General features: G+C 52.7%; 4 protein-coding genes across 9 annotated transcripts; 2 read left to right on the top strand and 2 right to left on the bottom strand.

Moving 5' to 3' along the window:
* Positions 1 to 20,933: 20,933 nt before the first annotated feature.
* Positions 20,934 to 31,046, bottom strand: PTTG1IP (PTTG1 interacting protein). The gene is made up of 7 exons (XM_064457051.1): positions 30,900 to 31,046; positions 27,974 to 28,026; positions 26,923 to 27,031; positions 23,922 to 24,027; positions 23,749 to 23,814; positions 23,288 to 23,334; positions 20,934 to 21,749 (listed from the first exon to the last, which is right to left on the bottom strand). Exons 1-7 carry the CDS (start codon positions 30,988 to 30,990, stop codon positions 21,706 to 21,708), a joined length of 516 nt encoding a protein of 171 aa, XP_064313121.1. The 5' UTR covers positions 30,991 to 31,046; the 3' UTR covers positions 20,934 to 21,705.
* A 14,387-nt stretch (positions 31,047 to 45,433) lies between these two features.
* On the top strand, positions 45,434 to 70,922 carry LOC104050768 (diacylglycerol kinase beta-like). Of its 3 annotated transcripts, XM_064457048.1 has the most exons (26): positions 45,437 to 45,673; positions 51,235 to 51,493; positions 53,584 to 53,660; positions 55,001 to 55,166; positions 55,974 to 56,213; positions 56,935 to 57,105; positions 57,507 to 57,556; positions 58,189 to 58,263; positions 58,368 to 58,487; positions 59,513 to 59,630; positions 59,806 to 59,894; positions 60,023 to 60,121; positions 60,346 to 60,462; positions 60,600 to 60,698; positions 60,829 to 60,942; positions 61,040 to 61,113; positions 61,242 to 61,316; positions 61,405 to 61,490; positions 61,693 to 61,782; positions 62,197 to 62,357; positions 63,867 to 63,931; positions 64,928 to 65,018; positions 67,813 to 68,014; positions 69,519 to 69,639; positions 69,729 to 69,789; positions 70,366 to 70,922. In XM_064457048.1, exons 2-26 carry the CDS (start codon positions 51,427 to 51,429, stop codon positions 70,462 to 70,464), a joined length of 2,727 nt encoding a protein of 908 aa, XP_064313118.1. In that variant the 5' UTR covers positions 45,437 to 45,673; positions 51,235 to 51,426; the 3' UTR covers positions 70,465 to 70,922. The 3 variants fall into 3 exon arrangements, with proteins under 3 accessions (XP_064313120.1, XP_064313118.1, XP_064313119.1); XM_064457049.1 differs by lacking the exon at positions 60,023 to 60,121 and having other exon boundaries at positions 45,438 to 45,673; XM_064457050.1 differs by lacking the exons at positions 69,519 to 69,639; positions 69,729 to 69,789; positions 70,366 to 70,922 and having other exon boundaries at positions 45,434 to 45,673; positions 67,131 to 67,879.
* A 5,055-nt stretch (positions 70,923 to 75,977) lies between these two features.
* ETV5 (ETS variant transcription factor 5) lies at positions 75,978 to 89,695 on the top strand. The gene is made up of 13 exons (XM_064457044.1): positions 75,978 to 76,148; positions 76,582 to 76,718; positions 76,833 to 76,920; positions 77,070 to 77,117; positions 77,225 to 77,275; positions 82,384 to 82,513; positions 82,653 to 82,904; positions 84,570 to 84,829; positions 85,633 to 85,692; positions 86,171 to 86,239; positions 86,623 to 86,792; positions 87,637 to 87,738; positions 87,912 to 89,695. Exons 2-13 carry the CDS (start codon positions 76,674 to 76,676, stop codon positions 88,131 to 88,133), a joined length of 1,497 nt encoding a protein of 498 aa, XP_064313114.1. The 5' UTR covers positions 75,978 to 76,148; positions 76,582 to 76,673; the 3' UTR covers positions 88,134 to 89,695.
* BOK (BCL2 family apoptosis regulator BOK) lies at positions 78,065 to 129,713 on the bottom strand. Of its 4 annotated transcripts, none has more exons than XR_010373823.1 (6): positions 129,421 to 129,713; positions 128,143 to 128,523; positions 124,037 to 124,165; positions 116,458 to 116,621; positions 110,629 to 111,582; positions 78,065 to 78,432 (listed from the first exon to the last, which is right to left on the bottom strand). XR_010373823.1 is itself a non-coding variant. In XM_064457046.1 (5 exons), exons 2-5 carry the CDS (start codon positions 128,363 to 128,365, stop codon positions 111,457 to 111,459), a joined length of 642 nt encoding a protein of 213 aa, XP_064313116.1. In that variant the 5' UTR covers positions 128,366 to 128,523; positions 129,421 to 129,713; the 3' UTR covers positions 108,329 to 111,456. The 4 variants fall into 4 exon arrangements, 2 of the variants coding, with proteins under 2 accessions (XP_064313116.1, XP_064313117.1); XR_010373822.1 differs by lacking the exon at positions 78,065 to 78,432 and adding an exon at positions 98,609 to 98,853; XM_064457046.1 differs by lacking the exon at positions 78,065 to 78,432 and having other exon boundaries at positions 108,329 to 111,582.
* Between the last annotated feature and the right edge of the window lie 9,475 nt (positions 129,714 to 139,188).

Genomic DNA, 139,188 nt, shown 5'->3' with positions numbered 1-139,188 from the left:
TCTAATTCCAGGCTACTGGCCCCATTATCCCAGCATCGGAGCAGCCAGGTGACAATGTGCTCACCTGAACAATGGCTGAAATCTTTTCGCATATCTCGCAACTCGCTCAAGGACAGGGATCAGGTGGTCTCTATTTCATTTATGACTTCTTCCTCCTCTCCTTGTGATGGCCCTGGTTCTTCATCATCCCCTTCTAAACGAGTTGACGTCCGCTTCCAATATTTCATCTTGTGTATGGGGGCAACTGATACTGGTACAGGTTGATTCTCTGAGCCAGCTCCAGTACTTGTCTTGGGGGTTTGAGTGGCCGCAGTGCCTGTCACTTTGCCTTTCAATCTAGAGACCTTCTCTTCCCCTTGGGAGCACTGAATACTGTTGAGCAGGGCTCGGTATTCATGGGCCAGACCCCAGCATGTTGCAGTTATCTGTGTCTCTCTGGAGTTCCCAGCGTAACAACATACTTTCTCAAAATATTCTACTAGTTTTTCAGGATTCTGCACTTGTTCGGGGGTGAAACTCCAAAACACTGGGGGTGCCCACTGCCCTAGGTATTTGCCCATGCTATCCAACATGCCCTGCCACTCGTAACTATCAAACCTTGGGGCAGATTTCTGGGTAATATTCTTAAGCTGCTTAATCAAAACCAAAACAACATGCCCAAAAACTAACAATAAGTGTACCTTAACCACCCAAGGTTGTTCAAGATACAAAAAGGCTGTTGTAATAGAGGCAGAGACATCGTAGAACAAAGTTGCAAAGATACTATTCTGTATTTCCTCCATATAAAGTCTCTCAGAGGAGGAGGTGTAATTGCTAATCGCCTCAACAAGGTGATATCCAAAGTACAGTAACAGTTTCAGCAAAAACCCCAAATACCAGATAAAGCTGAAAATGAGTGTTTGCATAACAAATCTCGTAGGCAAAACATTACTAATCACAGCAGAACACAGCAGACTAAACAAACCAACACCAATCTTTAACACCAACTGCAAAAAGGACAACATGGTGCTGTGACCAGCAGCTGTTGTTATCTCCAACCCTTGAGCCCCACGTTGGGCTCCAAAAAGACTGTCGTGGTTTAGCGGCAGCTCAGCCCCACACAGCCGCTCGCTCACTCCCCCGCCGGTAGATGGGGGAGAGAATCAGAAGGGTAACGCTCGTGGGTTGGGATAAGAACAGTTTAATAATTAAAATTAAAAGAAACAACAGAAATGCAATGTAAAGGAGAACAGCAAGAGGCACAAAACCCCGGGGGGCAGGGGAGGAGGGGGGAGGGGAATTACTGCCGAAACAAACCGCACACGACGCAGCCGCCCACCGCCCACCGACCCGCCGCCGTGCCACTCCCGAGCTGCAACTGCCCCCCCTCAATATACTGGTCGTGGTGTCACATGGTATGTATTGACCATGCCATTGGCCAGTCGGGGTCAGCCGCCCCCGCCATGGCCCTGCCCCTCCCAGCCCCCTCCCCCCCACCGCGGCAGAGCGCGGGAAGCTGGAAAGGTACCCAACCCCCTACGGTGAGGAGAATTAACCCCTTCTCAGCCAAAACCAGTACACCATCTTTAAAAGTTATTTGTGCATCTAATTTACTTAATAGATCTCATCATAACAGAGGTAGTGGGCATTCAGGCATATAGAGAAACTGGTGAGTAGTAACTCACCAGTTAGTAACTCACCATTGTTTCCCCAATTTAAACTTTAATGGCTCTAAGAAAGGCCAATTTTCCTTTGCCCTGTCGCACTAACATCATCTGCGGATTTATGACTAAATTTCCCTTTACATGTATTCAATACCAAATAAGTGGCCCACATATCTACCAAAAATTCTATTTCTTCATTCCCTAGCTCCACTGTAACCAGGTGTTCAGCTAGGGCTGATTCCCCTGGCCCCCTTCATGCCAAGCTACTTCAAGCATTTTACCCAAATCTCTAGATTTAGGTCCTTCCAGTTTCTGAAGTTTCTTTCCAATATCTGGGGCTTATTGTCCCATGAATATAGAGGCCAATTGAATTGCTTCTTCTGTTTTTTCTGGGTTCAAATTAGTATACTTTCTGGCAGTCACCTTCAGCCTTTCCATAAAGGCTGAAGGGGACTCATTTAATTCTTGTCTCACTTCATAAATTTTTGACCAATTTATTGCTTTTGGCATTGCATGTCTTACTCCAAATAAAATCTACCTCTGATATCTAGTCAACATTCCCCTGGGTCCCAGTTGATTAGGGTCCCACTCGGGATTTGTAGATGGAAAATTCTGATCCACTGTCCCCTGTAAATTTCCATCAGCATGTGCTCCCTCCACCTGCCTTCTGGCTGTATTCCATACCATTTTCTTGTCAGTTTCATCAAGCGAAGTATCCAGTATCACAAGCAGAACAACACTTTTTCAAGTTCTCACCACATTTTCCTCCTTCCATAAACATTGCCATAGAATCTTGCGGGCATATCCTACACTGTTTCTGCCACTCTGGATGATTCAGCAGTGTAAAGAACAAATCAACATATGCCACTTCCTTCCATTTGCCTTCTCTTTTTACAGAACAACATTAATTGCAAGATGGTATTATACTGCAATATTCCATTTTCAGGCCATTTCTCCTCATCCTCCAGCTTATACATTGGCCACCAATGATTACAGTATTCAATTAATTGTTTTCGAGTTAAAGGGTCACCACCCCCGATGTCTTTCCAATGCTTCAACATACATCCCAAAGGTGTCCTTTGTGGGATAGGTTTCTTACTTGAAAATGCTCCCATCTCCCAGTCGACTAGTGGTTGTGACTGTGCACTATCACAAATACTAGTCAGAGGGACTCCAACCACTGTTAGAGCTCCCTCTGGGATTCCACTCTCACTGGAAATCCCCCTCTGGGATTTCTAGCCCCCTGCTAGATAACCCTTGAGGCTTCAACCCCCTGTTGAAGACTTCGCTACACTTGGGCCCCGCTCCACAGGCTTTTGCCTAGCAGAGACATACCAACCGAGATACTTCCTGGCCCCAACCCTGCGAAGCTTTTGCTGCGCCTTACGGGCAGGCCTGTGGGACTCTAACCACTATCCTATCCTATCCTATGTGGGAGGCTAACCCCATGTATTATAATACCTAAATTTCTTCTTAAAAGAATGCCTTGTTTACCTTAATCAGGGGAACTTGCTCAGAATTCTGCAGTCCGGGGATAGGAAGTTGTCCCCGAGAATCCCTCGGTGCCAGCTGGAGGTCCCACCACCTGCAGCCAGGCAGGGCTTCTTCTCTGAGAGGGACGAGCACTGCCACCCATCAAGAGCGCTGCGCGCTCGACAGGTGACACCGTCCCCATCCCTCCACCCGGGCAGGCTGCGAGTCTGTCTGTGCTGCACCAAATGTCAAGAGAGGCAATTTGGGGTTGCCTTGTGGAGCTGGACCACCTAGGAGCCATGCAAGCGGATGCTTGAACCCAGGCTTCAGCAGCTTCCACACTGGAGGAGGGAGCGGCTAAACATCCAGTGTTCAGCACAGGTCAAAGGCCTGCTCCTTTTCCTCTCTCTCCCCCTTCACCTTTCCCTTTCTCTTTCCCCTTTGCCTTCCCATTCCCTTTTGCGGGTGCGTCCCTGCAGGAACAAGCAAACCGGGCGGTGGAAGAAACCAGGCGTGGCCCCTCCTAGCACTCCCAGTGTTTTTATTTCACAGGGCCCCCGGGGGAGCCCAGCCACCCTCTCAGAAGCGCAGCCAAGGGAGGCGGCGCGCGTGGTCCCCAGAGCCTGGCTCTTCCTCCTGGATCCTCCGCAGCCACGATGGATCTTCACTGATCTCCAGCGAAGGGGAGCGGAGCCGGCTGTGCCCATCGCTGTCCCACTGCCAGGACAGTCTCCGGGCACGCTGGTGGGGAACAGAGGGTCTGCGCTCCCCAGGCTCAGCGGAGAATCTCTGGTGCCGGCGACCTCGGCGGCCCCGCTGCTGCCGCTGCTGCCCCTGCCGCCCCGGCCCCGCGTAGGGATGGAAGCGTCCGTGGCGATGGCGGGCCACCCCAGCTTGGTCATCCTCCACCTGCAGGAGGTGGATGCCCTCGATGGGCCGCCGGCAGAGCGGGCAGGTGGCAGCGACGGCGGTGGCAGCCCAGCGCTGGATGCAGGCATGGCAGAATGCATGCCAGCACGGGTCCACGCCAGCAGGGCCTTCAAGGGGACCCAAGCAGATGGGGCAGGTGTCCCCCCGCTGGGGCCTCCTGGCGGCTGCCGGCACTGCCGGCACCGCCGGGTCTTGCCTGGACGCCTCCAGGGCTGCTGCTGGCACTCGGTGTCCTGTCAGCTGCTGGCGGGACTTGCTGTTTCGCCTGCTGCTGGCAGGACTTCTGATGGGTGTCACTGGTGGGCCTCGAAGGCTCCGTTCCTCTGGGGGGACTCAGTGGCTCCTCGGCTGCTGGAGGGTCACAACGTCTGGTGTGCCCTTGGCAGGACTCAATGGCTCGGGTGCTGCCCAAAGGACTCCACGTCTCATGTGCCGCTGGCAGTACGTGACGCTGGCATTTATAGCTGCCCATCGCAAGGGACGTCGTGGAGTGACTGTGACCCTCTGGTGACATCACAGAGCTGTCGGGGGGACCAGGGGGGCGCAGGCAGGGGCACACCCGGGAGCTCCCGCAGCCTCCGAGACAGACCCTGTGATGCAAAGTGGCAGCATGCTTCGCACCTCCGTGTTTGCTCGGGCCCTTTCAGGCGGTCCCTGTTGTTGTTGGTTGTTGTGCCAGCATTGCACGCTCCCAGAGTGGGCGGTTGGGCTTGGCAGACCCCTCCAGAGGTCATCTGGTCCAAGCCCCTGCTGAAGGAGGGCCATCCTGAGCCAGGTGGACCCTGGGCACCACTGAGAAGAGCCAGGCTCCATCTTCTTTGCAGCCTGCCTTCAGCTCTTCATGTCTGTGGAGAAGATGCCCCGAGCCTTCTGTGCTCCAGGCTGAACAGTCCCGGCTCTCTCAGCCCCTCCTCACGGGAGAGATGTTGCAGTCCCTTCCCCACCTTGGCGGTGGCCCTTCACCGGACTCTGCCCGGTCTGTCCCTGTCTCTCCTGTCGTGGGGTGCCCAGCACTGGACACAGGCCTCCAGGGGTGGCCTCACCAGTGCTGAGCAGAGGGGAAAGGTCTCCTCCCTCAACCTGCTGGCAACGCGCTCCTCCTCATGCAGCCCAGGACACCGCTGGCCGCCTTTGCTGCCTCAGCTTCGATGTGGGGTCCACCAGGACCTTCTCTGCAGAGCTGCTTTCCAGCAGGGCGCCCCCAGCACCTCCCGGTGCCTGGGGCTGTTCCACCCCAGGGGCAGGACTTTGCATGTCCCTTGGGTGAACTTCAGGAGGTTCCCATCAGCCCATTTCTCCCGCCTGCCGAGGTTCCCCTGGGTGGCAGCACCATCTCCTGCTGTCTCAGCCACTCCTCCCAGCGTGGGATCATCAGCAAACTTGCCCGAGGATTGCGCTGTGCCCCATCATCCAGATCAGTAGCGAAGAGGAAGAGGATCAGACCCAGCACTGACCCCTGGGGTACATCGCAAATGATCAGCCTCCATCTAGGCCTCATGCCACTGAACAACACCCTCTACTGAAAGACCTAGAGCATCAACATTCAAAATCACCTCTGCCCAGAGCAGAGACTATTTGCAAAGCTCTGCCTCCCCAAAGCCTTCTGGTCTCGCCAAAACCATGAGAAGTTTCTCGGCTGTCATTTATTGGCCCCAGTTAGCATTTCCACCTTCAAATACAGGAACTCTGGAATATAACGTAGGATCTGTTGAATTGTTTGCCTCCTTCTCCACTTTTCCTGAAAATCCCGGTGGAGCACTACATGCTGAAGCCGCCTAGCTGAATCATTTTGTGCTCCCTGCAAATACACCGAGATGATGCCACTGCAAAGCTCCGAGAAGCCCAGGGAGCCACCAGAGCAGGCGCTTCTAAGCATGCAAAGGTTTTACATCCCTTTGGCCAAGGTGGGTCTTGGGTCCCAAAGGAAGCTCCAGGTGCAAGCCAGAGCCGTCGTGCCCTCATGCACAGTTTCCGCAGACTGGTTGGCGTCAGAAAGCTTGTGAGAAAGGAAGAAACGTCACCGCCAAGGCCTTCCCTAGAGCCGCCCACCCACCACAGAAAGCCTTTGGAGACAATCCATGGAGAAACGCAGACAGAGCCGTCTCTCCTACCTCTGCTGTAGACCTGAAGCAGTGCTAGACCTTTGCCTCCCTCCGTCCTGAGGCACTCGATGAGACATTTCACAAAGGTCAAAGGCTGCATCATGACTCCCGAGTTAGAAAAAAGAACCGCCGAGATCGATCCCCACCGTTCGCAGTTTCTCTTGCTGCCCGTTGGCTCACAGTTGTCACCCAAACGCTTGTGATATTCTGCACCGAAGCGAACTGAGGTCTGGTCTTGACCTCCAGGACTGCAGCAGGCCTTTTCAAGTCAGCTGGATGGCACCATGGGGATCGGGCCCTGCGACAGGTCTCTCCGTCCCACAGCTAGGGCTGGGTGCTCCCTCCAAATACTTAAGCCGAGTTTCATTAGGCAGGAGCTGGAGTTCTCAGGGTCTGTCCCTGCAGTGCAAATCCGTTCCTGATCCTGCTGCTTCCACGATGTTATTCAGGTTGCAGAGAAGGGTCCAGGACATTGGATCTGCAACCCAATGCCTACGTTATAACGAAGAGGCATCAAAAGGCTGCTCCATCACTGTCACTGAAATCGGGAATAAACCTTGTAACACCAATGTAGTGCTAAAAGGCAGGCATTCTTTATTCACGGCGCCGGATGCACGGGGGATCGCTCCTCCAAGCGTGCATACCTTACACACTCTTGTCATGTGATTTATAGATCAAAAATATACATATTCATCTTATCCATGCAGATTCAGTAGTATTCTCTTTGGTGATTGGAACAAACTTGCTCGCTTCACATGTAAATCATTGCACAGGCTCAGTTGTCCTTTCCCATTGTTCCCTTCTGAGTAGGTGGTATTACTTGGGTCAGTGGTCTGTGAGTCGGTGGTCACGATCTCCCCCTGCCGCAAGTATTTTTTACCTACTCGGCTTTTAATCTTGGCAGTCCTGGCCAGTTTTCTCAGTCCACTACACGAAACCACATTTTGTCATCCTTTTCTGACAGAAGCACGTTGTCTCTTGTTTCGTTCACATTAATGATTACCTAGGGACTAAAATACAGATCAAAGAATACACTGATTGGTATACTCCATGTCCCCAGACTTAACGTCCAGTTGGATAGGGCTGTACAAGGAGGATAGCAACATCCGTGGTTGGTTAATTCCATCACTCTGGTTACATAACCACTGCCAGAGCAGAGGGACATGCAGACCACTCTGCAATCACGCCCAAAGGCCAAAGGCAGAGCCATTAAAATAGAAGTTTGGTTCTTGGGTTTTGCGTTTGGATTTTTGTTTTTTTAATTATACCATCACAGAAGCATCTGAGGAACGTTCTCAAGAGGTCAGGCCACTCCGCAGCCCTGGGGACGAGTGCAGTCAGCCAGCTCCAGGGTCTGCCATGCCGTGCTTCTGAGCTGCTGCTGTTCTTGAGGCACGACGACCCAACCCAGCCCTCCCGGCGTCAGGGCATCACCTCTTTGTAGGTAACGGGGAGGTGTTGAGTCATGGGCTGCACAGTGGCTGCCATTGAGAGAGTTTGAGTTTCCTGTCGGAATTGAGCCTGAATCTTCTGGTAAACTAAAAAGGGGGTAAGAAAAGAAATAATGAAATGAAGCAAACAGCATTGACAGGCTAAATTGGTCGGGCCTGCGCTTCCTACCTTCCCTTTGCCATCCTTGTGCTTGCTGTCACTGCACCACAGATGGAAGGATGTGCTCACCACAGCTACGCGAGTAAACGAGGAGAAGTTTTTCTCTCCTAAAGAAGGCAGCCCTTTCCAAAAGACCAGCTCCAGGCCCCAAGACCATTAGCCACGGAGCAACGCGGGTGTCCTGCCGCTACTACTGACATCACCTCAGCACAGGGAGGCCAACATCCCTCCTCCAGAAGAGGGGCTCCCGGCTGGCGGCTCAGGGAGGAGCTCAGTGCTGGACGTGTCCCCAAGGCAGCCTTCAAAAGCACTCGGGCTCTCTGCAGGTCACCACACCATGCCAGAGTAAGGTGTTGCTCACGCCACATGGGGAGGGAGGTGGGAGCCTGCCGAGCCTCGGCCTGCACCTGCAGCCAGGCAGGGCTTCTTCTCTGAGAGGGACGAGCACTGCCACCCATCAAGAGCGCTCGACAGGTGACACCGTCCCCATCCCTCCACCCGGGCAGGCTGCGAGTCTGTCTGTGCTGCACCAAATGTCAAGAGAGGCAATTTGGGGTTGCCTTGTGGAGCTGGACCGCCTAGGAGCCATGCAAGCAGATGCTTGAACCCAGGCTTCAGCAGCTTCCACACTGGAGGAGGGAGCGGCTAAACATCCAGTGTTCAGCACAGGTCAAAGGCCTGCTCCTTTTCCTCTCTCTCCCCCTTCACCTTTCCCTTTCTCTTTCCCCTTTGCCTTCCCATTCCCCTTTGCGGGTGCGTCCCTGCAGGAACGAGCAAACCGGGCGGTGGAAGAAACCAGGCGTGGCCCCTCCTAGCACTCCCAGTGTTTTTATTTCACAGGGCCCCCAGGGGAGCCCAGCCACCCTCTCAGAAGCGCAGCCAAGGGAGGCGGCGCGCGTGGTCCCCAGAGCCTGGCTCTTCCTCCTGGATCCTCCGCAGCCACGATGGATCTTCGCTGATCTCCGGCGAAGGGGAGCGGAGCCGCCTGTGCCCGTCGCTGTCCCACTGCCAGGATAGTCTCCGGACACGCTGGTGGGGAACAGAGGGTCTGCGCTCCCCAGGCTCAGCGGAGAATCTCCGGTGCCGGCGGCCTCGGCGGCCCCGCTGCTGCCACTGCTGCCCCTGCCACCCCGGCCCCGCGTAGGGATGGAAGCGTCCGTGGCGATGGCGGGCCACCCCAGCTTGGTCATCCTCCACCTGCAGGAGGTGGATGCCCTCGATGGGCCGCCGGCAGAGCGGGCAGGTGGCAGCGACGGCAGTGGCAGCCCAGCGCTGGATGCAGGCATGGCAGAATGCATGCCAGCACGGGTCCACGCCAGCAGGGCCTTCAAGGGGACCCAAGCAGATGGGGCAGGTGTCCCCCCGCTGGGGCCTCCTGGCGGCTGCCGGCACTGCCGGCACCGCTGGGTCTTGCCTGGACGCCTCCAGGGCTGCTGCTGGCACTCGGTGTCCTGTCAGCTGCTGGCGGGACTTGCTGTTTCGCCTGCTGCTGGCAGGACTTCTGATGGGTGTCACTGGTGGGCCTCGAAGGCTCCGTTCCTCTGGGGGGACTCAGTGGCTCCTCGGCTGCTGGAGGGTCACAACGTCTGGTGTGCCCTTGGCAGGACTCAATGGCTCGGGTGCTGCCCAAAGGACTCCACGTCTCATGTGCCGGTGGCAGTACGTGACGCTGGCATTTATAGCTGCCCATCGCAAGGGACGTCATGGAGTGACTGTGACCCTCTGGTGACATCACAGAGCTGTCGGGGGGACCAGGGGGGCGCAGGCAGGGGCACACCCGGGAGCTCCCGCAGCCTCCGAGACAGACCCTGTGATGCAAAGTGGCAGCATGCTTCGCACCTCCGTGTTTGCTCGGGCCCTTTCAGGCGGTCCCTGTTGTTGTTGGTTGTTGTGCCAGCATTGCACGCTCCCAGAGTGGGCGGTTGGGCTTGGCAGACCCCTCCAGAGGTCATCTGGTCCAAGCCCCTGCTGAAGGAGGGCCATCCTGAGCCAGGTGGACCCTGGGCACCACTGAGAAGAGCCAGGCTCCATCTTCTTTGCAGCCTGCCTTCAGCTCTTCATGTCTGTGGAGAAGATGCCCCGAGCCTTCTGTGCTCCAGGCTGAACAGTCCTGGCTCTCTCAGCCCCTCCTCACGGGAGAGATGTTGCAGTCCCTTCCCCACCTTGGCGGTGGCCCTTCACCGGACTCTGCCCGGTCTGTCCCTGTCTCTCCTGTCGTGGGGTGCCCAGCACTGGACACAGGCCTCCAGGGGTGGCCTCACCAGTGCTGAGCAGAGGGGAAAGGTCTCCTCCCTCAACCTGCTGGCAACGCACTCCTCCTCATGCAGCCCAGGACACCGCTGGCCGCCTTTGCTGCCTCAGCTTCGATGTGGGGTCCACCAGGACCTTCTCTGCAGAGCTGCTTTCCAGCAGGGCGCCCCCAGCACCTCCCGGTGCCTGGGGCTGTTCCACCCCAGGGGCAGGACTTTGCATGTCCCTTGGGTGAACTTCAGGAGGTTCCCATCAGCCCATTTCTCCCGCCTGCCGAGGTTCCCCTGGGTGGCAGCACCATCTCCTGCTGTCTCAGCCACTCCTCCCAGCGTGGGATCATCAGCAAACTTGCCCGAGGATTGCGCTGTGCCCCATCATCCAGATCAGTAGCGAAGAGGAAGAGGATCAGACCCAGCACTGACCCCTGGGGTACATCGCAAATGATCAGCCTCCATCTAGGCCTCATGCCACTGAACAACACCCTCTACTGAAAGACCTAGAGCATCAACATTCAAAATCACCTCTGCCCAGAGCAGAGACTATTTGCAAAGCTCTGCCTCCCCAAAGCCTTCTGGTCTCGCCAAAACCATGAGAAGTTTCTCGGCTGTCATTTATTGGCCCCAGTTAGCATTTCCACCTTCAAATACAGGAACTCTGGAATATAACGTAGGATCTGTTGAATTGTTTGCCTCCTTCTCCACTTTTCCTGAAAATCCCGGTGGAGCACTACATGCTGAAGCCGCCTAGCTGAATCATTTTGTGCTCCCTGCAAATACACCGAGATGATGCCACTGCAAAGCTCCGAGAAGCCCAGGGAGCCACCAGAGCAGGCGCTTCTAAGCATGCAAAGGTTTTACATCCCTTTGGCCAAGGTGGGTCTTGGGTCCCAAAGGAAGCTCCAGGTGCAAGCCAGAGCCGTCGTGCCCTCATGCACAGTTTCCGCAGACTGGTTGGCGTCAGAAAGCTTGTGAGAAAGGAAGAAACGTCACCGCCAAGGCCTTCCCTAGAGCCGCCCACCCACCACAGAAAGCCTTTGGAGACAATCCATGGAGAAACGCAGACAGAGCCGTCTCTCCTACCTCTGCTGTAGACCTGAAGCAGTGCTAGACCTTTGCCTCCCTCCGTCCTGAGGCACTCGATGAGACATTTCACAAAGGTCAAAGGCTGCATCATGACTCCCGAGTTAGAAAAAAGAACCGCCGAGATCGATCCCCACCGTTCGCAGTTTCTCTTGCTGCCCGTTGGCTCACAGTTGTCACCCAAACGCTTGTGATATTCTGCACCGAAGCGAACTGAGGTCTGGTCTTGACCTCCAGGACTGCAGCAGGCCTTTTCAAGTCAGCTGGATGGCACCATGGGGATCGGGCCCTGCGACAGGTCTCTCCGTCCCACAGCTAGGGCTGGGTGCTCCCTCCAAATACTTAAGCCGAGTTTCATTAGGCAGGAGCTGGAGTTCTCAGGGTCTGTCCCTGCAGTGCAAATCCGTTCCTGATCCTGCTGCTTCCACGATGTTATTCAGGTTGCAGAGAAGGGTCCAGGACATTGGATCTGCAACCCAATGCCTACGTTATAACGAAGAGGCATCAAAAGGCTGCTCCATCACTGTCACTGAAATCGGGAATAAACCTTGTAACACCAATGTAGTGCTAAAAGGCAGGCATTCTTTATTCACGGCGCCGGATGCACGGGGGATCGCTCCTCCAAGCGTGCATACCTTACACACTCTTGTCATGTGATTTATAGATCAAAAATATACATATTCATCTTATCCATGCAGATTCAGTAGTATTCTCTTTGGTGATTGGAACAAACTTGCTCGCTTCACATGTAAATCATTGCACAGGCTCAGTTGTCCTTTCCCATTGTTCCCTTCTGAGTAGGTGGTATTACTTGGGTCAGTGGTCTGTGAGTCGGTGGTCACGATCTCCCCCTGCCGCAAGTATTTTTTACCTACTCGGCTTTTAATCTTGGCAGTCCTGGCCAGTTTTCTCAGTCCACTACACGAAACCACATTTTGTCATCCTTTTCTGACAGAAGCACGTTGTCTCTTGTTTCGTTCACATTAATGATTACCTAGGGACTAAAATACAGATCAAAGAATACACTGATTGGTATACTCCATGTCCCCAGACTTAACGTCCAGTTGGATAGGGCTGTACAAGGAGGATAGCAACATCCGTGGTTGGTTAATTCCATCACTCTGGTTACATAACCACTGCCAGAGCAGAGGGACATGCAGACCACTCTGCAATCACGCCCAAAGGCCAAAGGCAGAGCCATTAAAATAGAAGTTTGGTTCTTGGGTTTTGCGTTTGGATTTTTGTTTTTTTAATTATACCATCACAGAAGCATCTGAGGAACGTTCTCAAGAGGTCAGGCCACTCCGCAGCCCTGGGGACGAGTGCAGTCAGCCAGCTCCAGGGTCTGCCATGCCGTGCTTCTGAGCTGCTGCTGTTCTTGAGGCACGACGACCCAACCCAGCCCTCCCGGCGTCAGGGCATCACCTCTTTGTAGGTAACGGGGAGGTGTTGAGTCATGGGCTGCACAGTGGCTGCCATTGAGAGAGTTTGAGTTTCCTGTCGGAATTGAGCCTGAATCTTCTGGTAAACTAAAAAGGGGGTAAGAAAAGAAATAATGAAATGAAGCAAACAGCATTGACAGGCTAAATTGGTCGGGCCTGCGCTTCCTACCTTCCCTTTGCCATCCTTGTGCTTGCTGTCACTGCACCACAGATGGAAGGATGTGCTCACCACAGCTACGCGAGTAAACGAGGAGAAGTTTTTCTCTCCTAAAGAAGGCAGCCCTTTCCAAAAGACCAGCTCCAGGCCCCAAGACCATTAGCCACGGAGCAACGCGGGTGTCCTGCCGCTACTACTGACATCACCTCAGCACAGGGAGGCCAACATCCCTCCTCCAGAAGAGGGGCTCCCGGCTGGCGGCTCAGGGAGGAGCTCAGTGCTGGACGTGTCCCCAAGGCAGCCTTCAAAAGCACTCGGGCTCTCTGCAGGTCACCACACCATGCCAGAGTAAGGTGTTGCTCACGCCACATGGGGAGGGAGGTGGGAGCCTGCCGAGCCTCGGCCTGCACCTGCAGCCAGGCAGGGCTTCTTCTCTGAGAGGGACGAGCACTGCCACCCATCAAGAGCGCTCGACAGGTGACACCGTCCCCATCCCTCCACCCGGGCAGGCTGCGAGTCTGTCTGTGCTGCACCAAATGTCAAGAGAGGCAATTTGGGGTTGCCTTGTGGAGCTGGACCGCCTAGGAGCCATGCAAGCAGATGCTTGAACCCAGGCTTCAGCAGCTTCCACACTGGAGGAGGGAGCGGCTAAACATCCAGTGTTCAGCACAGGTCAAAGGCCTGCTCCTTTTCCTCTCTCTCCCCCTTCACCTTTCCCTTTCTCTTTCCCCTTTGCCTTCCCATTCCCCTTTGCGGGTGCGTCCCTGCAGGAACGAGCAAACCGGGCGGTGGAAGAAACCAGGCGTGGCCCCTCCTAGCACTCCCAGTGTTTTTATTTCACAGGGCCCCCAGGGGAGCCCAGCCACCCTCTCAGAAGCGCAGCCAAGGGAGGCGGCGCGCGTGGTCCCCAGAGCCTGGCTCTTCCTCCTGGATCCTCCGCAGCCACGATGGATCTTCGCTGATCTCCGGCGAAGGGGAGCGGAGCCGCCTGTGCCCGTCGCTGTCCCACTGCCAGGATAGTCTCCGGACACGCTGGTGGGGAACAGAGGGTCTGCGCTCCCCAGGCTCAGCGGAGAATCTCCGGTGCCGGCGGCCTCGGCGGCCCCGCTGCTGCCACTGCTGCCCCTGCCACCCCGGCCCCGCGTAGGGATGGAAGCGTCCGTGGCGATGGCGGGCCACCCCAGCTTGGTCATCCTCCACCTGCAGGAGGTGGATGCCCTCGATGGGCCGCCGGCAGAGCGGGCAGGTGGCAGCGACGGCAGTGGCAGCCCAGCGCTGGATGCAGGCATGGCAGAATGCATGCCAGCACGGGTCCACGCCAGCAGGGCCTTCAAGGGGACCCAAGCAGATGGGGCAGGTGTCCCCCCGCTGGGGCCTCCTGGCGGCTGCCGGCACTGCCGGCACCGCTGGGTCTTGCCTGGACGCCTCCAGGGCTGCTGCTGGCACTCGGTGTCCTGTCAGCTGCTGGCGGGACTTGCTGTTTCGCCTGCTGCTGGCAGGACTTCTGATGGGTGTCACTGGTGGGCCTCGAAGGCTCCGTTCCTCTGGGGGGACTCAGTGGCTCCTCGGCTGCTGGAGGGTCACAACGTCTGGTGTGCCCTTGGCAGGACTCAATGGCTCGGGTGCTGCCCAAAGGACTCCACGTCTCATGTGCCGGTGGCAGTACGTGACGCTGGCATTTATAGCTGCCCATCGCAAGGGACGTCATGGAGTGACTGTGACCCTCTGGTGACATCACAGAGCTGTCGGGGGGACCAGGGGGGCGCAGGCAGGGGCACACCCGGGAGCTCCCGCAGCCTCCGAGACAGACCCTGTGATGCAAAGTGGCAGCATGCTTCGCACCTCCGTGTTTGCTCGGGCCCTTTCAGGCGGTCCCTGTTGTTGTTGGTTGTTGTGCCAGCATTGCACGCTCCCAGAGTGGGCGGTTGGGCTTGGCAGACCCCTCCAGAGGTCATCTGGTCCAAGCCCCTGCTGAAGGAGGGCCATCCTGAGCCAGGTGGACCCTGGGCACCACTGAGAAGAGCCAGGCTCCATCTTCTTTGCAGCCTGCCTTCAGCTCTTCATGTCTGTGGAGAAGATGCCCCGAGCCTTCTGTGCTCCAGGCTGAACAGTCCTGGCTCTCTCAGCCCCTCCTCACGGGAGAGATGTTGCAGTCCCTTCCCCACCTTGGCGGTGGCCCTTCACCGGACTCTGCCCGGTCTGTCCCTGTCTCTCCTGTCGTGGGGTGCCCAGCACTGGACACAGGCCTCCAGGGGTGGCCTCACCAGTGCTGAGCAGAGGGGAAAGGTCTCCTCCCTCAACCTGCTGGCAACGCACTCCTCCTCATGCAGCCCAGGACACCGCTGGCCGCCTTTGCTGCCTCAGCTTCGATGTGGGGTCCACCAGGACCTTCTCTGCAGAGCTGCTTTCCAGCAGGGCGCCCCCAGCACCTCCCGGTGCCTGGGGCTGTTCCACCCCAGGGGCAGGACTTTGCATGTCCCTTGGGTGAACTTCAGGAGGTTCCCATCAGCCCATTTCTCCCGCCTGCCGAGGTTCCCCTGGGTGGCAGCACCATCTCCTGCTGTCTCAGCCACTCCTCCCAGCGTGGGATCATCAGCAAACTTGCCCGAGGATTGCGCTGTGCCCCATCATCCAGATCAGTAGCGAAGAGGAAGAGGATCAGACCCAGCACTGACCCCTGGGGTACATCGCAAATGATCAGCCTCCATCTAGGCCTCATGCCACTGAACAACACCCTCTACTGAAAGACCTAGAGCATCAACATTCAAAATCACCTCTGCCCAGAGCAGAGACTATTTGCAAAGCTCTGCCTCCCCAAAGCCTTCTGGTCTCGCCAAAACCATGAGAAGTTTCTCGGCTGTCATTTATTGGCCCCAGTTAGCATTTCCACCTTCAAATACAGGAACTCTGGAATATAACGTAGGATCTGTTGAATTGTTTGCCTCCTTCTCCACTTTTCCTGAAAATCCCGGTGGAGCACTACATGCTGAAGCCGCCTAGCTGAATCATTTTGTGCTCCCTGCAAATACACCGAGATGATGCCACTGCAAAGCTCCGAGAAGCCCAGGGAGCCACCAGAGCAGGCGCTTCTAAGCATGCAAAGGTTTTACATCCCTTTGGCCAAGGTGGGTCTTGGGTCCCAAAGGAAGCTCCAGGTGCAAGCCAGAGCTGTCGTGCCCTCATGCACAGTTTCCGCAGACTGGTTGGCGTCAGAAAGCTTGTGAGAAAGGAAGAAACGTCACCGCCAAGGCCTTCCCTAGAGCCGCCCACCCACCACAGAAAGCCTTTGGAGACAATCCATGGAGAAACGCAGACAGAGCCATCTCTCCTACCTCTGCTGTAGACCTGAAGCAGTGCTAGACCTTTGCCTCCCTCCGTCCTGAGGCACTCGATGAGACATTTCACAAAGGTCAAAGGCTGCATCATGACTCCCGAGTTAGAAAAAAGAACCGCCGAGATCGATCCCCACCGTTCGCAGTTTCTCTTGCTGCCCGTTGGCTCACAGTTGTCACCCAAACGCTTGTGATATTCTGCACCGAAGTGAACTGAGGTCTGGTCTTGACCTCCAGGACTGCAGCAGGCCTTTTCAAGTCAGCTGGATGGCACCATGGGGATCGGGCCCTGCGACAGGTCTCTCCGTCCCACAGCTAGGGCTGGGTGCTCCCTCCAAATACTTAAGCCGAGTTTCATTAGGCAGGAGCTGGAGTTCTCAGGGTCTGTCCCTGCAGTGCAAATCCGTTCCTGATCCTGCTGCTTCCACGATGTTATTCAGGTTGCAGAGAAGGGTCCAGGACATTGGATCTGCAACCCAATGCCTACGTTATAACGAAGAGGCATCAAAAGGCTGCTCCATCACTGTCACTGAAATCGGGAATAAACCTTGTAACACCAATGTAGTGCTAAAAGGCAGGCATTCTTTATTCACGGCGCCGGATGCACGGGGGATCGCTCCTCCAAGCGTGCATACCTTACACACTCTTGTCATGTGATTTATAGATCAAAAATATACATATTCATCTTATCCATGCAGATTCAGTAGTATTCTCTTTGGTGATTGGAACAAACTTGCTCGCTTCACATGTAAATCATTGCACAGGCTCAGTTGTCCTTTCCCATTGTTCCCTTCTGAGTAGGTGGTATTACTTGGGTCAGTGGTCTGTGAGTCGGCGGTCACGATCTCCCCCTGCCGGAAGCATTTTTTACCTACTCGGCTTTTAATCTTGGCAGTCCTGGCCAGTTTTCTCAGTCCACTACACGAAACTACATTTTGTCATCCTTTTCTGACAGAAGCACATTGTCTCTTGTTTCGTTCACATTAATGATTACCTAGGGACTAAAATACAGATCAAAGAATACACTGATTGGTATACTCCATGTCCCCAGACTTAACGTCCAGTTGGATAGGGCTGTACAAGGAGGATAGCAACATCCGTGGTTGGTTAATTCCATCACTCTGGTTACATAACCACTGCCAGAGCAGAGGGACATGCAGACCACTCTGCAATCACGCCCAAAGGCCAAAGGCAGAGCCATTAAAATAGAAGTTTGGTTCTTGGGTTTTGCGTTTGGATTTTTGTTTTTTTAATTATACCATCACAGAAGCATCTGAGGAACGTTCTCAAGAGGTCAGGCCACTCCGCAGCCCTGGGGACGAGTGCAGTCAGCCAGCTCCAGGGTCTGCCATGCCGTGCTTCTGAGCTGCTGCTGTTCTTGAGGCACGACGACCCAACCCAGCCCTCCCGGCGTCAGGGCATCACCTCTTTGTAGGTAACGGGGAGGTGTTGAGTCATGGGCTGCACAGTGGCTGCCATTGAGAGAGTTTGTTTGAGTTTCCTGTCGGAATTGAGCCTGAATCTTCTGGTAAACTAAAAAGGGGGTAAGAAAAGAAATAATGAAATGAAGCAAACAGCATTGACAGGCTAAATTGGTCAGGCCTGCGCTTCCTACCTTCCCTTTGCCATCCTTGTGCTTGCTGTCACTGCACCACAGATGGAAGGATGTGCTCACCACAGCTACGCGAGTAAACGAGGAGAAGTTTTTCTCTCCTAAAGAAGGCAGCCCTTTCCAAAAGACCAGCTCCAGGCCCCAAGACCATTAGCCACGGAGCAACGCGGGTGTCCTGCCACTACTACTGACATCACCTCAGCACAGGGAGGCCAACATCCCTCCTCCAGAAGAGGGGCTCCCGGCTGGCGGCTCAGGGAGGAGCTCTGTGCTGGACGTGTCCCCAAGGCAGCCTTCAAAAGCACTCGGGCTCTCTGCAGGTCACCACACCATGCCAGAGTAAGGTGTTGCTCACGCCACATGGGGAGGGAGGTGGGAGCCTGCCGAGCCTCGGCCTGCACCTGCAGCCAGGCAGGGCTTCTTCTCTGAGAGGGACGAGCACTGCCACCCATCAAGAGCGCTCGACAGGTGACACCGTCCCCATCCCTCCACCCGGGCAGGCTGCGAGTCTGTCTGTGCTGCACCAAATGTCAAGAGAGGCAATTTGGGGTTGCCTTGTGGAGCTGGACCGCCTAGGAGCCATGCAAGCGGATGCTTGAACCCAGGCTTCAGCAGCTTCCACACTGGAGGAGGGAGCGGCTAAACATCCAGTGTTCAGCACAGGTCAAAGGCCTGCTCCTTTTCCTCTCTCTCCCCCTTCACCTTTCCCTTTCTCTTTCCCCTTTGCCTTCCCATTCCCTTTTGCGGGTGCGTCCCTGCAGGAACGAGCAAACCGGGCAGTGGAAGAAACCAGGCGTGGCCCCTCCTAGCACTCCCAGTGTTTTTATTTCACAGGGCCCCCAGGGGAGCCCAGCCACCCTCTCAGAAGCGCAGCCAAGGGAGGCGGCGCGCGTGGTCCCCAGAGCCTGGCTCTTCCTCCTGGATCCTCCGCAGCCACAATGAATCTTTGCTGATCTCCGGTGAAGGGGAGCGGAGCCGGCTGTGCCCGTCGCTGTCCCACTGCCAGGACAGTCTCCGGACACGCTGGTGGGGAACAGAGGGTCTGCGCTCCCCAGGCTCAGCGGAGAATCTCTGGTGCCGGTGACCTCTGCGGCCCCGCTGCTGCCGCTGCTGCCCCTGCCACCACAGCCATGGCCCCCCATAGGGATGGAAGCAGCCATACAACAGCCATACCCAGCATCATCCACCTGTAGGCAGGAGTTCCTTGGTCACCGCTAAGTCTTTTCTGATAAATTTCATCATTCTCAGGGCCTGTGCTGTTTGTCCCACCTTTCCTCTTACACAGCAGAGGAGCTGTGCCTTGCCCTGAGAATCAGCCCACCACCAGCTTTCTCTGGCCTTTTTGTGCAGCATTGTTCCACAGTTGAGGCACCATGTGTGTGTGACTGTCTTGTCCCTTAAAGCCAAGCTCCCTGTTACACCCTACTAACCCCTTTTTTCCAAGTTCCTTTGTGCTTCCTCTGAGTGCCCAGTGTCCTCGCTATACACCCTGCGGGCCGTGAGGCACACTGTCCCACCTCTCAGCCATGCTGTTCCCATTGCCACCTGCTCCCACCCCCCCAAACCAGGCAGCCTTCCTAGTGCAACGGCCTCACAAAGGACTAATTAATCCACACGAAGGGTCTTTTTAGATGTCAGGCTCAGCTCTCAGTTACAGTGTGGACATGTTTCTTCCCAGACCTGGGCAGGCACCCAGACAGGCACCCAGCTGCCCAGGTGGAGCAAGTCCCTCTGCTGCCCTGGTTCAGCAGAGGAGGACAGAGCCTGTAATGATTTGGGTCCCAGCAAAGGGAACCTGATTGCAGGGCTCACCCACCCTGATGGTTTTGGAGGCACCACCCCTTAATGTTGGGAGCAGAGCCAGTGGAACTGCTCAGGTTGCCCAAAGGGATTATACTGGTCCCAGTCCCCAGCGCAGGATGGGATATGGAGCCCATTACAGCCCAGAATGGTTAAAGGCAGCTCTAACAGCTTTGTGGTTCAGCACCAGCTGCCCCCCCCCATACGTTGCTGGTTCTTAAACAAAGCTCCCAGAAGGTCCCACATATGTTTGGTTGGCAGGGGACCACGGCCCCTCCAGGCCAGTGTACCCAGTAAAGCACAGGGCACAGCCAGGATCTTTATTAACATTTTCACTTCTCCTTTCAGGGCTCCACACTTTGTTTTCCATGCACATAGGGCAGTTTGCACAAGGAGCTCCAAACCAAACACAGGGCATTGGGGATTTCTTTAAAGCATCATCTCCCAGCCACACACAGCCAGTTAAGATGCTGGCACCACCTTCTGCAGCTCTTGAGAGGCAGCACCAGCATGCAGCCCCCTCCCAGCCAGCCCAACAGACTAGGACAGAAGGTGCGAGAGCACCTGTGAGAGTTTGGCAAGCCAGCCCTACACTTTCAACCCTCCTCCCAGCACTGCAGCCTAGTTCACACTAACAAGAGCCCAGGTTACAGACTAGGTGCTTATTCAGCATTGGCAGAATCATTCACTTTGTTCCTACCACCTCATGCTGAGTATCTTCTGGCAGCAGCCAGAGGCAGCCTAGATTAAAAGTCACCTGCAAGTCTTGCATCTCTGACCATGCTGGCAAAAGCCAGCCAGATTCTGGCAGCCAGTGCACAGCTCAGGCAGCAGCAGCAAGGTTTCACAGCTGGTTTAGCTTCAGAAGTTCAGCTCAAGCAGTTTGTGTCCAATGACCATAGGGCTGGCAATGCAAATTGAGCATTTTATGCAAGCCCACAGAAATGCTACCATCTGCAGTTCGGGATAAGTCACCCCACCTGGCAGAAGGCAATAGTCATCTTTTCTTTGACAAAACTATCAAGGTAGATGTATTGCTTGCATGTAAGGCTCCTTCAAACTGCAAAGCCAATTTTGGTCAAGTATAGGACTACGTAACAGCAGTCAGCTCCCATCCTCCTTTCCCTATCCCTGGGTCCCTTACATAGGTAGCACAGCACAGGGTTTAATCTGTACCCAACTCTGGCAGGAGCCCCCAGGCCACCCCACTTAGACAAAGGCTCTCAGGGGTGCTAGAGGACACAGGTCAACCTCTTGCAGAAAGACCCAGCTCCTTTCTTAGAGAGCAGCATTACTCCCACCACCCAGCTTTTCCTAACAACGTCTCCATGAATAGACTCCTTCCAAGCCCAGCAAGAAGAGTTCAAGGCAGCCTTGTTTCTGCCTCCCTCAGCTACCCCATCAGGGCCTGATGACCCAGGACCACATAATGGTGATCAGACTCCATCAGCCATTGCTGCCAACCTGTAAGTGGTGTGGGAGCAGAATTAAACTTTTTCAGATTACGACAGTAATCAAATCAGTTTAATTATAGTCAACGTATTGTAAAGGCATATGAATCCTACAGTATTGCTATCAGCCACGGCCATGAAGCCCAAGAGACCACCTTTCTAGAAAGGCACAGAGAGGTAGGAGGGTTGGGGCATTCCCCCAGATTAGTTGCAAGTGAGAATGTGCACATGGGACCTTCCTCCTGGAGGCCCGAGATAAGCAGAAACTTGTGCTTTTTGAAAGGAATGCTAATGTGCTGGGACAAGTACAGGCACCTGGAGTAACAGCCAAGGTCTCCTTCCTGCTGACCAATGAGTCAAGAAACTCTTACTGGCTTTTGCCTATACTTTTTGCCCATAGAAAAAAAAAAAAAGAGAGAAAAAAGAAAGGAGGTGAACAGAAGAGCCTGGCTCTGTATGTGTGAAGGGTACTTGGCGAGGCAGGAGCAAGAAAGATGCATAAGGTTGCTTTTGCCCTTAGTCAGGGACGAGGACTGTTATTTGCATTACTTTGGATTCTGTTACCACTGAGGGGTGAGTGAGAAGAAACCTGTTCTGCAGTATTGCCACCACATTTTCCTGCACCAGCAGATCAAGAGCAAAGCTCTGGAACAAACCGAGCATCTGGAGTGGGGACAATGGTGTCACCAAGCATTTGGCTCATCTTCTGTGGCAGCTGAAGTGGGAAGTGGCACCACAACAGTCTCCTCATGGCGGAGGAAGCATGGAGTCCTGCAGCTCTACAGGAAGGCACTGTTCACCTGGGTGGGCAGGTCCGGAGGTGCTAATTCTCAAATTTTGCATATGGATTCTCTTCCTTGAACAGGCCTACAAAAGAAGAAGTATTCATTCAGACAGTAGCAGCCATGCCAGTCACAGCTACCAAGAAACCTAGTTCTGGGCTGCAACTCTTTGTCATTCATGCTCCATCCAGCCTCCTTCCCTGCAGTCCTTCCAAAACACCTACTCTTACTGGAGCCATACATGCAGTCAGAACTACTTCACTCTCCTCCTCTGCACAGAAGAGATCCATTAAGAGGCTCAACCTGATGGCAAACTCCTCTCCCAGGCACTCTATATAAAGCCAGGTAAAGCAGCATGACTGATCTTTCAGAACACCCCTTCTGCCTGCTCCTTCTGTTGGACTGGACTCAGAAGCAGAGCGCCCCAAATTAAACTCAAGCTGTTCTTAGACCTGCTCCTACATCCACAGACTGAGAGACAACAGAGCAAGGCTACAGGGCTGACTTCTGGGCCAGTGACAAGACCCTGCGCCACTCTGTTGGCTGCTTTCCCAGCCCCAGACCAACACTTCTGAGGAGGAACAGCTGGAAAGGACAAGATTGCAAACGCTGCAGTCAGGCTGCAGCAAGACAGAGCTCTGGCATGGCAAGACAGTCCTGGAGCAGAGCTCTTCCACCTCCAGGAGGTGCTTCCCCCACCAAGTTCTCCTTCAGGCAAAGCTTTGCCTGCTTTTCCTCCCCCCAGAGGAGTCACACCAGCCAGAGACCCCCATATCTCCTGCCCAACCTGGACCAGCAGTGGGCAGCAGCTACAGGCAGAGGAAAGCTTTCCCTACAGCCCCCTCCAAAGCCAGAGACCATTATGTTCCATACACATGAGCCCAACTGCTCCCTGCTGCACAGCCACACATCACTCTCCAGCAGCCCTGACATCCAGGCAGGGAAGACCACCAGCTCCGAGCAAATGGCTGCTCCTCCCTTCTTTCCAGGCTGCTGTCCCCCTCAGGCAGGTCCCCACCTGCCCTGGGGCCATGGGACTCACCTGAAGGACTGTCTAGCCCCAGAAGGGAGGCTGTGCACTCCCAGAACCCAGGGAGCTGAGCCACCTCTCCAGGAACTGCTGCCAGCACAGAGGACTGGCTCTGGGGTCGGGTTGGTGCCTGCTCTGTGCTCGTGCAGCTGTGGGCACCCAGGCTCCCATCTGGCCCCCCATCCTGGGCTGTTGGCCACTCAGTGACCACAAATCTACCAGAGGGTCAAGACTGAAGGGCAGCAGCGTTACAGCTGGTGCTGTGTCTACCAGCTTCTGCTTCTCCCCTCCACTCAAGCCCCAGCAGCTTCTCCCACACGGTGAGTTTGGGGGACACAGGTCCCAGAGAGTGTTGAACACTCCCTCATCCCTGCCCAAGAGAAGCAGCACTTGTGTAGGGTCACATGCCATGACCCGAGCATCTCTACTCTTGCTCCCAGAGGACAAGAGAGCAATTTGCTGAGATGGGGGAAGTGGAGACTGTATTCCCTGCTGGCCAGGTCTCCTCTGCAGCTGTAACCATAGCAAGGAACACAGTTACTGAGGCTGCTTCATCTAAAGCTTAGTATAAATCGCTCACGTCAGCACTGTACCATATTTTCTTCGAATTTCATCATGCCGTGATTTCATCTCTGCTCTCCTGCAAGAAGCAAACAGAAAAACTATGAGTCAGTGACCGGCAATACAAAACCAAGCAAGAGGAGCTGCAGCTTCTTGCTGCTTTCCAACCCAGGGAGCTCCAGGCTGCCAGGTTTGCTCAGCCCCCCACTGCCCATCTCCCCCCCTCCTGCAGGCACTGGGGACCACCAGAGCCCACACATGTCAGCAGCCCTCAGGGAGGGCCATTGTGATGTTGCAGCCATGAGTCACTGCAGAAAGATGTTACTCATGAGGTTTATGTTCATGCTGAGGTTGAAGAAGCCACTGGCTGTGCCTGTTGAGCCCCACATGCCTCCTGGCGTCACGTTTGATGGTACAGACAGGAGCCAAATCATCCTGCAGCCTGAGGCAGTGAGGCTCACTCACAGGGGAGCAGGGGCTGCAGTGACCTCACCTCTCCTCCTGCCGCACCCGCCTCCTCTCCCGCTCCCTGGCCGCTCTCTCGTCATCCTTGTCTGGCCTGACAGACAGAAGATCCCATTAGCAGCGCTTGGCACTCAGTTCTGCAACAGCACGTGGTTGCATCTGAGCTACTCTGAGAAAACAGGGGACCCCTCCGATACTTGCTTTTTGCTCTTTTTCTTGCAACAGCAGCAGCAGCAGCAGACCCCCAACATGATAAGGATCGTTCCTCCCACCACAGACATTGCAATAATCAGGGCTTCAAAGTTCACTAAAGGATTCAAAAAACACATTTAGCACACAAGTACATGGCTGCCTGGAGTTACAATATTTACAAGCATACAGCTGTTGTCACCAGCAGCTTCAGTCACTGGGCTGAAGACACATATAACAGCCTGGAAAAGCAAGACGGACATTGTTATCTATAGGCATACCAAGTGTTGGCATCAGTATGTACACAGAAACAGAGTATATATATATGCTAACTATAGTGCTCAGTTACCAGCTATGAAGAAAGGCAAAAACAAACACACTCAGCTCAAACTCCTCTGGCAGAACAGGAGCAAAGCTGTCTTAATCACTAATCCAGGTGAACAGTAACCCATCAAGGGAAAAAAAACTGGAGGCTTCAGTGCTGAGGAGCAACCTCTGACAGAGAGGCCACAGCTGGCACTGGAGTTACTGCCCACAGGAGTCAGCCTCAGAAGTCAGCTAATATGAGATGACAGTGGACTCGAGGCACTTGTGGGCATCTGGAGTCCTTGGGCAACAGGCAAAGTGAGACAAGATCCATTGAGATTTATCGGCTTGGGGCCAGCAGTGCTGCTGAAGCAGCTGAAGGCAGAGGCCTGCTTCATGCACCCCACCACCATGTGTCCCCAGGGCTTGGGGGATCTGTTCACCCATGCACAGCACAAAACCTGCTGGGACATGGTGGTGAAGCAGTGGCCCTGAGCCCTAGCCCCAGGGAGGCAGTCATCCTGCTCTGTTCCTGCAGTAATGGTGGTAAAGACACCAGCCAAAACAGACATATCTAGACATCACCTGAAATCCTTTGCAACAAGGAGGTGTTTCTTCAAAGTATGATTCAGACTGTTCAGAGACTTGGGCCTGTTGAAATACTTGTTTAGGAGCCACTTCACACACAGCAGCCAAGTTATAGAAATCCTAGTGCAACTGAGCCTACTCAGAGCACTTCTGACTCCCTCTTCTCCATGCAGCTCAGACCATGAGCCCAGCAGAAAGCCTGAGCACCACACATGGTGCATTTCAGGGCATTTCAGAAGATGCCTACCTGTCTCCTCACTGCAGGAACTCAGTGGTAGCAGGCTTATTGGGGTGCTCCAGTCTGAGCTGACTCCACCACTGAAGTTGCTTTCAAGGCCTTCAGCTCCTGCTCCCAGTGGACAGCTGCCAACAACTGTGCCGCCTGACTCTCAAATCATACTGCATCCCTACCCAGGCTACCATGGCAAGCACCGTGCAAGGAATGTGGTTCCAGATACCAACCACAGACAGCTGCCATGGCCTAGCAGGTGACCAGTGAGACCAGAAGTCAGCAAGCCTCCAGCTGTAGACACTTGCATTTGTCCCTACAGGTGGGCTTGCACAGCCTCTCCAGCAGTCACCCAGCAGGAGGTCTGAAGGTCCATGTTCCCAGTAAGGCTTTTAGAAAGATGGTATTTGAGCTCTGAATGTCCACGGCACTGTCTTGCCTCAGAGCAATGTGAAGCTTTTGCTGGCTGCTCTGCAACAGATCCAGGGTCACGTAGGGGACAGGCCAAAAGCCAAGGATCAGAAGTCAGCCCAGTGGAGGTGAGACAAACCCAAAGAGGCTCTTCAGCTCAGAAGGGAGGTTCTCCACCAGCACATGTCTGTACTGGTGCTTCCAAAACCTTGTCTTTCAGTGTGAACCTGGGGTTCAGGTCACCCCTTCCCACAGAGAGAGGTCTGTGCCAGAGCACCGGGCACTCCTCCACCTGATGATAAAGGCTTAAGTCACACACACCAAAAATGCAGACTTATTTAAGAGCTAATCTACCACAGGACTAATCTCCTCTAAAGCAAGTTTTACAAGCTAAGGAATGCGTTCTTCTATAATGAAACCTTTTGTGAAGCTCCTCACATACAAACTAGTATTTCAAGGTCTTACACAAGTTTCAGGAAAGCATACTATAGTGCTCACAAAGAGGAGATTCTTCCACAACAAGGAATGGGAGTGGTTTTGACTCTCTTGAGAGCCTCAAGCACAATAGATCTCAGGAAACCACAATTCAAATCCAAACTCCCCATCAAGGTGACAGGTGAGAGAAATCAAGCCCCAGCTTGCTTCCTAGCTGCCCCAGCCCCCAAAAGCTGGGTCTGTCTGAGCATTAGCATGCACTGAGCTTGGTATAAACAAGACACGAATTTCTCCAGAAACCCACCAGGAAACAGAGCACCAAGGAGGAAAGGCAGCCAGTCAGCTGTCAGCCAGAAAAAGCTCCCAGAGGTGACTTGGTTGCAGGCAGCCAGCTGCAGCGCAACTTATGCAGAGCTAGTTTTGGAAAAGGGTATTTTCTCAGGTGGGTAAGAGTTGAGCAGGACCACAGCAGGCTCAGCACTAGAAGCCCACACAGGCCTCCAAAGAAGTCACTTCACTTCTGGTTCCAAGAACCCCCGTGATTTTTAGAACCTGCCTGGGACAGCAGCCACACTGCTAAAGGTGAAGAGCCAGAAGACATGCAAGGACTGATGCTCCGGGTGCAGAGGAAAGAGCTGACAAAGAGTCAGGCACCAGTGTGTGCACTCTGAGCACCAGGAAGGTTTGCATGGGCAGCTGCCCACAGATCACCTTTGACTCTTGTTCCTAGGTGCTGGCCACATGTGGAAGCCTCCAGCACACCAAAGCATGAGGAATGTATTTAGAGTAGCTAAAGCCCTGCAGGTCCTTCTTGCCAGAAGGCAGGGACTGCTCACACGTCACTCTCTCACCCACGTTTCAGGAAGTTTGGAGAACCCTGATTGACTTCAGCATGTCATTGCTACACGCGCAGTAAGAAAGGGAAGCAAGGGAAACCTCCCATTACCACTAGTGCTGCTCGTGCTTCCCTTTCTCACTGCTACTACCAGTGCCGTTTAACAGCAAGCATTAAGTGCATTCCTTGCTCGAGCGCAATCCACTTACCCCAGCAGACTCCCCAGCGTGCAGAGCGGAGGTCACAGAGGTCGGCCGGGGGGAGGACTCTTCGGATGGGATAGTCCACGCACCTCCCACTGCTGGCACACCACAGGCACTGGGACACAGGAACCAGGCAGCACAGTGTTACTGGTGTGCGGCAGTACTGCCAGTTAGCCACAACAACAGGGCCACCACCGCCTGCTCCCAAGGACCAGGTACCACCCAGCAGCAACAGGATGCTTGGGAGTAACAGTTGTGTTCGGTAAGCATGGGCTGCATCAGGCTTGCCTGCACCATCGGAGATGGGCAAGAGGAGTGCAGATCTCTAGAGCAAGTGAGGATGCTGAGAACCCTTCTGCTGGCTTGCATAATGGTAGTAATCATCAAATCCTTTCTGTTTACTCCATGCAGCATTTTTGGGACAAGAAGAAAGCCTTTGAGACAAGCCACTCAACACAGCGTTGATGAACAGGAGAGGTTTGTGTGCCCTCACTGGTCTTTCCCAGCCAGAATACCTGCAGCAGCTTTGCACCCTCCTCTCCTGGTGGCTCCAACCCCCAATACCAGCATTCAGCTGGGTTTGGTCAAACTGGTTCTGGCTATATCAGCTGTGAGATCTGACTCAAGTTCAAGTTTGCTGATATCAGAGATAAGGCAGCAGAGCTTGGCAGGACCCAGGTACACATCCTGCAACCACCCAGTGCCATGGCACCCACAGACTGGTGGAGGGGCAGCTTGACCAGCCAGTCCAGCCCTCTCAGCTTCTTCACTGTGCGCATCCCCCAGACAGCGTCTCCCATCTGTAAGGAGAAGCTCCATTACTCAACTCAAAAAGAATACTAAAAAACCCAAACAGTTTGTTACAGACTCTTCCCAGAGCACCAAGGGGTGTCTGCCCTCTCACCATCACGGGTGGGTGGCACTTGCAGTGCATTCAGGACAAGGGCAGGGGAGCACCCCCCCCTCCAGGAATGAACGGCTCCATAACAGCCCCACAAAGCCCATGCTATGTTTTCAGGCATCATGAGAGGTTAGGAGTTTTACTGCTGCTACTTACAGTGACATTTTTCAGACACTCCTCACAGGTCCTGTTTGTATACTGGTGACAATCTACAGGAAGGAAAAAGACACGTCAGACTTGGAAGAGCTTCTCAGTGGTTTAAAATTCCGGGCTTCTCAGAGCCTGCTCCTGCCTGCTGTTTTGCCTGGTCTGGGGGGCAGACACCCCCGTTGGACCAGGGGCCATGCAGCTTAATGGGCTGCCAGCCTGAAAACACACTCGGTGTCACAGTGGGAGGCCCAAATGCAAATGGAAGTCATCTGCTTTGCCCAAACTGATCCAAAACCCCAAGCTGTGAGCTCCTCTCCTGGGTCTTATTTCCCTAAAAGTCTGAGCATCTGCTGTGGCCAGCAAGCAGTGGGACAGCTGGAGGACACAGCTGAGGTCGATCCAGAGGGACCCTGTGAGGACAAGGACAAGTATTGGGCAGGCGGTGCAGCCCCATATCATGGGATGATGGAGCAGCTCAAGCAAACAAGCCCCAGAAAAGGAAGTTACTACCAGGAAAAGCAGAAGCAGAGGACCACAAGGGGGGACATGCAGCTACAGTTCCTGCAGGAGCCTGTACTCTCCCACTGCACAAGAGGGCTGTACCCTGCCCCAGCCAATTAATTCAAACCCTCCTTCAGCAGGAAACTCTCCAGGTGACAGGAGCAGCACTGCAGCTGAAATCTGCACCCACATTCAGAACCTGTTTCCAGCCCCATGTAGCAGAGGAAGACCCCTCCTCTATAGACATGGGTGGCTCTCGGCACTAGTGCCACCATGGTTGATGGCATCCCCAGAGGGCGCAGGTCAGCTGGGTGGAACAGCTCTGGTTTGAAGACAGGACAAGGTGGCCCAGTCCAGCCACCTTCCTGGGCTTGCCTGCAGCTGCTGGCAGCACTAGCTCTTCAGGAAAGGTCTTCCTATAGGATATTCATCTGCATTTCACTGGTATGCTCCCCAGATTCTCAGGGAGGGTGGTTTGCCAGCCCTTAAGGCTCAGCCATTTAAACCTCACCCCTGCCTGAGGAGTCTAAGCATCAACCTGTTTTACTGTGGTTTTAATAAATAAATTTAAAAAAAAAAACCCACACGCACAAAAAAAAAAACCAAACCAAAAAAACCCACAAATTTGCCTGACTACTCAGTAACTGGTGAAAGAAGGATCGCTGCTTCACAGCACCTTAATCAGGAAAAAATAAGTCCCAGAGGTGCTTGTTTTCTACACTCACAAGCACCAAAGCTGCATTTTCTCTCTCCAACTGGCAAGAACCCTCAGCTGTGACCCACTGTCAACAGTCACATGCTCTGCACAGCCCTCCAAACAACTGGGCAATTTATTAACATAGCTCAGATAAGGGTGTTTACACACTTCCCAGAGAGGCCGAGATGGCAGATTTTAAACACTCTGGGAAGCTGTGTCTTCCCCATTTCTCCAAGCGAGGCTGGGAAAACATCACAGTGCCTGTGCTGCCCCTGAGACTGTTTGCTTACAAGGAGTCATGAAACAGCCATCTCGCACCACAGGAGGCCATCAGCGGGCAAAAGGAGAGCCTGTGGTTTTAACCAGGCTTCCTATTGACACTCTGCTTTTCCCCAGGGTGTCCTCTCCCCTGGTACCCTGAGCTGGGATTCATCCTCTGAGCCATCAGGTCAGCTCTATGGGAACAGGCTGTTTCCAGGACCATGCAGTCATTCCGGATTGGGGTTTTATCTGAATGCCTGATCCCAGGGCACCAGCCCTCTTGCACAGGAAGGCACGGGAAGCACCTTAGTCCTCAGGAACAGAGGTGAGAGAGCAGCTCTTGCTGTGCTAGAAGTCTCCTGGATAATGCTTTTGCCACGTGGCCTCAAGAGAAGTGAAATGAATGGCTTAACGCGGACGGAAGACAGCAAAACACATGCTGGTCTTCACTCTCCTCCCAGGCAGAGCCACCATACAGTCATCAGAGGGCTGGTCATCACATGGAGAACGGTTCCTTGCTTGGAAGAGTAGGCAACTTCTTGGGACACCACTGAAGGGGGCTGTCCCCACCCTTTGCTAGAGCTTTTCCTCTACCTCTATGTCTACCTCCACCCAAGGAGAAGCAGTCGGCCACCTGCTGGTCCTCACCCTCTCCCAGATCTGCTGGCACCCATCTTCTTGGTCTGAAGCTCTCAGCCTGAGGCTCCCCCAGCCAGTCTCCCCTGTCCTGAAGGAGGATATCCTCCAAAGAGCCATCAGCGGGGGTGCCCCTGCCCAGGACAGGTACCCAACTCCGACCTGAGACCTGATCAAGCCCTTACTATCACTAAATGCACAGTTACATGGCAGTGGCCACTGAAAAAGTGGCAAGTAAAGGAGTTTCTTCCAGCACCCCATCTTCCAGACCTCAGAGGAACAGCACCAGCACCCTGTGGATCACACCCTGCAGAGCTCTCAGGAAGGATAGGACCTGCCCTCTTGGCTCCCACTGCCATCCCTGGCAAATGGCCACCCCGTGCCCAGTGCACGGCTAGAGCACAACCTATGGGGCAACAGCCTGTGCCAGGCTGCTTCGTGCACCAGACATCCCGTGAAAGTGGGGTCCAAAGGAATTGCAAAGCCATGATTTTTGGGTGCTTTTCGAGGAGCCCTTGCTGCCAGGCCTCCATCCCCATCTTTATCCCCATCCCCTGCCGCGCGGGGGAAAGAGCCCACCGGGCCGGGGCCGCAGGGCTCAGCCCATCACGGAGCTCAGAGGCCCCGATCCCGACGGGGTGGGAGCTCCGGAGGCGGTGTCGCGGTGCCGGGGGGGGGCGGAAACGGTGCCGGAGAGGGGGGCACGGGGCCGGGTGGGGGGGGGGGCATGGTGCTGGGGGGTGGGTCCCTGTGCCGGGGAGGGGGGACACCCACCCCGCTGGGCCCGGCGGAGCCGGACCGGGACGCTGTCAGCGCCCATCCCGGGGCCGCGCTTACCTCCCGCCACGACCGGCGCACCGGCGGCAGCGGCACTGGGCAGCAGGGTCAGGGCCAACGCCAGGGCGCAGAGCCGGAGCAGCGGGGCCATGGCGGAGGCGGGCGGGGCGGGCCGGGGCCGCTGGCGGCCCGGGGGCGGGGGCAGCCCGGGGGCGGGCTCCGGCGGGCGGGCGGCACCGGGCCGGCGGCGGCCTGGGAGCCGGCTGGAGGGGAGGGAAGGAACCGGGGGTGTCAGGGGCGGGCCGGTGCGGTGGCTGGAGGAGCTGCTGGTCCGATTATCCCGGTTATCCCTCCCCGGGCTACCGGAGCCCAGCGCGGGGGGAGGGCTCGGCCGTAGCCCCGAGACCGGCCGCAGGAGGGGGCCAGACCCCCGTGGGATGGGGAGCGGGCGGTGGGGGCATGGCCCTCTCCCAGAACCCTCTCTCCGGGTGTGGGTAGTGCCAGCCCCAAACGGAGACCCTCCTCCTGCCCCCTGCGGGAACGGACCCCCAGAGGGTCCCCAGATCCCCGTCCCTCGCTGTTGCATTGGTCTTCATAACATGCGAGTACATCAACTTTCTTACATATATTAGTTCACATTGGTCTCTTCTTGCAAGTTACTAGTGATAGGACGAGAGGAAATGGCCTCAAGCTGTGTCAGGGGAGGTTTAGATTGGATATTAGGAAAAAATGTCTTTACTGAAAGAGTGGCCAGGCATTGGAACAGGCTGCCCAGAGCGGTGGTGTTGTCGCCATCCCTGGAGATGTTAAAAAACGTGTAGACGTGGCATTTGGGGACATGGTTTAGGAGGCATGGTGGTGTTGGGTTCACAGTTGGACTTCATAATCCTAGAGGTCTTTTCCAACTTTAATGATTCTATGATACACCACGATGTAATGCAGTAGTGGAATTTTACTGGCGCCTCTGATGTTGTTCACACTTAAGTAAAACAAATGAAAGGACTTTGCTTCTGGGAAGCTTAGAGCAGTCCATGAAGGATAAAGGATACCCCAAGACAACCATGACAACACCAGCATCCCAGCCCCTCTGACACATCTTGGAAACCCTCCCAGCATCGTCCGGTGTCATAGATCAGTAGCTCAAGCAAGACTGACTCCAGGGATGCCTGGATGAGTAGACAAGCAGCAAGAATGCTGCAGAAACAGAGTCACTTTGCAAAGCTTTACTGTGATTAGCAATCGGTAGCGTGGGTGCTAGTGGTTAGTCAAGTCATGTTGTACCTGACTGTTTGAAGAGTATAAGAACCCCAGATAAAACCACATTCAGGTGCCCCAATTTGGCTGGGACATGCCATGCCTATGAATAAATACCCTTGTAAATCTATGCTTTGCATAGTAGCCTCTCTTCTTGGTCAGCACAGGCCAGGTGTGAATTTTCATGACACACAAGGTGCTGAGGTCTCCCTCCTGGGCAAAGCAAGAAGCCTGCTGGCCTCAAGCCCTCATGTTCAATGTTCGAGATGTGAGAAGCTGCATCGATATAAATGGGGATTTTCACATGCTGTAGGTCAAGAATACAGCTGAGTGCTTTCCTGTGCTGGAGCCAAAGAGCTCTGCACCGCTTGACTCATGCCCAGAGATGCAGAGAGCCCAAAAGAAATGGGTTTCCAACTGTCACTGTGAGCATGGTTGCAATGCTGCCTGCAGGGCTGCTCTGGGACCTGGTTTTACCCCAGATCCCTTGGGAACAGCATAAGAGTCATCACTACATCCACATGGGCTTCTTGGCAGCAGGAGGGCAAAAGCACTGTTCCTACAAATGCACCCATGCTGGGTTGCAGTCCTGCACCCGGGCCCACATGGGTACCACAGGATGCCGTATCTCCACCGGCTGCTGCTTCCCTGCCCAGCACCTGCTTGCCTGAAGCAACCATCCCTTGAAGTTGGGTGGGCATTAGGCTCCAGCATAAAGGCACGATTCAGAACAAGACCAAGCTTTTTCAGGCAGACACATGGCTGCAGATCCCCACAGGGCATCACGCCCTGACACCATCAACACCCCTGAAATGCATCTTTCCCCCCTTGAGGTGGAGGCAGGAGCAGGCAGCCTAGCACAGGCAGCAAGAAAGGGAGACACATAGGTTGGAGGCTGTAGGCAGCCCCCATCCCTTCCCAGGACCACAGCCTACACTCCCCCTCCCCCCAAAAAATAAGATGAGATTTCATTGCTGCTCAAGGAAGCCTTGTTTTTAATTGCAGGCAGATCAGTGGGTTTTTTTGGAGGTGGGACAAAGGAGGGCAGGCAGGGAAACGAAAGACAGGCTTTGTCCTCCCCAGGTCCAACCAGATCTTTTCAGGCTTTCCTGCCTGCTCCAAGGCCCCACCCAGCCCTCTGCTGTTTTTCCTCCTCTCCGACTCCATGCTTGCAGCAGCTGCTGTGTTTGCAGAACAGGAGGCTGGGCTGGTGCAAATCCAGCAGTCCTGGGGCGCTAGAGGGTGACTGGCAGCAGCCACCAGTTGGGCTCCAGCCTGTTGCCCTCTGAAAGTACCCAGGAAGCAGCTAGGGTAGGTGAAGGGATAAAAACACTGAACACACTGGGTTTTAGGGGTTTTAACTGAAGGACTTTATGGTTGGACTTGATGATCTTAAAGGTCTTTTCCAACATAAATAATTCTATTATTCTACCTCTGCACCAGCACCTTGGGATCCCATGGAGGGACTAAGCACTGTGCGGCTCTTTCTCTGTGGGAAAGCTGGCCAAGGTGTTCATGGATGACTGATTTCAGCCATGGGGCAGCATGAAGGAGCCCGTGGGTGGGAGGCAGGAGACAGCACTGGAGATGCACTGCAGGGCTCAGCGTGGGTGCTGGGGGCAGAGCTCTGGCTTGGTGAATAACTGAACTGACTCCCCGGCATGAAGGCAGCTCAGGGAGAAGGAACAAAACTATATTTTGGATTGCCTAAACTAAATGAAGAAAGACAACTAACATTTTTCAGCAAATAGAGAACAAAATCTGAAGAAAGCGATCCCATAGCTTGAGCAGGCAGCATCGCTGGTTGCCCCTGCCCCCGCCAGCTTCATCGTGGAGCTCATCATCTGTTCGCTCTGCAAGCTTTGCTCTCCCTGCCGTGTTCCTGGTGTCCTTGAGAGCCAGATGGGCTGGCTGCTGGTGACAGAGCTCCTGCAGGCTGGGAGAATAAGTGGCCGATAGCGTTAGGTCGGCCAAACCATGGGATGTGGGGGCTGAGCCATCGGAGGCGCATAATGCAGAGGAGGGAACATGCCTCTCTTGATTTTGCCACCACAGGCAAGTGCTTTGATGCCAGCAGCTGCTGCTTGCAGGTGGTTCAGATTTTGGCAGCTCCTCAGGAGAAACACGGGGCTCTTTGCAGACTTGGGGGCTGCCAAAAAGACACAGGACCTGTGTGTTTCTTCATCTGAAAGCAGCTGGTGCTTGAAGCTGAGTGGGCACTGGCATCACTCAGGCGTTAGCAGGCCCAGGGAAGTCTCGCTGAAACCACCTCCTGGGCTGGAGGCAGCTCTTTCACACTTGCTAAGCAATGCCCTAACACCAGAGCCACTGCTGGCCAGCTTGGGAAGCCAGAGGAAGCGTTCACTGAACCATTTCTGTTTGCAAAGTGCCTTGTTCATTTGTCCTGGGTTCATTCATGAAGCAACACTTGGGCTACAGGGCATCCCACTGGCACAGGCAGGGACCCGGAGTGAGAACCCATGGGCAGGCACCTGGGCAGCAAGAGCAGGCAAGGTGCCGAAAGGCAAGCTGGGGGAAACCAAAACGCTGCTCTTATCCCACCAGCCTTTCCACTCCCTCTCCTTATTTGTCTCTGAAGGGTATTTTCAAACCCTTCAAGATGGCCTCAAATGGTTTCCAAGGCAACGGTGCTAAAGTCATCACTGCCATGGAAACCCTCTCTTTGGCATAATATAAATATTTCCCTTGAAGGAAGCTGGATGAGTGGGCGATGTGCTATTTTCTAGCACTCCCTGGCTGCAACAGGACAATCTCCAGGAGATGGGGGGGAGCCAGGGCGGATAAAATTAGCTCACCACACCGGCCGGTGATGGAAAGGGGTGATTGCCAGCATTTTGGTGCAAGTCCTGGGCTTCTTTGTGTCAGCGGAGTCCAAATGAAAAAGATTTACCCTGCAGGGACAAAAATATAAAAAAAGAGGGGGGGGGAAAAGTAAGGTTAAGAACAGTCACTTTTTCTTGTCCTTCTTCAAAGTTTTCCCTTTAGTCCCAACCACATATCCCTTCTGGTCAGCACAGGCAGGAGGGGGTCCTGGAGCACCCTTGGTGCTGGGCCAAAGACCTGAGCCTGAGCCAGCCTCTCCTGGGAGCACGTGTGTGGCGAAAGTACTTCATTTTGCTTTTAATTGCCTCCTTTCTGTCTCATCAAATTGCCAACACCTTCACTTGAACCCAGGGAGAGGTGCCTGCAGCCCTAAGCATCGGCAGTGGAGCAGGAACCCCCAAAACACCCTCTGTGCTGTGGTGTCTCCCAAACCAGGGCTGCCTGCGAGGGCAGTGGCTCTGTCAGTGGCCCCAGCCCATTGACCCCTCCAGCCCCCTGTCTGCCTGGGCTCCTCTGGCCACACCGTGCTCAGCACTGGGGCACATCTCCAAAGAGGGACTGCCAGCGTGCCCAGTGCCCCGCACAGCAGGGATGCTCTTGTGGATCCTGACCCCAGGACACGGCTGTCCCCACTGCCACCCTGCCATGCTGGCTCTTGTCAGCCACAGGCCAGGGGGATTTCCGAGCTGCCGTGGGAGATCCCATCACGGTGGAGCGGGTGTTTTCCTAAACAGAGACAGCTGCATTCATCACTGGGGCTGAACTGGGCGGAGGTGCTGGCAGTGTGATGGGAGCTGGGGACGAGGTGTCCACAGAGCCTGTCTCTGCCTGGGCTGGCACGGAGGGGTAAACACTGCCTGTCCTGGAGCAGATGGCTTCTCTCACATCCACGCTCCAGGCAGATACCGAAGGGATTTCCTAACAAATAAAACCCCCACTGAACAGCCTGGAGCTGTGCTTCTCACTTTCCTGGAAGAAGGGGTTGCTCTCACCTCGCTGGACCTCCCAGGCTATTTTTAAATCGCCGTAGCAGCCAGAGGATGGGGAGACACGGCATGGTGAAATCCCCCTGTGCTCTCGCCTGCTGATCACTGCCCTTTGACAGGGGCTGGGAATGAACCGGCCAGGCTGGAGGACAGGGGCTTGCCCTGTGAACCCCCCAGCACCACCCCAGAAAGTCTCCCGGGAGGTAGAGAGCCTCCCCAAGGTCCATTTGCCCTCCCTGCCCCAGTAGGTGCTGCCAAGGGTGTTGGGAAGCCAGTGGGGTCAGACCCTGACACCTGCTTTCCTTTTTCTCCCTTTGGATAAAAAAAACCAAACCCAGAGCAAACAATTAAAATGTTCCAGCTGCTGGCTCAGAGTAGCGATCCCAGATAAAACCCCAAGGATCTGCTGGCTAAATATAGCCTGAGCCCCATAAATTAAACAAAAGCTTTTTGCTGGTCTCCCAGAAAGCCGGTTCCAGCAGCAGTTTTATCTATGTAAGGTATAACTCCGGCAGTATTTGTTATTATTAGCCATACCTCCCCCATGTCACCGACCTCCCCAATGCCGTTGTTTAGGAACATGAATTTTGCAGAGCCAGACTTCTCCCTCCCAGCAGGTCCTCTGCTGCAGGCAGGATCACACCTCAGGCCACTTTCCTGCCATTTTATAAGAATTTACAAACCCAGGTTTCTTTCTTTTTGACAATTATTTGATAATTGCACATCTCAGGGATCCCATGTTTTCTAGAACCACCCTTAGTTAAGGCCTGTCTCAGCCATCTGCTTATTTTTGATCCCTATCAGCTGTCCTAGGAGCTGCAAACACTTAAATAAAATATTGCCTGCAACACAAAGGTGTTGGAAAGCTCTTGCAGATACCGTGCAAGCCAATGCACATGTAGGTTCTTGTCTTGCCTCCTTTTTCTCATCAAGGTTATTAACAATATCTTATGATATTATATGATATGATATCGTATTATGATATTATAATATCATATTATATTGGAATGACTTATGGCTTTCTTGGAGTGTTCTCCCCCAGCCCTTTAAAGAAGTTTCAGCATCCCGCTGCCTCGAGAGCACATGGTTGGCTCATGAGCAGGAGAGATGCTGGTTGTGCTGCTGAGGATGAGTTCGCTCCACTTTCTCTCCAACGCTTCCTCCCAGCACGCTGTGCTCAGTGTGGGGAGTGCATCTGATGCCTGCTTTCCCCTCCCAGGTATTTAGGCTTTGCTTCTTTTTCTGTGAGCTTTAGCAAAAATATTTCACTTACTATGCCCAGAGCTGCTCCATCCCAAAGCAGGGGGCTGGCTCAGCTGTCATGCAGTGCCACTGAAATCCTGGCCCCTTGCTCTGTGCTGGGCTTTGGCTTTGTTTCTGCATTTGCTGGTGGGTCTACGGCTGAGTAATCCAGCCCACATCTCAGAAGGGTGTGAGCAGGGCTGGCAGCCCAGAAAATCCAAATTGCCTTTTCCAAGTGAAAGCACCATCTCCTCGCTGAGTTTTTCTCAGCCTCCCATCGCTCACGGCTCACAGCAGCACAACCTGCTCTGCCAAAACCACCCCGCAAAGTTCCTTCTTGCTGAGTTACACGTGAGTGAGCCCCCGCAGCCTTTTTCCAGGGCCATGTGCTTGTCTTGTCTGCCAAGTCTTCCTGGGCCACCCCCACCCCACAGCTTTTTTGGTTCCCTGCAATGTTTTTTAGGCAGATAGCCCTTTCCTGGGCAGGGCATGAGGAAGAGGAGGCCAGAGCTGCCTCCCCTGGTTCCTTCTCCTCAGCGGCTGGAGGCAGCCTGGGGCCTCTGCACGCACATTCCCTCCATCCCTCAGGAGCATCCCAGGGTAGGTGGGAGGAAGGGCAAGGTTTCCCCATCCCACCATCTCGGGTGGTTTGTACCTCTGTTTGTAAACATGCCTCTACCTGCCCCCTTGCTGGCAGGGCACAAAAAAACCCAAAACCAAACTCAACCCCAAAAAATAAAGAAGTCAACTCCAAGGCTGTCATGGCTATATTTAGTTGGAACTTTTCTGTCCAGGATTCAGACTCTATTTGGAAACCCTGTACCTTGGCGTGCAGCCAAGCACCTCGGTTTTATACAGTAATCCCTCAACATATGGCAAATGTTTCTCATCTCCTGGTGGCTGCAGCACTGGCCCCGACAGCCCAGCAGCAGAGGGTTTTAAGCTGAAACCAAGACAAGCTGGCTGGCTGTGGTTGTGGATTCACATCTTAGACCCAGAGGTCTTTTTTAATAGAAACATCATCTTGACGTAGCTTTAGATAAACAAAGCCCCAGGAACATTAGAGCTGCCCCTGGCCCCCAGTGCCTAGCGGGTGTTTTTGGGGTGCAGACCTTGGGCCATCTCTACCAGCTGCAGGCCTGGGGTGATGCCTGGGGGCAGGGAGATAGGAAGATGTGGGGCACCCCAAAGCATACCCTCAGGCCTCCCTGGTTGGTTCAGCTGTCAAGATGGAAAGAGCTGCTGGCTTATTTTGCCCCTCTCTCCACTGAAAATGCCATGAAAATTCCCATTTCACATGCTGGGAGTTCTGGGGTTGACACAACACAATGATCACCCAGAGCATGGTGTAATTCTCAGTAACGTGACAGTGTTTTAGTGCCAACAATTTTGTCCTGACGGCCTGCGGGTGTCTGAGTGATGCTCAGAAAAGCAGCATCCTCACACGCCCATGTCCTGTCCTGTCCTGTCTTCTCTCCTCTCTTCATGTATTTTGGATGAAACAAGGCTTGTGACAGCATCTCTCCTGGAAACACTGAAAGTAACCAAAAGTAAAACTGCAGGTTCCTGAGTGCCACATGTGTTTCCCTGCTCCATGGCAGCTGTGAGATAGAGGGAAGCAGGAACCAGCTGAGAAAAGGTGATCAAACAGCTATTTATACAGCCCTTCCAAATATTTTAGACTCGTGACACGCATGATGATGTATAACAAAAATATCTGCTTCAAAACCTTCCAAGTTAAATCCCACATCCTTATTTTAATTCAGGAGTTCAAGGGATTTAAGGAAGTATATACTTAAAGCGATTCTTCTTATTGGTCACAGAGAGGAGCGCTCCAGCCAGCCCTCAGGGACAATGGGGTAGGCTTTGGGGAGAAACCTACAACCCAGCACCAAGACCCTGGGGAAGAGCAGCCACAGTGGGGCCATGGTCTGGACCAGCTGCAGAAATACCATGAAGGGCATCTGCAGGGGCATGCAGGATCAGCTCCTTCAAGGTGGTTTGATTCAGGGACGCCCCTGTCCCCACCCATGGCCCCATGAAGCCTGCCATGGGAAGACTTGGTGTCCTCTGCAGCCTGGTGCTCCAGACTGCTCAGCCTGATAGGGTTTATAATGAGGCTAATTAATCCTGCTCACTTAAGAGAGGCCAAAGCACCTGACAGACCATTTGGGGCTCTGCAGGGCCCAGGATCTGGGGGCAGCCAAGCCCCCAGCCCCAGATGGGTGTGGGCAGGAGCAGAGGGGTGCCTTGGGGGTTCTGGTGTCTCACACCACCCCAGCCTTGCTACTCCTTGCCTTCCTTGTGCTGTAAGCACCGCCACATCGTGCAGGTGCTGGAGGTCTGGCAGGTACATCTGGGAGCAGAAAAGACAGCAGCCCTTGTTAATGAGCACAAACAAAGGTCCACCAGCTCCTTCTGTCCCTGTGCAGCAGCAGCCATCTTTTCCATGCAACTCCAAGACCCCTGGAGCAGGGCTGTCCCAGCAAAGCTCGGCTTAGACCAGCATGCTAGGCTGGGACTACTATGTGCTCTGGTGCTGCAGCCCCAGGGACCCATCTGCCAGCCCTTTTCCCTGCCTCGGGGGTGGCAGCATGCGGGGGTCCCCCATGGGCACCACAGCATTTTGTTCCCCTCTCTGCCCCGTGCCACTTCCCTGGCTCTGGTGGGGGAAGCCAGGAATATGCAGCAGAGCCCATTTCTGCAATGGTCAAACTCCTGCCGGAACTAAGCCAAGCTTTAGAGAGTAGTTTAAACACCCGTTAGTGTGTTCCCTAAAGCCCTGTGATTCATCGACAACCACTCAATTCAGTGTTACCCTTTCACTATCCCCAAATTTGGCATTTTCCTAAATGACATGGGCTTTTTTTGCTGTTATTACATACCTACGATTCCAGCTGTTCCTGCCCAGACACTTTCTACACAGCACCATCCTTCTTTAAAAGTGCTGGCTGCCTGCATGACACGTGCTGCCTTTAGGTGAGACATTGGTTTCTCACAGCGGGTTTGATCCCCACCGTGTCCCTGCAGTCCTTCTTCCCAGAGGACAAGCGTTTCCATGCCATGGCTATTGCCCCACGCAGCCACCCACGTCCCTTGTGGTGGAGTGATGCAGAATGAGAAGGTTGGAGATTCAGATAAAGGTCTGGTGGCTCTTCCAGGATGAAGCACTGGTGGAAAACCTGGGCAGCCCAGCCAGCCCTTTGGCTAAGGATGAAGGATCTGTGTACGCACTCCTGGTGAGATGGGGTGTCCATGGGAACCAGCTAACCCACCAGAAGTGACCCGCAGCCTGGTGGGTGTTTGCAGGCTGTGCGGGATCTGCACATCCCAAAAGGTGGAATGAGTTGTCCAGGAACTCTGCTGTGCAGTGAGGATATTTTGCTGTAATTCTGGTTCTTTCTCAGTCTCAGCCTGGGAAGTTTGAGCTCACAGTGCCAAATGCCACCCGGCATGTTTATTAATGCTGACTGTAAAACCTTGGCAAAAGCATTCACCATCAGGTCTGCAGAAATCCTGCCGGATCCAGTGCCTTCCAGCCAGATGGCCTTTATTAAGAGATGTCACATTGCTAACAACACCGGACAGCAATTTGACTCCCTTCCCTGCTCTGCTCTGGGCGCTCTGATCAAGGCAGCAGCCTGAGCTGAGAGCCAAGGGATGTGGGAGCCCACCATTCCCACGCCTGCCCCAAGGGCACAGAATCAGGGCTGTGCCTTGGCATGGGCTCCTGCACCCCAGTATTGCTTTGGGCTCCTCACCTGCCCTCCTCCTCCTACCTCCCTTTTCCTGCTGGAGGCACCCAGCTGCACCCAGGTGTGTGCAATGAACTGTCACCCACAGCATCAGCCACCTGAGGTTGCAGGTGATACATTGATATCTCTGTACAAGAGAGTTTTTCCATATATTTGGTTGTATGTGTGATTTTTCCACTTTGCTATTTACTCGAGTTAAAATAACCACTGGAAGCACAGATACAGCAGTCTACAGCACAGTTTCCTACATGTTTTAATAACACAGTATCATACCACCTTTAGCAGGCACAGGAAGAGCACCTTCTGCACACCCTCATGTCTTTGCTCTGCATTTACACTGCCAAGATGTAATTTTGGGGAGCAACATGGTTGGGACATGGGTGGGAAGGTGCGACATTGCACCCCGCATTTCAGGTTTGTGACCATCCCTGGGACTCTGCTAACAGCTTCTGATGCCGTGATTCTATGATGGTGTCCCCTCTGAGCCGTTGCATAGTCACTGTTGTCATCATCTTTGGCACACCCAAGGTCACTCAGAGAGAAACAGGGCAGGGCTGATGTATAGCAGAGCAGCCATGGGTGCTCTGACTCACCCATAGCACTGCTCTCAGTCACCCAGCTCCCTCCCACCTGGATTCCCCAACCCGTGTTGAGCTCCTGGGCTCAGAGGGAGCTGGTGGCTCGCAAGCTCCGTGCTGCCAGTCGCTATGTCGGCATGGGGCCCTCCTCCAGTCTTGGGGAGAATGCTGCTTCATCCAAATCCCTGACTCACTCGCACCATCTTTCCCTGACAGCAGGCTGGCTCCGTGCAGGAGCCGGGCTTGGGCAAGAGCTGTGCAGCCTTGGAGAGCTGCTGCTGGCACTGCTGTGCATCTTCCCCCTGACTGCATCACTGCAGCTCTCGCTTGCTGCCTGCCAGTGCATGTGATGCGCCAACCCCATAGATTCCAAGATCTGAAATATTTCATACTCCAGAATATCATCCTGCCTAAAAATCATGCTCTGGAAGAGAGCTGGGACATTGTTCTCTCCAGGCACAGGGTCCGCTTGGAGGGAGGGATGGTGTCAGCCAGCAGCCAGCAACGGAGATGCTGTTGTTCCCCACCACCTATGCGCAGCACCCCCAGGCAGGAGGCTGGGAAAATCTCACAAGGGTGACACCAGCTTCTTCGGGAAAACACACGGCAATGAAAGTGGTTGAGTGGCCAACAGCCGACTGTCCTGCCCTGCCGCGGGTTCTGCTTTTTGGGTGGAGGAGCCCCAGCACGACGCCCCAGGGCACCCTGCATCACCATGACCAGCAGCCAGGAAGGGGCCAATTTAGCCATGCCGCCATCTCCTGGCTCTGTAACTGAGTATCTCTCGGGTGACATCCCAACCCTGCTGTGTTTTCTAATTTCCAGCCTAATCTGCTACTCTCCAGGCTCACCGCAACTTCATATAACGCTGGTGACCACCCGCGGGCAGGAGTGGGAGAGTTCGTCCTTCCCCCCGCTTGTTGCCGGGGCACTGCCACCAAACAGAACAAAAGCTGTAAAAAAAAAAATTAGCCTGGAAATTTCTCAAGTGTTTGGGGGGGATTTTATTTTTCCCCTTTGAAATTTGCCATCTTTCCTCTGGTCACTGAAAAATAACTGGGGCAGGGGGGCTGTGTGTGAAGGATGTATGAAGGACAGGCAAACAGCTTTCTGAGCAGCCTGCTTGTCTTCAGAGCAAGAGCTGGGGCCGGGGGAGTCTGGGCTCATTTTAATTGTATCTTGACTGCAATGCTCATTACTCAGAGCCCTAACAGAATCTACAGTTCCCATTTGTAATCACATGTTCAGTAAAATAATCAAGTCATAATTGCTAGGGATTCCTTCTTCCCTACATAACAGAGCCCAGGCAGGGGAGGTGGCACTACAGCTGAGGCAGCAAACCTCAGCATTGCCTTGGGTCAACATTTCAAGAGCAAATTAACCAGAGTTAAAGCAAGAAGAGAGCAGACAAAAATCCCCCAGATCTGCCTAGGTGATGAAAAGACATCTCTCCTTTGCTTGTTGCACTGAGAAAATAATCCTTTTCCCTTTGGGTGGCCCCAAAATAATGCTTACCATGCTTCTGTGCCTCTGCCCATGCCTCTGGGAGCAGCAAGGGTTTGCAGAGCCACTGTTTCCCTTGGAAGCCCAGGCACCCAAGTCCTGTGAGAAGTCAGGGAAGAGATTTCAGCCCCCAAAGCCACAGGAACCTGCATTTTCTGCCTACCCTTTTGCCTGCTGATCCCTGCGTGGCAGGTTTGGGCCCTGCCAGGGGGAACCAGTGAAAAAATAAACAAACAGAGATTACTGAGCATCAGAGCAAGGAATCAAGGAATCATAAGTGACTCTGGTTTAAGAAGGACAATTTTTGCCAGGCAAAATGTGATGGCTTTTTTGGACAGGACTAGAAAACGGCTGCAGCTCTAATCAATCCAGCTTTCAGCACATTGCTTGCATTAATCTGGAGAGTGAGGCTCAACCAGCCCTGGCCTCGAGGAGCAAAGGGACCCTCCTTCTCCTGCAGGTGCAGAGCACTGCAGACCGCATGGTCAGGTCTTTCAGGCCTGGGGATCAGTGTTTAAGGCACCCATAGGTAGCTCTCATCCACCCAAACACCAACCCCAGTGTCTTTCCCGCTACAGGAATAAATTCAGGGGGTGAATCCACTGCCCACAGCCCTTCAAGGGAGGTGGGAATGTGTTAGGACACGACCTTAGATCTGCAAGACAGAGCCATTGTCCCCAGGGCATGTGCTTAATCATAATAATTTTGTTTTTCTAACATTTTAATTTACTAATTAATCCCTGGAAGGAATACTTACTTGGATGCAGGGAAAGAATGAAACTCTCACCTGGGTGTGCTGGGAGCATTTCACCAATAGCCTGGGCAGAGCATTAGCAAACCCAATGCAGAGTGGGGGAGTACAGCATCTTGGCTGGACCGTCGGCTTCTTGTGGTCAAGCTGGACTCCCTGCCTGAAAAAAATGTTCGCACCTCACTCATGCAGGGCCATTTCCAACCCCTGGTAAAAGCTGCGGGAGCTCCTACCATCTGGAAAGCCCCGGGGGCTGCTGCAGGCCAGAGAGCATTGCTGGAGGTAATAGCACATCCCAAGTACGTCACTCCCACAAGGGCCAGGGTCAGCCCTCAGCTGGGCAAGGTTTCATCTGGTGCAAGGTTTCTTTCTGGGCAAAGGACTCAGTGTCTGCCAGATAAGCCTTTGCACCAGCTATTTTACCAGCTCTGGTTGGATGTCTGCCTACCCAGCCTGGAGCTCATGCGCCCTGCTACCCTGGGAAAAGTGGGTGTCCAGCCAGGAGCCTTCCCATTCTCTGCCTCTTCCTCCTCACCCACATGTTTGGCAAACAGCAGCCTCCCTGCAGAGGGACCTCCCCAGGATGGAGGAGAAGTGACCCGGAGCTGTCGGAGAGGACAAGGACTGGGCTGAGACACTTGTCTCAGGGGAGAGAAGTCACCTGCTTTGGCTAGGTGTTGGCACATGTTACAGCTCCTGAGGGAGGTGGTCAGCATGGACAGGAGCAGGGGAGCTCAGGGCACTCTTTCCACTGTTTCTCAAGGTGAGACTCCTCCATGCTTTGCCACAGCCCGTCACCAGGCGTTAGCAGGTGCTTTGAAGCGATGCTCCTCTTACCTGGGCACAGATGACATGAGTGCTGCTATCTCCCCTAAATTGGCATGACTCTGGGGACTCCATCATCCTCAGCATCCCAGCCATGAGCCCTGACCCATCTCTCTGGGGTCCCTGCCAGGAGGGAGAGAAGGAAAGTGAGGCTGGGACTGGAGAGATCACAGGTGTAGGGCAGGAATGTCATATGGGACCAGCATGCAGAGTGCAGCTATAGCTGTGTACTCTGCTCCTCTCTGCCTCTTTCTCTTGAGAAAGTTCTGTCTCAGCTGTCAGTCCCCTTCTCCTGCTTTTTTTGAAGTTGGAGAACTACGTACATAGATGGCATCTCTAATTAATATAAATATAGTGAAACATAAATAATAGACATGCCTGAAATAGTGTCACCCCCGAGCAGGCAGGCGTACGCGTCATGGAAAGAAAATAAAAATGCTTTTTATCTGTTTTGGCTTTTTTGCTTGTTTGTTTGGCTTTGGCTGTTTGTTCCATTCCTTAGGAGAGAGCAACCTTTACCGTGGGTGAAACTGCTCAAAAGCAGGAGAGGCTGAGGTGCAGGGGGGTAAAAAGCAGCAGGGAAGAGAGCGGGCCAGAGATGGGAATGGGGATGGAGAACGGCGAGCGGCGGGGCTTCAGGGCACGGTGCGGGGCCGGTGGGAGATGGGGACAGCCACTATGGGGGGGAGTGGGAATTCACAATAAATTAGTTGTATCATGGAAACGCGGCTCCCGGGCTCCGCTGCAGGTCGCTTCTCCCCGCCACGATCCCTCCCGGCGCTGCCCCGGGCCCAGGGAGGGGCGGGGGCGCGGTCGGGGCCGCCGGGCTCTTCCCTCCAACTCCTCCTCCTCCTCTTCCTCCTCCTCCTCCCCCCTCCCCGGCCGCCCGCCGGTGCCGGCGGAGGCGAGCGGAGCGGGCTGGGCCCGCTCGCATCCCCCCACATCCCTCCATCCCTCCGCATCCTCCCGCCCGGCTCCGCCTCGCCGAGGGAGCTGGGAGCTGCCGGGGCTGCCCAGCGAGGCCGACAGCCCCGGAGCCTCCACCGGAGCGACCTGGCCGGTCCCGCCGCCGATGTCACCGCGCCGCCGCCTCCAAGTAAGGGGACAGCGGCGTGGGGGGACGCGGGGCTGCGGCAAGGGGAGGGGGAGGACACGAGTGGGGACCCGCCGTGGGTTCGGTCCATTCCAGCCGTGGGAAAATCCCCCAACCCACGCGGGACCGCCACTCGCCTGGCCGCGACCTCCTGCCAGGTCCCTGCTCGGTGCCCTCGGAGTCCGCGACGGCCCCCCGAGCCGGTCCTGACCCCGTCCCGAGGCCTTTGGGCCGGGTTTGAAGCGGTTCGGGGAGCGGGGCAGCACTGGGGTGCAGGAGCTGGGGTGCCCGGGGCGGGGGAAAGCTGCCTTAAGGGTTGGGAATGACAGGGCAGCATCCCCTTGTCCCCCAGGGTCGAGAAGATGGCTGCCACCAAGCCTTTAACGCAGCCTGGGGAGGCTACGCGATCTTCACTGGTGTCTCAGTGTGTGTCGGTTCTCAGCTTAGCTATAAAACCACACACCCTTTCGATGGGCCCCGAAACAGTCCGAGTCAGCTGTTCCCCTGTGCTGTCAGGCTGGAAAAGCTCGTTAGTGTCTTTCTTGTTAAGTACAAATTACTGTGGCCGTTTGCTTTGGAGGGCAGGAGGACCGAGGAGGTGTTCAGCATGCCTGGCCTGCAGAAGGAGGCTGTCTGCAACTTGTTCTTCAGGTTGTTTCAGGGGATGAAAGGGGAGACGCACATATTTCAAGGCTACAGGAACTCAGTGTTGTCCCACACAAGGTGCAGTTCACCCATGGGACTCACTGCTGCAGGATTCCTGTGTAAAGAGAGGTGGGGCTTCCCTGTGCCGGCAGCGGGAAGCCCTGGGTTTGGAGGTGCGAGGTGATGGAGGCAGGAGCCCAGGGTGGATCCCAGCCCCGAGGCTGCAGGGCCAGCGACTGCCTCCCTGTCTGGTGCGGGAAAGGGCTTTTCTGCGAGACAAGCTCTGGTCTGACTGAGACCTGCAGAGGAGGAGGCGAGGGGACAGGTCTTACTCAAAAGGTGTCCTAGCTCAGATCCAGACTGCTTTGAAGTCAGCCAGCAAAATTATTCTCCAAAAAGGCAACAGTAGTAAGTCAGGAAGTTGTTGGTGTCCCTAGGGTGTGAGCTGAGCTGTCCTGGCCCTGGTGGGCTGGCGGGAGGGGTCAGCCCCAGCTGGGTCCCTGCTCTCCCTATGCAGCTGGGCTGAGCAGAGCTCTCCCAGCAGCTGGTTGAGAGTAGGTACATCCGCAGCCAGATCCCGGGGCCAGAGGACCAGCCATGCTACCCTGCTCTTCCTGTGTTGCAGCCCAGCTGTGTGGGAAAGAGCACCCACCACGCAAGAGCTGGTCACGGTGGCAGATGCCTCTTCTCCCCAGCTTTGCTGGTCCTTTAATGCAGCAGTCAGGGAGAGGGGAGCATCTCCTCTCAAAACACTGCTCACTTGCTTAAAAGCTGCCAGGGAAGGATGCCCTGCAGCTGGGAGCAGGTGCACAGGCCCAGCAAGGTGGTCCCAGCAGATGGGGGGGGGTGTTGGGATTGCACACCACAACCACCTCTGTTTGCTGGACCACTGGTGAAGGCAGCCGGCACAAAGCAGGTATTCCAGATGGGAAGGAGCACCCCATGAGAGGTGCTCGCTCATGGCCAGCGGGCGCGGGTTCATGGGCAACTGCCTGCCTGGGCACTCCAGGCACCCCTGCCAGCACGTTTCATTGCTCTGGTGCTGCAAGGGTGCGTGGCACCCAAAGCAAAGTTGGTGCGAGGTAGCAGGACAGTGTGCCTGGCTCTGCGTGGGTGGGCAAAGGGCCGGGGAAATGTGGAGAGAGCAACAGGCAGGAAGAATGGAAAAAGCAGATTCTGAGTGTCCTCTTGGGGTGGCAAAATGCAGAAAAGTGCATTCTCCTGTCATTGCAGAAAATAGTTTGAGCGTGACTTGGTTAGGGTTTGTTTGCTGCAGTGGGACAGGAGGGATTTACACTCCACCCACTGTCTCAGGGGCCTCTCCCCAGCCCAACACAAAAATAGGCTGATCTTTCCAAAAGATGGGGCGGGCAGGCTGGAAAATGCCATTCCTGCAGGGACCCACCATGCTTTTGCCCTGGGAGAAGATGTTGTGAGTGACTGTGGCTTTCAGTGGGCCCAGCCAGGGATGCAGGGAAGAGCCTGGCTTCGGGCCATGCCGTACCCTGCTGCTGTCAGAGAGCTACAGCCTCTGCACGTGCAAGTGTGCATATGCAGAGCAGGAGCTTTCCCTCCTCGTCTGTCTCCTGAAGCTCGAGGAGCTGATGTTTTTCCTTCCCAAAGGGCATCTGAAGCAGAAGTCTCCTGTAGGCAGGGCATGCGCTTGCAGCCCCATCTGCATGCCCCTGCGGAGCTGGTTGAAGGCTGGAGACTCTGCGAGAGCAGCCACTCTTCTGTCGGCAACTGGAGGCCGCCGTCCCACCGCCCCAGGGTTGCTCTGCCTCACCTTGGGCAGAATTAAGTCTCCATTGCTAGCTCCTGTCCCAGAGAGGGCAGCCAGGTGCTGGTGGAACAAGCCCTCCCAAACCCACGGCAAGCCCCACGGCACTGTGCTGTGTGCCAGGGGAGCAGCCCAGGAGCTGGGTCCTCTGTCATCAGCAGTGCTGGGTGGCCAGGGGATGGCTGGGAGGCTTGTGGGCAGGGGTGGCTGATTGGAAAAACAGCTCCTCTGCCTTCCCATCACTGCTCCCAGGAGCCCCCCCAGCCCTGGACACTGAGGGTGCCCGTGGGCAGCACATTCTCATGGATACTGAGATGTGCCCACTGCCCATGGCTTGGCCCTGCCGCCGCCTGCCCGGGCCCCACTCGCCAACAAGGACTGGCCCATCGCCAGCTTCAGCCTGGCATCTCCCTTGTTGACGTGAGCATTTCAGGCCCTACATGGCTGGGCCCTGGCTCCCACTGAGCTGCGCCTCTGCCTGTACCCGGCAATGCTCCCTGTGGTGCCTCCTTCATCACCCTTCGCCCAGCCCTCAGCTCCCTTGCCTGGCCCCGCAGCTGGCAGGATGCTCTGTGGGGGGACTTCCCAAGGGCTCTGGCACCAGCTAATCCCCTGTGAGGTTTGGGAGGTGCTCAGAGCCCTCCCAGCTCCCCCCTCTCCATCATCCCCTGGTACTTCAGCCACCCTGAGTCACGCCACACTGCTGGTGCCGGCAGAATGGCAAAGCCCACGTGCACGGCTGGCGGGCACAGAGCAAGGAGGGGGAGACGGGCTGCGTCCTGGTAAGTGCTTTCAGGCAGGGTAGTCTGGTGTTATTTGTAACACTAGTAGGGGAGCTATTTTTAGAGAGAGGCAAATTTGATTTAATAGAACATAATTTGCTGCTGACAATTCAGAGGGCGGCCAAACGAGCAGCAGCTGGATTCCTAAGGAGGCTTTTTCCTGCCCTTCCTGAAATCCAAGGCTGACGCGTGAGAAGTGGCATTTGTTATTCCAGCAATTGCTGGGGAAAGCCCCTAGGGATGGCCCAATTAGCTCCACTTTGCTTTCCTTGTATTGCTTTGTGCCGCTCCATAACCCGCCATTAAAAGACATGAGGGGTATTTTTGCAGCCATCCATTGCGGGAGGGCCCTGTGCATCCGAAATCCTTCAGGCAGCTGGAGCCAGCCAGGTCCCTCCCCTCACCTTTTATTCTCCAGTCTGAGCCAGCTCTGCTCTATCAGCCTCTCATATAAATTTAGGATTAAAAAGTAAGTTCTGGTCAAATGAAATGGCTCGTTTGCCAGGAAACAGAACCTGTGTGCACTCATCAAGGGTTTCTTACTGAGTTCTTCTGGACCAGCCTCAGAGATACCTTGGGACAAACCCTTCATCTTGGAAAGGTGCAAACACCATATTCCTGCATGTGCTTTCCCCAAGACGAAGATCCACAGAAAACCTATGCTAGTGTGGGAAGACATTGGGTAGGTTTTTTTCTATCCCTAAAACCATTGTGTCCGGCCTGTCCCCAGCTGGTGGCATGGGGACAAAGAGGCACCGGGATGAGCTGGGATGGCCTCAGGCTGGATGTGAGTTGCCACGGTGCTGACAGGTCCCCCAGCAAGGGTGGGGAGGTGACATTTCCCTCTGGGCTATGTGTTGCAGACACATAGCATCATCACCCCCAGACCTGGGACAGCAGTTCCCCCCACTGCCCTGGGCAGGAGCAGCAGAAGCATCTCATGGGGTCCCCAAGCCCCTGCCAGCTTAGCCCCTGCTGTGTTCCTGGCAGGCTCAGAGCCACCAAGAAGCCGCAGGCCATGGGACTGAATTGCCTCGGACAAGAGCCCCGGTGGCTGCGCCCCCGGGCCTGTCTCCTGCCAGCAGAGGGAAGGGAGAGCAGCGGGTGAGAACGGCAGGAGCTTTTTTGGGGAGCAGCATCTGTCCAGCTCTGGGAGAGAGCATCCTCAGGCAGCAGCATGCCTAGCAGGGCACAGCTTTATACCCAGCAAAATTTGCCATAAGTCAAATCCCCATGCCCACCAGCCAGCCCCACATGGCACAGGGTTGAAGCAGCTCCCCAGCAGTGACACAGGATACGCTCTGAGCTGCAGCTCCTGGCTGCTTTTGTGAGGAAAGGGCTGAGCAAGACTAAGCACAGCCATTAACTCCAGAAAATGTGTGCCCAGGGTTTGATGGCCTTCTCTCCAGATGTGCAGTTGCTCCCTGTGGCTGCAAAACCCCTTGGCAGCCATCTGGGTGGGTGGTGAGCCCTGTGCTGCTCGCTCAAGGGTCACCTTTCTTGCTGTAGCCCCGAGAAGCGGTTTGCAGCGCTCCCTCCTCTGCCAACATGGGGCTTTGCCCTTGGGCCATGTCTTGCCCTGGAGTACTTGCAGCAGTTGGAGTTAAAGCCAAAATAACATTAGTAAAGAAAATTGGTACTGCTGGGGACTGAGCAGCAGTGCTCCCCAGTCGCATCCCAGAAGCCCCATGAAGATGGTCACATCTCCTTGCCAACACTGAGGCTGCCCTGTGTGGCTGGGGTGAAGGAGAAGGTCTATCCCAGAGACTGGCTGTGGGCAGGCACTGAGTCTTCTCTAATTAATTGTGTCCTTCCCTCTGCTCCTATCATGCTGGGTTCCCCTGGAAAATGCTGGGGCTAAATAAGGTGGCAAGTTCCTTTCTTTGCCTGTGGTGTTTGCCTTGCCTCTGTCAAGCTGCATCCTCTGGCCACCAAGAGCTGCAGCTGTTGTGGGTGGCACCGCACTGGCTCCATGGCAGAGGGGCTCCCCCGGGGATGCTGAGCCCCTGGGGACAGTCACACAGTAAGGTGCTCTGTGTTTCTCCTTGTGCTTGCCCCCCCTTTTCTGCTGGCCCCCCGCTGCAGCTGATACACTCCCATCTCCATTCCCACGGGGTGCCTGGAGCAGGGGTCCCCCACATCCATGGTGGGGGATCCTCCCCAGCTGGGAAAACACCCTTGCACCCCATTTCTGAGCTCACACACCCTCTGTGCCAGCCCCAGTGACCAGCACTGCTGCAGGCAACTCTCCCCCGGGGAAAGTGGTGGCAGGGCAGCCTGTGCAGGCAGGAGCCAGCCTCTGCCTGCCACGGGAAGGGTACTGCTGACCCCCTCCTCTCTTTCTATCCCTGCTCTAGGAAGGAAGGTGCTGACTGGCTGCTCCTGGCTCTGGGGTTTGCTACCCACGGGCTCAGCGGGATGATGCCAGCAAGCTGAGAGCCCTACGTGTGCCGATGTGACTGAGTGGCCAGCTGGGACCTGCAGTGCCAAGCCTGGCCCAGGGAGCACAGTGGCTTGTGGCCCACCCAAGTGGGCTGTGCCACCCAAAGATGAGTGATGGCGGGTGGATCTCACTTAGCCCCACCGAGTTTGCCCAGCTTCAGCAGTACACAGACTGTAAGTATCCTGAGCCCCCCGCACATCCACCCTGGGACAGGGAGACGGGTTTTAAAAGTCCTGTTGATTTCTGCTAAACTGGTGTCCTACCCGTCCCTGGTGTCCTCGTGGAGAACTAGGTGACTTCTTAGGTTTTGGGTGGGAAAGCTGCAAAGGTCCCCCACCCCGAGCACTGAGTGATGGGGCACAGCAGAGGAGTCCTCATGCCTGTGCACCTGGGAGGATTTAGCTGAGCACAAACCTCCCCTGCTTTGCGGGATGGACATGTGAGCACGGCTCAGTCCCTCCGAAGGCAGACAGCTCCCACGTTCTTTAGCGAATCAAAATGCCAGTGAGGAAAGCAGACTGTCTTTTCCTAAACACACAGAGCTGCTTCACAGCTTGCCTCAGGTTGCCAATCCTCTGCACTTCTGCAGAGCAACCCTCTCCTGCAGCTCCTGCTGAGGAGAGGAGGTTGGTGGCAGTGCTGTGGGGTTCTGGAGCTGCAGGGAGCTGGGGAGGGAGCCTGGGCAAAGCCCAGAAGTCTGAAACCAGGTCCTTGAGGTCCTGCCTGCCGGAGAGCCAGTGTGTGGGTGTGTTTAAGTGGGTGTGCAGTGGGCAATGGAGAGGTGCCTGGGGAGGCACTGAGAGCAGGACAGGATGGGCAGGAAAGCCCAGCCAGGACCGTGGAACAAAGGGAGAAGGGACTTAAAATCTCAGGGGCATTGCTTTGCAGGGGCGACATGGTCCCAGGGTGAGTGGGCTCCTGTGGCTGTGCAGGAGAGGACTGGGAGGCAAAGGGGACCCCATGAGCCCCCCAGGGCTGTCCTCGGGGCTGCTGTGCATTGTAGGGTCGAGGTGAACAGCATGAGGAGGCACAATCTCCCAATAGAAACATCCCAGTGCAAGATGCTCCCAGCCCCCTGCCTGCCTGCCAGACATCGCAGGCAGGGGCAGGCAGGGCTGCGGGCAGAGGTGTGTGCACAGCATCGCTTTCTGCATCTAATCCTGCCTCTCTGGAGAACAGGCTCTGCTTTCTTAAATGACAGACCATAAAATGCCATCTGTAATGCTGAGCTCAGAAGATGTACACGTCTTCATTTCATTAATCAAAGTTTGGTGAGCAAGGCTGCAGCACGGGCAGCTGCCACCTCCCTGGGAGCGTGGCCTGGCACTGGGTTGGGGAGCAGTGCTCAGGGGTCCTCCCACAGGTCATCCCCAGCCCTGGGGCCAGGAGCCCCCTGCTTGAGCACATGCTGGTCCTTGGTTGTGTACTGCAACACCCAGACACGCCCCAGGCAACTCAGGCAGTCGTGGTCCAGCACCAAACTCCATCCCCAGCATCCCCAGTGGAGGGCTGGGGGGAGCAGGAGCCAGCACAGCCCCTCAGCTTGGAGAGAGAATTTCATAGTAATTAACTGGGCTGGCATGTCTGAAAGCCTTTTAAATGGAAATGCCCAGAGATATGTGTCTGAAGGTTAGGGCTCAACATTCCCTCTCTTCAATCTTTTTTTCCATTTTTCCCTTATTTCTCAGTTTTGGAAGGACTGATGTCCCTCCAGACGCTCCAGCCCTGAGGACACCTAGCCAGGGAAAATCATGGACCATCTACTGTTTGTGTGGAAGTTTGCATGGAGCCATACCGTTTTATTTCTCCCTCCTGGCACCTCCTGGAGATGCCGATGGGTAGCCCAGGGCAGGCTCTGGGGGCAGCTTGGGCTGCCAAGGGGGTGCCAGCAGTCACCAGCTCTCAGCATGGTGGCAGCCAGCCAAAGCTTGAGTGGAGGGGCAGGGGCAGGCTAGGCTTTGTGCTCAGCATCGGCCCTGGAGCAGCCAGCACTGGGGAGTGGTCCGGGCTTTCCTTGCCCAGTACTGCAGCTTCACTCTAGGTCTGTGTTTATTTTCATACAGGTAGGAGGAAGAAGTGCAAGCTTTACATGCGCTCCAAGTGGGGAGGGAAAAGCAGGGCACCGTGGTCCCTTCCCAAGCATGGAGAGGACCAGAAATTGTATATCCAGAAGATAAACTTGTCTCCACCACCCCAAACGGTAATCTAACAGGAAAGGGGGCTCACCGGCGCCATGCTCAGTGTGATGCCTTTGTTTCCCCAGATTCCACCAAGAAGCTCAAGGATGTCCTGGAAGAGTTCCATGGGGATGGCGTGCTCTCGAGGTACAACCCTGAAAAGGTATGGCACTGTCCCCTCTAGCCTCCCCCCATGCTGCTGGCAGCTCCCGCTCCCAGCCAGCTCCCCCAGCCCAGCTCCTGCAGCTTAAAAGCAGCTGGGAGAAAGCAAACCTGTCTGTCCACCCCTCCACCTCTCCCCATAGTCACGCTCCCAGGACTGGGAAACATGCTCCCACAGATGGGGAACATCCTTCCCAGCCCCCTGCCATGTTCTTCTCCAGCCATCCTGGGGACCAGGCTTGCTGTGTAGCCATCCCACCCCATCCACCAGTGCTGCCAGGACCCGTGGCCACACTGCCATCCTGTGCTGGCTGCAGGCTACCTTGCTGAGAGCATTTTGGGGCATCTCATTGCCAGGCAGAAGCCAGGAGGGTTTTACTCTCTCTTTGCCCAAAAGCAAATGATTTTGCTGTTGCCAGCGCAGGGATGGGGAAGGCCCTGTGTCTTCTCGCTCTCGCCTGGGGTAGGCTGGGGTTATTTTTGCCAAACAGTGCTTTCAGAGAGACCTATTAGTGTGCCAGCAGGACAGAGCCTTTCACAGGGACCATAATCACTAGAAACAAGGCAAAACACAAAAAATCAGTGGGCTGAACATGGCAAGGAAGGGCAGCAAAACTACCTCACTATTCAAGGGCACCACGGGACCCTCACTCCAGCTGGGGCTGCAAAGGCCATCAGGAAGGCAATGTCCCAATCTGATGGGGATGTCCAGCAGGGAAGGAGGAGGTGAGGAGACCTTGGGAGGACGATAGTTCCCAGGGGCTGGGGGTGGGCTGGAGGGTCCTGCTGCTCTGTGCCTTGCTGCAGGGGACTGGGAGGCTTTCAGAGCACAGCTCGTTATACCCCTCTGCCTCCAACACCCCCAGCCTCTTTTAGCTGTGCCAGAAAGTCTGTATTTAGTTCCTCAATTGTTTGCTAGATGCTGAACACCTGGTTCTGTCAGAGCCTCCTGCCCCTCCAGCAAGCAGCCCACCATCTGTGGGGCCCCACTGCCTGCAAGTGCTGTCCCACTGCGGATCTGCATTTCGCTGCTGCTTCCCTATCTCCTACCCGAGCTGCTGTGGCTCCCATGTGTGGCTCCCAATGCCGCTGGACCGGCTCAGCCTTGCCGGCCCCCAGCAGCCACCTGGCACTGGGGTTTTCTGGCCCTGCTGCCTCAGGGTTCCTTTAGGTTATATTCCACCACTGGGATTTGGGAAGCTGGTGGTTTTGGGGAGGGTTCTGCAGCTGGTGTGCCCGGTGAGGGGGACCCAGGGCATGGGACACCCCTGCCACCAGCATCTCTGCACTCCCATGGCATGCATGTGGCACCTCCATCATCCTCCTCTGTCACCTCCCCAGCCCATTGACTACGAGGGCTTTTGCCTTTTTATGAAGACCTACCTGGAGGCAGATGTGCCCGAGGAGCTTTGCCAACACCTCTTCACCTCCTTCAAGCGTAAGATATGCCAAGCCTCCCCCGAGACCCAGCGCCAGAGCCCCAGTGTCTCGCAGCTCAACACCCTCGGTGAGCCAGCCCTGCTCATGCTGCCCAGCGGGCATACCATGGCGTGTTGGGCTCACTCCCATGCCGCCCCACGGGGACAAAGGTTGTAGGGTGGCAACCTTCAACCACCAGTGAGTGGCATTGGGGCCAGCACACAGCCCAGCTCTGTCTCCTCTGATTGACGGGCTCCCAGGGACCCTGTGCTGCTCTGGGGAGGAGAGGGCTTTCCCTGGGGTGGGGACCCACACGGTGCCATTGCACTGATTCCTCCCTTTCCTCTGCGTGTTCAGAGCCCAAGTCACTTGATGCCAGCATCCCCATCCAGACAGAGGTGGCCTGCGCCCCTGTCACAGGTACTGGCACGGGTGGCCACTAAGTGTGCTGCTGCACCTGGAGCAGGGCACATGTGCCAGGCATCCAGCTTCTGCCTGCCCTGGCCCCTGCCTGGTGGATTCGCAGCATGTGGAGACATCTGCTGAAAGGACTGTAAACTGCAAAAGAAAAGGGAGAACCCTCCCTAGGTGCTGAGCTGCCACATTGAGGCATAGTGGTGGGAGACCACGTCCTCCCCTCCTGGTCCTGAGCACTGTGGCAGCCAGCACCTGGGGACAGGAGTGCTGCTCAGAGCCACGGAACCAGGCAGGAGGGTGAGGGATGACCTGTGGTGCTCCTCAGAGAGCCCTGGAGCTGGGATGCCAGCCTGCTTTTGGGCTAGCAGAGGACCCAGAGTGAGCTACTAGCACTCAGGCAGGTCTCCTGGAGGAAGAGGTTTGCTGGGCACACGCACCCTGGTGTCACACTGCCCACAGGCATATGTCTGCTTTGTAGGGATCAATGGGAAAACACTCCTAAGTGCCCTGGGACGACACACCCCTGAGGCCAAGAGCTGCCACAGCAATGTGGCTGAGCCACAGCCAGCATCCCTCATCCCAGCATCGATCCCCAACACCTCCCCAAGCTGGTCCAGGTCATCCTCCCAGAAGTCTACCACCGGCACCCCTTCTGTTCACAACTCCTCAGGCTCTTCAAAGATCTCCTCTGGGTCCCTGCTCAGCCCTCAGTTGCCAGGTGAGCTTGGCTGGGGCTCCACAGGGGATGCAGGCAGTGACAAGCCCTCCCCAGTCTCCCAAGCTGTGGAGCCGCACTTTGCCCCAGCGGTGCAGCTGGTCAGGTCCCCAGCACAGAGGCAGTGACCTTCCAAACTCGGTGGGGTCCTGGCATCTTGACAACTTTGCTTTGCAAACTTAAGCCACTGATCCTGTCTGCAGAGCCCCCACCAGTCAATGTCACAGCTCCTAGAGAGGGGGAATCAGAGCAGTGACTCACGGCTGCCTCCAGCCAAGCTCCTGCCAGCCACGGATGAGGGGAGTGCTGGGAAAGGCCCCTCTGCCAGGAGCAGCCATCTGTCAAAGGCTGCTGCTGGCGCGGGCAGCCGCAAGCGTGGGCTGTCCCAGCACCCAGGCGAGCTGTTCCACCACCAGCCAAGCTTCTCACTCCTCCTGGCTGGATGCTTGTCCCCAGCAGGGCACATCCGCCTGGGCTCCCACCACTCATCCTGCCTGTACCCGCAATGCTGGAGGTGTGGGGGTCTGCACCCCAGGGATCGACTGGCAGTGTTCAGCCCTGCTTCTGCGATGGCACCCAGCCCTGCATCCTCCATGCCTTGCCTACCCCGTGCTGAATTTGTCCCTGCCCTGGAGTTCACATGCTGCCAGCCGTGTTTCCTGGCTGGGGATGGCTCCTTGTCCCCCTGTGCATGGCCTTCATCCTCCTGCCTCCCTGCCTGCAGCCACGAGGAGTGTGGAGAAGAGGTTACCCTTCAGCCTGAGGAAGAGCCACAGCTCGCTGAAAGCTTCCCCCCTGCCCCCTCCTGCCCCACTGGCCCAGGTGGTCCACCTGAAGGACATCGTCTGCTACCTGTCCCTGCTGGAGAGAGGACGGGCAGAGGACAAGCTGGAGTGTAAGTGGGACCCTGGGGTCACAGGCTGCTGGTCATGCTGTGTGGAGGGGGGACCAATGGCCAGAGGCATCACCTGGGGGGGTCTGCCTGAGGAGGGGTGTGGAGCTGGGCACTCCTGCTCCCTTTTTAATGCTGAAACGTTAAAACCACTTGGGAGATCTGGCTCCAGCTCCCATGTGGGTGGTGGCTAGAAAAGGACCCCATTCAGCATCACACCTCTGCTCCTGCCTGCTGATACTCATGTCCGGCAGAGGGGCAACTGGGGGGCCACAGCTTCCCTCCAATACCCTGCAGCCCGGTACAGGCTTGGGCTACATCTTACCTGGGCTGAGCCACGCTGGCTGCCCAGGGTACCCTGGGGCTGGGCTCTAACTGGCATCTGGCTTCTCTTCTCCCTCCAGTTATGTTTCGCCTCTACGATACTGATGGAAACGGCCTCCTGGACAGCTCGGTAAGCCTTCCCTTGGGAGAGAAAGCTAGGGCTGCTTGGAGGGCTAGAGACACATAGGGCCATATCGGGGTGCCCACTCCCCCGGCGAGGTACTCCAAGCTAAATAGGAATATGGGAAGGGAGGAGGAAGGTAGCAGCATTTGCTGGGAGGCTGGACCGTGAGGCTGGGGGATGCACACCAGCTCTGCAGCATGCAGCAGCAGCTCCAGAAGGTCCACCCACCAGTAACTGTAGCTCTGCATCAGCTCACAGTGTTTCAGAAAATAAAAAATTGTGCACAACTGCCCCCCCTGCCTCCCCCCCCTCCCCTCCCCGGGAGGTTTTATCTTTGTTCTTTGGGTATGTCCCTTGAAACCCATTGCAAATAAAAATCTGTTTTATCAGAGCAGTTTTTCCAAGGGAAAACCCACTGCAGATTTTCTGGCAGATTCTCAGAGGAGAGAGCAGCACCCAACACCGCCTAAGAAGTGGGGTGTCCCTGGCACCCTGTGCGGGTAGGGGCAGAGGGCGGCCTTGGGCATATTGGGATGTAGACCTGATACATCCCCAGCTTGGGGGCTGGAGGCTGGACACGCTGCTTGTGCCCAAAGCGATCCCTAATCACTTGGGTGCCGGCATCTTTCTGTGCTCAGGAGCTGGATCGTATCATCAACCAGATGGTGCACGTGGCTGAGTATCTGGAGTGGGACTCCACCGAGCTGAAGCCTGTGAGTGCCGGGGCTGGGGCGGCCGTGGGGGCATTCATCCGGAGCCGGCAGCCAGGGTTCGTAGGGCAGCATCGCCATGTCACTGTGTCTCCTCCCTCCTCCAGATCTTGAAGGCAATGATGGAGGAGATCGACTATGACCATGATGGGACCGTGACACTGGAGGAGTGGATCAGGGGCGGCATGACCACCATCCCCTTGCTGGTCCTCCTGGGGATGGAGACAGTGAGTGCCCAGGCAGGGGCCTGCTTTGGCCACAGCCAGCTACCCTGCCCACTCCGGGAGGAAAGCCCAGGGCTGGCGGCCGTGAGAGACGGAGGGTGGCAACAGAGGGTGTGCAGGGACCACGGGAGGGCACCCTACCCACAGCAACATGCCGCATGCCTGGCTGGCTGCACAACCTCACACCACCCCTGGTCCCTGCAGACACCCCTGCCCTGCCTCTGCTGACCAGCCTTTGCCCTCCAAATCTTCACAAGCTCAGTTTTGAGCTGCAGACATTGCCAGCTGCCATGCCCAAGCAGGCTGGGCTCACTCCTTAGGATCGTAGCGCCATCCAGTTCAATGAATAGTTAATCCAAAAATAAGACGAGCACCTAAAATGCTAGCTCCTCTCTTGGAGTAAGCTTCAAAGAGCAGAGGTAGGGTGGTTTGGGACCGCTCCCTTATTTCCCTGTGTTGTTTTTTCGTCCTTTTGGGTTTCATTTCATCAAGATGCATCCCTTGGCCATCAGGTAATAGTTTGCAGGGAAAATCCACATTTTTGGTCCCCAGTGCCCATTTTAGTGTTTGCTTCCCACAGAGAGGCAGGGCAGACAGGTTTGCTGGCAGGAAGGTTCAAGAAAACAGGGAACTTTATGTGGCTCCTGCAAAGCACTCGTACCTGGAACCAGATGTAAGAGGTTTGCTTTGGTCACCCCATGGTGGCAGTGGCCTGGCCCCAGATGTGGAGTCACCTTCTTCCTGTTGGCCACCGGCAGAGCATCCCTGCAGCCGGGCTGTGTCAACGGGCTGTGCGCAGCCGGAGCTCAGTGCCAGGAGTGCCAGGAGCCAGACATCCCTGGGGAGTGGGGGGACACAGCGTCAGGGACGCTGGGGAGAAGGGGAGCAGGGGGAGCCCATGGTCCCGCTGGTAGCAAACTCCCATACATGCTGGGGTCTTTTATGTGATGAAAAGCTGATAAAAGTGGTGGGCTGGGACCCCTGGCAGGGGAGTGACCACCCTCACCCTCTGCTCTCCTGCCCTGCAGAATGTGAAGGATGATGGACAGCACGCCTGGAGGCTGAAGCATTTCAAGAAACCTGCCTACTGCAACTTCTGCCGCACCATGCTGCTGGGGGTCCGCAAGCAGGGCCTCTGCTGCTCCTGTAAGTCCTGGCCCCCTGCACCCCCGGGCCAGCGGCTCCGGCCCCATCCCAGCACCCCAGGGAGGGGGGACTGACCCCCATCGGTGCTGAGCCCTGTGGGTGCTGCAGGGTGAGCGGGGAGGGGGCAGCACCTGTGCCAGGGCGTGATGCTCACCACCTTCTTTTCTCCCACCAGTCTGCAAGTACACTGTCCACGAGAGGTGCGTGTCCAAAGATATTGCCTCCTGCATCAGCACCTATGTGAAATCCAAGAGAAACACTAGTGTGAGTAGGCATCCAGTATGTCTCTGAGCCTGTACGTCTTCCGTGGAGCCCTTCCAGAGGCAGCAGCTGGCCACTCAGTCTCCTGCCCTGGTCCCCCATGGCTTTTTCCCCTGGGATTTGCCCCTCAGGTCCTGGTCAGCAGCTCACAGGCATTCCCAGCATCCACAGCCTGGCAGGGCAGGCCCCAGCCCCAGCCCCCAGGAACCTTCAGGACCCCTGGCCCCAAGGTTTGCAACAGCTCTGGGTGGAGGATGGATGTCCCTGATGTGCTGTGTGGAGCAGGAGGGAGGGAAGGTGGCCATGTGAGGGGCTGGTTTGGAAAGGGCAGCACCAATCAGCATCCCTGCAGGATGGGCGACCCTGTGAAACCATAGTGGCAGCCCTTATTGGAGAGGAGGTGCCTGTGGGTCGGTGGATGCTGCGCCCACAGTGTCCCCCCCATGCCTTGCAGGTGATGCAGCACACCTGGATTGAGGGCAATTCCCCCGTCAAGTGCGACAGATGCCACAAGAGCATCAAGTGCTACCAGGGCATCACTGGCCTGCACTGCGTCTGGTGCCAAGTTACTGTGAGTATGCTGGTGTGGGGACCCGGGGTACACCCTACAATGCACCCCTCATGGCCAGCCCCAGGGGAGGAGAGGCTCACAAGTAGGAGATGGCCAGGTGTCCCCTGCGCAACATCCCTTCCTCCCGCCCCCTCCAGCTCCACAACAAATGTGCCTCCCATGTGAAGCCGGAGTGTGACGGGGGCCCTCTGCGGGACCACATCTTACTGCCTTCCTACATCTGCCCCATTGTCCTGGTAAGTGCCTCCCACCTTGCTGTCCCACGGCAGGGACCCAGCTGGGAATCACCACGCTGACCTCTCTCCCCTGGCTGCCGGCACTGCCTTCTTGGGGTGGCATGCACATCCACACCTCTGTTCCCCAAAGGACAGGCAGTCCCACTGCCGGAGATCAGAGAGCGATTCCCCTGCCAGCACCAGCCCTGAGGACAACCAGGGCTTCAAGTTCAACTCTACCACGGTGGATGGACAAGGACTGCAGGTAGGTTCCTGCACTGGGCTGCTGGTGAGCCCTGCTGCAGGTGCATGCCAAGCCCCGTGGCGGCTAGGCATTTGCAGCCATGCTTTCTGCCCTCTAGATCAGCCCTCGGCCCGGAACTCACCCCCTCCTGGTCTTTGTGAACCCCAAGAGTGGAGGAAGGCAAGGGGAGCGGTAGGTGGTGTCCTGCCTGGGGAGAGCATCTGCCGCAGGGTCAGGGGCTGCCAGTACCTCGGGCTGCCCTGGCACCTCTCCTGGAGGAGGACTCACCTCTGGCATCCCTCATGCCTCTCTTTTCCTAGGGTCCTTCGGAAATTTCACTACCTGCTCAATCCACGCCAAGTGTACAACCTGGACCGTGGTGGGCCTGCACCAGGGTATGGAGATGCTGTGGCTGAACATCTGCCCCCTCCCACCAGCCCCTGCTCCCCCACATCACCCCTTGTCTCTCCTGGCTTTTTCCAGGTTGAGCTTTTTTCGGGACACTCCAGATTTCCGCATCCTGGCCTGTGGAGGGGATGGCACAGTTGGCTGGATCCTGGACTGCATAGGTGAGCGAGGACGGGCCATGCTCCCACAGAGCATCATCCACCTGCATCCTCAGCAGCCTCCTGTGGGAATCCCTGGCAAGAGTGGGGCCAAGAACATCACCCCCGGGCTCACCCCGCCTGGGGTGCCAGCCAAGGAGAGACACGGGAGGAGAACGGAATGATCCCTTTCAGCCCCAGATCCCTCTTTCTCCTTGAATTGCAGACAAGGCAAACTTGGTGAAGCACCCGCCGGTGGCTGTCCTGCCCCTGGGAACGGGCAATGACCTGGCCCGGTGCCTGCGCTGGGGAGGAGGTGAGGCCAGGGGGGCATCACCTGGGGGACAGACGGCCCACAGGGACTGTCCAGTGTGGCTGGGTGGGTACCATCCCAGGGGAGGGAGGGCTCTTGGGATGAGGCTTGGGGCTGCATCTCAGCCCTGGTGCCTCCTGATGGTGCTTCTAACCCCTTCCAAAAAGAGCAGCCACTGCTTTCTAAACCCAGGTCAGTCAGGTCCTGCCCCACAACCTTTTTAATCTGGAAGAGCCATTAGCTGAAATCTCCGCCACAGATGCAAGGATGAGCTGGGCATCTCGGTGGTACCACAGCACCAGCCCCAGGCTGCCCTGGGTGCTCAGCACCCAGCTACCTCCAGCCCCACATGATATGGCCATGATCCCCTTCACCCTTCTTCATCCTCCTCTGACAACCACCTTCTTTCCCTTACAGGCTATGAAGGAGGCAACCTGATGAAGGTCCTGAAAGACATTGAGCACAGCACGGAGGTGATGCTGGATCGCTGGCAGATTGATGTCATTCCCAGCGACACAGAGGCCAATGGAGACCCTGTCCCGTCGACCATCATCAACAACTACTTCTCCATTGGGGTGGTGAGTACCACAGGGCAGGGATGGGTCCTGAGGGCAGCCCAGAGCACAGCACATGCATTTTAGCTGGACAGAGCAGCACAGCACAGGGCTAATAATAGGTGCCCAGACTATGCCATGCCCACTGGAGCTGGCCAGCAACAGGAAAGCAGAGGGAAGAGCTTTGGAGGCTGGTGGAGCACAGGAGCTGTGACCTGGGTCCTCAGGCGAGCTGCAGACTCAAACCCACCCAATCCAGCAGATTTCCCATCCAGTGGTAAATGCCTTGGCTTCCATGAAGCTTCTGAAGCCATCCAGCCTGGCGGGTGCACTTGAGGGATGCCAGCCCCCCATGGTTCCCTCCCTGTCTCCTCCTAGACTCACCCTTAGCCCTCTTCCAAGCCAGCCCCAGGTTAATTCCCAGAGCAGGGGCTGGTGCCTGGTGATGTTCCTAAGAGACATAAAAGCCTTTCTTAAGTGTTTGGTGAAACTCTACATTTGAGTTTGAATCTCCCAAACGTGGACTCTCCCTCCCAGCTCTTCGTTGCTCATGTTCCCAATCTCCCTCCTCCTCCTGGTATTTCCTGGTTTTTATTCTAACTTGTAAAGGCAGCGCTTAAATGCATAAATAGGCACAGAATGTTGCTTTTCCCAGCTGGGAATGTTGCAAGAGCAAGTGGATGAGGAGCTTAAATGAGTTTCAGGGAACTTTGGGGTCTCAGGGATGGGTTGAGATCTGATGGACACCCCACCTGAAGCTTTTGTTGAGATGGCACCCATCGGCAAAGCCCTGCTTTGGTGCTCGGTCCTGTGCTCCCCCATGTTCTCCTAACCCAGGGAGGGTTAGGGAGCCCGGGGAGGATGGCAGCCCCATGCCACGGGGACTTACCCCAGCCTCGGGCGTCAATCCCAGGAGCAGCAGGGCTCTGGGGGAACAGCAAAGTGGAAGAAAGCACTGCTTTTTCCAGGGGCTTGCAGCGTTTTTGTCCTGGGCCATGGGTGCCTGAGCGGTACCACCATGGCATGGGTCACCCACCTGGCAGCACTGCTGGATGCTTCTAGTTTCACATCAGCTCCTGCTAACACCAGGTGATGTCACTGCAGGTGGCATTTGGTGACAGCTTCCGAGTCAGGCTTAAACGCTCCCCACACCACATAGGAGAGGTTGTGATGAGTTTCAGGAGAGCCAGTGGAGCTGTTGGGGTGCAGGGTCCTGGAGTGTCCGCAGAGCCCTGCTGCCCTGCCGGTAGCCCTTCATCACTCCCTCGGCATCACCTCCATGCAGAGTTCCTGTGACGAGGGAAGGAGGCCAAGTGGGCCTGTTATGTCTCGCTCAGTGAGCCCGTTCAATGCTTTGCAAGCAGCCTGGCTGAGGGTGCCTCCGTGTCCTTGGCACAGTACCTATGCCATGGGGGCTGGCAGTGATGGTGAAGACCTGAGCCCCCTTATCCTGGCACTTGTTGGTGAGGCACAGAGGGTGGTTTCTATTTCCCTGCTGCACCGCTGACATCTCTGTGCTCCCTTTCCCCATAGGACGCCTCCATTGCCCACCGCTTCCATGTCATGCGAGAAAAGCACCCTGAGAAATTCAACAGCAGGTAAGGGCTTCCCGTGGTCCTCCCTGAAAGATGGGTGCAGGGGGACACCCTGCCACTACCGTGCACCATGCTGAGGGGACATGCTGGAGCCTGCTCCCCTCCCGCCAGGCTCGTCTCACTCCTGTCCCCACGGGATGGGCAGCAGCCCTGAGGAGGCAGCCTGTGTTCGGCCAGCCTTAGGGGACAGGCAGGGGGCATGCCAGGCATGGCTGGGGGGCAGGGGCCAGGCACAGTGGGTGTCCAGGGTGCGTCTTTGGGGCCCCATGCAGGGTGGCAGGCTGCTCGAACTTGGCCGCACACCCAATTCATGCTTTACAATTAGCACCAAATTCCAGGACTGGCAGGAGCAGGCCAGGCAGCAAGGGCAGGGCAGGCAGCAGGTTGCAGCTCGCTCCCGCTGTGCTCAGGGTGCATGGAAATGGTATGACGGCAGCAGGAGCTGTAGTTTGTAACCCCTATCTTCATGGTCAGAAATATCTGCTAGAAGAACGCCAAATGGACCTAAGTGTCCCTGCTCTGAAATTCAGCTCCCCTCAGCTTACAGCTCCCTCTCAAAGCCTGGCACAGTGATTGACAGAGGGGATGAGCAGTGGTCAGGGGCTGCCTGGCAGGGAGCTGGGAGGGTGTGAGGTAGGGTGCTGAGGTGGGGGACATCCCTTCCATGGGGTACCCTGTCCCCAGCAGCCCTGTGAGAGATAACAACCCATGCTCAGCTACCCTGAGAGCCAGTGGAGGCAACCCGTCCCATGCTGAGGGACCATGCAGCTCGTGCGTCCTTCCGCTCTGCAGGCTGTCAGAGCCAGGTCCACCTGAGCCACCCACTGTCCCACTGCATAGCTCCCTAGGGCTGTAACACCAGTGCTCCTTCCCCATGATGGCTCATGTCCCCATTGATGGCTTGTGTCCCCATCACAATGGCTCCAGAAAGCTGGGCAGGGGGAGACTGGGGTGAGGCTCCGCTCCTGAGAAGGATGCTGACATGTCTCTGTGCACCAGGATGAAGAACAAGCTGTGGTACTTTGAATTTGGGACATCAGAGACCTTTGCGGCCACCTGCAAGAAGCTCCACGACTACGTCGAGCTGGAGGTGGGCTTCCTGGGATGGTCCCTGGCTCCAGCCACAGCACAAAGGCTTTTTGGGAGATGTCACCCCTGGGTCCCTTGGGCAGGGCTTTTGGCTGTTTGGGGATAGGGTGCCGTGGTGGCTTTGACCCCTTACGGCAGCAGGAGGATGCGGGGTGGCTGGTAGGACCCGCTCTTCCACTGCGCAGCGCTTGCTACAAAGCTGGCCAGCTGCAGGCAGAATAGCAGCCCTGTATTTTTCCCCCCACTTCCAGCTGTATTCAAGAGTGTGCCTGGAATATTCTCTCCATAAACTCCACGTCTGCTCCCAGCCCTCATTGGATGGCATGGAAACAGCCTTTAATTAGAGTGGGGAGGAGGGCCCACGGTTGCTAAGAGTGCTGTCATTTCTCCACTCGTGTGGGGGTTTGGGCTGTGCTTTGCTGTAAACTTCCGCCTCTCCTTATCTCTGGATAAATGACCCTTTTATCACTCAGGCCTGAGGGCAAGGGGAAAAAAACATCACTTGCCACAAAGGGCTGGTATGGGTCTGACCAGGCAGTGGGCGCAGGGCCACTGGCAGCAGGCAGCACCTGCCTGAGCAGGCAGAGCCCTGGGAGCTGGTGGTGCAGTGCAGCGCATGCGACTGTGGGCAGGGGGACTTTGAAGCTTTTTTCTGCGTGGGGAGTTTCAGCCCTTCCCAAAGCGGGTAGCTGTGCCCTCGGCAGCTGGTGGGAAGGGGCACGAGCAGGGTCACAGCCCCTTCACCAGCCTTGCACCAGCATCCCGGGGCAGATAAAGTCCGTCTGTGGTGTTCCATGCTGCCAGAGATGGGCAGAAGGTGTGTCCTGCTCCTTGCGAGGTGTCCCGCACACTCCCCGCCAAGCATTGTGTTGGCACTGGCTGCACTGTGCCGGCAGGAAAGCGTTAATCCCACAGTATTTGAAGTAGAAAGCGGCAGCCTGTCTTCCCTCCTGCTCCCAGGCAACTGCCAGCCTTGCAGAGAAATGGCAGTTTTGTTTTGGAAATTGGCAGTCGTTCCCCTACAGCTCCTGGAAATGAATTTGCTTTTTCCCCAGCTGCAAATTTCTACTTCCAGCATCTCTGCCAGCGTGCTGTCAGCTGCCCCTGCTCAAAGAGCCCATTGTAGCTCACTGGCACGTCAACAGGGGAGGGCTACATGGGAAGAAATCATTCCCTGCATGTGTGTGCGTGGGCAGCCGTGGTCCTGCCTGCCCCGCACACCCCCAGGCAGGAACAGACTCCCACAGCATCCCCAGAAATCCCACAGCCTGGGCAGCTCCAGGCAGCCAACTTGCTCCCATCCCACCGCAGCCAGGTTGGTACCTGCCGCCTCGCAGGCAGGCAGGAAAGATGCCTGCGGTCAGAGGCGATGCGATGGTCAGCCAGTCATGGGATGTGTTGTCCATCCCACGAGAAATTGGAGCCTTCTTGCTTGGTATCTGCAGCTCAGAGCATTAGTTTTTTCTGTTCCTACAAATCATAATATCATTAAGATGTATTGAGAACGAAAGGCTTTACATCTTTTACAAGCCTTGAAGAGACAGCTCTTCACTCCCAAACCAGAAGATTCCTGCCTTTTGCTTTCAACATGAGGCTAAAAATAAGATCTCAGAGCATCGGGGAAGGCAAAGCCAATCTGAACATACAGAGATGCTTGTGTGTGCACCCAGCTCCACATACACGTGGCCGGTGTGCTCAGCCCTTACCAACAGGATATTAAAACTAAGCTCGAGACCTTCAGTCTTTGCTAGAGAAAAACAACTGGAGTCAAAGCAGCAGCGGGGTTCACCAGCCCATTCACATTCCTCTCGGCAAAGCAAGAGAGGGCAGAAATGTCGTCACATCACCAAAATGCAAAGAAATAGTGTGCTGGTATTTGCTGAGGCATAGCGTGGCAGGCAGAGAGCAGATGTGTAAAGGAAAATACGAATGCTCTAGAGAAAATACAGTTTGGGAAAGCAGCTGCTTCCTCCAGAGGTGTCTAGAAAGGGGACCCAGTGTCGTCTGGGTAGTGTAAGAGTGAGAAGACCTGAAGTTAAGAAATGCATTTCCATGGCTGCTGCTTCCAGTCTTGTGGGAAAGCCGCAGGCAACAGATATTTTACCTTTTACAGGGAATCTTCAGGCAGGGCAGTCCTGCTGTACGACAGCAAGCCCAGGATACCAGTTCTGTGTGCTGCCTTGCAGTTTTCTCTCCGAAACCTGACATTTTTTCCTCTGACACCTTTCCTATCATTTCCTTCCAGCCTCATTTCTAGTTTCCAAATTGGGCTTGAAGACAAACTGGTTTGAGTTAGTTTTTGAGTAGACAAACTTTCTGATTCTTTGTGGTCAATTTGAACAAAGGGAGGTAGGGAAGCATGTGCTGGAGATGCTTGAATAGAGGCTGCTCTGGGGCTGAGGTGGTATTGCATCCTATTTTGGGTCACAGCACCAAGGTGGGCTGAGGTTTTGTGTGCTCCTGTAGGAAATATGATCTTTGAAACTGCCATCTCAGATGTGTAGTAAGATTTGTATTGAAACAGAGGAGAAAGCAGCATGAGGAAGGGGAGGTGGTGGTTGTCAGCCCTAGAAAAGCAAAGGCAGAGGTATTTGTTTGCACTTCCAGTCCCAGCTGCCCTGGGGCTGCCTGTGCCACCCTGGGGCAGGTTTACTCTGGGGACCATCCGGCAGCATGCAATGCTCAGGGAGCCCTGCTCCTTTGGTGGGCAGGCGGGGAGAGGAGGCTGGACTCCGCGATGCCAGGCACCAGCTCCCCGCGACCCCGTGGCCTGACGGTGCCTGTGTGCCCGGCAGTGCGACGGGACCCTGCTGGACCTGAGCAATGCGTCCCTGGAGGGCATTGCCGTCCTCAACATCCCCAGCATGTACGGGGGCTCCAACCTCTGGGGCGAGATCAAGAAGCAGCGCAGTTACAACCGGCTGGGTAAGAAAGCGCCGGAGAAGCTGCACACCACGGTGGTCACCGATGCCAAGGAGCTCAAGTTCTGTGTGCAGGGTGAGTGGTGGGGCCTGGGGGCGATGGGGTTTTGTGGGGTGCATGGGGTCACTGGGCTTAGCATGGGGGAGCTGAGCAGCTGCCAGATCTGGCTGTGGCTCAGTGCATGTGGTGCTGGAGCAACAGCACTGGAGGTGTTGCTGTTGGCTCGCTGTCTGTTCGGGTGCCAGGATGACGCCAAGAATGATCTGTCCAAGCTGGCTAAAGGGGGTGGCTCTGCCTGCCTGGGTATGGCCCAGCAGCGCATTTCTCAGGGCTGGTAATGCCCTGCCCATGGTGGCCGGAGTGGACATGGCTCCTGTGCCCTGCCAGCCATCTTTTTCTCCTACCCTCCGGAGTCACAGCTCAGGGGGTGCCCAGATAGGACCCATCACCTGTGGGCGTGAGGCTGGGCAGCCCCCAGTGCCCCGTGGGGCTGCCGCTGCAGGGCCAGGCACCCGCTGCTGCAGAGGAGGAGTCGGAAGTGGAGCTGCAGAGCTGGCAGCGATGGCTTTTGTAAGCATCTTCCCAGGCTCTGCCGCAGCGCTGCCAGCCTGGCTGGGGGGATTTGGGAACAGCACAGTATCCAAGCTGTGCCCTGGCCAGCACCTTGCAGCCACTGCTGCAGCCACTAGAGCCATCCCTGCAGGCATGGGCAGGGTGCAGGCAGCCCAAAGAGCTGGCAGGGTTACCCAGCAGAGAGCAGTGGATTAGAAAGCAGCCAGCAAAATAGGCAAAGTGCCCATATTTTCCACCTCCCACAGCCTGGGGCTGGGATGGGAAACAGCCCCCGTGATGTGTGGCTGCCAGGATGGTGGTGTCACTGGCTGCCTCAGGCTGTCACCAGCTGTCCCTCACTGGGCAAGCTCATGGAAACAGGCAGCAGGGAGCGGGGCAGAGCAAAGGCCAGTTCCAAAGGTGGTGAGAGGCAATGGGGTCAGTCCCCTGGGCACCTACCTACTTGCAGGTGGGCAGGAGGGCGTGGGGGGCTCAGGGGGCTTCTCCTGGGGAGTGTTTCACCAGGCGTGAAAGAGGACCCCAAAGGAATGAGAGACAAAGTGAGCCAGCACCTTTGCTGGCAGCCCAGAAGAGCAGGAGGAGCTGGAAAAAGGGGTGATGCCCTGGGATTTTAGCAGACCCCTCCTGGGGAGGATTCCCCCATGCATCCCAGCTCATAGGGGGCCGCAGCACCCCAGGGCCCCGGGGGGGTGGTTCTACCACCATTTCATACAACACTGCAAACAAGCATCCAAAAAGCTGGTGGGGATCAGGGCTGTCACCCTGCAGCCGTGCAGGGCCAGGTGCTGTTTCAGATAAGGAGTATCTTTGCTCCAGTGATTTTAGACAGCAGCATTGCCCAACACTGCAAACACCCAGCTCAGCAGTTTTGGGGCACAGGGAACATTGTGGTGCATTCTCATCATGTCACCAGCCCCACTGTGCTGGCCCTAATGTTTCAGATGACAGCAGAAGGCAGGGGATCCCTGGGGACAGGGGGACCGACTCGGTTCCCTCTTTCTTGCAGACCTCAGCGACCACCTCCTGGAAGTGGTGGGGCTGGAGGGTGCAATGGAGATGGGGCAGATCTACACAGGTCTGAAGAGTGCTGGGAAGAGATTGGCCCAGTGTTCATCCGTCACCATCAGGTATTTGTCCCCATGCCGGCTGAACACCTGACCAACAGTAAAAGGTGGCACCTATGTCACCCTGTGTTCCTTCTCTTTGCACCCTGCAGGACATCCAAGCTGCTGCCCATGCAGGTGGATGGAGAGCCCTGGATGCAGCCGTCCTGTACTGTGAGTCCCTGGGGAGGGGGCAGCTCTGCTGTGGGCAGCTGGGGTGGGCAGGGGCTGGCAGCAAGGTGGGCAGCTTCGTCTCCCCATGTAGCGTGGCAAAGCCTCTGGAGTTGTAGGGAGGCTCCTGTGCTTGCTGGTGGGTGACCGCAGAGCCTGGCCACCTGCGACTTCTGTCTTGCGCCCATGCCATCCCTGAGCCCATGGAAAGCCATTGTGGGAGCCGTTGGGACAGGGACACGCTCATCCTCAGCTGGGCAGGGGAGCACAGCAGCATCCCTTCCCAGGGGGGCTGCAGTGGGGTGCCCCACCATCTGGCAGGCAGTTTGCCTGGAGGAGAAATCCTCTGCCCATCCCAGCACTGCCTGGACTTGATTCCAGAGCTGTTGCTCCCATGTAACAAAGTATTTAATGACCCTGCTGGGGGGTGGCAGTGGCTCCTCACCCCAACGCTGGGTGCTGAGTGGCTCCCAGCTTGTTTGGGTCAGTCACTCTCTTGGGTCCTCAGGCTGGGGGATGCCCAGAAGAGCTCAGAGCCTGGGACCCCCTTACTGAGCTGGGTTCTTCACTTCTTTTCAGGTCAAAATTACACATAAAAGCCAAGTGCCAATGCTGCTGGGCCCCCCCCAGAAGAGCAGCTTCTTTTTCATGAAGAGGAGAAACCGAACTCGAGATTAAGCAGTGTGCAAGTAGCCACAGCCCAGAGGCACTCAGTGTCCCAGATACCCACCTGCTGCGGGTTGTCCCCAAATTCCCACTCTGCGGCAGGGAGAGGAAGCACGCACACACACACCCCAAGCCTGGTGGGGATGATTTGTCCTGGGAAGGCGTTGGAGGCTTCTTCCCAACCACCACAAGCATCGTCTCCAGCGGGATGGAAGCAGTGGGCGAAGGCAGGCCGACATGCGGGGAGTGTGTTCACCGGGACAGCGCTAGGACTGGGTTCTTTTTCCCTTTATTTAAATACTCGCCTCCTGCCCACCCTGGCAGAGCTGCAAATTAATGTGCTCCAGAGAAAACACCAAGCTTCACTTATTTATTTTTAATCCTCTTGAAGGGCACTCGATGTTTTGCTGCACTGGCTTTCTGTCCACCAACCCTTGCACATCGGAGAAGTTATTTATTTTCTTAGCCTAGAGGAGAGAGTCTTTGCCGTGCCTTCAGCTAGCACTTCTGGGACAGGTTTTAAGCCTTTGCTGCCAGCCCTAGGAGCTGCGAGGCATGGGATGGGCTGGAGACAGGTGGTGACTGGGCCACGGGGACAAGCACAGAGTGAATGAAAAGAAACTGTGTTTTGACGTCAAAAAGGCAAAAAAGGGATTTTGGGAGGAGCTACCGACCCTGGGAAACCACTGCACCCTGGCTCTGGGCTTCATGTTCATATTTATGTATTTATTTAGCAAATTTTGGGGGGACTTTGGGGATGATCTTTTTATGAGCCTGGTTGGACATGAACACCACCTCCTTTCTCTGCTGGCTTCCCCCCAAGCTGCACCCATGGCACCTCCTTCCACGTGGACTTTCCTCTCTCCTAAAGCCTGCCAGCCTCTGCCAGGGGCTGGGGACAAACATCCAGAAGCTCTTCTCGCTTGGAAGTATCCCCCCCGCCTTTTTACATGTCTCCCCATGTGCTTCACCAGGTCCGTGCTCTCCTGGTGGCATCTAGCGCTGCCTCAGATGCTCCTGGGTGACTGCAGGGAGAGGCAGGGAGCCACTGCACTTTAGTTTCCACATGGCCAGGTCTCCCCCTGACCCACCCCAAAGCTGAGGAGCTTTGCAGATGCCCCTGCCAGGCCCCTGCCTGCATGGGTGCCTGCTGCTTGCTACCAGGCCGCTGCTTTTCTCCTTGGCCAGCCAGCTGCCAGAGCTCAGCTGGGATGCACGGGCAGGTTTTGGTGGCATCACCCCTGTGTCCCCCACCAGGTGTGTGGGGACAGATCGTGGGACACAGGATGTGACAGGGACCAGAAAATGGCCAAATGCATGGAGGAGGTGGTAGTCTGGATGTGTGCCCCACTTCATGGCACTCCCAGGAAGCAGGAGTTGGCAGGAGTGGCCCATGGAAAGGGCTGTGCTTGCTTCTGCAGGCACCCACTGCCCTGCTGTGGTGGCCCTGCATAGGGGAACGCCTGCCTCCCAAATCAGCCCCCGCTCCCGGGCAGCTCCCTCGGGTGTGGCGGAGGCCCCTATGCCACAGGGCAAGGAGGAGCGGCATGTGCCCCATGGATGTTGCTGCAGGTGGGAAAACTGATTGTCCCTGCTATGCCCCTGCCACAGGGCAGGGAGCCCCGGGTGGGACAAGCCACCATGTCCTCCCCAGTGCCCAGTCCCTCCTCATGCTGCAGGTCCCCATTCAATAGCATCACCCTGGCAGTGCAGAGGGTGCTGCTGTCATTATGTTTCAGAGTGAACAGTGAGCTGAAAGGGAGCTGTTCGTCACCCTTCTCAGACAGGGACAGTGCTGTTGTGTGCCCATTCAAGCTTTGCCTCAGGGCCATTTCTGACAGCAGCTGTAGGGCCCTGCTGACGCAGGAGGAGGTGGTGGCAGCCCAGGGGAGTCCCAGCCAGCCTCCAGCCCATGAATCCCCCTCAGTTGGGTCACAGGAGGAGGCTCTGGTGGGGTGCTGTGGCTCCCTCTACTCCTGCCCTCAGCACTGAGCAGGGCAAGGGCGAGCTGGGGGCAGGTGCTTGCCACAACGCAACACCCAGGGACCTGCTTGCAGGAGAGTGGCAGCCAAGAAGCTGTGAGGAGGGGGCCCTGCGCTGTGGAGCAAGCGGGAGCGAGCACAGGCCTGGCCAGCGGGCACAGAGGTCGCCACAGCTCACTGGAGCTGTGACCTGCATACAGGGGCACGCTCCACCCGCAGTGCAGAAATCCACCCTCCTCCTCATCGTCACCCAGGGCAGCTGTTAACAAGTAGCCAGGTGAAAGCATGTGGAAGCTAGGCCAAATAAACCCCAGGTCCTATGAACCAGCAGTCTCCATTTCCCCAGCCCCTCCCTGGGAGCAGCTGTGCCTTGCAGGCCCCGCACTTGAGGGTGAAAGAAAAAAAACCTCAACCATCTCCAGAGCTTTGCTGGCAGGCAGGGTAAAGGGTTTAATCTGTGGGATGACGACACATGAGGTCAGCAGCGTTTATAGCAGCAGGTTTGGCTCCACTACCCAGTGTCAACCCGTGGTTTTATCCTGGGGCTCTGATTAGAAAATGCGTATATGGCATCAGCAACGGTTTCCACTGCAGACCTGCTCCTTGCACTCAGTCATGGGTTGCTGGGCTCTGGGCAAAGAACAGCACTTGGGTCTTTCTGCTGTGGTTTCCCATCAGTGGTGGTGGAGCCGGGGAAAGCAAGCGGGCACCATGTCCGTGCCTGCACACATGGGTCTGGCAGTGTGCTGGGGGTGAGGAGTGCTCGTTTGAGCTCAAAGCTGGGGGGAGTAATCAGACACATGTCCTGCAGCGTATGGGGAACCCAGGGCCCTGGGACAGCGGGACGATGGCACACCAGCACCACTCTGCCAAGAATGATGGGCTCCAAGAGAGACATCCCCTTCTGATGATCGGTGAAACAGTCCCTGCCACCTCCCCCAGGGCACACAGTTTCAATCAGCTCCTGCCATGCCAAAGCCATGGTTCAACAGGCCTGGCAGCTAACGACCTCCTTAGTCCAATGGTGCAAAGGTCTCCAGCCCAGGAGGGGACCCGCAGGGGCTGGGACACCAGCCTGGCTGTCCGCAGCTCTGTGGAGGAATATGCCATGCAGCCGAGGGGCACTTGAGGCTCTGAAACGCCCCATCCCCCCGGTGTCTCCCAGCTCGGCCCCATTCATCCCCCAAAGGCCACGAGATGGAGCGGGAGCCCTCCAAACACCCCACCTTCCAGCCTCAGGCACTGGTGCCAGTGCATGAGCACACCCTCGAGCCAGCACCATGCTGGGGGACCCCCCCCAAGAGCTGTGGAACCCCATTCCCATGGGACCCCCAGCCCAGCACCAGCCTCATCCTCCAGCTGTGTGAGTAGCCGTGGTTGCCTGCATGGAAATGGCATCCACAGCATAGCGCGTGTTGCTGTGTACACCTGGACTGCACTGCTGTGGGCTTGCCTCAAATAAAGGTGGTGATGAAGTACTCGGCTTGTCCTGCGGTGTGCTGGGGTTCCCTGATTCCTGGTGAGGCACAAGGTCCCCACCTTTGGGGACTCCAATGGGAGGAGCCCAATTCAGGTTGCCAGGGCCAAAGGGGTGTTCTCAGCAGCAGCGCGGTGGAACGGCACTCAGCGGGAGCTGCAACTGGCTAAATTTGGAGCCTGCAATTTTTTATTTTTTTTTTACCCTGAGTGGGCTCTAAATTTAGCAGGCATCAGTTGCCATCCCCTTTCCCAGCCCTGGCTCTCCAGGGGCTTCAGCTCTTCCCAAGGCACTTCTGCAGCCTGCCCCATGGCTGTGCTTGGCCCCCATTGCCTCTCCCTGCACCAGGTGGCAGCAAGAGGTGCCAGAGGTGCGGAGCAGCCCCCAGCAGGTACAGGGCCACAGCCACCTTGAGTTTCTTATTGTGCCTAGCTCTGCAAGGACCCAGCTTGTGCCCAGCAGCCTGCCTTGCTCCCCGGCCCAGGTTTTGCCACCTGCCCACCCGTATGTCATCTGCTAATTTTACCAGTGGTGATTTAATCCCAGTTGCCTTTGTGCAGAGGGGAAGTGAGAGTGCCAGCGCCTGCAGAACCCCCAGGAGTGTTCCCCAGGCAGCAAGGTCATCCCGTGCCCTCTGTGTGCTTCCACACACCCAGCACACAGGCATCCAGTGGGCAGTGGATAGTGGCATCCCCCATTTCACCCAGGACATGATGGCAGACAAGTTACCTGCCATTACCAGCGTCATCCCTGGGGTATGGTGGTGGCCCTGGAGGGCTCTGGAAGCTCATCAGTACCCCAACATCCACAGCCAAATTCCCACCAGCAGCCCAGAGATATGCTGAGCAGCTCTCCCAAGACACTGGCAAGCCCATTACCTGAGGCTGAGGATTTCAAAATGGTCAGGACAACCCTGTTCCAACGGGCTTCCCAATCTCTGGGCATCTTCCCAGGATCCGAGCAGAAGGGTTTTTTCCTTCCCAAGCTGAGAAGAACAATACTTAACTGAGCAACCTCCCTTGGATTTCCTTTCTCCAGCAATAATTTCCCAGTCTCACTCCAGAACAACATGAGGCCTCCACACAGTTCATTTATCCCATGCAATCTTCTGCATCCTCCAGGAGTGGCCATAGGCAAGTCTCCATGGTGGGTGTCACCACCTTCAGTTGCAGATGGGGAAATTGAGGCACTTGGCAGAGCAATGCTGGAGTGGGGGGCCTGGCAGGCCCCCAGCAGCATCGCTCTGTCCTAAACACATTCCCAGTCCTCTGAGCCTTTTGCAGTCCTGCAAGGGCTTGTGGCCATAATCCCACTCAGCAGGGATTCGTGGCCAGGGCAGCCCCACCGCCTCTGCAAGTGGGAACTATTTTCCCTACAGCCTCCTCCAAAGAACCCTTCTCAAAGGCAAACCTGCCACAGGGTGCCTGCAGGGGAAAGGCTGCCAAAGCCAGCGCTCAGGTGTGGGTTAGCCCCAGGCCTGCCGGGGGACCTGTGTGACACCGCCCTGCTGGTGCAAAACCACCTCCCAAAGAAAGCAGAGGGAACCCCATGGTGGGTGCAGAGAGGACCTCATGCCGTGCAAGGCCCAAGGTCCATCCCATCCATTGAGCTTGCTGTGTGGTCGGCTCCTGGGCACGGCGCCCTCGTCTCCCCTCCCGGATCCGGATCGGACCGCCTGGGCTGTCCCATCAAACCCCCCCCCAAGGCCACCAAGTTAGGCTCCCAAACCCCCTCCCAGAGAAGGCCGCGGCCCCTTTAAATCCCGCGCTGCCGCAGCCCCACCCGCCAGCCTCTTCCCCCTTCTATTTTTTTATGAATGAAAAACGTTCTTGGCGGAGCCATGCAAATCCCTCCACGCCCATTGGCTTCCGCCGCCCCCTCCCACCCAGCCGGCCTCAATGGTGCTCGGCGGCTCGGCGCGCGGGCGGGCGTGCAGCGGCGCTCGCAGCCAATCAGACGGCGCAGGCGGCGGAGCGGCGGCGCCCCATTGGGCTGCGCGGAGGGTAAACAAGCGGCGCAGGGCGGGGCGAGGCGCGGTGGGGCGGGGCGGGGCGGGGCGGGGCGGGGCGGGGCGTGGAGGAGGAGGAGGAGGAGGAGGAGGCGGCCGCTGGCTCGGGGGCTGCGGGCCGGCGCAGAGCGGCAGCGCGGAGCCCGGGCACGGAGCGGCGCCTTCCCCGGCCCCTCGGCCCCGGCTCCCCCTGCCCCGGGCCGCGGCTGAGCCCGGGCCCCCCGGCCGGGTACGCGGGACCTCGCGACGCGACGCGAAGCGACGCGATGCGGGGCGGGGGGCGGTGTTTATGAATGGCGCGGGCCGCACGGTGTGAATGGTGGGGGGCGCGCGCGAGCGCGCGCGGGGGCGGAGAGGAGGAGGAGGGGGGTGGGGAGGAGGAGTTTATGAATGGGGCGCGCGGGGCGGCGTGGGAACGGGCCTGGTTGCGGCGCGGCCCTGCAGCGCCGAGCATCGGCGAAGGCGACGGGAGGGGAGGCGGCCCTCGGTCTCCCTCCTGCTCCCACGGCGCATGATGTCACGGCCGTTTCTATAGAAATTGGGTGACATCACGAAGCGGGGGGCTGCGACCAGGCTCCCCCAGGAGGCGCGGCGGCCCCGCACCGAGCCAGCCCCGTGGGCAGCGGGGGCCGGGGCCTGATCCTGGACCTTCCTCCCCCCAGCCCTGCACCTGCCGGAGCCTGGGTGGCACCCCCCTTCCCGGGCCAGTGTCGATGCTGAGTGGGCCGGGGGCCCTGCCCGCCTCCCCCGCACCATGGATGGCTTCTACGACCAGCAGGTTCCCTTCATGGGCCCCGGGGTAAGTTTGCCCCGTGCCCCATCCCCGTGCCTTGTTGAGCCACCCCATCCTTGGAGACACCCCGTCCTTGGGGGCTGCGACCCTCCCGAACCGCTCTCACCCTGGTCGTTGCAGAAATCCTGCGCAGAGGAGGGCCGAGGCCGGCCGGGGTCCGATAGGAAAAGGAAATTTTTGGAGACTGACTTGGCCCATGACTCGGAAGGTAGGCAGGTCTGGCCTGGGCAGCCACGGCCTCGCTGCAGCCCCATGAGACTGCTGTCCTCGCGTTCGTCAGTTTAGAAATAATCCTGCAGATAATGGCAGTTTTATTTATTCTTCTGTGGAGTGCATAAGTCTTTCACTCTGTTCCAGAGCTCTTCCAGGATCTCAGCCAGCTCCAAGAGGCCTGGCTAGCTGAAGGCAAGTCTTCACCTCCACCTTTTTTTGTGTAAAATCTTTCCATGAGTGTTTTTTTTGAGAACTAAAAATGCCATAAATCCACTTTTTGTTTTGTTTTTTTTTTTTAGCTCAGGTCCCCGATGATGAACAATTTGTCCCAGATTTCCAGTCTGATAACTGTAAGTGATTGTTCTGGGTTTTTGTTCTCCAGAGAGGGAAATGTTTGGGTGCCTGTGCAAAACCTTGCACTGGGTTTGGAGCAGCTTCCTTGGGAAAGCGGTTGTTCCTGGGGCTGAAACCGTGAAATCACGGACTTTTGGGAGAAAGCATGTGCTGTTTGGGTTCATCGAGATGAAACTTGCAATGTCGTGTCTTTTGTAAATGGGGAAAATTATAGCCAAACACATGGAAATGTCTCTAACTGATCTCTGAGTTCCCCTGAGACTCGCTACTTGTTCATAGTAATGTTGATTTGCTTATAAACACTCCTTTTCCTTTTCAAGTGGATGCAAGAGCCCGTGCTGGGCTCCTCAGTTAGCCGCAATCTCTGCATTTTCTGGAGCTTTTAACAGTCCTGGCCCAGCGCTGTTGGCAAGAGCGGACCTGAGCAGTGAAACTTGAGCCGCTTTAAGCAGCATTAATCACTGGCAAGCAAGCGTGTTTAAAAAGAGGCCAGTGAAAATGCAGTCCCTCTTGAATTGCATATGAGTGAGAGTTGGTTCTAAGCCACGGTTCATTGCTGGAATGGGTTAGCGGCGAGGGCAGGGGCTGGTTAATGGCATGTGGTGCTTGCACGGCTCTCGGGCGCTGGCTCTACTGGCGTTGAAGGCTCGTTGGGAGAAGGGGGGGGCCGGGATGTTTTGAGTCGTTGCCTGGCAAACAGAAGTAGTAGCTTGGTGTTGGTGGCTGGGTTTTGCTGCTGAGCCAGACAGCTACAGAGCTTAAAGGAAATCAAATTTAGCCTGCAGTCGAACAGATTTTTCATTCCAGCTTTGTCACAGCATGCAGCAAGGGTATCTTCTCCTACAGTAAACGCATGTTAATTATTGCTCTTTGATTACTTCTGAGTGGGAAGCTTGCCATTAAACTGTTCCAGACAGCCCGAGTTTCAGATGCACTTTTTTCCTTGTCTCCCCTGAGATAAAAGGCAAGCCCAGAGTCAGAAATGCAACTGGCTGTTGACATCCTAGTGCAGCCCGGCAGCTCTTGCTTGGAGCTGTAGAAACTGCAGTGTGCGTGGGAGGTGGCTCTTAGGGCTGAAGCTGTTTCCAGTGCCTTTTGGAAGTCTCTTGTTTCCTTGTAACCTGAAGAGCTCAGAGAGGAGAGAGAAACTTTTCTGGGCAATGCAGGGAAAGGAGAGAAAGAAGAAGAAGGAAAAAAAGGCATTTGGTCAAGACTTAAAATGTTCTCCTGACCTGCTCAGCCTGTACAGACCTGGCTTTGAATTGACTTGGTCACTTGAAAGGAGATCTCCCTGTGTGACTCCCTGCTATAATAACCTTCCTTAACTTTCCCGGGGAGAGAAAGCAAAGGTTTCTCTCACTGTCATGCAGAGGGCTGTGCTGGCTGTGAGGGCACAGATGAGGGTGGAGGGGCACAGGGATCCCGGCTTTTCTGTACCAGCACTGAAGAACATTTAAAGAGAAGAAAGCCTCTAGCTTACAGCTTTCTGGCCCCATCTTCTCATTGCATTCCTGTTTTGAACTGTGTACAGTGTAGGAAGAAAGAGGAACAAATATGGTGCAGCCTCCCCCCTGCACAAGGCTTTTGCTAGTGGGGATGTGCTCCTTTCCCGGGCTGGGGGTTGCATTGGGATTCAGTGCCTGTTAGCTCCCAGGGGAAGGTAATTCCTTCCCTAGCCCGTATGGATGGTTGCAGGCATGCAGTTCTGCAGCTCCGTCTCTTTTCCCTGAGGAATCTGCTGCTGCCTTTTATCCTGAGCAAACCAGCTCCATCTCCTGCTCCGTGGCCGTGGAATTCCCAGGGCCAAGCTTTCTTGGCACAGCAGCAAAAAGGGACAAATCAGGCTCAGTTTTGACTCTGTTGCTGTGGGGAATGCTGCCACGTGTGCTGTGTCAAGTCTCAAGAGATGCTCTGAAATGGGGTGTCTTTCTCGCCTTGCTAAAAAATCCCTATTGCATCTGCCTACAGCTCGGCTGCTGCCCGCTCACTGTTCCCAATTCTGTAGCTGAGGTCCCTGGCAGATGTGGGCTTAAAGTTGGGGTTTGGCAGCAAAGTGCCGTAACATACTGGAGGGTGGTGGGTCACTGCATCAGGGAGGAAATCCCACTGTAGGGACAGGGAAAGCACCGCTCCTCTGAATAAGGGATGTGTTGTTCTCAGCACCCTGGACTGAGCAGCAAGGGGCCGGATTTGGTGCTTATAAGCTACCCAGAGAAGCAGCAGATTCTCCCAGGAAGGCAAGGAGGCCGTGGGTGACTCTTGGAGAGCTCACTGCACTGGCCATCGTGCTGCATTCCTAGCTGGGTGTAGGTGCGGGCTTCGCTGGTGGCACGATACCAGGGAGAAGTGTGTATGTACAATGTTATATCTCAGTCGGTTTAAATAGCTGGGGAGCAAAGGGGTCATGCTGGGGAAATAAAGCACTGCAAGAGGCTTTGCTGTTTGCGGGGGTTTGCTCCCAGGGGATTTGTGGCCCCCTGCATGGGTGGTGCATCACTAAAGCCATGGGCAGGGCATGGAGTGGGGTTTCTTACAAACCAAAATGAAATCAGGAGTTTTGTTTCTGAGGACGGGTTGTTTAAACAAAGGAAAGCAGGAGCCCGGCTTCTATTTCTGGCTCCTCTCCTCATGTGACCTTGGGTGCATCCTGTAACACCAGGGGATGGAGGGGCAGGTGCAGAGCTTGGCTCCCAGGTGACGGCTTGAGCCGGTGCCAAGGTCCCCTGCCGGGGGCTGGGCTGGAAGCAGTGGTTTGGTTGCCTTCCCTGTGGCTCGGGCAGCGGGTGCCACTAGCAAAGCCAGCGTCCTCCAGGCTCAGCCTCTTCAAGGTCCCATCTGATGGTTGGGAACCTGCCCTGTCCCCCACCAAGGGATTCACTGGCAATTCAAGGCCCCAAATGGCTTTGGGGTGTCACCTTTTCCACAGGAGATCTCTTGGCTGAAGGTTGATGTTGGGGGCATCTCCAGCTTGGCTGGCAGTATGGCACTGGGCGGATATGCCTGAGCCCCTCCATCTTCCCCTCCCAGTTGTGCTGCCTTACTGGCCAGGCACAGCAGTGGCACGTGTGGCCCATCCCCTCACCTGGCCTCTCTGGGGTCCGTCATCCACAGGGGCTAAAGTAGCCCAGAGAGGGGCCGTCAGGCACCCACGGGTGCTCTCACTGCTCCTGTGGCTCAGTCCTGGTGTGGGTGTGCCGAGGCGTTTTCTCTGGCCCCATCTATAGTTAAGCTGCTCCCTCTGCCTATTTTTATATTTTTTTTAGCTTTTAATTATAGTGACGAGTGCAGGACAGGAAAGGTTAAAAGCCCTTGCACACCCAACGTGTCTTTGAGGCGTTGGACACTGGGGCAGGGCACCCCCTTCCCGGGGAGGGCCTGCCACCTTCCCCACTCCCTGGCCAGCTGCTCACTGCCGGGGACCCAAAACCAGCTTCTTGCTCCCAAGAGCTGGATCGCTGGCCTCGGTGCCCCGCTTGGCTTCCACCACTGGGCACTCCAGCCTCACTGCCAAGAGCACGCCTTGTCGAGCAGCGCCGGCCGGCCCCACGGTGTTTGTGTAAGGAATCCAAACGTTACACAAAGTCCGGGCTTGGCCAGCTGGTCTCTGTTAGTTTCTTAAGGCTTGTTTCCCTTTTCTTGAATGGCAGTGCTAAGCTCTGGGGAAATTTTTTCTTTTTTTTTTCCCCAGCCACATGAATGGAGCGCTCCAAATTGTTTGTGAATGGAGGGTGGAGTCTGCTTGGAGACCTTTTTTTTTTTCCCCTCCAATGAATAACCAGACCCCATTGTATGGCTGGCGGAAAAACAACCCGCTCCAACAACACAGAGCCTGTTAGGGAGGAACATGCCCGTGGTAGGCAGCTGGAGCCCTTCCAAAGCCAGTTCCCCTTCGCTTTCCCGTGGCTCGTGGGGCGCCTGGGCTTTGCTGCTGCTGTGGCAGCCCCCCATTAAGGCTAGAAATGCTGAGAGCGGCAAAACCTCGCTGGGGGGGGGAAGGAGGAGGGGGATAAATCCGGCTTGGGAGCGGGTGGGGGGGGCTGTGCTGGCTCAGCGCTGGGCTTCGTGTTTCAAATCCTCCTTGGGGGGTTTTATGCCCTTGGTACCAGCTGTGCTGGGCCCTTTTGCAGGGGGGGGGGGGGGGGGGGGGCGGGGGATAGAGAGGGGAATCAGCAGCTCTTTAAAGGTTTTGACAAATTAGGGGAGCAGCTAATTACCTGGCAAGCTGTGAACAGTTGTCCTGGAGCTATTTGCTTCTCTCTGGTGTAGCCAGGCTGTGTTTAGACTTTGCATGAAGCTAATACTCCACTTCCGATTAGTCTTGGCTCTCCTCTGCAGGCACTATTTAGGTAAAGATCTCTGAGGCGCTTTCCCTTTCCTAGAGTGCCTGCTTTTAGAAATTAATTAGGTTAAGCATATATTAATTGGTTTAAAATTATATATAGAGAGTGGGCTTGCGGCGGGCTGGGAAGGATTTGGGATTTTGGATCCTGGGAAGGATTTTAATGGGACATTTGCCAGTTGAACTTGTACAATTGTGGGACCCTGGGACTGGGTCCGCTTGGAGCATCTTGGCTGGGGGAAGGTGGATCCCGTTTAGCTGCTTGCTGACTCTCTGGCCAGCTAACTGGGAGCTGGGTATGCCCTGGCAAGGGTGAGTGGGCTGCTGTGTCCTGCTTACAAGCTCTCAGAGCTCCAGGCTATCAAACCCCCTTATTTCTCACCCCATGGCTCAGGGAGGCAGCTGCTGCCTGCAGTGCCTGGGCTCGTCTCTCCTTGCTGAGGGGCTGTTGTCAAGCTGCCTGTTCTCTTCTCATAGCCCTTGGTCTGCCTGTTCTTGTGCCTCTCAGATCTCAGCAGGGAACGATTATCCCTCAGTGAGTGATGTCCTGGGCCAAAGGGACTGTCCCAGCTCCTGGGAGCTCTGCCCTCCCCTGCAGAAGTCTGCCCTGCCAGCCTGGCTTGGTCCGCCAGCATGTCAGGGTCTCTGGGGCATCATCCTGCCATGGTTTGGTTGCCTGATACTGGCGGGGGCGTAATTTGGCACCTGACTCCTGAGGAAGGAGCACCCAAGGGTAAGCCTCTATCCTCTTCTTTCCTGTTGCAGTGGTCCTGCATGCCCCACCTCCGGCAAAGGTCAAGCGGGAGCTGCGCAGCCCTTCGTCGGAGCTGTCATCCTGCAGCCATGAGCAGGCTCTCTGTGCTGGCTACGGGGACAAGTGCCTCTACAACTGCTGGTAGGTAGGAGTGGGGCAGCCACTGCCTGCAGACCCGTTGGGTCGCAGCATGGGGACTCGTCTCCCTTGTCAGCCTCTGCCAGGTGGAGATGTCCTTGTTAGCATCGCCATCAGCCCCCAGCCCCTCTCCCCTCTGCAGTGCCTATGACAGGAAGCCCCCTGCCGGGTTCAAGCCATTAACGCCACCCACCACGCCGGTGTCTCCTGCGCATCAGGGATCGGCCCTGCCACCGCCAGCCCCAGCCGTGCAGGCAGCTGCCCATGGGGCGGCCCCAGCCCCGCACCCACTACAGGAGCAGAGGCAGCAGACCTTCGCCGTGCCACGGCCACCTCACCCACCCATGCAAATGCCAAAGATGATGTCTGAAAACCAGTACCCTGCAGAGCACAGGTAAGGCTTTCCTCATCCGAGCTAATGCTCGTGTCTTGAGGGCTTTTATGGGGCTTTGGCTCCTGTGGGATGGATTGGTGGCCTCAAAGCATGGGGAGGGAAGAGGGATGCCAGTCCCCTTGCTGCAGTCATGGACCATGTGCCAGACATTGCTGCCTGGGGGCCCATGGAAGCCAGTGCAGCAAGACTTGCTGCTTCCCACTGGGATCAGGCAGCTCCCTGCAAATGGGGACCAGCTCCTCCCAGCCCCAGGGACACTGGGCAGACCCTTCGCCTCCACCTCAGGAAAGGTGAAGGAGGCAGAGGCTGCTACCTACATCTGTCCCTGCTGTGGCAGGTGATGGTGCTGAGTCAGGGCTCCCGTGTTCCTCTCTTCCACCTGCTGCAGCTTTCTGCCATGCAGGCTGAGCCCTGCTGTGGAGGGAGGGACCATGGTCCCCACTTCCTCTTCAAGCTGTGGCTTTGTCACCCATCACCCCCACATCCTTGGAGGCTCTGGCGGTCCCTTTTGTTGCCCCCAGCAAGGTGCTCCTGCTATCAGTAGGTGGCATGGTGCAGGTCACAGTTGACCTCTGGCTTTGCTTGTGGCCTTTTGAATGCCTTTTGCTGTGGTGCTGGCTGCTGTGTCACCAGCAGCAGGGTGTCCGTTTCAGACGTGGGGCTGGACACAGCAGCCCAGCAAAGGCCATGCAGTGGAGCCATGGAAAACCTCAGGATGCACCCACAGCAGGCAAGCATCCCTCCCCAGCAAAGCCGGGCTTGGCTCCAGGCGACCTTCGAGCTATGTGGGGGGCTGGCTGTGACCCCTCAGGAAGCACTGTGCCAGCACGGGGCTTGGGTTTCACTCAGGAAGGGCAGAGGGACGCAGCTCGGAAATGGAGTAATCCCAGCCCGGCAGCTGGGAGGGCTCCAGTTACAAAGCCAAATGGTATACGGCCGGCTGAGAGGAGCCGGGCGCAGAGATCACCTTTCAAGGTGCCAGAGGGCAAGGGTATGTGGCAGCACCCCCTCCAGACGGTCCCTTATCCACCACAGCCAGGAGAGACTCTGCTGGGGCTTGAGCCGGTGATGGTGGCACCCTGGAGCTGAAAATAGTGCTCCCTGCCACCTAGTTTGAGGTTTAATCCCAGCCGTGCAGGCAGATTAGCGGCCAGCTGGGGTTGTGGGTCTGCAGACTAGATTTGGCTTTGCATAAGCACCCACCTGGGTGCAGCATCCCCTGGGCCCTGCAGTGCTGCACCCTACCCCAGGGGCAGATTTTACTGGTTTACAGAGGTTTTACTGTTGTGGGGTGGGTTTTTTGTTTCCCTTTCCCACTCTTACCCAGATATTCCTGCTGCAGCTCAGGGCTGACATCATCACGCAGCGCTTAGCAGTGATGGCCCATGTGCTGGCCTGCTCCCCTGGCAGGCTGTCCCCAGTGCTTGGAGGGGGACAGGACTCCCCAGCACCCTGCCAGGTCCCCACAGGATGAACCCTTATGGTGGCTGTGTTCCTGAAGAACTGCCACAGCCTGCTATGGGTGGGACACAATGCCACCCAAACCACCCCCTGGGCTAAGGCAATGAGCCAGCACGAGGTCCTGGTGTGGGGAGGGAGCCGGCAGCATGCTGGCAGGGCCCACCCCACTACCCTTTTGTAATGCCATGTCCCTCTCCCCTCCAGGTTTCAGAGGCAGCTGTCGGAGCCCTGCCACCCCTTCCCACCACAGCCCGGGGTCCCGGGTGACAGCCGCCCCATCTATCACCGGCAGCTGTCAGAGCCCCTTGGCCCCACTGCCCCCCACCCCCCTCAGGGATTCAAGCAGGAGTACCATGACCCGCTCTACGAGCATGGTGGCCCCGGCCTGCCTGGCCCCCCCAGCCACAGCTTCCAGTCCCCCATGGGCATCAAGCAGGAGCCCCGGGACTACTGCATTGACTCAGGTGGGTGTGAGTCAGGGGACGCAGCTGGTGCCAGCTCTTGGGGGAGCGTGGGTTACACCAGTGGCACCTGGGGAAGTGGAACCGTCTCTGCCATCCATGGCTCATGGGCAGCAGCACAGCAGGCGCAGGGTTGAGCCTTGGGCAGTGGGTGCCACACCACCCTGAGGCTCCCACGGTGCCAGGCTGCTGCTTTGCCTGGTAGATGATCTCTTTGCTTCCCCCTGCCTCCCCGCCACCCCCCCCAGCCTCTGCTTTCCAAGGCAGCGGGGATAGAGTAGCCGTTCACCAGATGCTGTGCTGCATGATCTGTGCCGTAGCCATGGGCTGGGGTGCCCTGTGGTACCTGGTGGGTCTCCCTGCAGCCCTGGCCTGGGGCCAGCTGTGATTTCTGGCTGCTGGACCCCACCAGCATCACGGAAAAAATCCTCTAATCGCCTTAGGGACCTAAAAATACCCCGACCTCGGGATGGAGGGTAGCACAGCCAAGCAGATGGCAGGGGAGGCGCGGCAATGCCTCCCTTCCTGCAGGGCCTAAATAACGTGGTGAAAACCCAAGCTGACTTAGACCTTGCTCCCAGCACTCATTCCAGTGCCCCCCCCCCACCCCCGCCCCGTAAATCTTACTGGTTTTCCCCCAAAGCTGGGGGTGGGGGCTGGGGGTGGGTGCAGTGGACCAGGGTGCACCAGGGTCTCGAGAGATGCCCAGGCTTGGCTACAGGACATGAGGGGAGGAAGATGCTGCTGAGTACTTGGTGGGACCCATGGGATACATGTCCTTAATACCACCTTCATCTCCCTTGCAGAAGTGCCTAACTGCCAGTCCTCGTACCTGCGGGGGGGTGTCTTCCCCAGCAGCCATGACGGTGAGTGCGCCCCTGGTGTGTTCATCCCATCTCTTCCTCGGGGCAGGCAGACCCCCCCTTCATGGCTGGCAGAGCTGCTGAGCACCCCAAAAACATCTGCAAGAGCCCTGTGGTGCCTGTGAGAGCCTGCATGCAAGCAGCACTGGCACCACCACTAAAAATAGGACCTGTGCCATGCAGCCACCAGCTGCTGCGAGGGCACAGCAGTGCTGTGCCATATAATCTGGGATAATGTACACTGTGATGCTGCTAAGAGGGTTTTGGTTCCCCAAGTCCCCCGGCATGAGGGGGCATCGAAGCTGTGTGGCACTCAGCAGGTGAGCCAGAGCAATGCCACCAAAATAACTGGGGACAGGGCTGCTCCCAGCACTGGGGGGATAGCATCTTGGTGCTGGGTTGGGTCAAGCCAGGGGTCTTTGGGGTCTGTCCAGGGTGGCGGAGGGGCCCTGTGCTCACTACGGGTCCATTTTTCCCCTAGGATTTTCATATGAAAAGGACACACGATTGTATTTTGATGACACGTGCGTGGTACCAGAGAGGCTGGAGGGTAAGAATCTAGCTCCAGAGGAGGGCTGGGGGGTGACCAGGGCTCATGGAGGGAGATTCAGGGCTGGGCTCTGTGGCAGCTGGCTTTTAAGGCAAAGCTGTGCCACTGTGGTGCTCTTGGGAGCTGCTGAGCATCGTCCCATGCGACTGCTCGGCATCACCACCATGCCCTGTTCCCATCCCTGCCACCCACCCTGAGTCTTGCCTGCCTGCAGCGCTGTCCCCACTACCTCTTCCCTCTCCAACCCTGTGGCCTGATCCCACATGGAGGGTCCTGTCACAGGGGGGAGCCCAGTGTTGCTGTACATGTTCCCTGCCTGGAGGCACAGCCCAGGAGAGGGGCAGAGATGGGGTGTTTAACCAGCTGTGTCTTGGTGCAAGCAGGTAAAGTGAAGCAAGAGCCCACCCTGTACCGTGAGGGCCCACCCTACCAGCGGCGTGGGTCCCTGCAGCTCTGGCAGTTCCTGGTCACCCTCCTGGATGATCCTGCCAATGCCCACTTCATCGCCTGGACTGGCCGGGGCATGGAGTTCAAGCTGATCGAGCCCGAGGAGGTACGGGGCGGGGTACTGTGCCAGCATGCCGGGTGGTGGGGCTGCAGCCTGGGAGCGACTGCGGGGAGACCCTGGGGATGTGGGGGCAGATCATTCACATGCAACACAGCCATTCCCACTTGCACTTGAAGCGAGACATGTATCTTACCCTCCGGCAGCTTTTGAGGGTGATAGGGAAAAGCTAGCCACCCATCTGTGCTAAGCAGCCATAGAAATCTGCTTTTCATCTCCTCTGCTGCTTCTCAGCATGGCATGCGCTCTGCTCCCAGACCTGCTGGCAGTCACCAGCCATGGTGGCATTGCCTCTGTGCCGTGCCTTGAGTGTCTTGCTGAGACCCGTCGCTCAGCCACAGCTCGCTCCCTCACAAACTGCTCCACTGCTTCCCCCTGAGTCCCCAGCGGCAGCTCTGTGCCGGCACAGTGCTGTGCCAGAGCTGTACAGCTCTGCAGGAGGGTGACGCAGAGGTAGAAGCTGTTTGGGTAGTAATTGAAAGCAGCTGTAGTGCCAAACTGTGCATTGTGGGTAATTACCCATAATATCTCTTATGCCATGCATGGAAGTTGTGGTTTTTTGAAGCAGCTTTTTTGGCAGGCTCCCCTAATCAAATGTCTTTTGATTCAGGCCCCGGTTTGGTGGGGTGGCAGTGGGTGCTTGGAGCTGGAGCATTTATCACAGCAGGCGGGGGACTTCTTTGGGACTAGGGTGATGCTTTTGCCCCTGGCTGTTCCAGCCCCCCAAAACAAGCCCCTACCCCATGTTTTGGTTGTGATTTCCATGATTCTATGATTCTGTGATTCTAAGCCCCAGCTGGAGCCTTCACGGCTGCTGCCTTTCTCCCCCCAGGTAGCACGGCGCTGGGGCATCCAGAAGAACAGGCCAGCCATGAACTACGACAAGCTCAGCCGCTCCCTGCGCTACTACTATGAGAAAGGCATCATGCAGAAGGCGAGTGACCACTCTGCTATGTTGGGGAGGGGGTGGTGGAGGGTGTGACCATGCCCCAGTGTCATCCTGGGCACAGCAGGAGGGGTCTAGATCCAGTGTCAGTTGTGCTTCGCTTGTTACTCCCTGGTGGGGAAGGTGCAGGGCACTTCTCATGCCTTCCCTCCTCCTCGCAGGTGGCCGGTGAGCGGTATGTCTATAAGTTCGTCTGTGACCCCGATGCCCTCTTTTCCATGGCCTACCCTGACAACCAGCGCCCCTTCCTGAAGACAGAGCCCGACTGCCCAGTGCCCGAGGAGGAGACGGTTCCGCTGACGCACTTTGAGGACAGCCCAGCATACCTCCTAGAGATGGATCCCTGCAGCAGCCTTCCCTATGCGGAGGGCTTCGCGTACTGACTCAGCCAGCCGCCAGAGCCACGAGCACTAGCGCATCCACTTTGAGCAAATGCGGTTTTCTAAATAATATTTTTTGCTGTTATAAGGCGGGGAGGGGGGGGGGGGAGGGGGGCGGGAAGACAAACCGCACATGTGTGCACACAAATTGGAGGGATCAAAAATGCCCTCTGTGTGTCACCACTGACTTCCCACCCTTACTGTCCAAGGGCTAGTGCATAGGACTACCCGTGGCTGGCATCTCCTGCCAAGCATTGGCATGATGTTTTGGGGCGATGGGAGCTAAAGACGCAGTCTCTGACCCAGGCCTTGTTCCTTGCCAGGACGGCGAGGGCTGACAGCTCCAACAGCGCCCCAGGACTGGGCTGAGACAGTGTGGCTACCTGGCGAATTGTCATGACAATCTGCTTTGCATCAAGCGCGATCCGCGTAGCTGCCTTGTGTGGTGGAAAGGGCTTTGATTTGCACAGAGGAGGGGTGCAGGGGGCACCTGGGCCAGCATCCCTGGGCTGATGTGCGCAGCATCCTACCCCAACCCCAAGGAGCCTTCTACCTTCTTCCCAAACTGACCTTCCCCACCCCAATCTCATGATATAACCTGGTATAACAGTTTTCCAGCCCTCCTGGGTCCTTTCTGTGCCCCTTTGACTCCTCCCAAGGTCTGGCTGTGTGCCATGGGTTGCATTTCAGGGGAGGAGACCCTGACACTATTTCCCTCCTTCTCTTTTTTTTTTTTGTGATGTTTTAGGGGAAAAAAGAAAAAAGGTTTCTAAACTAATTTTTGTAGATTTTTTTGTATTTTAAGGCAAAACTATTTTTTGCAGCCTGGCTGCTGTTCCCAGAGACCCTGGGGATGCCCCCCTGGCTTTTCTGGCAGCATGCTTGCAGGGGGAGCTCTCAGTGCCCGTGGCTTGCCGGGACAGCTGCTGAAGTATTTGGTCCACTCCATTTCACTGCTTGAGTCCTCTTTCCCAGGGGAACCAAGGCTGAACCCCAGTGCTGGCTCAGCTGTGCTCACCCACTGCTCGTAATAGCCTTGGAGCTGGGCTGTAAGGCCACAGCAGGCAAGGATGGTGGGGTCCCCCACTCTTCTTCCCAGGTACCCCACCTCCCTCCAGCTCCCCCCTTCTTGCTGCGCCTCCTAACACTCCTCCACCACTCATATATCCATACCTGCCTATCCCCCCACTGGCTACATGTTTTTTTGTTGTAAATGCTGTATAGGAAATTTTTTCTCTTTCTTAGTTAGCTTTGGTTGGATTTTTTTTTTTTGACTGATTCATTCTTTTTTGGGGAAGTATGAAGATTAACTCTGTGTAGACTCATTTGCTCTCCCCCTGGTGGCCGCAGTGGCCTGTACCTATGGGGAGCATTCATTTATGGGAACCCTACCTTGGGGTCAGGGTTTTTAACCATTTGCTCAGTGTGGCAGGTCTACAGTGCAGAAGGGGTTAATCTGAGGACTGATTTGAAATAATCTTTACTCAAGCAGGGCTATGTATCTCCTGCAAAGCTGCATTACATTCTGTACTGTGTACAATAAAGGATCTTGCTTTCTGTTCCTCCTTGGTTGTCTGGGCCCCTGCTTTGCCGGTGTGATGGGATGCTCCCTGGGCTTGGGAGGGAGCCTGTGGGTGTGCTTGTTGGGGTAGAAGTGGTCCAGGGCCTGTTGCTTGGGGCATGTGGGGCTGTCTGCCCTTTGCAGAAGCTGGGACCAGGTGACAATCCACCAGGTTGATGGGGCTTTCATAAAGCCAAGTCCAGTGAGAGGATCCACTTGAAAGGGGGGCAGCTTCTCCCCAGTGAGGTATAATTTAATATTGCCTCTTCCCAAGGGTTTCTCAACTTGTGGGTCCAGCTGCCTCTGTCCCCTTCACTCTCCCTTGGAAACCCAGGCCCCTCACCACCAAGCAGGGCCCACAGCTGGTGAGGACCTCTCAGCATTGGCACCCAGAAAGGAAGGCCACTCCAGGAGCTCCTGGCAGTAGTCCCCCAGCACTTACTGGCCCCATTTCTAGGCTAGGGAAAATTCCCCATGGAGCAGCAGAGTCTGTAAAAGGCTGCAGGAGGTGGGTGGAGGGCAAGGACTGCTCCATGAGGGCTTCACTCAGTTGAAGGGTCTGTGTTTTCCCTGAGAGGCTAGAGAAAAGCTCAAACACCCTAGAATGGCCTGGTCACCTTGGTCTATTTTAACTGGTCAAAGCAGGCTGAGGCAGGGTGTCCACCTGCTCCCAGCCCCTTCCCTGTGCAGTGTGGTGGGGTGGTGTTGCTGGAGATACTGACGGCTCTTCTCACAGCCTAGCCAAACTCCATCCCTAGATGTAGCAGTGGAGAGGTGCAAGAGCCTTAGCTGCAATACTTTTATATACTGCACCTCACCTCAGTCCATGCCTGGCTGATAATAGGTCCCTGAGTGGCTCTTTTTCCATCATGCCTGAAGTATTAGGCTGAGCAGAAAAGTGTGTCTGTCTCCTGGCAAAGCAGTGTCCCAAACACCTAGGAAAACCCATTTCACCCCATATGAAGCCTTCCAAGAGTTAAATCAGCTGCTGAGCCCCTGAGGATATCTCCTTGCACTCCCTAGGGAGCTCCATGGCACCAAGCCTTGATGTTTTGGCAAGCAAGCCTCTAATCGACGCTCAGGTAAGCCCTCCTGTGTGGGCAACCTGCAGCCATCAGCAGCAAGGAGACATTCAGCTGGGATGAAGGTGCAGGGCAAGTCCCCTTCACTGTGCCGGGGGCTGCGGCAGGACTGCTGGGTGCCTGCAGGCAGCAGCATTGCCCACACCCTGCACCCACATGGGGCTCTCATAACGGTGAAACCTCACACCCTGGACACACACCCATAACTCATGCCAGCCTTCCAACCCTATCGTATTTTTAGTTTCTACAAAGCTTTGTCCTCTGCCTAAGACTGCAAAAATCAAGTTAAACAAGAGAGGCTGCAAAAAACCTTGCTGGCAATCTGAGCGCCAGACAGTGCCCAGTAATCCCACCTTGATGGGGATTTCAGCAGACTGAGTCCTGGTGCTCAGGATGGAGCAAGGGGAAAATGGGGCCACCGGCAGCGCTGCCGGCAGGCAGATGGCCCAGGGCAGCAGGACCTGAACCCAGCAGCACGGTGAGTGTGTGAGACCAGTTATGGATGGTGAGGATGAGCAGATAAGGCAAAGCTTTTCAAAGCCTTCATTGAACAGCTTGTCACATGGCAACCCAACCAACCCTGCAAATCCTGCTGCGGGCAGGGCTGGGGGGGGCGGGGTGGGGGGGGGCCAGGAGCATTTCATGCACCACCCTTGCCAAAGAGTGAGGATAGAAAAAGAAGTGGGTTTTGTTGGTTTTATTTTCCCTAGTCTAGCCCATCAGTGTGGGTTCAGACCCCAGAGGGTTTAATACCACGCTGGCTTTTAAGTACTCAGGACATCAAGAATTTTCTCCTCATTTGATCCTGCTGCACATCACACCTCCTTTTGCTGCATGCAAGAGGCTTCAGCTCCATGCAGAGGGGATGGAGCTGCCTTGTGTGCATGGTCCCACTCATCCCCCCTGCAAAGGCAAGGGACAAGACACAGCTACTCAACGCCCTGCCTGTGGCCCCTGGGGAACGGGACAAGAGCTCGCAGGCAGCCCAGAGTCTGGGCTAGCATGTGCCAGGAATGGGGAGGATGGACAGGAAGCAGGTGAAAGGGCTTCCCTGCTCTCTGCACACTTCCTGCTCCATCAACCACCATGCCAGGGCACAGGGATGGCCCCTTCTTGGCCATGCTCCGGTATGCAGTGCCAGCCAGGGAACACCACCATGGCCACTACGGCTTCCCTCCAGGACAAGGAACAACCAGGGCCACCTCCACCCCATCCCCAGGATTGGCCACTTTGGTTCCCTTCTTGCACACTGCAGCACCACTTGCCTCCTGCCTTCCTCCCACTCCCCCTGGTTGCTGGGAAGGGTGAAGAGGAGTAAACAGAGAGGATGGGAAGGATGAAGCAGCATTTTCAGGAGGATTCAGGCATTCAGTCTGGGCAAAACCCTGGTGCTGGTGTCAGCCTCTCAATCCTCCACCTCCCACTCAGTTCATGGGGTAACAAGACCACAAGTAATTCAGGGTAAACAACAATTTGTGGTACTGTGTGAGCAGATAATAAAATGGCAGCTGATATTGAATGGGGATAAATATGTTTTTCTTATTTTCTTACCTTTACAGTCTTATAATGTACACCAAGCTATTCCCTCCCTGGAACAAGAGCTCAGTTTTACCAGATAGTCCAAAAAAATGTTCAAATGAGAGTCACATATTAAAAATTATTTGGAAAAGAAGAGCCTGTAAAAGGAAGAACATCATTACGGCCCTCTACACATGCATAATTCACTAAGTGCATTTCTGCTCTCCCCATTTAAGAAGGATATAGCTGGACTGGAAAACATTCAAAAAACAATAGAGATAGCCAAAGGTCTGCAGCAGCTCTTATACAGGAGTGTATAAATAGTCTAGCACTTCCATCCGGGACAGACTTTGTGGCTCAGGGACTTCATATTTAATAGCCCATGATGGAGTTTTCCATCCTGACTGGAAGAGCATTTGTGGGAAGAATTACTGCCCACATGACTTGTTCATACAGTAGCCAGCAGGACCAGCAAGCCTGGCACAGCTGCCAGAGGTGCCACATGGTCAGCAGCGACGCTGCACAAGCAGCAAGACTAGCTCCCACCTGGCCAACGTCCCTTTGACCCTCATGGTGGCCTCATGCCTGGGCTTTGCAGCTTGTGTGTGAGGCTGCTGGCTACCCTGGCCAGGGAGGTAGGGCATATAGCAGAAACTCCTCTCTTCCCTATCTCTTCAAACACTTGATTCTTTTCAATGAGTGGGTTAATGTGGCTTTTAAATACCTGGAGCTACATCAGTGGCTGCATGTATGAAGCCAACTTCAATATGGGTGAGCTCCACAAAAAAGTAAAAAATATTTTGGGCTGGTGAGTAATTAAAAGGTGAGGACCATCCACCCACCAGGTGCTGTGCTGTCACCCAGGGTTGTGCAGGGCTTGCAGCTCCCATCAGCCTGGCACCACCCCATGGGTATCCATCTTTTGCTCCTACCTACCAGGGTGTTTTTTGGCCCTGTAGCAAAATGTAGTAGCTAGGAAGATCTTTGGTATCCAAAATGTGATTGTATTTATACTTGCATGGCAGGGAGAACTTCAGCTCCAGCCTTTGTCCTGGGGCTTTATTCTGCTTTAGGCTACAGGTGGACAGACTTTCACAGGACATGTGGGTTTGAATCACAGGCTCAGTCTTGCACACCTGGGCAGGCTGTAGGTAGAGGGAGACCATTGAAACCACCTTCTCCTGTGCTCCCATTGAAAAGAAAGCAGGGGCTGCACAAATACCTTGGAGTGTTGGAGCCCTCCAGCACTGAGTTTCCAGCTACTCACAAGGCAATAATACCTTAATAAGCCACTAAGTGGCTTTTGAAACCATCAGCCAATTACTGCTTTAAATGCTTTCAATGCAATGGCCAAGGGTCCATGATTGCTTGGCCCCCCCCTTTCAGAGAAGCAGCCACAAGAAGCTTCCCAGCGGCCAGGTTGGGGGAAGGAGTTGCCCCTGCCTCGTTAGAGCAGGAGCAAGCTGGGGTGACACCCCTCTTGCACTGGGAGCAGGCAATGGCCGGTGGTTCACCTGACTGGGATGACCCTCTGGCTGGGATGGGGCACTGGGTGGGGGAGACCCACAGCATGGGCAAGCCAGAGCAAAAGATGCAAGTGGGAGGAATTTTTTCTGCTGGCAATGACGTCAGGGTGAGGGACTGGTCTGATGTGCAAGTAATTAGCTGTATCACCTTGTTTTGAAGGCTTTCCAGTTTAATATAAATAAAAACCCTCTGGAGACAACAGGTAGCAACTGAGGCCAGGAACCATAAACTCCCACAATATTGGGCTAGCATAGCTGTTACCCTTGCAAGGGCTAGCCAAGCTGATTATCCATCCTCCTGCCATAAACTTTGCTAGGAGTTGTTAGGGGATCTAGTGAAAGAAGGTCTTCACATGGCACAGCCAGGCCAACCCTGGTACCAGCCCGGGCAGCATCCCTGGGCCTGGCACTCTCCAAGGGCTGTCCCTCACCTGCTGCCCCAACACTTTCCCCTGCAAGAGGACACCCTGAGAGTAGCCTGCACCCAGGCTTGCAGGAATCTCTTTAAAAAATCAGCTCGTGGCTTCTTGGCTGCCTCGGACCCAGGAGAGGGCAGCAGCAGCCCAGGCTGTAGCCTCAGCTACCCTTTCCAAAGCTAGTTGTCTCCTAAGCTGCTTAGAGAAAGCTGAGAAAGAAAAGCAATGTATGGAAGGAGCAAGCAAAAAGGAAAAACCCAGTGGGCAGGCTAGCAGTACTCTCTTGGACCTCAAAATTGTTTGCTTTCAAGGTGGAAGTGGAAAGGAAATGGTCTGTCTTTGTCAGCACACTGGGGTGCCAAGGATTTCCATGGTAGTTTGTCATTCCTTTGATATCCATGGTCACTGTACACATGCTTTTTACAGCACCAGCAGATAAGATGGCGATGCTGGGGACATTCCCAATAGAGGTGGAAAGTAAGCACAGGCAATGACATGCAGAGCATGCACTTCATGCTGTTGCAGAGATGTTAAAAGCCCACGAGATCCTGCTCTGGAGCTGTCATGGCTTCACTCAGAGCACTTCAGGATACTGAAACATGATTACCAGTTCTTCATGGGCATGCCAGCTGCCTTTCCCTCACTGAGCTGGCTGCCCTTGAAAGGGAAGGTTGGAAACGGGAAGTTTCTCTCTCTCCACCTTGCTACCCCAAACATGGGGTCCCTCCCAGCCCAGCCTGAGGTTCACAACTGAATGCTGTGAAACTTGTACTGCACATTTTCACTCGCAGCATCACCTTTTTAGGTCAGCATCTTCCTGTGCAGCTTTCAGCCCAGCCAGACTGGTAGCACCTTCCTGGTTTTACTGGATGAGATCACCAGGATGAGTCATGTAGCAGGTGAGTGGGAGGAGGACATCCTTACAGACACACTGAAATCCTAACCACCGCTTTGACAACATGTTACGGAGCCAACCTGGCTTTTTCTGAAAGCACTTCCATTTCTGCATGTGTTGGTCTTCCCCAAGGGCACATGGGCAGCAGCATGTCCCTCTCCTGGCTTGCAGCCTAAGGCTGAGCCCTAAGCCATATGGCCTCCGTTCTGAGTCAGGCTTAATTGATTCCTTTGATTATTTCTTTTTTTTTTTCTTAGTTCACACCCTCTGAAATCACAGCAAAGTACAAAATTGTTGCTTACCAAAGCTGCTGCTCTAAAATGAGTCATTAAAGAAGGAGCCTTGTCACTCTGCCAGACACAGCCTGATTGCTGCTCTAAATGTAACGACACAAGAAAACAGCTTGCTGTTCTCTTTGGGCTTCAACCTGCCTGCACCCCAGGTGTTACCTAGCCTCCATCCAGAGCCTGGACATAGTAACTCCTGCATTATTCCCACCTCTTCAGATGACCAGCCCTTTTCACCCCATTTTCAGGTTAAGGGCCCTCACGACTGTAAGCTGGCTCTGATTCTATTCCTTTAAATTGTGTGCACAACCAAAAGCTCTTGTATATCTTTATGGCTTGGAGCATGGAGGGTATTCCATCAGGGGGGGTCTAATAAGGAGATCCACATGTCCCGTTGTATGTGCTGGGAAAGCCTCTGTAAGCTACTGAACTTGAAGCTGTTGGGCTGGTGAATGCAATGGTCCCCAACGCTTGTAGATGCAGTAACATTTTGGTGATGTTGTGCTTTGTACCAGGCTAGCAGCTTGTTTGGGGAGCTACCACTATGTCAGAACTCCTGCAAAATAGATCTTTTATTCTTTTATTCAGAAAACCATTCAGCCAAAGTCAGACTTGCCTCCTCCATCCACCACTCCCTCCCTGGTGGCACCAGAGCATAAGAGAGGCTGCGGAAGGAAGGAGCGGCAATAACATCTTCAATTATGATGCTGCGTCCACACCAGCTATTGGGAAACTACAAAAATCACAGCCAAACTTTTGAACCTATGACGGCCACCAGACTTATGCGCCAGATCAGCGCCAGAGACTGGCATCAGATACGGGTCTTTTGGAAATTTGTCTCAAGTGTCTGCTGTGAGACCAAGGGCACATGTGAAGCTGGACCTACTTTCCATGACTGCTCTTAGTTCCCTACCTCCCTTTGTAGTCTGGAGCTGACATAACCCCAAAAAAGCATTGCTTAGGTGTCTCTTGTTCACCTCCACCCTGTAGGCAGCTCACAGGAAGCTGCAGAGCATAGATCCCTGAATTTTCTTTCTTCCTTCTTTCCTCTCCTCCATAGAGACTCCCCAGCCAAACCCTGTGATGGAGACCCTAGCCTGGATGCTGGGCACCTGGATCCCACACCTTCCCTACAATGAAACCCTTCCAGGATGTGGAAGAAGGGCACGTCTCTTACGCGGGGCAGCTCAACTTCTCCTAAGTTCTGAGGTGTGCTGGCAGCAGCTTTTGGATCAGAGAAGATATGGCTCCAGTGAGATTTGTTGGCTTCACTTTTTTTGTTTTTTTTAAGCAATAAAGTAAACAGATTTCATCTATCAGGTGAGAGGATTTGAAAAGATCTGACTGGATGGCCTGATAATTTCATTTTTCTTTAAAACTGCTGATTGTTTTCAGCACTGTTGAAACATGTCCTAGGCTGCACACCTGCAGGCAGCAAAGGCTCGCTAGCCTAGAAGCATGCCCATATACCTGAGCATTTCAAAATTCATTCATACCTTTGTTGTGGAAGAGACATAAATGGACAGGATAAGCAAGATGACCGTAATTTGAAGCATGCAAAGCAGCCTGGGGTGTTCTGTGCTGAACCGTAGCACAGAACAAGCAACAGAGGTGTTGGAAGGGGGCTGAGAAGTAGAGCTCTGTGGACACCACAGGTATTTTCCAGCAGCCCCAAAGCTGCTAGAATGGCATAGCCACCAAGAAAGGCATCACCTGGACTTTCTGAGTACAAAAATCAGGAGCCAAGTATCAGAACACAGCCTCGGCTATTGCTTGAGCAAATTCAGTCAGTAGCAGTCTTTGAAAGATCAGCAATTCTTCAGTTGAAATCTGGTGTGCACTGTTGTATGGATTAGCCAAAAGACAGGCTGTGGAGGAGATACCCTGCATTCCCACTGCATGCTGTTTGTTGTGACAGAGCTGTCAGCCAGGAATTGGATATTTTTAGCCTGGTTTCCAAAGAAAACAAAGCTCCAGCAACCATGCTCCATCTGTCAATTCCCCCTTGCAACTTTTGAATGGTGGCTACTTTTAAAGACCTCTTTTTTTTTTTTTGCCAGGGAGATACAGCTCCAAAATATCAAACACCCATAAGCATCAGGAAAACAGGCAAGTGGGTAGAGGTAGAAACACCTCTCCTCCCAAAGTCACGGAGATGATGCCATCTGACTGCCCGGCACTGCCACTCTCAAATACCCCAAGAAGGCTGAAGAAACCTTATTGACATTCACCCCATGTTGGACTTGGGACCACGACGCAGGACGCATGGCTTCACCAGCCACAGAGCTCGCAATTGGGGATGAACACTCCCCAGTACGGCTGCAGTCCAACACTGCTGGCACGGCTCCTTCCCCTCCCTTGGTCCAAATGGGAGGCCATGCTTAGGAGGAGACATCCTTTGTGTATGGGCAAAGCCAAACAGGAGGAGTAACTTAGGTGAAAGGCTGGGCTGCCAAAGGGAGCTCCTCAGCCAACTGCTCAAGAGACTCAGGAGGCATGGAGTGTCTCGAGCTTGAACAGAAATAACTAAGCCTGGCTGCAAGCACTAGCTGTGCAAAAAAGGGGACTTCTTTTTCACATGTTTATGTCTTCCAACCTTGAAATATTAGTCTCCTGTTGCCTAAAGCACTGGTGTAGCCAGACAAGGAGATTTTTCTTTTAATCCTGCTTTCATGGTCTAAATACTATGAATGATCATGTGTTTAAATAAAATAGCATTTCCTCTGAGACAAGACCAGGCTAAGCACTGTGGGTTTTTTCCAGTGCTACAGCATTTTTTTGTAACCTGATTCCATGAATCCAGCCAGACACCAGCAAAGCAGTGCACCAAAAGTGTAGATTCATCCATGGCAAACCTGACACAAGTAAGGTGTCCACCATCAGTGCCCAGCACCCAGGGAGCAGGCTGGCATCCTCCTGACCCATTGGTGCAGCAGTAAAAGCAGTGCTGTGGGAAGATCAGTGTGATCATTGTTCTCTAGTGCTGTTTTCAACATGATATGGAAAATTACTGGGCTGCTTTAAAGGAGTCATCCCTGTATCTCATCAGTGGCTTCAGCATGCCCTTTCTGGCAATAACCTCATGTCCAAAGCCCCACGTTTCCAGGACTTGCTGCATGCCTTTGCCCAGACCATTTGCCTCAGCAACTCTCTGGTTACAATAAATCAGAATATAACTCACAGGAGACATGAGGTGGGGTCTCCTTTCCTGAAAGCATAGGTTTCTATTTCCAGAAATAGTTTGTAAACAAAAAACAAAAAAATACTCAGTGTATAGCAGGAATTGCGACCAAATAGAGGCTGGAGTCTTCAACATGGTAGATGGTTGATGACATGCACATCAATTTTGTTGTGCCCTCTGCTTTCCTGGGAAGGACACGCAAAATGAGAGTGCTGCATCTTCCCTCCTCTGCTCCCATGAGTTGTCCACAGTTGACCCTGTGGTAGAAATAGAGAGATGCCTGCCTTGGTTCATGAGCCTCTCTGTCTGGCATCCTTCTTCTGTTGCTAGGGTCATATTTGACCAGCTGCTCCATCTAAGCAGGGTCAGATTTAACATCCCACTAAGCCGTTGTCTACACTCACTGTATTTGATTCTGTGGTACAGGGTAGAGCTTGTGGCTCTGGCAAGGTGCAGCTGCGGTGGTTTTAACCCCCACTTGCAGCCTCTACACCCAGGAATGTTTGATGTGACCCATATAGTAGGTTTCCTATTAGAGACCGTGCCTGTGCTGTGGTACTATCAAGAGCCTCCTCACTGCTGTGATGGGTGGTTTCTTCTGCTGCAGCCTTGGCAAAATTGAAGAGCAACCTAACCTCAGCATGGTCCTCTTTTTTGTCTCCTAAACTAGGAGAATGTCCCGCCCTCTGGAAGTGGTGCCTTGAATGAGAGTACGGATTTCATCTGAGTTACTGCAAGTGAAAGAACTTTCAGACCCAGGTGATGCCCAAGTTTGAATATAATGACGCATTGCTTTCAGGAGCTCTTGGAAATATTGCCTAGCATCCTTGCTTATCTTCTCCATAACAGTCTTCAGAAGCTATTTTGTGGATTACAAGATGAGGAGGGATCATTAAGGCAACAGTTGCCATGCTGAGCCAGGCCAAATAGCTGTCCATCCCAGAACCCATCTCCAGCAGCGGTCAGTAGCAGGTCCTTAGGGAAGACAATAGGAAAGTCTTGCCTCAAAACCTCGTATGGCAGCCAAGTGCATTTGTCAGTGCTGGTCTTCTGGAAGGACTCGGAGCTGAGGTGGGGGTGTCCAGCAGCAGCTTTCCCTGGAACAACCTCAGGCTCACCTGCTTGTGTGCCAGGAGGTTTAGCTGCTTTGTCAGCAGGAGAAACAGACTTCAGTGTTGGGTGTTGCTTTCTTCAATTGGAGATCCAGCTGTCTCCAGGGCCTTCCACTTCTGCTCTGCAAACAAGTCCTTCCACTTAATAAAAAACTGTTTGGGATTATTGTTGTAATTTTGAATAACTTTTGTCTCTGGAAAAAAGAAAACAGCAAAATTCCCTGCAGCTTGCTTTCCTGTAGGACATATGGTAGCCTCAAAAGTCCAGGAACAAGCTCTGACTCCTGGTCTGATCTCGTAGCTATAGGAATGTAGTCACACTTTTATGAGCATGTATTTATTTTTTATTGTTTGGTATGGATTTTTAAATTTTGTTTAGCTTTTTACTGAACTTTGGCTCTGGCCTTCAGAGGCAATCACAGCCATTACTGAAAAACTCTGGCAGACCTTAAAAAAATTCCTGAATTGCAGAGATTCTCAAACTTTTCTTGCAGTTTCCCATGGTTGATCAGTGGGATTCTCTTGTGCTTGCCTCCTGCTTGCTTCCCTCACACAGAGATCCCTGAGCCTTTGAAAGCTTTGGCAGCTGGCTGACTTTCCAGGGCATACACATGTTGTTCCTGGCCTTAGTCCCACCGGTGGTGGCTGGTCCAGACTGGCAGCTCTGATCTTGCTGCCAGCTCTGATCCATGCTGACCATCCCTGCTATGTTCTTCTTAAGCAAGAGCAGCTTGGGGTGACACAGCAAAGACAGTTTTGAAGCATTGCAGACACTTCTTTGCCTCAAATTATCTGTGCGTCTGAAGAAAGGCCTGGTGAAGAAGGGGTGGCAGAACCAGCCTGATAAGATCAGCAGATCCTTGAGGCTCAAAGCTCTGCTAACTTCGAATTGAGCATCCTAAATTGCCTTTGCATTATCTGGGTTGGGAAATCTTCTAACCCAGTCAGGGCCAAAGACAATAAAATAAGTTATGTCTTTTAAATATGGAGTTTTGGTTCTTTATAAATGAAGTGGATTGAAAAAACTACGTTGGTCGTGTCTGGTTTACAAACTGCTGCAGAGAAGGTTTCTCTGGGTTTGCACTGTTGGTTTTAAATGAATCACACTACAGAGCTTCACCAAGGGCCTTCAAGGCAGCTGGCCTCTGCTTCTGCTGTCAGGTGCCCATCTCCTCAGGGAAGGCTGCCCCAGGTCTTGCCACTGGTGGCTTCTCATCTCTTCAAATGCAGTCACTGAGGGGTCTGTTGGAAAGGCAGGAGGAGCAGCCCTCCTAGGGCTTACAGCAGGAGCAAATCTGCCCTCAGGATTCCTCTCCCTTGCTTGTCTAATCACCAGGCTGAGTCATAGCAAGCTTCTTCGGGGCAAGAGCTGAGTGTTTTTGTAGCCTGTAGCCTGCCCTGGTGTCCACAAGCAAAAGTCAGGGGTGGAGGTGAGCTCTTAGCTCTGCTCTTCTCTCCTGCTGACTGGCCATGCTTCCCACCACCACGGGGATTTTCCAGGCAAACTTAAGGGAGACTAAGGAAGAGTAAACAGCAAGGAGACAAACAGTTCTGGACACATTTCTTCAGGACAGAGTGGAGTCATACCTACAGAAGGCATACTGTATCTGGATACTAACTGTGATTTTTTAAATTCCCTTTGCCTAATGATAGTGGTGCCTATGCTTGGAGGCTGGCAACTGCCCGGCTGCTCGTGGCAAGCAGAGGTCTGTTGCCAGGCCAGAGTGGGGAGAACTGGCTGTCACTGTGATGCCACTGCTGGCATCCGTGTAGAAGGTGGAGGGCACAGCTGGAGTGCCAGTGGCCAGGCGTGAGGTTGTACTGGCCAAGCAGCAGCAAAGAAGAGCAGGAAGAAAAGCTAGAATGGCATTATTAAAAGAAGACATGAGCCTGTTCTTGCATCTACTTTGCTTTCTTGAGCATCACGTTGGCTGGGAAAGCAGGGTGGCTGCTGTCCGAAGGGCACAAACCCCAGACTTAATTGAGGGTTAGAGTTTGTTTAGATAATGTAAGGGTGGTAACACTCCTCCATGGCTTTGATTGTGTTCACAAATGCATGCCCATAAATGTTTGTATCTGCAGGAGTGCCCTGAGCCTGGAAAAGCAGCCCAAACTCTGCTTCCTTCTGGTGCATGCTTTTTTTTGCTGGTTTGTTTTCTTTATCAAGAGTGGTGATGGTGCCTCCTTTATTTAATGGCTTTATTTTTAATGCTTTATAGAACACATCACCAGGGAACCAGAATTCTTAATTACAAACATTTTAAAAGAAAATGGACCATCTCGCTGTGGGTGGGTCTACTCAACGTCACTGCTGCTGCCTGGGAGGCAAAGTAAGACAACTTCCAGCCTTCCTGCCTGCAGGCTTTAGGACTGGCTTGAAGAGCCAAGAGCTGCATAGATGAGGGTGATGTTTAGGTTCCCAGACTGCTTTTTTAAGTCAAATAATATTTTCAGCAGGTTGAACTGTTACTAAAGGAAGAGAGGAAGGTGTCAGGTTTTTTTCCAAACACTCTGTTTATGTTCTCCCAGGAGTGCAGGGAGAACAGGCACGTTTTCAAATGTTTTTACTTTTTTGAGCTGTTTTTCTGTCTTCTGTGCACTGTTGACGTTCCTGCTCCTGGAAGGTGAAGCCAGCGGCTGCAAATCCCATTTGTCTGTGCCATGTATATACATCTCCGTCGGGGACCAAGCACTCCCCCAACACGCAGTGATGCTGCTGCCTTGCCCAGCACAACAGTGGCGAGACAGCAGCGTGTATGAGGTCTGCAGTGACACAGTGCCGGGGTCTTCCCCTACACAGCCTGAAGCCGACACTCTGACCACTGAGCCCATGGGGACCAGCTTCCCTCTACAAATGGGGTCAGCCTGGGAACAATGCACCTGCAAAGGCAGAGGCCAGCTGTGCTGTCCTGTTTGATCTCTTCGAAGGGTCAGGTCTTTTGTACCATGGCAGTTGTAGGATGTTAAATCATCCTGCTTGCTCCCTTAGTGCTTCACTGTTTGGTTTTTGTTCACAGAATGGGAGCGGTTCAGCACTACTGGTAATGGGTCACAGCAGGCCATACAGAAACCACTGCACTGTGAAATAAGTTCAGCATGAGAGTTTAAGGTAAGTGTCTTTGTTCTTTTTAACATGCCTTTTCCTGCATAGCTACTTCATCACTAGTCACTGAAAAGCCAGGAGATACTGCAGAAAACAGTATTTGCATGCAGTCCTGCTCCTCCTGCTGCTGACCCCAGCCCTCCACATACCCACGCAGCCTCGGTTGCTCCGACAAAGGCTGGCATGCTGGCAGTCCTACAGCTATCGGCAACACACATGGCACTGCCTCGCAGCCCTGCTAAGACATGAACCAGAGGCCAGCCACAGCCAGGGGAGACTGGGGAAAAGATTGCAAGCACGGGAAGGATCCTCCCATTCTCCAGCTGACCATAGCTACCTCTCAAAATGTTTCCTTGAGGCAAGCTGCCCAGTATTTCACTCCTTTAAAGCCTGAGGACATCACTGTCCTTGGAGAAGTTGCTGAAGTAAATTGGAGGCACTTTGCTAAATCTTCTAAGTGGAAGACAGCAGGATTAAATTCCACTTTTGATATAATCCTCAACCCCTTCTTCAAGGGAAGTGCAGCGTTGCCTCTGGCCCCGGCTGGTGCCTCCATGCTGAATCACTCTGATCCCAATGTAAATACAGCTCTTTGAAAAAGGGCAAATGTTTTCTCAGCTGCTCTTCTTCTCTTCAAATGATGGGCTGATTGAAATTTTTATGTCTGCAGACATAAATATATGCAGTCAACAAATCCTCCTTAGTAAGAAGCTATCTTCACAAGATAACTGGTTTTTGGAAAGCATATTGCAAATCCACTGGCCATTCCTGGACCACACTGCTCTCCTGCCAGCTTTTCTTTCTCCTTCCCTTCAGTGATTTACATTTTATGAACTCCTAAATGGGCTGATTTGTCACTGCAAATTAATCTTAGCACATTGTCAGTTCAGGCTCCTGGTGTCCCCAAGACTTTGTTTCTGCTCAGCCCTAGAGCTGTGTTTGCCCCAGGAGGCAGCAAATATAGCCCTTTGGCATGACATGCAGCAGTGATCCAAAGGGCCAAAGTGCTGAGGTGGGTGCCAAACTGCCTTCTCGCTGCAGCAGCCACTCAGGCAGCTGCTGTGCCCTTACCCATCATGGTTATATTCTCCGCCTCCAGGTCCAGTCCTGAAATGAGGGCTGAAGCCTAAAACCAATGGGACAACATTTCCACCAGCTCTGATGGCACACTGAGACTTAGGATGTGTGCTAAGCTCAGGACTGAATACTATGAACCCAAGCCCAGCTCTCCTCTACTTTGGAAGTTGTTAGAAACTAGACTTGAGCATTCACTCACACAAGTTCAACATTTTCCAATCTAAGAGGGCGAGGGCAAGTTCACACCACCCTGAGTCCTTGTGCATCACAGACTCACAGCCTGGCCACATGGAGGAATGGGGATGATGTCGCCCGTTAATCCCTTCGATGGACAGCAGTGCTCTTCCCTCTTGCCTTGGGGCTGAATCCCTGCCTGGATGTAGGGACAACCTCAGGCTCAAGCCCACTCTTGCCAGATGCTCTTACCACAATGCCTTACCCTGGAGCAGCTTGCGGAGAGCCTGGCTGGTTTTGAAGCCTGCCTTGAAAAATGTCACCTAGTACAAAGCATCTCCCTGAGCCTCCAGCCAGCCCTGAACTGGTCCCTTTGGAGGCTAGGCTGCCCCTCCACCTTGGATGCTGGCCTGCCAACTGCAGCAGCAATATTACCATGACTTTTACCTCCTCTTACATGGCCTTCACAGCACCAGACGTAACTATTTCATAGCAGCTCACTGTAGCAGAAATTAATGTGCTTAACAGAGATGTCCCACTCAGCTACCCCACTCCTCACTCCAACCAGTCATCACCCCTACAGAAAACCTCAAGTCTGTGAATACAATGTCAAAATAACACAGGACATTCTACTAACTTTTTTTTTATTATTATTAAACTGCTTAAATTTAAGCAAAGCTGCTGTGCAATTTTTCCAGTCTTCCCACCGATGTGCTGCAGGGTTTGGGAAGGATGTCTCATAATTTAGCTCTATCTTGTTACAGACTCCAGTAGGTTTATTGCTTGCAGTAATATACAGCCTTGGCTTCACTTTGTGAATCCCTTACTATCCCTCAGAGAGAAAATATTAGATTGAACGTGTAAGTATTTTTAGCAGTGCTGTTCTCCATTTGAGCTGCAAAAACCAAGGGCACAGACATTCAAAGCATCTTTTCCTAACCTCAAGTGATCTACCATTAGCCACAAATGACAGGCTTGCAGCATGCATCAGCCCAGTGAGTACCAATGGGAACCACCAGTGTGTACCCAAACCCTTTCAGCAGGCAGGAGAGGCTCTGAACATAACACAAAACAACACAACAGATTTGGGATTGTTTGCTCCCTTTCAAAAGGCAGTCTTGCTTTCTCCTTTTCCACCCTGTATAAATGCATGCTGTCAGCCCTAATAAAAGGGAAAAATAAACCAGGCAATGGGGCTATCGCTGCGGGTATGATGCTGTTCAGGATAGCACCCAACTCTGCTGTAGCACCAGACATTTTGGAAAGGGTTGCCTTCTCTGGGAGAAAAAACAACCTGCTGGGTCAGATAGCTACAGGGGTCAGAAACCTTTCCCCAGGATCTGTGGCAGCAAACCTACACTTCAAGCATTGAGAGGGAAAGCCTGAGAGCATAGGCAAGGGATTTTTGCTGGCAGAAGCTTGCCAGGTTTAAGAAGGGCAGTCTGGCCATCTCCTGGCTGAGAAACTGAAAGCAAAGTATGTTCTAGCAGCTTACTGGTGATTTATTTTTTTCTTTTGAAATGCCAAGGAGATCAAAATAAAAGGCTTGTCTTTTTTTTTTTTTTTTTTTTTAAATCCCCTTAGATTACCAGAAAATCCATGCTCAGTTCTGGTGGGAAACAGGAACAAACTGTCCCCGCGGCAGCCACTGCGCGGCTCCTGACTCATGCCTCCACATTAAGGGCAAAAAGGTGACACCCTGATGCTGAGAGTGCTTCAAGTTCAACCTCTGGGTCAGTTTATGTTACCTGAACAGTGTCACAGAGCACCAGGGGAATGGATCTGCATTGCAGGGACTGGTGGCATAAACTCCAGATGCTGCCTAATGAAAGCCAGGTGAGACACTGCGAGGGAGTACCTTGTACTGTGGGACAGAGAGAGCTACTGCAGGGCCTGACCCTGCCAAGGGGCCATTTCTCTCAGCTCCCATCAGGTTAGTGACAACGAAGGTACTCGGTACTGCCCATGGTCCTCCGACGTCCAAACCAGCTGCCCTTCAGTTGACTGAAGCCCAGTGCGAATCACATTCGAGCAGGGATGGGGGTGTTCTGAAGGTAGAAAACACACCTTATCTTGCTTAAACACAGAGCTTACAAAAGTATCAGTGAAGGTCATGAGATAGGGCCAGAAGTGGAAATTTTAAACAACAGGGGATTGATCCCTTCAGTGCTTTTTTCTGAGCTTAGCTTCACAATTCAGTATCTGACATAAGTAGAGATGTATCATCAAGCCCTCCTGCAGTGGTGGTGAAGACAAGCTCTAGTGCAGTCTGCTGGTCTATGGGCAGAGAAAAGAGATGAAGTTTATTCTGAGCTAAAGCTCTGAAATATGCTTGTAAGGAAGCTGGAAAATTCCCTTCCCAACACTTTTTTTTCCTGTGAGAAGGGAAGCTTTTTCAATCTGACCTTGCCTGGACATAGGCTCCATGTCATGTAATTGACCCAGGAGCACTCTATTTCCCACAGCCTCTGCTTGAACGTGCAATGCACTTCCAGGTCCTGGGTGACAGTGTAAAGTTCAACCAAGGATCACTCTATTTAGCTGTGCTAGGGGCTCATCATCTCAGTGGGTGAAAATGTTTAAAGAGGTTAGAGGCTTTTCTGAGGGAGTATTTAAACTCCATCTGTCAAACCACTTGCATAGAAGAAATTTATAGACTCTGCCAGCAGTACTTTAAATTGCCGTTTTCTTGCCTTTAATTTAGTAGCATGCATTATTTTCACATTGCCCTAAGGGAATAATTAATCTGTGACAAATTTATGCCTATAAAAATTATAAATACTAGATTTAAAAAAACAACAACAGTAAAGAAATTCAAAGAGCCACACGTTGATGAAAGCCACATCAAGAAGGCTTTTGGCAAAGCCTTTGGAATGCCTTAGGGGACGGATCTTTTCAGAAAGCTGTCTAAGGGACTTGAAACCTGCTTCATATCCAGTTTAATTGTGCACAGAAAACCCACTCGCAGACTTTGCACATTGAAAGGAGAATAAAAAATCTTTATAGGCAGAGCTTTTTTTCAGGGTCTAAATGACAAGTTTGAAAATGGGGAAGTTTGGTAATGCAATTTTCCAGGAAACCTCAGTGATGCCCACCAACGCTGTTGTTCTGTACTTCAGTATATAATACAGAGGCAAGTCTGACAAATTAAGGGCTTCACGGGTTGTTTTCTCTCCATTTACAGGAGAAAAGGCAGTGCAGGAACAAAAGTGACATCTCCTGCGAGACTGAGACCACTTCAGTTTCTCTAGTTGCTTTGAAGAAGGTGAACCAACTGCCAATGGTTGACAAGGGAGAGGCATAAGTACCACTGTGGTTGAAGCAATTTTAGGTCTAGGACATAATAAGCATTGCTTAAATGCCCGTCATTGAAATACCCAAGCTGAGATGGCTTTTCTGCTCCCTATCTTTTTGATAAAGCAAATATTTCCGTTGCCTGCATGTAGGTCTAGTACAAAGAAACCGAGAATGAAGGCGGGTGGGTGGATAATCCTTACTGGAGCAAGTTCCACTGTGAACAAAGGAGTGCTGAAGCTCATGTTCCTCAACTCTCTGACCTTGACATTCCCCACACACATGGCCACTCCCATCTGCAAAATAGTCCACTTCCACTAAAATATTTAAGACGCCATTTCCCCATTTCCAAACCTTTCTCCCTCCTCCCGCTACTCCCTAGAAACTTCCAATAGCTCCATCCGGCCCCCACTGCAACAGCTGCACCTTCCCCCGATAGACCCAGCTTGTGCTGGTGTGACAGCAAGGCAGGAGATAGCAAAAGCTTGGCTGGATTTTACGTGTGCAGAGTGACTGCTGCCTAACAGGGTGAACAGCAGCCACGTTTCCCAGTGCTAAAGGAGGTCTGTCCCCTGCCCCTACGGTGACAGACTCTTCAGCAAAAGGGGATGAAATTGGGCAGTGGACTGACAGGTGGCTGGGGACAGGGAGCAACCCCCCAAGACAATTTATGCATAGGTGAGTCTCTCTTAGAACATTCAATGTGAGCAAAACAGCTTAAAAAAAAATCCAAACAAAACTGAAGGCAACTTTCACTACAAGCAATTTTCTCAAGCAGATAATCAGAAACACTGGAGGGAAAAAAGTGTGAGACGGCTAGTTTGGGGGTTTTCATTTTTTGATGCTGGAAGAGGAACAACAGCCAGGCTTTCAATATGAAGAAGCATAATAGTACTAATCTTGGTAATTACATTATTGGTTTTCTTTAACAACTAAATAAATTAGACACACTCCTAGGACTGACAACAGTCATATAAAAGGAAAATGTTTACTAGGGTGATAAACAACAAACCCTGATGTCTCCCATCAGGCAGGACTGGCCAAAAGAGAAGAGGGAAAAGAAAAATCACAGAGCGACAGAACTGTTGAGATTGCAAAGGACCTCTGGAAGTACTCTGAAATGCCTAAATACTACAACTGAAACTGTACTCAACCTAAAAACTTGGCTGAATCAGGCTTGAAACTGTTGCTTGCAAAATGCACAGCAGTGCACACAACGCTGTTTGCTGTTCATTTTGGTAGCAAGACTGTTGCCAATGTGGTTAGTGCAGGAGTGAGAAGGGTGAAAGTATCATTCTGGCTTAACACCAAGTGCAAGAGGAGCAGCACAGTGTTCAGCTCCAGTACAGATGTTGCAGGGACTAGCAAATGCAACAAGAAAGATGAAAGCCAGAGAAGTCTGAAACCTATTCGTGGGGAGCTCCACCACCTCAGCCATTTCCAGACTGAGTCTTTGTCTGCCTGCCTGTGTAACCCCCTCCCCACCCACGCACATTCCTTTCCAGCAATGCTGCTTTATTTGGCTTATTATTATCTTTTTGTTAAACTCACTTAATTGGTGCATTTAACTCTTCATGTTCCTTAACAGTCCATCTGATACCACTTGTTTACTGAAAAAACAGTCATAGCCTTAAGTATTACATTTCAAAACAGCATCTAAATTGAGAAAGGTCTTGACAGTCCCAGTATTCGACTGTGCTAGCTCCATTAACTCACATACACTTCATAAAACACTAGGCATGATAAGGCAAGCTGGACTTTATGAGCTGCAAAACCGTCCAAGTCAAAGCCTGCACACAACCAGGGTATTTCCAGAAATATGAAGTCTACTTTTTCCTAACCTCCTTTAAGACAACAAAGCTGCATCCCCTGCAATGAACTATAGGGCTTTTACTGCATCTAGTGCAGATCAGAGAGGATCTTCTCTGTGCTTGATTAGTTTAGCATGATTAGATTAGCTCACCACATATGCTATAACTTGTCTAAATTTCCATAGCCAGATCTATCAGGAATCTAAGGAAGAAAATACCAAGCACAGAGGTGCCAGCAAAACCCCTAATGCTGATATAATTATGTCAGGAAGAACAAAAAATAAAATATTCTTGTGGCAATTTAGTTTTATTTGGGAAACTGCTGCAAGCTTTACACACACAAAACTGCACCAGCCTGAGGGCACCATTAGCTGCATCCACACGGGGAACTTTGTCAGCATAACACCTCACCAACTTTTAATAGCGTAGCCAAAGTCCACCTAGACATTGTTAAAGGCTGCACAGCTTCAATACGGAATGGGAGGCTTTCTCCTTCTTGGTGAGTGTTTTTGTTGGGGGGCTGGGGACAGGGGGAGGTTGTCTTTTAAGGGTTTTGCTCCACAACAATTACTTTACTACTGAAAAAGTGCTAGTAGACTGAGCTGGTAAAGCACCTTTCACTGCGGGTGTAGTACTACCGGTAAAGCCGGGCCCGGTACCCATAAGTCAAGACATCAGCAGAAGTGCAAAAGGCTAGACCAACCAAAAGCAGGACCATGCAAGGGTATAACCACCCACATATCCTCTGCCAGTTGGTCAGAGCACAGCACTACTAGCTGCTAGCAGAAACCTGCTGCACAGATATAACCGACAAGTAACTTCTGGACAGAAACAGTAAAGTGCCTCACAACCACAGTGTGGAAGGGAAATCAGGAGGGGGAAAAAAAAAAACCCAAACCAGTAAATACTCCTATAGTGCCACATGTTCTTAATCCAGAACAGTGTTTTTCTGCAATGCCACACTCTTGGGAGCAAGGCACCGAGCAGGGTGCCTCCCGCGAGGCTTTGGCAGAGAAGAGGCTCCGCAGCCTTCCCCTGCCACTGGCAGAGAGGCCCCGCTTCTGTCAGTGAAAACAGCACATTTCTGACATGGTAACAACATGGGTTAAATTCCTAGCATGGACTGGAGCAGTTGTAGTTTTAACACTTTAACATGTTCTACCAGGGGAAAAAGCTGAAGTATTTTTAGCACGGCCTGAGTGTTCGTCCCTGTACTGTTCTGGCCTTTTTTGGAATTTTTAACTCTGGAGAAAAATCAATACCCTTTGCAATAGTGAAACACCACCTATTTTCTTTTATTGTTTGCCACAAAGAAGACTCCAAGTTGTACTTCCGAAGACATTAAAGGAGAAACATAAATCAGTTACTTTTGACACAGCTTTCCCCCTTCACAACACCAGACAGTTCACTTACTTATTGTTTCCCTAATTCCTGCCCATGCCCCCCATCCTTCTTACTTACATACATAGCTCTGACAAAACCTCAGTGGAGAAAACATTTTTCATTAAGAAATTCAGTCCCAAGTTGTTGCTTGAATGTGTTGCCCCTCGCTCTCCTGTCTGAAATGGCGTGTGAACTCGGTAAGAGGGGTCGATGAAATACACTAGGAAACTGCATCACGTGCAACTGTCCTCTAGTCCTGCCCCTCACACAGCCACCCACTCTGATTTCCAAGATAAGTCAGGGAGAAGCACCAGACCGCAGTATGTTTGTTTTTATCACGCTAAAACCCCACAGCTCCATTATCCCGTCCACCGTGCTGTGCTGTGGGCAGAGCCCAGAAAGTCAGAGTTAGGTATAAATGAGGAGATGGAGTTTAAGCACAAATGTAACAACAAGAATCGATGCAAGGCAAGTCTGAGGACTGAAAGAGGAACCACATGGAGCAAAGGAGGGACTTTCCCCCTCTCCTATTTTCTATCCCATTTCAAATAATATCCCCTTCCTCCTCCCCTCTGCCTGGCACTAGCATAATCATGCAACATAGCTGTAAGGAACAGACCACGCTTCACACAGCTGCGATCAGCGTGCCCAGGGACAGGCAATGTCCAGCCCCCACACACAAGTCACCAAGGGAAACAAGACTCTTGAAAGGATTAATGGTGAGAGAGGCTCCTGTGGCTGCAAAAAGGAGACTGTGGTTGATCCTCTGCTCCCAGCTGAAGGGAGAGAACAAGCCTTTTTGTTTGTCCCAGTTCTTCTCTTCCTCCTCTTCAGAGGTTGCCATTACCACTGCTTCTGGAGCGGGGGAGGAGACAGGGTAGGGGGGCTGTACTTGGTGACTCAGATTCATCTCTCAGGCAGCAGGACGAAGAAGATGGCCTTGAGGAAGTGACCAAAACTGCAAACAGCGGCCACGAGCCAGTGGGAACGAAGGCTGGGGTCAGTATTCACCACGCATTTTGTGATGTCTGCCTAATGAGGAGGGAACAGAGATCATCAGAGAGATGCCCAGAACCACATTGGTCACTACTGCAGACGCTCCCAGCCCCATGACCCCAGCACTGTGCCACCACTGCTGCAGCACCACTTTGCCACACCATCAACAACTATAAATGCTTGCTCTGACACTCCCACAAGCTGCAAGTTATTAAATCAGGCTCAAGAGCACTGCAAAATAGACTTTCTTCATTCTACATCAACAAGGTGAAGTATGTCCCTTTTCAGCCACCCCTGGGGAAAGAAATGCTACAGGAAGTTTGTAAAGCATTTTCCATTTGAATAGCTAGATAAAAGAAACTTTCTTCCCCTTTCCAAAAGAGCTAGGAAGCCTTGGCAATATCAGCATTCTCATCCTTTTCTGTAAAGCACGATGCTTCCCAGAGGTTGTCCTGTTTAATATAGGCTCAAATTGCTTGCACTTTTTCTCTTGCCTTAATGTTTTATTTGGAACTCATTCAAGCAAGCCAACCCCCAATTTATATCTAAAGCAATGCAAGCTTAGTTTGTGGAAATATGTATGCTGGCAGAGATGCCTCCAAGACGCGTGGGCCAGATTTAAAGATCACTTGGGCAGCTGGTTTCAAGTATTAACAAGAATAGAAGCTGGCCTGCAATGAGTAAAAAATAACAACAATCCGGCAAATTAATGAAGACAGAATCTCAGCTCACATCGGGAGGAGAAGGTGGAAAACATCTGGAGGGTAAAGCAAAGAGGACAGAGGTAGATAGAAAATTGTATCTTCTAGTGAGGGAAACTAACTAAAGTTCTGCCAGCAATATAATTGAGTTTGTGGTTAAAGTTCAGCCTAGCACAAGGAGATGTGGACTGTAGTTCTGTGACAGAGGGAGAACCGTTAGCACATCAGCTTGAGACAGTTTCCAGAGATGGCTTTTGGGTGATAAATGTGAACAAGAATTGGGTCACAAGGGGGGCAAATATTCACCAGCCCAAAAAGGTTTTTCTTTACAAGCTTAACTCAGCAGTCTTACAAGTTTGCCTTCTGACACAAGCCTCTCATTGACCAAGCAGAGGGAAGTCAGACTCAATCCCGAGATGTTCCTCCCATAAAATGGGACACAAGAGCTGCTGAATATGCCAATAATCTTTTCGAGTATTTCCACCTCTGTTCAAGACATGGATGAGCCTTGCCTGACCAACCTTGGTAATAATTAGAAGAAAATAAAAAGGGGACAGAAGGGACAAAACCCTATGTCCAGTTACTGAGTACAGCCACACTAACCAACTCCACCATCATCTACAGACCAAAGGTCTGTCGACAGCAGCCTCAACAGCCTCCCGCACAGTTCCTGCAGGTCCTCCCTCACAAGGAAGTCTGAAAGGCTGGCACGCTGAATCACCCTGCACTGCTGTTCTCCGGGGAGCATTAGTAGATGCTGAGCCCACGAATAACTGACAAGTAGAGATTGCAGGAGGAATGAATACAGGCACACAGGGATGGGAAGAAACATGATGACAGGAGGAAAAGGAATCAGCACACGAGGTGCTCCTGAGGCTGAACACCATGGTGTGGACATGCTGCTGCCTATAGCTACAAAAGCACAAGCAAACATAGCAAGCAGCCAAAATAGCACATAACAGAAGATGCTGCAATGTAGTACTGGTGGTTATAGGTACTTTACCTGTATTGTGGAGGAAAGTAAAATGGGTCTGCCTGAAAGCTTTTGGTGATGGCTTAGCAAACTCATCCTATCTGCATTTGAAAAGAGTCTGAACTTATTCAGCCTGTCCAATTTTAGGGACCAGCGCACGGTTGTGTCACACTGTCTCTTTAGTCAAGAGAAGTCATGACGTGCGGGTACTTGTCTGAACACGTATTCAGATGTTAGGGTAGCTGATCAATAAGAAACCTAATCGCTGAAGGGCTTCAGTGCCTCATGTGAACCAGTACAAGGCCCAAATATGTACGCTGGGTTGATAATAGTTGCAGAGAGTTAACTTCCAGGTGAGAAAGTGTGAACTTCTTAAAGCTGTGCTATGCCCTACCAAAGGCAATGACCTCCCTGTGGCTAATCAAGAGGAGCTGCAATCAGAAGCACTTAGAAATTTGTATGGTTCTTAGATAAACAACACTGCTCAGCTGTTTAACAATTGAGTTAGCTATTGTTATCCATAAAGCGTACTTGATAAGGCACTGGAATTGAAAATTTCAAAGCTACTTTATAAAACAGGTCTTTGAGTCTTGTGAGGCACTGATAAACTGTTGTAACGGCAGTTTGATCTTCGCCTGTTAATCATTCAAACAAGTTCAAGTCACATGCTCTTCTTTGTAGCAAACGTGTGTAACAGCTGCTAAAAAAAATAATCTTTCTATTCTTCTGTAAAGCTGCTACTGAGGCTGCAAACTCTCCCCAGGGAGAGATGATGCCTGAAAGGGTTAAACATTTCTTGTTTCTCCTAAGAGGTTTGTTTGGGTTGGGGTCTGGGGGGTAGGGCCTTTCTCCACCCTATGGGTGCAGTATGGAAACCTACTGCTGAGCAGAGACTTTCAAATGCCTTTCCAAGGTCTCTGCAGTGGCTTTTCTGACACAGCTTGAAGCACCGTGGTTCCTCTTGGCAGCCTCAACATGAGCCGATGAAGAGATGGGGGCCATGTGCACAGGGGAAACAAGGACTCCATGCCAAGACAAACTAACAACCAGCTAGGTCAGGCAACAGATGAAAGGGTCGCCACTACTGAGCTGTTTTGTCTGGCCCATTTGTGAAGAAGGCTGGGAAATTTTATGCTGCAGCGTCTAGAGCAAGAGAAAAAACATTCGGGGAAAGCACAGCACAAGATGGCAAGAGGATTAGCAGCCTTTCCCCAGACTGAAAGAACCACTCATTTCTAGAGGGAAAATATCTCATTGCTGCAGCCCAAAATTGCTGATAAGGGTACTGAAGACAGGCTGTAATCAGCACAACCCAGCAGCTTTTACAGTCTTATTGTTTGATTGGGGGCAGTGAGATCAGCTTCCCTTTCTTAGGGCCAGATCCCAAAAGCAAGCATTGTAGGTTCAGCAACTCCAATAGAAAGGCACTGGCCATCCAAAGAGGGATGATAAGGAGAAGGAGCTAGCAGTGGACAGGACTTATCTTCTCAGCTGCAAAGAACCACTTCTAGTCTGGGGATGGGTTTTGTGGCTTGTTTGCTATGTAACAAACTTTCAGAAAATATCCATTTGGGCAAAACACCCTGTTTTGAACTGTAATAAAGTAATACAAAAAATAAAACAAGATGTTAACTTATCAGAACATGCATATTTTACCAAAACAAAACAAAAAAAAACCATCAGCTGGAAACAAGGAGGAGACACGTTCCTATGCAACATTTCATATTTAATAAAACTGGATTTTTTCCAAAGGAAAAATTGTTTCAGATAATACATTTCAACAAACTCTACAGGTACCCAGCTAATGTAAACTTCAAATGATACTGAGGCAGGGATTTCACAGGCAGGAACAGTGTTACGTAATCAGTTGCTTTCCCAGGATATCCTCTTTACCTACCTAGGCACAATTATTTGTGTGGACACAAAATAAAACAGATCAGGGCATTCAAATCAAAGGTTACTTTTCAGCCCAACCAAATAGTTCCCTGACCCAGGTGGACTCAAGGTCACATAGTTTTAGAGAGGGTAGGGATGATTTAAGGTGGCAAGGGATCCAAAACCAGAATAAGGCTACCTTTCCAGTTGCCCTTCATGAAAAAGGTGCCTTCACTACTAGAGAAACTAGGTGACTGAATCAGCTATAGGCATACTTGGGAAGTGGCAGCACAGAGGAGCAATGCTGTTTGGAAAAAGATATTCCCCTCTCTCTGGGTCTGTGTGGGTTGGGGAGCCCAACCATTTCCTGATGGCTCAGGAATAAACATCACCTCTTGGAAAGGAGGGAAGTTTGCTGCTGTGGCTTAGTCTGGAAAGAGTGCATGCCTTGGGAACAAGATGTCCCATGAGCTCAGTGGTGTCATATGGCAATATTTAGCTCCAGGCAGCATCTGCCAGGCAGTACACCCAAATGCTTTTGGCTGTATCGCTCCAAGGAGTATCTAAATCCCTGCCAGAAAAGCACTGAGATCTTGGTACATCACCCAGCTGCCAACAGCTAACATAGCCAAGTGGTCATCTCAGTCTCCTGGGGAGGTCACTATAAAGGTGTCTGGCTATTCCACAGCACCAAAGTAAAGCTCTTACTCTGAACCATCCTCCACAGGAGCATTGTACTTCCCATTGCATATAGAGAGAACCAAAGAGATCAGATGCCTAAAGCCGTATGATATGGAGCCACACTCCAATGCAGAGCAGCACCATGCCTTGCCCACAGTCTCAGAGCAGGCCAGTGACAGAGCCATGAGCCCTCCTGCTGTCAATGGGTTTTAGGAGTGCCCTTCAAATTATAGGTATGCTACAATTTGAGCTACATCAGAAGTTATTCATGAAGCATCATCAGGGTCAGGTCAGAGAATGACACAAACTACCAGGTTTTAACATCCTTTTGAAATTCCTTATGGTGGCAAGTCATGTTAATATACGAAGCTTTGACCTGGGGAACTGTGGGGCAGGTGAAAGGGGAATTAAGTTGGCAAGCCTCATTTTTTGCAGTTTCTAGAAAACAGCTGCCCAAGAGAATGACCCCTATTTACAGTCTCCCACTGTGACTGGCTGGCAGCTCCAGAGATGCTCAGGTCAGAAACAGAAGAGGTCCTGGTGGCCACAGTGGTGTGGAAGAGAATCTCATTCAGTGTCTTTCTGCATAAAGCTGCAGTGGGGGCATTCTCGCTTTCATTAACTGGGATATTTTCTGGTCTGCACATGTGGAAGCAAGCTTGATCAGATAGCACCTCTTACCCAGCCTCCTCTCCTTTTCAGCCATGTCACCAAGGTCTTGCGGACAAACTCTCCCAGGCAGTCTACGATGGTGTGAACCATGGCTGGCTGTGCATGCCGCACGCAGTCCACTGCCAGCCCAGCTGCCACAGCATAGAGAGATACAACCTTGCCCCACGTTATACCTATGAAAAGAAGAAAAGTGATTCAGATATACACATGCACACATAGCTCAGTCTCGAATAACCAAGGGAAACCGTTCTCCTTCATTACATGTGCCCACGCTGTATGTGTGCAGCTCTGAGTTCAGGTGCAGCCACAGTTCTGCACTGTCTCCACCATGGGGAAAAAGAAACCCTACGGGACCAGGACTGGGGAAAACTCTCCACCTGGAAGAGCAGATTTAAATTATCTGATCTGGGCGTGCTTCTAACTCCTTCCAGCACTGGGTGCACACTTTGGAGAAAGCAGCCCAAAAGCATCATCAAAATAGGGAAGATGTGCACCGCCATGGTTTATATTGCCATTAACTCTCAGCCAATCGCATGTTGCACAGAAGGCAATTTAATTCAAAGAGTTTGAGCAACCTGGGGCTTTTGTTGCCAGCACGCAACTCTTAAACACCCTTTAGACAAAGCATTTCTGTTTTTTTTTCTAGATCAGAGGAGACTGTTCCCATGTGGCACACAAACCACATGTGAGATAAGCATCTTCAGTCAGTTCTACAATGACACAAAAGAAAAAAAGGGAGTCAAAACTACAGGGCCAAGAGGGTTGGCATCCTCCTTGATGTAAGGAGTATGCCTCAGCCTCCACCTGAAAACCAGGCAGCTTCAAGAATTTGGCCACTCTGCCTACAATACCTAATATCACATATCCTATCCCACTGAGGGCAGTGCAGGGATAGAGTGTCAGGCAGTTATCTAATCTCCCAGAAAGCAGCCTTCCTGCTAGGGTGACCTGCCAGCAGGGAATGCTCCATGGAAGTTGTCCCAGCAGCAGTCATCATCTTGTTAGTGCTAGTGATAAGCACTCAGGCTCAGTTCTGGGTACAGCCAACCTCCCTGGGTCTCCCCCATGCTTTGCCAACACCACTGAGCATAAATCCTCCACACTTAAACGTTGCTGCCAGCAGTCCCCTATCAGGCTTTTTTCAGGCCCAATGACCTGGAAACGCAACCCTTCTGCACCCATGCAGAACTACCACCACAGCACCATGGCACATGGGTTTCCTTTGGATCCGCTAGGAACTTTAATTCTCCACCCTTACTTTATTATCTGGAATAGCAGTATTTGACAAGCATGCTGTGAAGTATTTTGCAGTGTTAGGTCGCTATGGAGTCTGTCCAAGGTCTCTCCCAAACATAGCCAGAAGCCAGGTGAAGTTTCAGTATTTAAAAACCACACAAAACCGTTCTTTCTTGCTGGGTTGCAACAAGAAAGAAAACAGGTAGGAGGAAGGAAAGTTTAGTTCAGTCATGAGATCTAAGGACCAGAAGGGGTAAAACATACAATCACAAAACTGGATGTGCTCAGCAATCTATCAGCTAAGAAAGCAAACCCTTAAATACAATTTAAATGAAGTGAAGAGTCTCCCTATTTCCTGCATTGCACTCCCAGATCCCCAGGCACCCTGACCCATCTCTCCAGGATGGAGCTCCAGACTCCTCTTGCCTGATCACACCACAGCAGAGATCCTCACATTCCTGTACAATACGTACAGGTTTCAGAGCATTTCCACAATCCTTCCACTTACTGAATCAAAAGGGACACTCACACTAACACTTTTAGGAATTGCTTTCTTTTTTTTTTTTAATGAAAATGTACGAAACATTAAAGAAACTGCTCAAGTGTCAGCCACAAAAATGGCTTCTTAGACAGAAGAAAATCTATTCAGTGTTCAAAAAAAGCCATTTTTCACTCATGACTGATATGAGATCAAAATCTACAGAAGATCCTTTTGTGAGGCTCTGTAGCAAGAGTAACAGCAGTAGCCCAGAGTCTCCTGTGATACTCTCTCCTTCACCAGCACTGTCTCAAAGTTCAGAGGAAGTTATTCATATAGCTAAATTGCCCGTTATTCTTATTCCGGTCTTATTTTCTGAGTAGGCTCTGCGGTGTCCCTTCCCCAGAGCTATCACTCAGGAAGTTCACTGCCTGTGTGGTGTTCACACTATTTATCTTTCTCACATTGCATGTCACCATGACAGCCAGCAGAACAAACCAGGAAGAGGCTATGAAACCACATGAGAAAATACTAGACAGAGGGCTTCTCTTGGCAAGAAAGAGGCTGTCCTGTTGCAGGTCAATACCTCTCCACCCGATGAAGAGGCTTTAAGTGGTTACCTCTTGCTGACCACAATGTCCTGGACCAGAGCCTCAGCTAGCTTATACTCAGCTTCAGTGAAAGTCAGTTTTTGCTGTTCTCCATCCCTGCAGAACTGTGGCTCATTGCATCTTGAGTGACATGAACCAAAGTTATCCAAGATTCCAGGGAAGAGTTCACTGGCTTATTTCCAAGCTTTTACTGACAGCGCTCTTTCTTAAGGATCTGAAGCAAGTCTATTAGGTTTGAGATATTTACATGGGAGTAACTAAGACTGACAGGGGGGCTGAGGCTACCTTGGTAGAGCAAGACAGCTGCAATCTTGATTAAATTTTGTTTAAAACCACATTTCTCTTTCCAACAGAAGAAAAGTGCATCCGTAGCCCATGCAAGATAAAGGCTCAGTAGACCCATGATTTCCCTAATACACAGGAAAGCAGTTTGCTCTACAGACATGCCACACCAGGTGTCTCCTCCCTGGGAGGATGGAGAGAAAGCCCTTCAGCTCTGGCTTCTCTGCCAAGGTTGCTACACAGTGGTGCTTGCTGTAGGACTTGCATGAGGTCAACACTTCCCCAGCACATGGACAGAGCCCTTCTCCCTTTGACACGGACAGCAGAAAGAGGGCAAGTTGTTGGCCGATGCTTATTGTGGTGATGGGTGTGAAAGGCTCAGTGGTCACCTCCCACTATCCTCCTCTTTACAGACCATGCCTATAAAGTTCAAACCAAACTTTCAGTCTGCTCTTCCTGTTACTGGCAGAGCTGGGACCCAGGGGTGGGAGAGGAGGAAATCCCCTCCTGATTTCTCTGCATGGAACCTCAAGTTGCCAACTGCTGGAGGCAGAAGATGGAAACAGCTGGCTGGGCTCCTCAGCTGAGACAGCAGGGCACAGTTGGTGCTCTTGTTCACACAAGATGTTGTAGGGGAGCCCTGAAGCAAGGCAAGAGCAGACACCTCCAAGAGCTGCTCCAGACCAAAGCTGGGCCATGTGGCCTGTCCCTCTGCCCCAGGAGGGCTCCAGCAGCTGCCCAGCCACAGGCAGGGCAGGGGAACAGGCCACAGCAGCCCCCATCTGCACTTTTCCAGGACACCAGCTCCATTAAATTTTCTGTCTCAAGGATTCCCTTGACAGGGGTAGAGGCACACAATCTACTGGGAGAGCAGTGCCTCTGCCCACTGTGATGTCCAGGCCAGGGTCAAGGTGATGCTAGCTCAATGCATCTGTCAGCATAAGCTGGAATTGCATCTGGCCAGCACACATGAGCAGAAAAGACACACTGTCTTGCTCCAATTTCCTCAAAAGGTCTGGCTGTCATCCACATTGGGTGAAATGGGCACTCATCACCAAGAGAAACAATCTATTCACAGCTTCCCACTGTGCAGACTAGCGTGCACAGGAGCTAATGACAGGAGGGAATGGAAAACTGGTCCAGAAAGGAGTGATCAAAACAGAGAAAGCTCTGAAACTTCTGCTCACAGAGATGGGCACAGAAAATGTGAAAAGCTGCTTAGAAGGCATTTTTAAAAGTAAGAAATACAAGTTGCAGACTCAAGGCCAGTCACGGAGCTGAAAGTATGTAAACACTAGTAAGCCCAGGGGGAAATGAATTAGCAGGAGAGGACTGCTCTTGAAAGTGTTCCCACTGCACATCAGCTTGCCTGCCCCAGGGGAGACCTCAAGAAGCCATGAGACAACTGTGCAGAGAGTCTCAGAGCACCACAATATCCAAGGTTACCCAAAGAAACTTCCCTCTGCTCCACTAAGCATCAAAGCCTAACTTTCAAATCAGATCTAACAGAAACATGATCAAGTGCTACATTTCAGCAGCTGGGAGGATACAGCCAGACACAATATACTTTCCTCTGGTGGAGAGAAAGAAGCCAAGAAGGACGTGCACAAGGCAAGAAGCTCAACTCACAAGGCCTAAGTGATGAGGAAGCAGTGGCATGCATTTCTAACAGCATTTGTTCCTGCAGGAGAAACTATTTTCTCCCTGGAACTCATTAACTATGCATCTTATTGTAGAGGGTTCACTTCAGCCCAAGCACTCTTGATTAAAAACTGACAAGGACCTAAACCAATACAAAACCAGGATCAAAACTTTGAGATAGCCCTCATGCCTAGCAGCTCTTACCACCTAGAGAAAACTGTTTCTTTTAGGAAAGGAAAATGCATCTCCCTTTTCTTCTGTTTTTCCACCAAGTGACCCCTGCCTCTGGGATTTATTTAAACAGCTCATATAAATGCCAGCTCAGCCAGGCCCAAATCCAAAGCCTGTTAAAGTCAGTGGAAAGCCTCCTGCTGGCTGCAGAGCAGATTTGGACGACACGCCAGAACCAGTGGTATTGTCACAGGGGGGATGCTGCTGCAGATTTTTCAACATCCAAAGCAGGTCAGGGCCAGTCTCCACACAGATGTGTCCTCCTCGCCCTGAATAACTAACAGGTTGTATGGAAACAGGGAAGCAAAATACAGCTTGAGCCTTACCACGCTCCGTGTCCTGCTCACCTTTTGCTTATATGCTCAGCTGTCCTTGCTACAACAGAGAAAAGCCAAACCTGAGACAACAGGAACAGACAATGCTCTGAAGTTGAATATGGCACAAGGTACCCATGCAGTGGGACCAACAAAGATGCCAGATATCCTCAAGTCTTGCCTTTTTGAGAGGTCCACCTAGGGCTTGTGCTTAGTCAAGACTTGCAGACAGTGTGGACAGGAAGTGAGCACAGCCAGAGCTACCGCATGAAGACTCAAAACCAGATCAGAGTGTGGAAGAAGGCCACGTAAAAGATTAAGGAGAAAACCTCTCCAGAAAGATAGGGTCAAAATCCTGCACTCCCTTGATGGAAACAGGCATTAAAAGTGACTAATGGGGCTCCTCAGACTGCCTAGGCACTGCAGTGTCAGACTGTAGCTGTTTTCTTAATAAACTGGACTGAGACGCTTTAGCTGTTGGTAACTGGCACAAAAACTTAGACTGCACTTGAATCTCTGGTTTCCTTTGCTCAATAAGAGCCTCTTTCCTCTGAACTATGAAAAAAATTAGGGATGAATGTCTGGCTGCCACAGCCAACTCTGATTTGCTGGATTTAGCATTAAATGCCGAGTCTTGAGACTCCAGTTGTGATCCAGGAATATTAAAAATAAGCAAACTCGTCCCCCTCTGCCACTCAGCAGCCTTCTAGCAAAAGAAATTACAACAACAAGTTGATAAAAGCAATTGAATACACAACCCCAGCTTCACACTCACGGGTTTTCCTGTTAGTTGCTTGGAGGTGGAGATGAGAAAGAAGAAAAAATGGAGCAGGCAGAGCACCAGGAAGGTTTGAATCCACCCCCTGTGCAGCCAGCCAACTGCCAGCCATTTATGCATCACGATGTCCCCAGACAAGTCCCCAGACTCCTGAGCTAAGAAGTTGAAGAACACAAAAAAATGCAACTCTCAATGAATCTGTCAATATATATTGGCGAGAGCTGGACTCCCAGAAGCCAGCAGGGCTTCCTCCCCAGCATCATGTTTATGCAGCATAGCAGCATGCACAGCCTGCTCCATCTGCAGCCATGCGCATTTCCTGCTTAATTCCCTGTGTCACTTCAGCTTTGGAGGTAGGCCCGTTCTGATGTAGTCAGCTACAGTCATCTAAGAAGATAACCTACTTACTTGCAATACAAATACCTAAGTCTGCAAACTCGACCTTCGTTTTTCTGTAAGCCTTGACACAAGTAAAGCTCAGCACTAAGTGACAAGGCAGGGCACCTGCACTTCCAACACAGCCACTCCTGCCACACTTGCCCAGCTTTTGCTTTCTGAGCCCATATGGCCTCCCAAGCAAGCCCTGTGCAAAGGCAATCTGCCTTCCAGACATGCTCTGGAAGGATGCCGAGGGCTGCAGTACTAGCTACTGAATCCAATTCCATCCATTTCTTATGGCACAGCTTCCATTTCCCTGACCTCTGGGGAGTAAATCTGCCCTACTAGACCTGCTGGGAACCGTGCTTTTGCAGTCCCTCTGAGAGATCTATTTTGTCACCTGTTGTGATTCTAGGGAGGATCTATTCTCTCAACCACAACACACGTCAGACCAGGATGCCGACACCAGGCTTCTCTTGAGGTGTCAGTGGTTCCCATGCAGTTCATACGCATAAAGACGCATAGCTGATTTTGAAGATAAAAAGGGTTTGAGTGAGGAAGCCTATCTGAAAGTACAACAGAAACCTGTACTTCTATTCTGTACCAGCTACCCCCAAAGTAACAAGAATCGCTGCCTCCTGTGCCAATTCCCATGCCAATGTCACCAGATTCAGTGTTTTCACACTACTCTGCTGTTAGCAAGTAGCTGTCTTTGGTTTGTTTGGGGTTTGTTTAGTTTGTTGTTTTGTTTTGTTGTTTGTTTGGTTGGGTTTTTTTGTTTCTTTGTTTCCAGTCTCTAAAATCTACTTCCATGGACAACACAAGACACCGTAGAAAACCTACAACCGTGTCAGGACTTGCCTGATATATGTCTCCATGTAAAACATTTCTCTTCCCTTGATTCCCCCAGAGAACATTCCCAATCACCGGCAGGGACTGTTTTCAGGAAGGCTGAGGTTCCCTCACAGGAACACAGCACATAGTGTGCCTTTGCTTTTGACAATCATCTCTGGGACCACTCAGGCAGAAGCAGAACAACATTCACGTCTAAGCAGTGAGAAAGCTCAAAACACCTGCTTGTCTGGAACAGCTAGCCTTGAGGGCCAAGGCTTCTGTCTCTCTGAGTATGAGAAAGGAGAAGCAGCAACTGGAAGCAGCAGGCTCCATTGCAATTCTGGCTATTGCTGGGGAAAAGGAAGCCAGAAAGAGAGGAACTCCCCTGTGATGAGTTGGTTCTGGCACCCAGCATCAGCAGCATGAGCTGGAACAAGGGAGACTCCCACGTAATGAATCTTCTTCAGTTGCCAATAGTGAGCGAAGGAGCTTGGAATCAGTGACCTCCCTGTGCAATGCGGTAACACCACCTCCTAATGAGGAAGGGCAGGAGATGCCTTCTAGAATGAGTGAGAACCTGCCAGGAGGATATAATAAAACAGGACATTTCCCTGCCAGAACAACAGAGCATAGAGGAGTTCTCATTAAATCATTAAAGTAGGGCACACTGCCAAACTGCCCACAGCCCTTTCAGAAACCATGCCCCACCTTGCAGGCCGTCCCAGTAATATGCCCTCTCTGAGAGGTGGCTCCATCCTGTTCCTTCCTGCCCAGCCCTGTCTGCCTATCTGTCAGGGCACAGTACCTGCAGTGAAAATCTGTGCAGCTACTGCCAGGAAGGCGTCCGTCACCACTGTTTCTGAGTGCAGCGAGATGTTCAATTGGCGGGCAATATTCCGGTAGACGTTGGGGCGAATGTATTCCAGCTCATCCCCTGGAAACAAACAGTCAAGAGTCAGCATGCAGAACAGCAAGTCCTCCTCTCACCATGTAGGAATAACAGCTGGGGCCACCCCACATGTTCCTCCAGCTGAAGAGACTTAATCCCAGCTCCACCTTATTTTTTAAACAGGCAGCAGAGTGCTTAGGGTCATTTAGATGCAACCCCCTGCCACCTGCACCCTGTTTTCCTACTATCCCCCGTGCCTGGGACTTCTAAAGGGACTGGGGACAGGCAGTGTCCCTGTGCCAGTGGCGTGGCTGCAGTAATCCCTGCTATAAATGATGTTCCCAGGCTAGACACCTGCCTTTCCTCCAACACAGGAGACAGGCCTCAGATAAGCAAAGACATCTCATTTTTCTTCAGAAACGAAAAGGAAGCATGTACATCTATGTAAGCTTTTGAGAGATACGCCCTTTCTCAACACCCCATCTGACTTGTACAAAAAAGCCTCAAGATGAGAGCGACTCAAGAATGCTGGAGTCTGATGAAAGCCAAGGACCCACCCAGAGCTGCACAACATTAATTGAGCAAAGAGACTATCAGCTCAGCTATTTTACACTCACACAGGCACTGAGTGATGATCTGGAGTTCTTTCTCTCCTCCAAATGGCTAAAGATATGTTCATTTGCCCTGCTGACACCTCAGCAACAAGGTTCCAGACACACACAGAGATGCCTGCTTTAACCTCCAGATTGTTTTCTGCCCAGCTGGGAAGTGGTTGGAGGCATTAGGCTGGCTTGAAGACCAAGATGGAAATACCAGGGACAAGCAGAGAACCTCCTCCCACAGGTTTGTGCTATGGAGCTTGGGCGACAGCAGTAAAGCTTTTCCTCTGTAGTAAAACAAACCACTTTTGAAGCAGTAGAATTAATAAAGCCCTGTCTCCAGTGGATTTCTCTCCCTGTAGGGGTTCACAGATACTTAACGAGGGTTGCACAGCTGCTGTAGAAGGATTACACAATGCAAACATTGCATGGGACCAAGGCCCTTTCTGCACAGAGAGTCTTATTTGGCTTAGATTTAGAAGGACACTCTGCATCCTTCTGCACAAGGGTGCTCTGGACCACCCAGGGGAAGAGGAGAGCTGTCACAACAGCTTTACATCCTACTGCAAGACCCAGATTACTTGCCCTAGTCAGAGGGCAACTGATCCTCCTGAAAATTTCATTTAGATGGGGACTAAAACCAAAGATGACACCCCAGTCAGGAGCTTGTTATAGAGTCATTAGCTCCTGGACCTTAATTCGTCTAACTGGCCACTGGCATTCAGCACAGCACAGGCAAAGCCCAGCTCTGCAGAATTCCACAGATGAGCTCCCTGGGCCCTTTGTGTGGGGGGGATTGTCCACAATCTGATGGCAAGAGGAAACCCTGCCAACACATGGTCAGCCCTGATAAGAGGAAACATTACTTGCACTACTCAACAGCTGTTTATCCTCCCAGGGAGCACACAGGCTTCCCTGTAAATGCGAGGAAAGGGGGATAGTCCTGCCCGTGATTAGCCAAGAGGGAGGCATGGGAGTCTGGGATCAGCACTTGGTAGCCTGCCACTGTGACAGCTTTTAACAAGCAGCTCCTGGAGGCCCCAGATGAGATCAGGTTTTGGTTGGAGGCACTCTCGCAGCAATGCACAGGGCAGACAAAAATGGGCAGGGGAAGAAAAGCACAGGAAAGCAGTCCCAGGCTCACCAAGACTCCCTGCCCCGGCAGCCCCAGGACCTCTCCAGCAGCGTGTTATATTGGTGGCAGTCTTCAGTGTCCATGCTCAGATGCCCAGCTACATACTTTGCAGCATTTAGAGCAATTTCTGTGCTTCTTCCTCCAGTAATCATGGAGGAACAAGTAGGGCAGTAGTGAAAGTTCCCACATGCAGAAGCTTGGTGCAGCAGTGAAAGGGCACTTGCCTGGGTCTTGGCCACGGAAGAGACAAGTTCAGATAAACCAGACCTCTGACACATATGGCAGGTTGGTCTGGGTGTCTCATCTGGCCATACCATTAGGTTTTGCCACCTCTGGCTCGTTAATTGCACTAATAAGCTGCTAAGCCTCACTGAGCCGATGGGCTTTCACTCCCCAAGACTGCAGTTGCATTGCCTGTGCCCAGCACCTCTGCTGGCCCACCAGCCAGTTCATCGGACTCTCTATGTGCAAGAGGGCTAACAAATACTCCAAATTCTCATCTCCACGGGCTTCTCAACACTATCACAGAGAAAAAAACTGGTCTGGCTTGTTGCACTGCTTAGTAAGCAGCTAAGGACTACCATTCCCAGCAGGTGACTAGCTATCACTCAGCCTTGTACTGGTTATAGCAGCAAAGGCAAAAAGAAAGGGACAGGCCATGTGGCAGGCGGAGCTTCTGAAGAGAATGAAAACAACTCTTCATCCTAATAAGGAGGACTGCTCACCCTCCTCATTGTATGGGTACCACATGGCACTTTCCAGATTTGCTCAGAGAAGGTGTCAAGTTCCTGGGACTATCAGCCAAATCCTTCCATCTGGACACGAATAAGTAACAGGAGAGTCATCCAGGACACGCCTTCAGATCCAGTCTGCCACCTGCTTCCCCTTTAACATGCTCCTGGCCACCCACAGAAGATCTGGTTGAAAGCAAACAAATCTCAACCCCCAACCCAGGCAAAGAAATGGAGAATAAAGAGGCAGTGATATTGATGGAACAACAACGACGACAACAACAAAAACAACAACAAAAAAAATAAACCAAAGACAAAGCAACCACTGGAAACAAAACCAGAAGTAAAGTCAGCACAGGAGAGAAAAAGTGAAAAAGAATGAATGAAGAAAAAAAAGTTAAAAGAAACACAGCTATGCCTTAATAAGAAATTTGGGATAATATCAAACAGAAGTAGAAAGACAGAGGAGAAAGTGGGGAGACCACTGAGTTTGTTAGGCCCAGCTAAAGGTTACTTCACCAGACTTATTTGAACTTCTGTGTAATTAAATCAGATGTAAATGCTAGTGGTAGTTTCCAAGCCAGATGTGAAATAATATACCAGCGTGCAGGCAAAGAGGGATGTTGGAAGTAACTTCCAAGAATGAGGGTGTCGGGATCCCAAAAGATAAACTGCTAGACTTGAGCATGCAGGAGGCTAAAACCTAAAGTGAAAGGCCAGGCAACTGCCAGCACTTAGAGGGTGCTCCCAGTACAAGCACAACTCCAGAGTATGCCTTCATGTAGCAGCCTGCAGGCATAACCTTCAAGTTGCTTTCCCTGCAGCCCCAGCAGTCACCTCGCCATGAGGGACACCGGCTAGTGTGGGCACTAAATGGCAGCTTACGCCAGCCGACATCAGCCAACTCCTCGCTACAACAAAAAGCAAAAAAACTCATGTCTTGCTGAATGATTAAGGTAGGCAAAGGAAAATGAAACACACTGTCAAAACACTGTCATTGAAAAGCGTCTTTTATAAAATCTCCAACACACATGGTCTAACCAACTACCCTCAAATTAAACATCCTTGCAGGTGGGTGAGCAACTGATGAAGCCCAAGTCTAGAGGTAGCAGGACTCTAGTAGACCAGCTTGGTTGCATCATGGCAGCCAAGTCACCTGCATCTGGAGAAAACACTGCAAGACCTGTTGAAATGCCAGGCTGAGAAAGACTACTAAAACTACTACAAAAATTTTTACACAGCTGGAGTCTTATGCAGATACAACTAGTTTGCTGTTGGACTTTCTTGGTCTGCATCATGCTTTTAAGCTGTTTCAAGTCCTCAGAAAAAAGTAGCTCTGCAGAAACACTGTACTGAGCAGCGCTCCAAGGGACTGAGGAAATGTAAGCAAAGGAAGGGAAGATCATGAAAACCAAATCTAAATGCCCAAAGCAGAGAAGAAAAACCTCTATATCATCATGTGAAAAGCCTCTTGGCACTCGTCAGTTCCAGAAGCCTTAGTCTGGTCTGAACTGCTCCATATAGTTTCAGTTCACACCCATACCGGGAGGGACCTACCAAGTCGCAGCAGTATGGTGGACACCTCAGCCAGTTTACCACCCGGCACTGGTGCATTGTACTCAGGTTTGCTCCAGCTGACACCCGCTCGGATTAGCCTTGAATTTATGTAGTCTCTGCAGAGAGCCTTGGCTTGGGATACAAGCTCCTTGTCAGTGGGAGACCTGTCAAAAACCTCCATCACCTCTGCAGCAAAGACTGAGGAACGGCGTAGCACTTCCATCCTTGCCTGCTGAACACACAGCTCAGCATACACACTTGCTGGAAGGCTGAGCTGATGCCTCAGATAAGAATCTGCAGGATCTGTGTAGTAATCCTCTGGTCTCTTGGTTTGTCACAGTTCCCAGCAGCTATTCTCAAAAGGCCAGTATTTCATTTTACCTGGTGAATAAAAGCATCTGTAAGTCCTATAGCACTGCAAATATGTTAATCAGAAGCCCAAGTATTATACCTTACAGTTACATTAAAGTCAGTAGTATCATATTTGCAAAACGTCTGTCTCCGTGCATCTTACAGACAAGGGGCAAGGTCTTTCATCTTTCAGCCGCTCTGACTTTCCCTGGCAGCCTGTCCCACAGAAGGGCTGCAGTTTTGAACTATCAAGGTGTTTCCTCTTTTCCAGTTCAGATTCAGCAGTCCTAGAATTACCCTTTAGAGAGACTAGATGGTCAGAGGGTGGAAACATTTCATAGCATGTGTAGACAACATCAGCTTGTTTCAATTAAACTGGGAAAAAACCTCAGTCTCAAATATGAGCTACAGTAACCTCAACCAGATGTCAACAGACATTCCAGCTCAGTAGGTCAAGGATCTTTCTGAAGAAATGGCACTAGTGCAAGAACAGGGGTAAGGGAGCATTTGAAATGTCTCACTGGAGACAATTTACCATATTCTCAATTTAGGTTTTGGTTCTGCAATTCCTTTTCTCTCTTTTTTTGTTTTTAATCCCCTCCCCCCCAGGCAATGTGCATACTACTTCTTGAAAACCTTTAGCAGTAGGAGAGAGAGCAAAACAGAAAAGCAGATTTTAAAATAAAGTTTTCAGGTGTGAATGCCTAATGAGAAAATTCAAAATTTCTTCAGAGGCATCTGAATTCATCTGTTGACCTGACTTTTTAATCCAGTGCTGCTTTTGAAGTCAGAGTCAGACCAAAGTCATTACTCAGATGTTAGTAAATGTATTTTTCAGTCCCCAGATTAGACATCTACTTACAATAACGATTTTAAAATGAAATAAAGACAGTTATTTTTGTTTTTCCCGATGAAAAAGATATTTACCTCTCATGTTGCACTTTTTCCCCCTCAGTGATTTCTTTTTGGGTTTGGTTTCCTATTTCTCTGGAAGATCTGCATCAATGAACACCTGGTTTAGGATTCATAGGACACTGGCACACTTCTCTGGAGAGCACCAGCCTTCTGTGCTGTGCTCTCCGCAGGGCTCACGCCAGTGCCCCCTTCCCCATCCCCGTCAGCCTCGCATCCCGGCTGCGCTCCACCGGGATCCTCGGGGCTTGCTCTGCTGCTTTTAAGGGACCCAGGCGGCAGAGGAAAGCTTCTAGCTTTAGCCTTGTAAGGAAGATGAAATAACCGGGAGGTGGGGTTGCTAGAGCCAGAGAGCAACGCTTTCTCCTCCCCTTTCTTCTCTCTTAAGGAGGTTCTCTGTTGTTGTTCTGCAAGCGAGCAGGGGCTTCTGCAAGGACTTGTCTTGGGGGCGAGGATAGAAGCATAATTTCTGGATCGTGTTACCCCACGTAACAGAAAGCGATGAATCCACTGCTGAAAAGAGGAATAGCTCCTGATGAACTCCCGTGATTACTTTTGCAGAGTTGAGTTGATGTTGGCCAGGTGTTTTCAGATGGTAGCTGAAGCGGGCAATTGCAGGATGTCATAATTCAGCAGTGGGCTAGTCACATCTGTTCAATCCTAAATGATGGAGGTGATTAACAAAGACAGCTACAGGTTGGGGCTAAAGCATGCGGTACTTGCATTCCCCCAAACTACAAGTACTCTGGTTAAAAAAATGAAGTGGGTTGGCTGATAGAAAACAATTTGTCCAGAAAGAAGTGTTTTGCAGGAACATATCCACTTCCTCTCAGTATGTTAAGAAAACTAACATATAAAGTTTAAGGGAAACATGTCAATTAGTACCAATGTACATAGAAATTAATTTCAACATCAACTTCTTGTTGCAACATTATCATATTGATGCCACAATGCTCAGCCATTTTTAGCACGTGCGCGTCATACCATTTCAACTCAATAGACTGCATACAGATGTTGGCTTTTTGTGTTATGATTTGAAACAAAGGAAGTTTTAGAAATAGAAGTTTCCTGCAGACAAGAAATTCTGCCAGCCCAAACCCTAATTCTCCCCAACAAATTACAATTTGTAGAATAATGACTGGGGATGTGGCATGTCCAAAATACAGCCTTTTTAAAAGGAGGCTGGAAGCAAGAAGTAACTGTTGTCATCTCTTGCTTGTCACCTTTGAGAAAAGACAGAAGCAAGTACACCCCTCCAAGGTGTTGATCACAAAAAAAGACCCTGAGCACAACTTGCACCACTGCCAGTCTCAAAATTGAGGGATAAAAAGGGATGAATGAACTGCATGAAAAAGCCTTACTATATGATGTATCAAATACTCTGGCCAGCATCCAACGCACACGTCATGCACAGGCTTAACGCAGAGCATATGTTTTGGTCTGCCATTAACTGGAGAGTGCTTTGCTGCACCAGGAAGGGGGCTGCGGTAAAGCCTCTTCTCCCTCCAGTGACAGACCCTCTTTCTGAGCCAGCTTCTTCTGGGAAAGGTGCAAGGTTAAGGAGAGGTACATGTATGGAACAGTAGTCAGCTGGGGACCCCTGGCTTAGCTTGATATGACCATGTTAAGATAGCAATAGTGACTATGTGTTGCCAGCACCAGAAGTATTTGCTTAAAGATTCTCTAAGAAAATTGTTTTTATCCACTAGCCTTCCTCAGATTTAAATGTAGTTGCTATAGACAGAGGCCTGTCCCACAGAAGCTGAAATCAAGACTCCAGAGATCCTGTGCTACTGCCCACCCCTAACCAACCCCTTCTCTGCAGAGTGCACCTGATGGTCAGAAAAATCATTTAAAATGACATCGTAGCTTCCTGCAGCAGCTGACAACTTGAAACAGTAGTCCTATTTAAACTGTCCCTATTCAGTAGAGCCCTGAAACAAAGATGTGTGCTTAAATATCGGTATTGCTTAACTAATGATAATGTTTCCCAGAGTTCTGGCAAATGCACAAGTGCCACAGTGCCTCCCAGCTCTCCGCGGGTGCCAAACCCTTCCCACGTGTTCCCTGCCTGACTGTCACAGCATGCAGCACCCCCTCAACTTCCACCCTTCAGCAAAGACACAAAAACTAGAAACATGAAGGCTGTGTATAACAAACCAAACTCTGTATTAAAAAACCCAACAGTGCATGGTATTCTACCTATATTATTTACACGCTAAAAGTATTGCTTCACACTGAAAGATACCTCTGTAAGTAAAAATAGATGAAACCACAGCATATAGCGCTCAGCTGACCACAAAAGAACAATGTTACAATCCAAGGAGCTGCCAGCGTAATCTGAGCCCCTTTTTCCATAGTATGTTTAGGCCTCAACACTTAGAGGCTAGATCAATACTGCAAAACCCCTTGTAGCAAAGGAGTATCAGGAAACAGTGCAGAAACAGCTTCTCTCACCCCAGACCGCTGTTCCCAACGTAGCTCTTACCGGCATGACAGTGTTATGGCTCAAACAACAGGCTCCACACCACAGCTACTGCCTATCTCCAATGGGGTGACCAAAACAGCTTGGAGTATTCATTTGTAAAACCAGGGACCACAGAGACGTGACTACATTTTGTAAGTATGTCAAGTGGAAGCAATCCCTGGAGAAACCACATCAGGGAGAACACAGCAATAGTCTAAATATGGACAGCTTATGCTCAATATTAAATAATCTAACCATTAGAGAATTAAGTCTCTGGAAGGGCCTTTCAACAGTTGCAGTGGAAGAAAAATAGCTAGCTAATTGTTAGCACACTAAGCTTATGAAAGGGTCTGCATGATATGGCTTCCTGCAATAGCATGAGAATAATTCTAAATGCCCTAGGAGGTAATTTCCAGCCTTGTGTTCACACAGACTGGTTTCTATCAGAGGTATTGTTTTGTTTCACCTCACAGTGCCAATCCCAGCTACTTCCCACAGCCTACAAAACAATTCCAGCAGAAACTGCACACTGCCACACATAGATCTGGTCTAAAACACCTGCAGACTAAGGGCCCAGAAAAGCAGAGGGATGCCAGAGACACGGAGTTCTTAGCCAGAGAGCCTGGGAAACAACCCAGCAGCCTCCACCTGCTACAGGTTTCCCTTCAGAGAGAAGATGCTCTGGCAAAACACTGGCACTGTAACCAGACCAAAGCCTTTTACCAAACCATCCCTGAACCTTCTTCTGCATTATCTCACTCGGTTTTAACATACCATCTTCTCCCCATGGCCTCTTCCTGTCTGATATTTGCAGCAATACTTCAACTCCCTTGTGGCCAGGAAGGCCAACGGTAAAGGAGTGTGGCCAGCAGGTCGAGGGAGGTTATTCTCCCCCTCTGCTCCACTCTAGTGAGGCCACATTTGGAGTGCTGTGTCCAGTTTTGGGTCCCCCAGTTTAAGAAGGACAGGGAACTGCTTGAGCAAGCCCAGCAGAGAGCTACCAAGGTGATCAGGGGACTGGAGCATCTCCCTTATGAGAAAAGGCTGAGAGGCCTGGGCCCATTCAGCCTTGAGAAGAGAAGACTGAGGGAGGATCTTATCAATGCTTATAAGTATCTAAACAGAGGGTGTCAAGAGGATGGGGCCAGACTCTTTTCAGTGGTGCCCAGTGACAGAACAAGGGGCAATGGGCACAAGCTGGAACACAGGAAGTTCCACTTAAACATGAGAAAAAATGTCTTTCCTGTGAGGGTGACAGAGCAGTGGAACAGGCTGTCCAGGGAGGTTGTGGAGTCTCCTTCCCTGGAGACATTCAAAAGCCGCCTAGACGCAGCCCTGTGCCCCCTGCTCTAGGGCTACCTGCTCAAGCAAGGGCTTTGGACAAAATGATCTCCCGAGATCTTCTTTCCAACCCCTGCGATTCTGTGGTTCTGTGTTTGTGAAGTTATCGCTTACCACTGCAAAAACACCTGCGATGTCAGGCTATAGGTTGCAAAACTGTACAGGAGGAACAGGGAGGCTAGAAGAAACAAATCTTTTTGTACAAATATTTTGCCAGCTGCAACAGGAAAACAATACATGGAAGTAGAAGCTTCATAGGACCCAAGCAAAACACTAAGGCTTTTTGAATCTTCCTCTCATTTCTGAATGAGGAGAATCTTCCAGCCTCCTGGAAGCCAAGCAGTTACTTGTATTACATGCATGATGGGATCACCCTGGAGAACCTTCCCTGGAGCAGGATTTTGCAGTGCCAAGTGCCATGTGCCAGATCAAAGAGGCTGTATCAAAGTGAGCTTACCTTCCACAGTCTTTTTACTGTTCTCCTTCATGAGGATACAGGCCTAGTGACTTAGACACATCAAGTTTAGTACCCAATCCATTCCTTGGGTTTCATAGATTATTACTGATACCCAATGTTTTCTTCTCTTAATCCACTGCCATGCTCACTACCACTGTAGTGAGCAAGAGACAACTTCCTTGCTATAAGTATGTTTTGACAAAGGCAGAACAAAGATATGGCATACTCCAGAACTGATGCACAAACACGCTGAAGGGGAAACTGTAGCATGAATTTAATGTTAGCAAGCAGTGCTATGAGTTGAGCACAGAACATCTCTACTTGTATTTCTGAATCTTATTCTGGACGTGTTGCCTGAGAAGAGTTTAACCAACCGTTACTATTCAGATATCAAGCCAGCAGCTGCCCACTGTAAAACAGCAGCTCCTAGGTGAATCTAGGACTCTGGTGAGGCTGCGTCATCAGCTTAAGAATCTAATTAGATATAATAGTAGATATAACTGTTTTGGTTGGTTCCTACACTCTAATTTGCTTCAAAATTACATATTTTACATAAGCCAAGAAGGCAGCAGACACGCAAAAGAAATAAGTTTTAAGTTGTTCATCAGCTATAGCTTTGTTTTGAAACACAAATAAAATATTTAGATACCATGCCACCAAAACAGAAAAGGCAGAAAACACCTAATAAGATCACTACCCCCAAGAGAGCAAAGAGGACTCTTCCCTTTCAAGCTCTAACCCACAACAGCAGAGGATTAGCCTTTGCCTCATTCTAGCTATTGATCACCCACAAGGTTTGGGAAACACTTCCACACAGGATACATGCATGTGGACAGGCAAGTGCCTCTGCCTCCAATGATGTGAAGGGCCCAAAGTGGGCACAGGCATTTCTGCACTGGCTCAGCAGCATTTATGAGCTCTGACGCATTTATCTGCTACTTTGAGACGTGTGCTGGTGCACGGACAAGTCCTACACAGGCAAATGGATTACTGGTTCTGATAACCACAAGGCACCAGTCTCTACCATGCACACATATTCATGCCCTAAACAGGCTCTGAGGGATTTAGACTCAAATTTTACATACCCAGAACATAGCCCTACTTTTAATTAAACCCTTACCGACTTTCAGAAAGGCTCTTTAGTATTAGCCTCTATTGCTGGGCAGGGCAGCAACTATGGTTTTAAGAAAACCTGTCTTTTCAAGTTGTCAGACTAGGAGGGTAGACTGATGTTTCTAGTCCACACAGATCAAATATGGAGTGCATGATTCCTTCATAGGCAGCCAATTTGCCATGCAGCATTTCAGCCATTAGGATGTGCAGTTCCACCCAAACCGCCAGCAAAGAGTTTCTACACACTCAATATGCCCCAAGAGTTTGTGGAACTCCATGTTGACAAAAAGATTATTCGAGACTGCTTTGATTAACAAGATTTACCCCTCTTACTCAGTGGGGTGGTTATAGGGCTCTTTTTTTTCAGCAGCACAGTCAACTAAAGCAACTTTCATCTCCAGCTGCTCATACCCATTCCCAAATTGTCTTTGCTAATTGCACTACTCTAATTTTGTGTTTGCCAGCACTATGGACTGGAGCTGGCTGGTTATTTTTCATCTGGATGCAATAAACTTTCCATCCAAGCACATCTGCAGACAGATTTGTATTAGTACAACCAAGGTAGCTACAAGCAGAAGGAAACAATTTCAGCTTTGCCATCTAGACAAATGTCCATTAAACTATAGCAGTAGTCTTTTTTCTGCATATAAAAAAAGCAGCTGTGGTGATCTGGAGCTTCCTAGTCCACTGCAGAAGACAGACAAATGCTGACAGAAGGTAATCAACAGATCCTTCCTCAAAAGCAATGATTGCTCAGCATGCCTGGGTTTCCCAGCACTTTTGAAATGACAGCTTTTGCGACTTCTGATGGAAGAGACTTTAACTAAAAGGGTTGGGGAAGAAGAAAAGAAAAGAGATGGCAACTTTTTGTTACCTAATGTTGAGATATCTGGAATCAAGCACCTACAATAGCCAAGATAAAATCAATTCCTTCCTTCTGGCTGAAACAGGAGCTTGATTAAGTAGGTGTCCAAAGCAGAGTTAACTTATATTTGTTGGCTTTTAATTCAATCATCTCCCTTATTTTGACTGGAAACCTTTGGGCCAGAGTGTTTATATGCCTCTGAAAGGCAGTTGGGTGCCATAGCTCTCTCAGTGTTTGGCATGAGGTGATACACATGCTCACCCCTGCTCAGGGAAGAAGGAAAAGCCCACCATCACCATTAGCAGTCCCTTCGTAGGCTCCACAGCACATCCTGATTATTTTTCCAGGCTCTCAAGAAAGATATGCTGCAGGTCTTGGACCATTGGTTCAGCAAGAGCCAGGAAGGTCTTAGTGCTCTGCTTCTTGCCTAGCCTGCACACCACCTCAAGCATTACATATTAGCATGACAAAAGCAAACATCTGGCCAGATGTTAAAGGCTATTGCCAAAGGTGCTCAGGGTGGACCCACTTCAGTCAAAGTGATTCAAGTCAATTTTAATCGTACACAAGAATCAGCAAGCAGGAAATCTTGTTTGAGGTCACTGATTTTAATCTGGTTTTATATTTGTTTAAGAGAGGGTGAGTCTCAGATGTACAGGAATGACGACCTGTTTATTTGCACCTAAATGCAGCTCAGTACTGTTTTCCTTCTCAGCTATAAAGAAAAATTATGTGTATTTAAGCAATTCTACAGCTGATACAAATCAGAAATCTGAATGTGCCCAGGGTGTTTTCTACTTAGTAGGTTGTTTTTACTTCATGTTGCTAATGTACATCCCTTTGAACGCTCATACAAATGCAATTAAAGACAATTTTATTTCTATTTTATGTACTAGATTAAACTAGCAAACATGACATTGAAAAGGTTTTTAGAATGCAGAAAAGCACCTGAGACAAAAAAATGCCACACACAACAACAGAGAACACTTTTTATTCAGCTCCTAAACCTAGTCAAGCATTGAAATGAATAAGCAGCTTTTGAGACCAACAGCCTTTGGATGAAGTCAAAACTTCAGAGGAGTTACAACACCAGAGAAGTCTGGGGTTCAGTTCAGTTTGTAATCTGATTATGAGCAGCCAGAGAGGTAGGGAAAAATAAAATTTTAAAAATCTACTACATACTGGGTTTTGGGTAAGACAAATCAGTTTTCACAAAAAACCTGAAGAACAACCTCAACATAAGCCATGCTGGTTGCCTGTATTTTGCAAAACACTCACATATCCCTCTGCTGTGCTTTACATCACTTCAGAATTTCAACAGGTGCTTACAGCTCTAATATTTTGTTTTACAACGAAGAAAGGGCTTCAATTGGACTCGATGATCTTAAGGGTGTTTTCCAACCTAAATGATTCTATGAAGTACTTACTTACCTACATGAATAAACTGTAAGTGAAAACTTGCACTAAAAGTTCCCTTTAACATTCCAGAAATTTCTCCTGAGGAAGGTGCACACAAACTGGCACTAGGAGTGCGGTATCCCACAGCTTATACAGAAAAGAGACACCAGCAATACTCTCGCCAGCTTAAATCTGAAGTCACTCAGCAGCAAGGAGGAGGTTAATCACTGAAACTAGAACTAGGGGAAGTGTTTTCAAAGAACAAAGTAGAAATACATAAAACTAGGGTTCTGGGGAAGAAAGGTATCTCGTTCAAGTGACTAGTTTCAGCTGAAGTGCTTAGTTTCTTTAGTAATTGAAAGTGAATGGTTAGTAGTTGTAAGGGAGGGAGTCAGTATTTTTTAGTATCATTCTGTGTGGCAAAGACAGTGAGAAATAACACATACACAATCAGATAACACATTTAAGAGCAGCTGCATCGGAGAGGAACAAGCAATGCAAGAAGCCTTCCCAGGTAGTGAGCTTTCCACTTACAACCAAGGCACTGGGCACAGTTAAGCACATCTCTCACGGCCTTCTGTGAGGAAAACAGGCAGCCACTCTGCTGTCTTGTATGCTTCCTGCCAAACGTTTGCTGTTTAAGGGACAGGGGTGCCCCTCTAGTAGAAGTCACAAAGTAGGGTAGATGTACAGCATGAGTCATTTAACAGACATAGCTCCTTGATTTAAGAGAAGTAGATGATGCTCATTGTGAATTATCAGAGCAAAATCAGCTTCACGCAGACCTGCACAGGGTCTATGTCCTATTCCTCTAACGCACTCGCAGAGCATATTTTCACTTAAGGTCTGATTTCTCATTTCCTGGTAACCACAGACCAGTTTCTCTGGATAGAAGCCAAAGCAGCACAAAATCTCTTGCTGGCAATACAGCATTTTGTTAGGAAAAAAATATAATCTTCATGATTCAAGGAGAACGTCCATTCTAGAAGCAGCCATGAGATCAGGCCACTGAGACTGATTCAGTGATTTACATAAATTATCACCGAACCTTGCAGAAACTCACGTGATAGAGCTGTTAACAGTAGCTTTGGTCCAGACACAGAGGTCAAGCAAGCATTCTTTAATAAACAGAAGCTTGATGCTAGCAATAAGCCCTTCATCAGAAAGAGGTATTAAAAAAGCAGGTAGATTTGCACCTTTTTGTTTTACAAGAGGACAGAAAAAGCTTTTCAGAACCCTAATTCAAGCAACTACATATTCAATCAGGTAACTCTGCACCTTCCTGTTTAAAAATGTTTCTGGACAAATATGAGCGAAGAGTCTTTCCTTAACAAAACATGGATTGCTGGTTTTCCCTTCCATAAGGAATCACAGATGCACAGCATGGGAGACCTTTTCTCTGATGTACATGCATCTTAGTAGTAGGTTCTCTTTAGTGTTATATTTTAGTTTAACAGCATGAAAACCATGTACTGATAAGAAAACTTTCTGTCAGCAAGGAAATAACAGCTATCAAGGCACCTGGGGAGAGAAAGAAGTTTTTTTTTCTCTGTAAGACCTTTCATACTGAACTCAGACCCAGAGATCAGCACTACAATGGGTTTACTCCACTGGAGAAACTGTAGTTCTCAACACATAGTGCTGTCTCTTTCTCCTCATTTTCCTGGGTGGATAACTCCAAATGGATTCAACCACATTTAGCAGCTCCAGTTTAAAAGCAAGTAGGTAACTGAAGCATAATGTCATGCTATCAGTTCCAGTAGAGCCTTTTGTTCGGTTTCAAGGAGCATTTACACTAATTTCCATAGATACTGCATGGTTCCAGACAGAACTCTCTTGAAGTGTTTAGTGAGTGCCAGGTCCATCCTCCAGATGAACTGTATGCCAGCACCTATCCTTTGTCACTCATTTGAACACAGGTCCAGCCACCCATCTGCATACAACTTCCAGGGCAGTCAGACGAGACTATCAGGAAAGCAGAAGTCTCTCCAGGCATGACATTAGCCACATCCATTCCTGTCTCAGCAGAGCACAGAGGTCTGCAAGAGCCCAGGATTCAGCTTCATCATCTTAAAATGTCTTCTGCCACTAGACAGGAGGATGGCCTGGAAGAACAAGTACTCCACGCTTTCAGCTTGGAAG

The sequence above is a fragment of the Phalacrocorax carbo genome, chromosome 7, assembly GCF_963921805.1.
Source record: "Phalacrocorax carbo chromosome 7, bPhaCar2.1, whole genome shotgun sequence".
NCBI classification, from domain to species: Eukaryota; Metazoa; Chordata; class Aves; order Suliformes; family Phalacrocoracidae; genus Phalacrocorax; species Phalacrocorax carbo.
The sequence above is the reverse complement of the archived record's forward strand: the minus strand, read 5'-3'. Positions and strand labels throughout refer to the sequence as shown.

Coding starts and splice junctions, on each gene's coding strand:
- PTTG1IP (XM_064457051.1), bottom strand. CDS start 30,990: ATGGCCCCGCTGCTCCGGCTCTGCGCCCTGGCGTTGGCCCTGACCCTG. Junction 23,815..23,921: donor TGCAAGAAAAAGAGCAAAAA/GCAAGTATCGGA, acceptor TCTGTCTGTCAG/GCCAGACAAGGATGACGAGA. Junction 23,335..23,748: donor CGGGTGCGGCAGGAGGAGAG/GTGAGGTCACTG, acceptor TGCTTCTTGCAG/GAGAGCAGAGATGAAATCAC.
- ETV5 (XM_064457044.1), top strand. CDS start 76,674: ATGGATGGCTTCTACGACCAGCAGGTTCCCTTCATGGGCCCCGGG. Junction 85,693..86,170: donor CTTCCCCAGCAGCCATGACG/GTGAGTGCGCCC, acceptor TTTTTCCCCTAG/GATTTTCATATGAAAAGGAC. Junction 87,739..87,911: donor AGAAAGGCATCATGCAGAAG/GCGAGTGACCAC, acceptor TCCTCCTCGCAG/GTGGCCGGTGAGCGGTATGT.
- LOC104050768 (XM_064457048.1), top strand. CDS start 51,427: ATGAGTGATGGCGGGTGGATCTCACTTAGCCCCACCGAGTTTGCCCAG. Junction 59,895..60,022: donor AATCCAAGAGAAACACTAGT/GTGAGTAGGCAT, acceptor TTTGCCCCTCAG/GTCCTGGTCAGCAGCTCACA. Junction 60,699..60,828: donor ACATCTGCCCCATTGTCCTG/GTAAGTGCCTCC, acceptor TGTTCCCCAAAG/GACAGGCAGTCCCACTGCCG.
- BOK (XM_064457046.1), bottom strand. CDS start 128,365: ATGGAAGTGCTACGCCGTTCCTCAGTCTTTGCTGCAGAGGTGATGGAG. Junction 116,622..124,036: donor TGCACAGATTTTCACTGCAG/GTACTGTGCCCT, acceptor TTCTTTTCATAG/GTATAACGTGGGGCAAGGTT. Junction 111,583..116,457: donor TGAAAAGGAGAGGAGGCTGG/GTAAGAGGTGCT, acceptor CCTCCTCATTAG/GCAGACATCACAAAATGCGT.